The following is a 144,179-nucleotide window of genomic DNA, read 5'->3' on the forward strand; positions in this document are numbered from 1 at the left end:
AGTGATAGGGATGGGGTCAGCTGCAGCCATAGGTGAGAAGACTCTCATAGTCCAATTGCATATAAAGGATTGTATCCACACTATGGCTTCTGTGGAGAAGTATGCCACTGAGTCCAAGTGGCTACATAGTACCTGGTGATCAACCAAGTCAAAAGCGGCCGATAAGTCCAGGAGGAGAAGAAGGGCTGAATCCCCTTTGTCTCTAAGTTCATCGATCTGGGCCTTCAGGTCTATTAATGCTGTTTCGGTCCAATGCTGCGGCCGGAAACCTGATTGCCTTGCTCCTAGTAGAGAGTTAGATTCCAAGTATTTTTGAATTTGTGAATAGGCCATTTTGTCTAAGATTTTCAGGGGAAAAGGCACAGTAGTGATTGGTCGGTAGTTAGTGGGAATCAAATGGTCTAAGGTCTGTTTTTTCAATAATGGGAGCACCCATGATTCCTTGAGGTTAGATGGGATGGTATTAGACGCAAATGAGGCGTTGATGAGTTTTGTAATAAAGGGGGCTAGGTCTCTAGCCGCATCCTTTATAAATTGAGCGGGGCATTGGTTACCCTGACAATTGGAAGTTTTGAGTGATGGTATAGTCTTTTCAGTTTCAATTATTAAATATATCTGGGTCTGCAGGGGTTTTAGTGGGTGTATTGCTGATTAATGAGGCTTTTTTCTTAGCAATTTTTACTTGTAGAGTTGAAACTTTGTTGGCTAGTACTTGCTGTATGTTCGAGCACCAAAGTTTATCTTTTATGGAGTTGTCTGGCACTGGGATGGGAGCTTCTAAATCTTTGAGGATGACAAAGAGTTCCTTCATACTTGAGTTTGCTTGGGATATTCTAGCATTGTAAGTTTCACGTTTAGCTAGGAGTATTTCCTTTTTGTATAGAGCTGTGATGGTTCTGAGATTAGTTTTATCTTCTTCGGATGGTTGTGCTTTCCAGGATATCTCGCATTGCCTTTTTTTGGTATGTAGTGTTTTTAGGTGTGGTGTATACCACAAATTAAAATGGGCCTTGGGTTTGCTTTGTCTTAATTTGAGTGGCGCTATTGAGTCTAGAGAGGTGGTCATGATATAATTATATTCATTGACCAATGCTTCCGGTCCCAAGTTTTCCGGGATTGCATTAAGTGTCGGGAAGATAAGTGGGAGTAAATTGTTGCGGGTAATATTCTTTTTATTCCGGGTGGGAATAGGTGGGGCTAGCGATACGGGCATGGAAATGGGTTTTTCAGTGTCTAGAGTGAAGGTTATGAGATGGTGGTCTGACCATATCTGAGGTGCTATGGAGGAGATCATTGCATTGCAATTATGGTCTGCTACCCAGTCCAGTGTTCTTCCTTTAACATGTGTGGGGTGGAGCACTTTTTGGGTAAAACCTTGTTCCATTAGAATATTTGCCACACTCGATGCATGTGCATCTTTCGGGTCATTGTAACCTAGATTTAGGTCCCCTAGTAGTAAGACTTGAGAAGAGTTTTTTTAAGTTATTGGATATAATATTAAATATGTCATCCTCAAATGTACCGATAGGGTTTGGAGGTCTATATATCAGATGGATCGTCAGAGTCTGGGAGCTGTTTATGTTGAGCTTTGCTGTCAAGTCCTCACATGTTTTGATAATGGGGGCTGGCACAAGTCTCATCGGTAGATTAACTCTAGCTATGAGTGCGATGCCTCCTCCCCGGGTATCAACTCTGTCAGATCTTAAAATAGTATATCAATTGGGGATAGCTAATGAGAGAGCTGGTCCTGCAGCGGCATGAAGCCAGGATTCTGTGATCGCTAAGAAGTCGAGGTGTTCTGACGGAATGATATCTGCTATCTCAGTTGCATGAGCTACCATGGATCTCGCATTTATTAGAGCACCCTTAACACTATTGTTGGCTGGAGCTGGTAGTAGAGAGCCTGTTATAGTTTGGGACTTAGGGGTGGAAGGATTAGGGGCAGTAAGTATAGGCCGACCTTTTATTTTGGTAATGGGAGAGACAGGAATATGGTTAGATCTTTTATTCGTAGAAGCGAGGGATCTAGCTAAAGGTTCATAGAGTTTGGCTAATCTAGAATGGAGTCTTTCATTCCTATCAGTGGTGTTACACAGTTGGGCATTCAGTAAAGGTCCTTGCCTGATGAGTTCAGTAGGCCATTGTTTACTTGTAAGAGTAGAAGGTAGGGCCATAGTGAAGTTTTGGGCAATATGACGGTGGTAATCTATCAATATCATCACTAAGTACGTAGTCACTGTTAATAGTGAGGAAGGGCCGTAAACTCCTTCGGATGTGCATGATTAGGTGTGTGTGTAGTTAAGGACAGGAGCTAATTACTAGTGTCACGGTAGATAAGTTAATCTAGCAATAATGGATATAAGACAATGGCCACTTCCACAATAGTAGAGATCAGTGTCACTAAGTGAACCCAGCGTTATTGGCTCAGTGCTATGTTGCACTAGGCAAACAGGACAAATCAGATACAAGTTCACTGGCTGTCTTTTCAAAACTGATGTGTTTTGCAAGTGAGTGGAGCAATCTCAGTGCGGGCGAGCAACAGGCACTATTGCAAGTGGCAGTCGGAACAGTTCTAGTCTGTATCACATGGGCATCAATGCCATGCCAGTGTAGGAGGTACTGGTGGCTGCATATAGAAGGCATAACCTAGCAGGAAGTATACACAAATTATTATGGTGATCCAGTTAAAACAGATTGTAATGGCAAAACATTGCAGGAGATATATACAAATTGATACGGCAATCCTGTAGAAGCAATAGTAATGGCATATTCGGTTACAGCGTTTCAGTTAGTATTCAGTATACAAATGATGCAATTGACAAACCGGTGAATAAGCATAGGCTCATGACGTAGTACAGAGCCGTGTCACGGGAGTACGCTACTTATTGTGGTGAAATTATGTATATAGAAGGCAGGAGGCCGGAGAGAGTGAACTTATATTGTTTGTCGGTCCATTACTCAGGAGAAATACAGTGGGCCGTTCTGTGCACTCATTGAGAGAATTATAGTCTTTACATGATGGTGAAGTATAGCGTAGTTTACAACAGTTAAGGTAGGATGACTAGACGGTGCGATAGAGTCAGGTGTTACAATGATAGACAGGGGTGCCTTTAGCACGGGCTTACCACTGCTTGGAGTAAAGCGCTGCAATGCAGTATTTCTTTGATGGTCTGCAAGGTCCAGTAAGTAGTAGGGATGGAGCTTGAATCTGTCAGTGTGGGGCCTGAGTGGGGGGCACTCTGGGCAGGGGTTAGGGCGCTGGATAGTCTTGGACAGGCACGAGACAGGTGCCTTATTTTGGTGCCTTTGTTTGAGGCCGGCTAACGCCTGCCGGCGCATCCGGATTGGGTGAAAATACAGCTGGCTGGCCAATCCCAACACGCGGCCACTTCTAGCTGCTGCAATTCTTCTTTACTACGGCAACAGCCATCTTTGTGAGGAAAACCACACGGTTTTAGCACAGAAAGCGGAGAATACACAAGAAATTAATCCTGATGAGCATGTAATTCAATTATGCTCTTTCCTCAGATGTGCAGAGGAATAGTGTTCATCACGGATGGTCTGCGCGGGTCAGTCGTTAGTGATAGTGCATACGCACTAGATTAAGCGCATGGGCTTACCTATTGAATATAGGGTCGGGCGAAATAGGTGAGCTGCTCCTGCAGCCCACGGGAGAGGGGAGCTCCTGCTCTTTCCTCTGGTGGATGGTAGATGATGTCTTTGCTGGATACACATACATCTTTATTAAATTGTATAAGACACTTGGAATGTGCTGGAATATATACATATGTATATACACATATATATGATGCCAGCGTATATATGCTATCAGTTCACAACATATGGTAGTATCCTGTGGAAGCTATCAGTAAAAGGGCATTGGTTTCTTAGAAAGTTGGTTTCTTAGAAAAAGAATATTGACTTGTATACAATAAAGATTACACCTGCTAATAGCGCAAGGAGTCTTATGCTTCATCTTCAATGTATTCCTGTCTCCAGCAGCTTCAACAACAAAATAAACTTTGTAACTTCTCATATGGGAAAACACGTTTATTTTTATTTTTCAAACAAAAACATTTCCCTTTGGTCCAGGCTAATTGTAGTCCCAATATCCTGACCATGTGATCATATACCTTCCACTTCCTGTTCTCTCCCACTTCTTTAATGCTCTTAACTGCACTCCAACGTGAACTGCATTCTGAATTAGTCCAAACATGGTGTCTCTTTTTCGGCACTGCACTGTCCTGCGTTTCTTCCGCGTGCATCTGGCGGCCTCGCTCTCCAACAGCCAGTGCTTCTCACTATCCTACCTCAGTTGTTCTTCTGGTCATCTCCTATTGAAAGAACATAAAGAGCGTGTTAGGGAGGCGGATAACCCCCTATTCTGAGCAAAAATCCATTGTAAACACAAATACTATACATTGTTATTCAACTTTCCTGTTTATCTTGAGCGGGAAAGTAATGCTCGCCTCCTAGTCTTTAATAGAATGAAGACTCTCTGCGCTATTAGCAAGGGTAATCTTCATTCTAACTCAAGACCGGAGGCGAGCATTATGCTTGTTCAAAGCTTGTCATCACTGCCGCTGCTACTGAATGCAAAGGCTTGAAATAGAATGTTCTATAGGTAGTATCGCTGGCCCAGTCGGCCGCTCGCAGGATATCTTGCAACATCGTGCATTGCGCTACCGCTTTTGAAGCCATCGCTCCCCTCACAGAATGCACTCTGAACTTAGCCATATCTATTCCGGCCAACTGCATCACCTCTCGCACCCATCTCGCTATGGTGGCTGTTGCAACCGCTTTATACGGTTTTCTATGCACTATGAGCAATCATGTCGTCCCCATCGGTCTTCTCTCTTCGGTCCTATGCTCGTATTCTTTTATGCAGGCTGCTACACACCACTTGGGGTGTTCGTGCAGGTAGGGGTACACTATAGTAGTGGAGCCTGTTTTCGTTCTCCTGACCAGGTAAAGGTCACTCCTTCTGGTCCTTACACCTTCCTATTTACATCGAGTGCTCTGACATCCGCTACTCTCCTACATGAGACTAGGCATGGGAACATCGCTAGTTTCCTGACAGTTGTTTTAATGAGAGATATCTGTTCCTTAGCCAGGCAGCCAATCTGCGTCGTAGCTCTGTCTCATTGATGGCGCCCACAATTCTGCGATGAGGCAAACAGCTTGAGCTGAAATTCCTAGGAGATTCCAGCGTCTCCTGCTATCATGCACGCCATCAGCGGGAGAGTCCCTCTCACTCTCCGAGGATATGACCCAACTGGGTCCGTGAGAAGGCTGTCTTCTTGTGGCAGCACTCTCGGGTAATCATTCTCTAGTTCCATCATTGTCGGGAACCATACCTGCGACTTCCAGATTGGGGCCACCACTATCATCTTCGCTCTCTCTCTGCGAACCTTCGCTAGAACTCTATTCATCATTATGAACGGTGGGAAAGCGTAGTGTGTGTGCCCTTTCCAATCCTTGAGGAAAGTGTCCACTCCTGCTGCTGTCGGATCTAAACTTCAGCTGAAGTATCTGCTTTTCTGCATGTTCAGTCTGGACTCAAACAGATAGGTCCCCATAGCGCCTCTATTTGGCTGAAGATACTCTTGTCCAGCATCCAGTCGCTGGCATCTGATAGACGTCTGGAATTCCAGTCCGCTACTAAACTGAGCGAACCCAGGAGATATTCCTCTACTACTTAAGTCCCTGAATCTAAGCAAAAATCCTTGGCTAGTTCTGCTAGTAATTTGGTCTTAGTCCCTCCTAAGTGATTGATATATCTGACTGCTGATATATTGTCCATCTTCAGCAGGATACATGAATTTACTCTGCCTTTTGTAAAAGCCTTGATCGCAAATGACCCAACTAGTAGCTCTAGACAGTTGATGTGCATATTGAGCTCTTCTGTGCTCCACTTGCCCCCTGTCTCTAACACTCCGCAGCAAACTCCCCAGCCTGCTCTGCTGGCGTCCAACTCTATCACCAGGGCGGGCCGATCTCTGAATATGGCCTTCCTGTTCCAGGCGTCCATATTCTGTAGCCACTATTCTAGTTCTGTCTTGGATTCTACATCGAGGGGTACGGCTTGGTGGTACTTTAACCCTTGCTGCAGGTGCTTTATTTTCAGTCGGTGAAGGGATCGATAATGCAGTGGCCCTGGAAATATCACCTGAATTGATGCTGCTAGTAGACCCACCACTCTCGCTGTCATCCGTAGTGATCCTTATTTCTCTTTTTATATCTCTTATCTTTCTGGCCGGCAGTTCCAGCGTAGCTGTCCTGGTGTCTATGATGAAACCCAGGAAGTCTATCCTCTTTGTTGGTATCACGTCTGATTTTTCTCGATTCACTAGGAAGCCTAATGATGCTAGGAGGTCCTTCACCCAGTGTGTCTGGTATTGGAGAATCTCGTTGCTGTTTGCCATCTGCAGGATGTCGTCCAGATATATTATCATCCTTATTCCCTTCTCTCTGATTGCTGCCGCCATCGGCTTCATGAGCTTTGTAAAGGCCCATGGTGCTGAGGCTAGCCCAAAAGGCATTGTTGCAAACTGCCAAAATCGTCTGCCCCAGTCGAATGCCTGGAAGGGTCAGTCCCTCTCTTGGACTGGTACCGTAAGATACATGTCTTTCAGGTCGATCCTCATGAGCCAGTCGCCCTGTTGGAGGATATCCCTGAGCTGGTGGATCCCTTCCAGCTTGAAATGATGGTAAGTCACCCAGCTGTTCATTTCCTTCAAGTTTATTAAGGGCCTCACTTTGTCCTTCCTGTGTACCAGGAACATGTTGCTTACGAATATTGGGGTTGTGGTGCAGGGCTTTAGCTCCCTTTTCAGTGCTAAGTTTCGCAGTTCTGCATGCAAGGTCTCTTTCTCTACCTGCGCTGAGTGCATGGGTCGGGTGGGGGTCGGGTCTGTATGGGTATCTGTATAAATTCTAGTTGTAGTCCTTTGACTGTCTGCAATACCCAGGCGTCGCTGGAAAGCGTGCACCAGTTCCCGCAGAAACATAGTCCCCGCCCCCCACTGGCAGATATGGAATATGTCTCACCTGTGGGGAAGCTTTGTCCTCTGCCTCGTCTTCCTCTCGGGAAGCGCCCTCTTGGGGGAAATAAAACATCTGGCTGATTATTCACCCAGTAATGGGCCCTGTTGTTCTGAGGCCTTCTTGTAAATCATAAAGTAAAGAGTGTTGCTGTGCCATGGGTTTGTATTTTGAGAAACCGGGTGGGTAAATATTATTCCGTAACCTACCCTTTGTTAACCCACAATTGTTGCAATAAATGCTGCAGTGAATATCACATCTAGTCCTATTAGCTAAATAGGTGGGATACCTGAAGTAAGAAAAAAGAGACACACAGTCTATTAAAAAGGTACAAAATAGTTTTGTATTAACAGCATAAAACATAGTACAGAAAATAGTTTGTTATCCTTGAAGGAGGCATAAGCAGAAAAAACAAAAATAAAGAGCAATTGAAGAAAAACACACACCTTATACATTCATATTCCTTAATCATATGACCTGTAGGTTTCAAATCTGGGCGGTGGTGTGGGGCAGAAGGGGAAGCATGCATAGAAGGAAAATTGAATGATAAGCCAAAGTAGCGAAGAAAAGATGTAAAGTCGTGATAGCAGCAAAAGTGAGACAGAGTCATTCCTGTCCTAACATAGTGCTACGAGCAAATCATTAGGCTAAACAACAATCTGTCCAGATTAGGTTAGGGAGTGTCACTTTGTTGCTCCCAATATAGGTCTAAGTTAAAAATGCCGACAAAGTCTTAATGGCATTTTGTTCTTCCTCGGATGTGGCTTTGTTTTCCGAGGCCTTCTTGTGACTTGGTAATGATCGGTCGCTCGGCCTCGATACTGACCGGTCCCAGCGCCAACTCTTCCGGGAAATATTTTACTTATTGATGCCTGAGCTTTCTCCAGGGAGGTGTAGGTGCCTACCAACCTCTCCATTTCCTTCCCGAAAGTCTCTCCGAATAGGAGTCCTTGTGCAGCTTCGGCCGCCTCATAAGAGCCTAGATCTCTTAACTTGGGGTCTATTTTGAGGAGTAGGCCTCTTCTGCGCTCTGATGATATGACGCAATTCGCGTTGCCAAGGAGGCATATTGCTCTTTGAGCCCAGTTAGCAAGGACATCTGGGTCCACCTCTTCCCCGGCATCTCGGGCTCGTTCCATCATTTTTGCTAGGGGTCCTGCGATGTCGAGCACCTTCTCCTGGCAACTCCTACAGGACCTATCTCTCCCTTTTCTGGGGTCTCTGGATGTCTTCGACACAAAGGCCAGCATCTTCGGGTTGCGCTCTGGCGCTTCAGCCACCTTCCCTGGTAGTTCTGGTTTAGGACATTCCGCCCGCATTCGCTGCTTTGCCTCTTTCGAGGGCCTTGCGCAGTCAGAGAGTCATTTATTTTGTAACTCACGGTGACGGCAACCCGTCGAAGGACTTGGATTTTCGATGTCCTCTGGCTCGAACATATCTGAGATTTCCTCCTCATCCTCTGTGTTGTTGAGTTTGCTCAGTCTTTTCGTAGGCGGGGGTTGCATATCGTCTTCTTCCCTTCTATCGTCCTCTTCTTGCGAGGATCAAGGGGTCTCTGTGGGTTCTTCCTCTGAGTCCTGCCCCTCATTTCCCATTTTTTCTTCCCCTTGGTAGGGAGTCGTGAGGCTCGGCACTCCCGACTTGTGCATAAACACATCTTGAAGCTTTATAAATGCATCGGTAGCCTCAGGGACCTCCTGTTCTGCCCTGTCTGCTTGACCTGGGGGGGGGGTCAGAAGAGTTCTCTCTCTTCTGGGTCTTCTTACATCCATGTGTGGCCTCTGGCGTGGCCCTTGTGGGCGTGCTTTCTTTGATATTGGTGCTTTTCTTTTCCTGGCTCAAGTATGTCTCAATGGTTGACAGTCTTTCCTGAAGGGGTCTCACCCCTTGAGCCACTGCCTCTACAAGTGAGTTTCCCAGCACTTCCTTAAAGCTATACACTAGATCTTCAGCCTGTTCCTCCTCACTCCATTCAAACTCATCCATTCTTCTGTGCTGTTATTGTGCCTTAGATTACCTGGTTCAGGTGTAGTGGCACATCCACTCACGCACTGTATTTTAGGCTTCAGAAATTGCTCTTTGAGCGTAATCTTTACAGCATGTGTCTTGATGTAGCTCGCAAGCGTTTCTCTCGCTGCTGTGTGTTTGTTGAGGTCTTTAAATGCTGTCGGCATATATGCAACCTCTCCCCACCTTTGCGGGTGTAATTAGGTCTTTCTGTTATAAATCCCTGAGTTATTTCCATGAAAACGCGTACAGTTTATGCTTCGTTCTCAGCCTTCATAGGGCAGAAGCTCCTCCGTTCTTAGGGTGGAGGTGCTTTGCTACGCCAATGAGCGTTGTGCTCTTATCGGGCTGTCACTGCGCGGTGAGCCGGCTCGGGCATCTCAGCTCCACCTCCCCAAGGGTGGGTGCTGCTACTGTTCGCTCTGTGGAGGACAGCGGACCCCAGGCATGCCGTGAATGCGGCACAGGGCTGCCGTCTCCGAACTAATGAAATCTAATGTAAATGGTCTAATTAAGTATACCGCGCACACGCATTTTTGAATGATAGAGCGCTTATGCTTTCTGCTTGTTGCTTCGCGCGTCTTTAGTATATACACAGCTATTCCTAGGTACAATGCTACGCAGCTATGTAAACATGCAACTTATCTGCTCGAACAGCAGGAAAGAAGAGGGAGAGAACAGGAAGTGGAAGGACTATGATCACATGGTCAGGAGATTGGGACTACAGTTAGCCTGGACCAAAGGGAAATGTAGTTTTTGTTTGAAAAAGAAAAAAAACACGTGTTTTCCCATATGGATAGTTACAAAGTTTGTTTTGTTGTTGAAACTGCTGGAGACAGGAATAAATCAAAGATGAAGCATAATGCTCACCTCCGGTTTTGACATAGGATCCCCATTCACACACTCATGCATTCAGCAGCATTCATTGACTTGCATATTCAGCTATCTGCATTCAAGTATGAGCACATTAAACACTCACATACATGTTTGCACATATACATTGTGTGGGAGCGAGGGGCCAACAGGCCCCTCTCTGCCGTCACTTCTCAGTACAAAACTTGGACCAAGTGCCTCCAGTAGTGGGTTCGCCCCTTGCCCTTATGCGATGTTAACTTTGGGTTACATTCGCGTAGATGGGACCACTGAGCAGGACACAGGGCATCCATTTTTGTACCCTCTTTCGACTCCATCTTGGTGACCAGGCCTCACTGCGATAGTACAAAATGCTTCTCTCCCTTTCCTCGCAGCAGCTTGGAGCACATGGCCCCCACCTTTGTTCCCACTCTGACTGGAAAACTCTGCAGCTCCATTCTCACGCTGAAGCCGGAGGTGCTTGCAACAAATAATAAATGTAACATCTCTTTTCCTCTGAGATCACTGTCCTGCATGTGAACCAACATGAGCTAAGCACATAGCTCGCCCATCTCCACAAAAGTGTCCTTGCCCTCTTAACCTCGCCAGTGGAAACTTATTGCCATTCCGACCCTGTGTCCCTGCAAGGTATTCCTTTCATGTGCCGGATTATTGACTATGCCATGATGCTCACCCAATAGACCCCCTATTAACACTAGACCTCTGCTGCAGTATATCGTGCCCAGTACTAACAAATGCCACATACCTGAGATTCTTGTAAGCATGAACCTACCCTCCGGTCATTGTATTAGAGTGGTCAAGACCCCTAACCTATGACTTGTATAATCCAAGATTATAGATGATATAAATACCTGTGTGATGTGACTTTTATAGAGACATGACAAACTATTGAGAGCCTTTGAATCGTCATTATTTAGTGCATGCATTATTTAGAATGTATTTTCTTAGTTTAGACAGTGACCATCGTGTTTCACAGAGACCTGACCTTCACCCATCCGGAACACAGATGTCTGACGTCAATCCTCCCGCCAACCAAGCAACCAACCCGGAGGAAGAGATGCCACGCACACTTGAGACAGCGTGCAACTGACCAATCCGGGATCGACATAATATCCTATGTTAATTGCGTCATACTACTGTATAAAAATGTAGTGTAACGATAATTTGTCAGAGCGCTCTCAGAGATCTAGATAAACTTTTCCTTGAACTCACGCAGCCTGCTCTCTTTTGCCTTATTCCCTGTCCAGGGAGTGTCTGTTTTATTTTCTTGCACATGTGAGACAGGGAGGGCACACACATTTGGTGACCCCCTGCGACGTGATCCGGAGAGGTGCCTCGAGGCCGGTGCCATGCGGCGAGATCCGGGACCCCCGCCAGCAAAACCATTGCCACCGCGGCCAACCAGCCTGTGCACACTACGAGGAAGGGTCAAGGGTTCCAGGTTGACGAATACCCGACTGAAAAGCTGCTCGCCGAGGCGGGCCACGGCTTGGTTGGGGTGCGGACCTGACTGGGGTCGGACCGCGAATGGCGACCCTCGCATTACCTGACTGAACACGTGAGTGCCGGTTGCGAAGGTTCCCAAGGAAAGGTAAGGGGGAATATACGGGAAGAAGGGAACAAGTGATAGTGGGGTTTATCCAAGAAAAGGGTCTGTGTGAGTGATGGCGAGGATTTTCTGATCTATCCTTTATATGGCCATTAGGTTTTGTGAAAAGTGAGAAGAATAAGAGAAGTGGTATCCTAGCCCGAACGGGGTAGAAGGCGGCGCCGCGTAGCATTGTCTCGTCCAGTGCAGAATAAATAAGTGAAGATAAAGAGAAAATAGTAGGAGTCTCGTATATTGAGTAGACTTGGAGTAGTTATTTAGAATATTCTTTTTCTGGGTACGAAAGAATTCTTGGAAAGGAGTAAGAGGGTGTAAGAGGTGGGGAGTGAATGAGAAGAGTAGGTGAAACAGGGAAGGGGAGGTAACATGTACAAACGGGAAGTAAAAGGGCGCAGGTAGTGCATGTGCATGATATGTGGTATATGTTCTTTTGTGTTCTGTCTATTTTTGTCAAGGATATCCAAGTGTTGTAATTGCTTTGTTGGTAAAGTGGAATAATTTGCAAAAGTGAACTGTTGAATTTGAAAATGCAACAATCATAAGAATAACATTGAAAATTGATCCATATCTATATTGACATATATATGTACTTATAACTACAAGTAATTGAGAGGTCTGTGGTATATTGTTGAAATAGAAGAAAGGAAGAGTGGGTGGGGAGGTGATTAGAGGGGAATAGAGATTGAAGCGCAATTACAGGCAAGGGGAAAAAACATCATCATGGGGGGAGTAACGCCATTAGCTCATATTTGTCAACACCTTCCACTATACAGTGAAAAGATACAAAAATACCACAACCAGTGGTTGACACAGATAAAAAGAGACAGTGTGACGCTAATTTGACCAGAAGGTGGGTCATTTGATAAAAGGGTGTTAGATTTAGTGTCCACACACTTGTTGGCAAGGTATAAGGGGAAACAGTTACAGAATAGAAGAGAAGTACTAGACCTGTGGCGAATGTTTGAAGAAGTTACGCCCACAGCAGAGGTAGGTAAAGAAAGAGCGAACGAAAACCAGAAAACGCAGGAAGAGGTAAGCGGGACGCCAAAGGGTGAGTGCACGACCACTACAGCTGAGGGTGATACAACTAAAATATATCCCTTAATGTCAAGACCAGCAGTGGGATACAGCGAGCCCCTGTACATACCAGCATGTCCCACCCCCACACCCTCAAACGGAGCAGTCGCTACGGCACCATCGCCCTATGATAAAGGAGGTTTGTATGGCCCAACAAGTGCACCCCTCGTGAATTTGGCACACTTAACCGGAGAATTAGACCACCAGCTAGCGCATGCACAGATGGAAATAACACGGCTAAGAGCATTAAGCGATAGAGGCCAAATGCTGCCAGGGGGAGGAGAGACACCACCGTTGTCCATGGCAGATCTCACGCCATCAGTAAGCACAGCAGGGGAAGTAGCGCCAGCAATCTCGGATCCAGCGCAATCAATATCATCCGAGGGAACATGCGCACTACAAGGGCGAGAGAAAGAGTGGCAGTCAGGGGAGCTCCTGTTCCATCTAAATGACAAGCCTGTGAGGATTATACGCCCACCCACCCCGGAAAGTGAGAAAGGGGAAGGACACGAAGAAAACAATGAGCAAGAATCAGAAATAGAAGAAGTATGGAGTGACTTAGACGAATATGAAGAGGCAGCTGCCGTGGCAGGGTCCCCACTGCCAAACCGCCGTTACCCAGATACACCATCACCACCACTATGGCAGGGCAGATTAAGACAGCGAGGAGGGAATATGATGGTAAATAAAATAAAGAAAGGTGCAGTAAGTAAGGTAGGAAAGAAACACAAGTTACAAATGCCATTAATACATAAAGGAGCAGGTAGGCCACATTACATTCCGTGGGCACAGATGGATAAAAACAACTTGCTGAAAGTCCTCCCCCCACTATCGTGAGGGGCTGGGAAATGGATACATGCTTTTGAGAAGAACACGGAAGGAGTGCCACTAGCAATAGGGGATGTGAAAAGTTTATTAGTGTCAGCAATTGGTGACCAAGCAGACGCAGTGTGGGAAAAGGCCCCGATTCCCCGGAGTAACAATGAGTTGTGACCGCCAAGATGGGTCGGCGTTCAACAACGTTCGAGCACAAGTGTGGGATGCATTGCGGCGCACGTTTCCAGATATTCCAGATTTACATTTAGTGATGCAGTGTACAATGGAGGAGAATGAGGATCCTACGCAGTTCATACCACGGGTGCAGGATTTGTGGAGAAGCGAAACTGGCACGGCGTTGAACCAGTCCACCGCCTTGTTCTATTTTATCACAAAAAAGGGCTCCCTAAGGAGGTACAGAAGGCCTTGGATAAAATAGCTGGGATAGAAGACAAGGGTTGGCCTGAAATTCAGAGTATAATTGTGTACCACTGCAGGAGGATCAAAGAGAGAGAAAAGGAGATAGCAAAAAAAAGGCTGGCAGACGAGGCGAAGCTGGTACAGAACAAATTAGTGAAGGTCGCCGCCATCAATGCCAGCATAGCCACAGATAGAGAAAACGAGGGGGATGAAGGAGCGGGAAACAGACCAGTTACAATAGCAGCACTGCAGGCAACAGGAGGACAAGAGCTGTGGAATGGAGAAGAGCAATACGGCAGACAACAGTGGCAAGACAGACCGGCAAGAGGAAGAGGTGGGTACCGTGGCCAGAGAGGGGGTTTTGGAGGTATGGGGAGTAGAGGATTTGGTAGGCAAGAAATGAGGGGCGGACCACAAGGGTCTTGTTGGAACTGTGGGAGATGGGGACACTATTCAAGAGATTGCAGAATGCGGCCTTCAGGGTATTTCCAAGGGCAGCAGCGCATAGAGAATGAACAAGCATGGGGGTGCCCACACCCAGGTAGCCCTTATGGACTAACAATTGGAGGAGGAAGACAGCAGGATCAGTGCTATAACGAACCTCAAATCCAGCAAAGACAACAGCCACCCCCACAACCTATGGCAAGTCAAAACACGGTAGGAAACGAAAGTCATAATTGTTTCGCAACGGCTGCTAATGGTGCACCCGCACCATTCCGCGGCGTGACAGTGGTTGGAGACAATGGCCCTCATTAGGACCCTGGCGGAGTGGGTTTCCGCCAGCGCTAATCGCGGCGGACCCGTCCGCCGTACTACGAGTTCCCTTAGCGCCATGGAGGTTTTCTCCGCCTGGTTTTTCCGGGCGGAGAAAACCATGGCGCTAAGGGACCTCGTTGTTAATTACGCCGCCGTACTTTACGGCGGCGTAATTAACTCCTTCCCCACTCCCATTATACCCTATGGGGCAAGAATGGGAATGGGGAAGGGCAAAATGGGGATTGGGGATTTACCGCTCCGCCAAGGTCGGCATGGGGTGGTAAATCCGCCAACCCCCATGGCGCTATCGACGGCTTTCCGCCGTGCTTCGCGGTGCATTTAGCACCGCGAAATCCGCCAGGGTCGTAATGAGGGCCAATGTCTTTTCAGTACCAGGACAAGAAAGGCATTCAGATTAGGACAGCCCACAGAGAACACTTGCGTGTCCGGTCCTATCCACCACCCTACGTGCAGAAGAGGAACCACTAGTGGGGGCAGAGATAGGAAACAAGCAGTTTATCTTTATGGTAGACTTAGGAGCAGAGAAATCATGTCTCATGGAAGGGCGGGTTCCTCTCACAGGCAGGAATTTGGAATGCAGGGGTTCTCTGGGGCTATTTTAAAAGTTCCTTACACTAAAGATCTTGATATAACGGTAGGGGGAAAAACCGTGCGCGCACCCTTACTGTACCACGAAGACGCGCCGATCAATTTGCTGGGGAGAGATTTGTTAAGCAAATTGAATATGACCATATCGTTTACAGAACGAGGAATAGTATGTTCAACCCCGGGAGTGTGCCCAGTACGAGCCATGTTGATGATCAGCACAGTGATGAATGAAGTTGTGGTGCGAGGAATACCCATTGACATAGACATGTTTATTTATGGCATCAAGGTATTAGCCCGAGTGGTACCAGAGATAACGAGAAAAGAATGGAGAACACCATCAGATTTTATATTCCGCCCAATTGCACAAACAGATGTTGTGCCAGGTACGATCATGTCCATAGACATCGAGGCAGTTCAGGTATCAAGCAGACGCATTGTGGTCATAGGATTGGAGGCGCATGGGTGTGAGTGGAGAACTGTGTTATGCATAGACCCAAACATAATGCTAAGAAACATAACAGACAAGGAATTATTCACTGATAATGAGATGACGGAGAAATAATAATGGAAATAAGCATACCATGCGACATCATGATCCAGTACAGAGAGGTACACTACCCACTCATGGCTAGTGTCAATGCCCCACCGACTATATTTGAGGAAGACATGGCAAAGGTAGCACCTGAAATTTGGACTACAGGGCCCCACGATGTAGGGTTACTGCATGAAGTAACACCAATAAAAATAAAACTCAAACCAGGTGCCAAACCGCCGAGAGTTAAACAATATCCCATATCCAGAGAAGCCGAGAAGGGAATTAGGGAAACAATAAATGCACTCCTAAAACAAGGTATCATAGTGCCACCAAACTCCCCGTGTAACACAGCAATTTTCCCGATCAAAAAAGCAAAAGGAGGGGCGTGGAGGATGATCCAAGCTCTCCGCCCACTCAATGACGTCATTCAAAAAGAGTTCCCATTAGTGCCTAACCCGGCATCAATATTGTGCAGCATACCAAAAGAATCAACACTGTAATTGATTTGAAGAATGCTTTCTTCTCCATACCACTCGACCCAGGAACTCAATACCTGACAGCGTTCACATTAGGGAACAACAGGTATGAACATCGCAGACTCCCACAAGGGTATTGCGAGAGCCCCAGCATTTTTAACAGAGTACTACGTGAAGACATTGGAAATATACATGTAGAGAGCACCATTATTCAATACGTAGACGATTTACTCGTCTGCAGCCATACAGAAGAAAAATGCAGAGAAGATACGATAGCACTGCTAAATGTGTTAGTTACCAAGGGGTACAAGGTGAACAAAGGAAAATTGCAATACTGCATCGCCAAGGTCGTATACCTTGGACAGTTGATATCAAAAGATGGGAAACAAATACTCCCAGACAGAGCAGCTGCCATACGCAACATAATCATCCCAAAAACAGTGAAGGACATGCAAAAGTTTCTTGGCATCTGTAACTATTGTCGAGCATGGATCCTCGATTACGCAGCATATACACGTCCATTGCTACAAGCATTAAAAGAAGCACAGAAAACTAGAGCCGCAATAAAATGGACACATGAAATGATGACACAGTATTTTAAACTAAAAGACCTCATTGCTGATGCCCCAGTTTTCACGAACCCAGATTATGAGAGGGAATTTTTCTTGTTTTCACACTGTAATAGAACACTGATGACGGCAATACTGACACAAAAAACATCATTAGGTCACAATCCATTGGCTTACTACAGCGGGACACTAGATCCCGTAATGCAAGGTCACTTTGCGTGTGAACAGGCTCTCGCAGCTGCAGCCTTCGCGATTGAAAAAAGCGCCATCATTGTGATGGGTTGTTTAGTAACGCTATATGCAGAACATTCCTTATTTGCCATTCTTGAGCGATCAAAATCAACATTAACAACACAGAGAGCAACAGCATATGAGATAATAATTTTGCGCCCCAATATACACGTTGTCAGGTGCAAAACAGTAAACCCAGCAACATTCATCACAGAGCCATGCACGACAGAGGACATACAGGAACACGATTGTGCCACCTATGAGGGGGAAGGTGATAACATCCCAAAAACAAGTGAAAATGCCCTGAAGGAGGGAGAAATATATTTCATAGATGGGTCAGCATCAATAAACCCAGAAACAGGGGAAAAACATGTAGGGATGGCGGTAGTGCGCATGGAAGAAGATGGCTATGAAACGATTGTCCAAAAGTGCCTCCTGTCCCATTACTCAGCACAGGCAGCTGAACTAACTGCATTGATTGAGGCATTGCACACAGCTAAAGGATGCATAGTAACCATTTACTCAGATTCAGCATATGCAACTATGACAGTCCATTCAGGGCTGTCCCGGTGGCGTAGAAGGGGGTTCCGACGAGCGGATGGCTCTCCAGTACAGCACGCCAACCTATTGAATGAGCTGATAGACGCACTAGCAGAACCGTCGTTAGTGGCAGTGGTGAAATGCCAAGCCCATACCAATAACACAGATGCAATCTCATTGGGAAACGCGGCAGCCGACGCAGCGGCAAAGGAGTCCTCGTATTTCAATGTAACACCAACACTCAAATGCGCTGTAAAGGCAACCATTCCAGAACCACTAGAAGAAGCCTACAGTAATACACCAATAATGCAGATAATAGAGTTACAAAGAAGAGCACCACAGGAGGAGCAAGAATTGTGGAACAAACGGGGATGTAAACAATCAGCCACAGACCTCATTTTGAGGCAGGAGACAACAGGAAAGGTAGTAATGCCCGTAGAATTACTTGAAATAGCATTCCAACAGCTGCATTTCCCCGGCCATGTAGCAAAACAACACATTGCCGCAGACATCCGGGAACATTGGTTCGTCCCCAATTTACAGGAGCACCTGTCAAAATTCATTGTGGAATGCATAACATGCCAAACATATAATTCAGGGATGACATTGAGAACACTGCGTGGTACCCTGCCCCGGCCAACAGGACCATTTAGAGAGCTCCATATAGACTATGCTGATATGGGAGAGCGATGCAATGGAGCAAGATATTTGATTGTAGTGGTATGCCCCTTTTCAAGATGGGTGGAAGTGGGCCCATGTCCCCACCCAGACACGAAGTGTGCAGCGAAATTCCTTGTTCGGGAAGTGTTCTCCCGATGGGGAATATGCGATGTGATAACATCAGACAAAGGTACGCACTTCGTGAATGACCTCTTTAAGGAAGTGACATCACTCTTGGGGGTAAAACACAAACTATGTTCCATTTATCATCCGATGGCGAATGGGGTGGTAGAAAAGATCAACGGATTACTGAAGAGTAAGCTATCGAAATTGTGTAATACAATGAAAAAAAACTGGGTATATTGCTTACCCCTAGCACTGTTCCAGCTCAGGACGCAGCCATCTAAGGACCACCATCTGAGCCCCAATGAAATTGTAACTCGTAGGTGAATACACATGCCAGTATCTCCGATTAGGAGAGCATCGGATGCGCACAGGGCTGCCACAGTGCTGGGAGAAGAGTTCATGGAATACCTAACCCAGTTGACACTCACAGTGCGAAGCATAGCGTGACAAATATCACCGCCTTTTACTGAAAATGTGGCGACTGATAATACCACACCAGCCACAGACAGCCCAAGTGGGCCACTGATGCCAGGAGCACAAGTGTACGTTCGTAGCTTTGTGCAGTGAAGGTGAAGGGATTGAAGTATTGGGTGCACTTATCAGATGTGAGGAGGGCACGCGATAGTACAATCCCCCAGGATGAGCAAGATGGTGCTACTAGCACCACAAATTCGGTTGAAAAGGGATAACAAAATTGTCGGCAAACAGAACCTGCAGAGATAAAAGTTATGATATGTGTCTTGTTCTGCATGACCTATCTCCTACTTTCTTCTTTTCCGTTCTTCCTTTTTTATTGTTTAATATTTTCTCTCTCTCTCTCTCTTCTTCCTCTCGATTATTGTTCCTCGCTTTTCTCATCACTCTTTCACTATCCTTCTCTCCATAATGAAATAAATGTGTAATGGAGAAATGAGCAAACATGAATAAAAATGATGATTAAATATGAAGTTGAAACAGAAATGTAAATACATTTATATATTGTGGCCCAACAAACCACAATCGCGGAGAACCGATTAAAGCTAGATAGTGATAGGGATGCCATTAGAGCTAATAGGTTCAGTAATGTTGAATGTGTTTTAAAATGTGCTGCAGTTTTGTTGTCAGTTATGTTGTTCTTTATGGCTTGGTATTATACCCTTCTATCTTTGGTTAATGACATGCACAAGGGGGGGCGGGGCTAACTTGATACGAGAAGGGTCGCACTTGATATGGACTGAGGTAAAGATGATGTGGAAAGAAACATATGACATTAATGCCAATGGTACAATTGTAATACAATCTTCAGAACACGCCACCGCAGGCCCAACAAGTGTCTCCTTGCTACTTCCTAATATAAATATGAGTAATGATTATGAACTTAATGAATACGATGGCGATTATTACTGGCCAAATGATTTAAGTAACACTAGTACACGTTCACAGGCAACCATACACCCTATCTCACACGACGCTGCTGCTACTGATGAAGATACACATGCCATATTGAATAACAATGATACAACCTGGGCTGGAATGTTTCCAATACATTACAAAAGGGTAAGAAACAATAACAAGGAAGGGAGAAGGAGGAGAATAAGGGGGGTGCGAGGGAAAAGATACAACATTTATCATGATCTGGGGCTAGACGAAATAGAAGATCCCCGCCATCCAGATCAATCAAACAAGTGGTATTCGGACATGAGTGCCACGGCAAAGCAGGCAACAAATGAAAGCTGCTACGTCTGTTCACTCATTCCGCATGCATCAGGAACACCGAAAATGTTAATACCCCAGGAAGTGCCCTTGTCGGAGGCCCAATGTTTAATTCATCTAGTTCTGTGCAGGATAAAAAGCACCTTCCAAGCGCACACCGTCACAATGGAAAAACTAAAAAATTAGAGAACATGCACAAGCAGACGCCAAGGAGTAATTTGCCTTAAGGAACCATTTCTTGTCATCAAGGGAACGAGATATGCAGAAAATAAGTGGCACGAAGAAACTATCGAATGCAAAGCAGAAGCACTTCGAGGCCTATCCAATGACACCTTGCAATGGATAAAGGAGGTATGTGACCCCATCTGGTCGCAGCATGTCACGAAGTTAACGTGGGTCACAGCGTTGGAAAAACCTATCAAAATACAGAAAGAAGTGCCACATAAACTGTGTTTCCATGGGGAAGGAAGAGTGAACATGGGGGAAACAAAGAAAGGCAACAAGACGGTAATAATACCTGACATGAAGAAAGGCACCGCTGCACTAATGGACATGTACTGGATTTGCGGCAAACAAGCCTATCTACACCTCCCAACAGCATGGAAAGGTACATGTGCCTTAGCCACCCTCCACACAGCCCTGGTGGTAATACCTGAAAGTCATATCCAGGGGACAACGTGAAAAACGGCTGGCATATCGGCAGCAGGGCAATCGGCTGGCATATCGGCAGCAGGGCACTCGGCTGAACAGTCGACAGCGCACCAACAAATGACAACAGAAGCTCCAACTTACGAACTATTTTCAGAATATGAACTGAAGAAAAAACTTGTACGAAGTAAAAGGTATTCCAATTGCATCTCATCCGAATCATCGAAGCTCCTTGCTGAGATCCCGCAGAAATACAAGCTCTTTTCATCAGCAGAGACATTTTTCGCCTCACTTCTTGTCCCAGGACTCCAAGCACGAACAAACACCAAATGGTTGCAGATAGTGTGCTGGGAGCTCATCCAACTGGCTAACGACATTGAAGAAGGGTTCAACGTTATAAAAATAGAGCTCCGCGCACTGCGCCTGATGACGATGCAAAATAGATATGTCCTAGATCTCCTCACGGCAATGGACGGTGGTGTTTGCCGAAAAATTGGGAGGGCGTGTTGCACATTTGTGCCAGCTGAAGATGCTGATAACGGGACAATCTCACATGTCATAAAAGCAGTACACAATCTAGGAGAGAGGATGAGAATAGAAGGAGGCGCAGAGGAAAGCACGTGGTTCGACAATCTGTTTAGTTAGATACCGTCATGGGTAAACGTGGCAATGAAAATACTCATTCCCATCATCGTCTTTGTGCTCTTATTCTTCTGTGTGTGCCAACTGGGACTGCGGTGTTGTGAAAAAAGCATGCCTACCTCAGCTATGATGATGGTAACAATGGGCCGACCGACAACGGTAGCTACCATGATAGATGCACAAATAGAAACAGGGGAATACACCACACCGCAGAACAGGATGACAGCAATTTACAGTCAATATGGGGACAGGGTTGATCATTTACACCACACAACAATAAAGGAACCAACGGAGCTGCAATGGTACAGAGAAGTATGGGTGGACTTAGATGGAGATGGCACACTTAAAAAACATAATAATAATAAAATGCTTACCCTCCAGGTAGCAAGCAGGGAGAGGTTTTAATCAAACACCTCTCACTGCTTCCTGGTGCCTGGAGAGCCGAGCACAGTGGAGCGACAAGGACTAGCTGCCACAGGTCCTCCTAATCCATGGGGAGTCACATGTTCGCCACCTGGGCATTTTAAGGGTGCAGTACCCGAGCCATCAGGGCCAGTTGGTCATGCAAGGCTGGGGAAGAAAAACACCCTGGCTTGCACGGCTCATTGCCCATGCACAGCTTGGTTTACTTCACCAAACGTGAAAACCATTTTTCCCCACAATACAGCCTTCCCAGGCGCGCTCCCTCAGCTGCACTGCAATAAAACAGGAAAAAACAAATATTAGAATGATTTACCAAATCCAGAATTTATTGCCCCTATTTGCGGACCCCATTAACACATCTTCCTGTTGCCTAACCATTTTGATAAAACCCTTGGCTCCCTTGACCAGCTAAAAAGTGTGTATCACTTATGGGAATCGTCCTCATGATGAACCTGCTGGAGTTTTTTAAAAAATAGGACTCCTTACTATCTCTGGTTGTACTCGTTGGGCCTTAGAAAGGAGGTTGCACACAAGTCCAGTGTCACACTGCATTGCCAACAGGTCCGAGTCGTGGCCCCAACAGTGAAAGTCAATCAGACTTCTCTTCTCAATTCTGTGATATATTGGGGGGCCTAGACAGCCATTCGAGCATGAAGATTTGCTCTGGATGAGCTCCTGTGTGCCTGGCTTGCAAAACCACAATCCCACCTATAAATACAGTGAAATCAATAGCATGGAGGTGCCCACCTAAGTTGCCTCCCCCTGGGGCCCTTGTAATCCGGTCCATTCAGGAGAGTGGTGCTGTCTCGCCACCTGCACCAGCCATCCCTGTGCAACCTAAGAGGGTGCCGTAGCCCTGGCATCAGTGCCGGCCTTAGTGGTGGCAGCACCCCAGGCAGAAAAAGAACAATCTGGTGCCTGCCATGCCCCTGGTCAATTGGGGAGTGGAGGGAGGTTGGAGGCACCAAATGTTTTTTTTCGGTGGTGGGAGAAGGCAGCAATATGGTGTTGCCACACCCTAGTAAGATGATTATCTACCCACTCCCACGCTGGAGCAGGGAGTTAATCATTGGAATAGGGTGCTGATGCACGCATCACCACCCTATTCTAATGAAAACCGCCCCACTCCTGTGTCGCAGCCTTGAAAGGTAATTATCTCAATAGAGTAACAGCACCCTATTGTTCTTAAATGCAACTGCTCCCGCGAGCGCATTTAATTTGAAAAAGGACACTTCTCCCACCATGCCAGCTCGGGTAGCCCTTTAAAGGCTCCCCCAAGCTGACGCCCTGGGGCTGCTAATGAGGCCCTGGGGGTTATGGCGCCGCGGGCTGTCGCCCAGTCTGCCCTGCCGTTCCTTACCCTACGCTAAGGCCGGCCATGCCTGGCATCCTTTGCTGGAGACACCAAAATGTTCAGCACCACAGCTACCCGTACGGGGGACCTGTGGGAACCAGAGGCAGCTGCAGGAAAAGCCTGTCATGTGACCTTCACAAGGCCATCCTTGCGGTGTTGTGATTAGAAATCAATCAGGTGAGGAATTTGGCACTGGTGAGGGCAGTGGACGGGCGGGGTTGTCGCCCGAACCCCCCTGGTTGGAAAATCACAAGACTCAGTGGGCCTCATTCCGAGTTTGGCGCAAAGGGATACCGGGCACCGTTAAGGACACCGGTGCCGGTAATCCCTTTGCGCCCTATTCCGAGTTGCCTTAGCGGGTCCCTTCCTTAACGCCTGGTTTTGCCAGGCGTTAAGGACGGGACCCGTTAAGGGACTTCAGAGCTAATAACGGTACCGCAATTTGCGGTACCTTTATTAGCGCCTTCCCTCTACCCATTGAGCCCTATGGGGGCTCAAATGGGAATGGGGAATGGCTTTTTCTATGGGGTCTTACCGGTCCCGCAAAGGTCGGAATAGACCGGTAAGTCCACATTGAACGAGGGCGGACTCGGTACCGGTATTGGAGGTAGTCATGCGCTAATAGCGCCATGATTACCTCCAAACTCGGGATGAGGCCCTGTGGGACTAAGTGAAGGTAGTGGCACCTGAGGTCGGAGCGCTTACAGCTCCCGATCTGCGTGGTGTCACCTGCTGACAACACTGCTTGCCGTGACCGGGACCAGGCTAGGGAGTCTGATACTGTGCTTTGGGAACACTTTAACTCTGAAGCCAGGAGTTGCTGTCCATGCTCCCACAATTGGGGGGCAGATGAGGAGAGCACTTGACGCTGAACCAGTGCAATACTAGGGGTCACATTCATAGTGGTGTCTCGGGAACAGTGATGGGGATAAAGGCCTTGATGAAGGAGGCAGGATAACCAGGGACTCCTTGGTCCCCGATCTGTGACAACAGTGTGCCATAAGGACCTATCTCATCATAAGTGGTGCTCACACCAATTCTAATGCACTGGGGCGAATTCTAATTGCAACAGAACCCAAGGTTGATTATTTTACTACTGTGTGCGCGACAGGGCCTGTTAATTCTCGGTTCCTCTTCTGGATGCTTACACAGCGCATGGCTGTGTTACCCTTGCATCTGCACCTCCCATGAAGAAATATGATCGAGGTGCCCAGTAGTTTGTGTGCTTATCTCTGACTCTGGCATTATTTTAAAGATGGCTGCTCCTCCTTCACCAACTGGTGGCTCCTTCCTCTGCCTGTAGCCTGGCCCTCTTTGATTGGCTACAGACTTCCATATTGACCAATCAAGGGCACCGGGAGGCGGGAACCGGCACCAGCAACAAAGGCCCACAACAAAGTCCCCTGTCTGCTCCCTGACTGCTGCCTGGGCGCTCTGGGTGGCCCACTTACAGCCCTCTCCAGCCCAATGGGACTGTCGCTTCTGAACTTCCTGGTGATTCCAAAACTTTTTGTATACCTTTACTTCAATGACATTGGGTTAGTTTCCTCATTCTCAACTGCTCCTCCCCCCTTGACTTTCCCAATTCCACCCTTCTCTCCATGACTCTCTTTCTGCCTGTGACTTTACGTTATTTTACCTTGCTGCTAATTCAAATCTAGCTGTGCGCCTGTGGCTGTACTGTATTTTGATTTTGGCTGCGCCCAGGGACTTCTTTGTGTACCCTGTCCTGCTTTTCCTGTCCTGCTCCCCTTCTCCTCCCTCCCCCCTTTCATTCAGCTTCACCCTTCCTGTACATCACTCATGGCGCTCTCCATTTCCCATATCTTCTCTGTTTTTCCATTGACTATCCTCCCCTTCTCACTAAGTCTGGCAGAAAGAAGTTCAAAAAGGATATCTTGGTCTCAAACCCTGGTCTCCCTATCGCTGACACCTACACCAGAGCGTCTGACGTTCTTCCTACCTGTTGAATCAATACTCCAGAGGTTATATCACAGCGGGCGCTTTTTACTCTGCTCCTCCTCTGCTCTGGTCGCCGCTGGACACATTGAGCGTTAAGTGCTGGTCTGTGTGGGGCTGCGGTTCTCGTCTGTCCCCAGCACAGGGGATTGGGGCCTCAAATAAGTCTGCTGCAGATCCCTCTGCTGCCACCTCCTAAAATCCTCCACGCCTCAGCCTCCCTTTCTTCAGGGTCGCCAACCCCCTCACTGTGTGTTCCCCACTCCGGGCTCAGCTCTCGTGCCAAGCCAGTGCTGCACTTGCCCGAGGCGCCACACAGGTATGGGACCTCCTCGTCCACGAAAGCCGAGCCTCTCTCTGCAAGGAAATCCACCTTGCGGGAGCCAAGGCTGTTCTATTGAGCAGCATAAATACTTGTCCTCTTGCGGATTGATGAGGATCTCTATTGCTCGGTGGTGGTCTGCCTCGCACGCAGGCTGTTACAACTCATTGTCATCCGCCATATTGTTTTCAGCAGGTGGAAAACGTCACATGCATCGATCTCGGCCCGTGCTTTCAGGACCGCTCCAAACCTTCTGGTCTTTTTCACACTATGCTCTGAGCCCCTCATTAGGCTTCTCTTGTCAATTCCGTCATTTTGTAGGGGGTTAGAGGCCCATGGAATCCTCAGCTCCCTCTCCCCTCTCTTACAACATTCAAGTAACATGGAGGCCCTTAGCATTAACACGTCTGTATGATGAAAAGCAACCAACATTTGAAACAAAGGATTAGAGCGACTAAAATCTCAGTTGGCTTATTCCACGTTAGGACAGTATAGCCAATCGACATGAAAGTCAATTTTGTTTTAGTATCAAGTTCATTTTTTGCATGTTTAACAAAGCAGCAAAGTTATAACTTTCAACTTACACTCAACAGGTGCTTGCTTGAATTGACAACAGGCCCTTTAAATCACAGTAAAATTATACAGTATGCATCTTTAAATTAACGTGCTAAATTGGAACAAAAAATTAGGATGTACTGCTAAAATGTATTTGAAATCGGGGTGGTGCATTGAAATCATAAAAAGAATAGATTGGAAAAATGTTCGATTAATCATATTAAGAATGTAATTATTTCAAGGACGTTTGGGGCGTCAAAAGTAACTACTGGGAGGAGGCAGGGGGTATAGAGGTAATGTTCTACATAATTATCCCCTGTATTAAATATCTTAAAAACAATCACTTTATTTGTTAGCAAGATGAGTGCACTCTGATCCGTTACTTGCACTAACTTGAAGTCGAAAAAAAACATACAGAATGCATCATTTTTGTCACTGTGAATAGTAGGAAACACAAGGAGTTGGCAGGTTAGGCGTTAGGTACTAGCACAATTTTAATGATGATACCAACAGATGGTAGCTTTATGTCTGAATGAGTATTAAATGACATACATGGAAATTAGCGGGTGAGATAAAGTAAGTAAGAAAGCTTGTACTTGATAATTGCTGCTTGTAAAACATGCACTGTGAAAAAAAAGTATTCTGGTCCATGGAACGGCAGTGAGAACCTCAATCAGTCACCAAAAAATGCAGATTTTCCATACATTCGTTACAGAAAGTAATGATTCTATTAAAGACTCGGAGGCGAAAGATTATGCTGTAACTTCTCTTTACTTACTGAAGCAGCAATTTAACCGACAAACATGAAAAACAAATAACCAATAAAAACTACAAATCCCAACAAAAACCAATTGCATTTGTAGTCCGTTTTTCATAGGTTGTTCCAATCACGTGACTTCATCATCCAATTACACTTCTCCTATCTTCTATAACACTAACTGTCCCCATAGTCCTTCCTCTTTCTTTTGCTGAATGAAATCCAAACTTGCACCCCAACCGGTAGACTTCTTTAACTTCCCCTTGTTTCCTTCTCATGGTGTCGTTTTCTGCTCCGTCCCTGAAACAATTATAAACCATTACCAATCGCATCATGAACGGGTCGGCAATCGCATAACAAGAACATCACCATGTCAAATACAACATCACATTATTTTCCAAATACCATATATGCACATTTCATTGTAGCGATTGAAATTGGGTGGAATAATCTTTCGCCTCTGAGTCTTTAATAGAATCATAACTTTCTGTAAAGAATGTATGGAAAATCTGGAGAAGTGTAATTGGATGATGAAGTCACTTGATTGGAACAACCTATGAAAAACGGACTACAAATGGGATTGGTTTTTGTTGGGATTTGTAGTTTTTATTGGTTATTTGTTTCTCATGTTTGTTGGTTAAATTGCTGCTCGAGTAAGTAAAGAGAAGTTAGAGCATAATCTTTCGCCTCCGAGTCTTGACATAGAATCTCTTGAGAAGCCGACCATACTAACTCCCAGCAGTATCACATGCTGGCACATAACATGTTGCAACCTATCTATTTGGAATAAGGAGTTCATTTCAATGCTATAGTTTCACGTTCAGTAAAGGATTGACGAGAGAATGCATACACCATGAAGCAAGCAAATGTGCTATTAGTTGGCTATTTAATATTGATAAGTTATAAAATATTATATTTTTGGGGTGTTCAAAACATGATTCCAAATAATAATTTGCAAAGCAAATAAAATTAAATATAGGAAGAAAATTGTCGGGGATTTCAACTTCATTAATAAAAAAAATAAAAAGCTAATAATATGTATTTCAAAGGGCAGAATGTTATTTTCTTTATCAACCAACATGTACATCTGCCTAACCTGTCGTCACAGAACTTATATTGCACCAAATGGGATTTGCAACCAGTCTGCTAACATATTGCTCCCTAATTGTCGGATGGTTACAATATTATGGCAAGCCACAGCAGGGCAGGCAAAAGGTACAGGTAACTTGTTCCTTCTCCCGCATGGGGTCTGGCATGGAGTCACATGGTCATGAATACGATTCTATGTCAAGACGGAGGTGAGCATTAAGCTTTCTCTTCTCTTTAATTCACTCTCCAGCAGTTTCAACAAATACATCATATTTCGTGAAAATATTAAAACTTTTTTTTTTCAGTAAAAACTTCAAGTCCCATCATTCCCTGTAGTTCCAGTCTCTAGTCTCTGTGCCTTAGCCCTTCCTGTTCCTGTGTACTTCCTCTTCTTTTCCTGCTCTCCAGATAAGTAACACGTTATTATAGAGCTCCGCGAATGTGTTTATTTAATAGACATGTAGATCGTGTGTTAACATTTTTATAAAACAGACATTGTTACAGGAGTATTTGCGCGACGTGAGTGCAGCGCGCAGTATAGCAATTTACACTTGGCTGAGGAGATTTGGCAGCCCCATGTCACGTTAGCCGACACAGTAGGGGCCTGCCTATCTCCTCAGGTAAGCCCGCAGCGCTCCACAGCGCGATCGAGGGCTAGCGGCCCCCACCCTTGGGGAGGCGGAGCAAGCAGCGCGAGCGGGAGGTCTTGTCTTCCCGCTCGCGCTAGGGAGTGAGATAGCCCCCACCCTCGTGAGGGCGGAGCATGAGGACCCGGAAGCTCGCGCTCTAGGAGAGGGGAACTCCCTCCTCCTGGAAGAGTGAAGCGCTCGGGAGCCAATCAGAGCGAGAGCGCTCTGCTCCTGAGAGCCCCCACCTTTGGGGAGGAGGAGCAATATACACGAAGCGGTGAAATCCAGAATTTGAAAGGGTTTTTCCACCGCGTTTCGTGTTCGGAGCACTAATAAGCTCACGGAAAGACTAATTAAACGGCAGATAGCTGAAAAGCACATTCTTTCACTGATAAATCAGAAAGCCCATATCTGAAGTACCCTGCACTGTAGGAAAAAAGGGCGAACAGGTGCAGCCTCATAGAGCGGAGCAGTGGACGTGCACCTACACCTGGAAAGGTATTGAGAAGGCACCTGAACAGCACAATAATGTCTAACTTTGAGTGGAGTGATGAGGAGCAAGAGGCTACCTACCCAGAGGATTTAGCCTACAGCTTTAAAGAAGTGCTGGGAGACTCGCTCACAGAGGCAGTAGCGCAGAGTGTGAGACCCCTGCAAGACAGGCTACATACCATAGAATTATACCTGAGTACTCAAGGTAAATGCACCGGAGACAGCACGTCCACCAGGGTCGCCGCAAAGGACCCCAAGGGGTGTATCAAGGCCCGGAAGAGCAAGGACTCTTCTGACCCCCCGGGCCAAACTGAGGGGGCGAATACTGAGGCCCCGGAGGCTGAAGACGCTTTTAGTAAGCTAAGAGAAGCGTTCATAAAGAAAACACAGGTGCCGAGCCTCGAGACCCCCTACCCAGGGGATGATAATATGGGCAATTTGGAGGGAGTTTTTCCCGAAGAGGAAATCCCAGAATCCCCTACCTCCTCGCAAGAAGAGGCGGACAACGAAGGGGACGAGAGCAGCCAACCCCCGCCGAGGAAGAGGCTCAGAAAGCTCAACAATTTAGAGGAGGAAGAGACCTCGGACATGTTTAATCCCGAGGATATCAGAAACCCAAGATCATCAGAATGGGTACCGTCGCCAAGAGTGGCGAAATACATGACGAAAGAGATTGCGAAAGGCCTTAGAAAAAGAAGTGAGGCAGAGGATGAGGACAGAGTGCCCGAAACCAGAATTACCGGGGAAGGTAGCAGAGGCGCCGGAGCTTGATCCGAAAATGCTGTCATTTGTATCAAAGGCGAATAAAGATCCAAGAAAGGGCATTGACCGCTCTTGGAAAAGCTGTCAGGAGAAGCTTCTTGACATAGCAGGACCATTAGCGAAGTTCATGGATCTAGCAGAACATGCGAAGGACACGGGGGAAGAAGTGGACCCAGGAGTTCTGGCAAACTGGGCCCAGAGAGCAGTATGTCTGCTAGGCAATGCGAACTGCGCAATTTCTTCTGAACGCAGGAAAGGACTCCTACTAAAAATTGATCAGAAGTTAGGAGACCTGTCATCCGATGAAGCGGGCGAAGCCGCACAAGGCCTTCTATTCGGAGAAACCTTCGGAAAAGAAATGGGGAGGTTTGTGGGAACATACACATCCCTAGAAAAGGCCCAAGCATCCATGAAAAAGATTTTCCCGACACAAATTTTTGGAGGGACCGGTCGGTCTAGAGGCCGATCGGCCGGTCGCTACCAAACATTCAGGAGGCCTCAAGGAAACAGGAGTAATTACTGGGAAACAGACAGCCAGACGCCTTCTTCCCTCCAAGGGGTCGCTTCCCGAGAGGAAGACGTAGCAGAGGACAAGGGAGAGGGCACAATTCTCCCGCAGGTGAGAGTCTCAAATTATCCACCAGTTGGGGGGAGAACAGCAATATTCTGGAAGAACTGGCAAGTGCTTTCTGGCGATGCATGGGTGTTACAGACAACAAAAGGCATGCTTACAGATTTTATAGAGATTCCTTACCAGGGTCAGACACCACGCCCTCTACCGAAAACACGAAAAGAGAGAGATCTTCTGCACACAGAACTGCTGCAGTTAGCGGAGAAGCAAGCGATAGAGCCTTGTGTGACACCTCCCAAATTTGTGAGCAACATGTTTTTAGTCCATCGAAAGGACAAAGTGAGACCCGTAATAAACCTAAAGGACATGAACAGATGGGTAGCTTACAACCACTTCAAAATGGAAGGTACTCATCACCTCAGAGACACACTCCGACAAGACGATTGGTTAGTGAGGATAGACCTCAAAGACGCTTATTTGACAATACCAGTTCGAAAAGAGTTCCGCCCATTCCTAGCATTTTACTGGGGCGAGCAATTATGGCAGTTTGCTACCATGCCGTTTGGCCTGGCATCAGCACCTTGGGCCTTCACAAAAATTATGAAACCAGTAGCGGCAGCGATCAGAGAGAAAGGGATTCGTATGATTATATACCTGGACGATATCCTACTGATGGCCAACGGCAGGGAGACGCTCCACTATCAGACCGACTGGGTAGTGAATCTCCTGACATCGCTGGGATTTTTAGTGAACCGAGAAAAATCGGAAATGAGACCAGCCAAGAGAATAGAATTTCTAGGCTTCGTGATAGACACCAGATCAGCGACACTAGAGCTTCCGAACAGAAAAATTCGAGACATAAAAAGGGAGATAAAGACATGTCTCAGCAGACCAGTTATATCACTACGCGCGATAGCCCGAGTGGTAGGCCTCCTAGCAGCCTCCATACAAGCAATATTTCCAGGGCCCCTGCACTATCGAGCCCTTCAGAGACCAAAGATAAAACACCTTCAGCAGGGTCTGCAATATCATCAGATGGTCCACATCGACCAAGAGGCCAGAACAGAGCTGGAGTAGTGGCTAGCAAATATGGAAGCATGGAACGGGAGAGCCATTTTCGGCGATCGCCCAGACCTGATCATAGAGTCGGACGCCAGCAGAGCAGGCTCCGGAGCCCGTTGCGGAGACCTTCAGACAGGAGGGAAGTGGAGCTCGGAAGAACTCAAACTTCACATCAACTGTCTAGAATTACTAGCAGGGTCATTTGCGATCAAGGCGTTTACGAAAGGGAAAGTGAACTCCTGTATTCTGTTGAAAATGGACAACATTTCAGCAGTGAAATATATCAATCATCTAGGTGGAACGAGGTCCAAACTTCTGGCAGAGATAGCCTCAAAGAGGCTTGGGTCCGGCCTCTCCTAAAAAAACCGACTCTTGACCCCTCACAACCCAACAACTATAGACCTATAACCACTGTGCCATTCTTGCTGAAATTACTGGACAAAGCCGCACACTGCCAAATCCAACACTTTCTGGAAACCCACTCCATCCTCGGGACGAGACAATCGGGTTTCCGGAAAGGACATGGCACAGAAACAGCCCTGGTAGACCTGAAGAGTCAGATCACCCAAATCATGGACAAAGGCAAGCCGGCTCTTCTGCTTCTTCTAGATCTCTCAGCCGCGTTTGATCTGGTTGATCACAAGATTCTCACCTCCCACCTCACGCACTCAGCCAACTTCTCTAAAAAAGCAGCTGCCTGGATCACTTCCTTCCTCGAAGGTAGGGCCATGAAAGTCTTCTCGGACATCGCTAACGCCACACCCACAACAATCCATTGCGGGGTCCCTCAAGGTTCCTGCACTGCACCCACACTCTATAACTTGTTCACCAAGCCCCTCTTTGACAAACTTGACTCATACGGCATCACCTACACGAACTACGCGGACGACACTCAAGTACTTCTACCCCTCTCAGGCTCATACAACGAAGACGCAAAGGCACTCCACACCATCTACTCCATCATCAAGGCATGGATGGCAATTAATGGCCTCTGCCTCAATGGTGACAAGACCGAAATCTTGATACTAGGCCAACAGCACACCTTAGACAAACTGGACAAACTGTACACTAACTTCTCAATTGACAACTCCATCATTCCCGTGTCCACAGCCGTCAAGACACTGGGAGTATACCTCGACTCCTCACTATCCATGACCAGACAAGTCAGCGCTATCACTTCCGCATCCGCGCACACCACCAAACTTATAAACGCCATCAAGCCCTACCTCTCTAAACCTAACCGCCTCTCCATAGCGAGGGCAACCATAGGAGCCAAACTGGACTACTGCAATGCTCTCCTAGCAGGCACATCAGCCAAAAACATAAATAGACTACAAATCACACAGAACAACGCTCTCCGGGCCGCTCTTAGTATCCCAAGAAGAGAGCATATCACCCAGGCCAGGCTCTCAGCCCAATGGCTCTCAGTCAAAGAACGGATCACCCTCAAAATCCTCACCCTCACTCACAAATGCCTCTCCTTCTCCGCCCCGTCCTATCTTTCTGATACCATCCTCAAACCTTCCTCCACACGCCCCACCAGGACGCAATACGCTAACCTACTCTGCACCCCACGCATCAAAAAAGCCAAAGCCGGAGGTCTTGGTTTTCCCTACATTGCAGCACAGACATGGAACGCTCTCCCCTCAGACATCCGAACGGAAAACTCACTTCCCATCTTTCGCAGGAAACTGAAAACCGCGTTCCTTGCTAAATAACTAGCACATTTTTGGAAGCCATGTAAATATACTGCCTTGCTATTGTATATATTTCCTCTGTAATTTATGTGTTGATTGTAACTACGGTCTCCTTTGCAACTAAGATGTCTGTAACAAGCGCCACGATGCCTCTGGGCTGATGTGCGCTCAACAAATTTGAAATAAATGAAAAAATAGCCAAGGATTTCTGGCACTCCTGCCTGGCATCAGGGATTTCAGTAGTAGCAGAATACCTGCCAGGATCACAAAACGTGATAGCGGACTGGAACTCCAGGTACCTCTCGGACTCCAGCGACTGGAAGCTGGACCGAGTAGTTTTTCGACAGCTGGAAGAACGTTGGGGACCAGCCCATACAGATCTGTTTGCGTCCAGACTAAACGCACAGACAACGAGGTTCTTCAGTTGAATATTAGACCCAGCAGCAGCTGGAGTAGATGCATTCCTGCAGGACTGGAGGGAACGGACGCTACATGCCTTCCTGCCGTTCTTAATGTTGAGCAGAGTGCTAGCGAAAGCTCGCAGAGAAGCGACGAATCTGATACTAATAGCACCAGTATGAAAATCACAAGTTTGGTTCCCAACTCTCATAGAAATGCTAGTAGATTATCCGAGAATGCTACCACAAGCAGTGGACCTGCTCACGGACCCAGTTGGGTCATTTCACCCTCTGAGAGTGAAGGGGACGTTGCCATTGATGGCGTGCAGGATAGCAGGAGACGCTGGAACCTCCCAGGCATTTCGGCGCAGACTGCAAGTCTTATTGCCGAGTCCTGGGCACCCGCAACCAGAAGGAGCTACGACGCAGCTTGGAATAAGTGGTCGTCATGGTGCAGAAGGAGAGATCTTCATCCCGTTTCTGCACCTTTAGTCGAAATACTGAACTTCCTAGCAGAACTTCTGCAGGACGGCAAGGCATATAGAACCATAGGAGTCTACAGATCTGCAATTTCTGCAGGTCACGTGCCACTGGATGATATTCCGGTAGGGGAGAACATAGCAGTGATTAGACTCCTGGAAGGCATAAGATTTAGGAAGCCACCTCAACCTAAGTACAAGGTACTATGGGACGTATCGGTGGTGCTGAAACTATTATCAGACTGGCCTAGCAACAGATACCTATCACTAGAACAGCTATCAGGGAAACTAGCCATATTACTGTGTATGGTATTGTGCAGGAGAGTAGCAGATGTGAAGGCGCTGGAAACAGATAGGAAAACATATGGACCGGAGGGAGTAACTTCTTTCTGGCGAAGAGAACGAAAACAGACTCATCTACAATCACATACCCATACATGCAGGACTACCCCAAATGGTGCGTGGCTTCATGTATTAAGGAATATGAGAGTAGGACAGCGGAAAGGAGACCAGTAGGTACAACCCAACTACTTATAGCACGCAGAAAACCACACAAAGGCGTAGCATCAGCCACAATAGCGAGATGGGTCAGAGATATCAGGAGCCTAGCGGGCATTGATGTATCAGCATTTGGAGCGCACTCTGTCAGAGGAGCGATGGCGTCGAAAGCATTAGGACAAGGCGCATCATTACAAGATATCATGAAGGCAGCAGATTGGTCTAGTGATAAAACATTTAGGACGTTTTATTTTAGACCGATCAGCACGATGGCAACTGCGATAGCAAGAAGCTTTGAACAAGCTTAATGCTCGCCTCCGTCTTGACATAGAATGAAGATTCCCCCTGCTAATAGCGCAGGGAGCTCTTGATTCTATTAAAGACAAGGAGGCGAGCATAAAATTCCTGACCCAGATACACAGAAAACGGGAAGAATATTGTAATGTAAGAGATATGAATTGCGAATAATCATGATGACCGTTTTCTCCTCGATATAGGGGTGTATTCCCAGCCCTAACATATCTCTATTGTTTACTTCCCAACGTTAGGAGATGACCAAAAGAACGGATGATTCTATTCGAAGAGGGTGGATGATTCCGATCGGATTGCAAGTTCCGAGGCAAAAGATAGAACGCTGCTGAAAGCAGGAAAAAGGGAAGTTGTTGAGCCCAAGTTAATGTTACAGAGGTTTACAGTTAAGCAGTCAAAGAAGAGGGAGTACACAGGAACAGGAAGGGCTAAGGCACAGAGACTAGAGACTGGAACTACAGGGAATGATAGGACTTGAAGTTTTTACTGAAAAAAAAAAGTTTTAATATTTTCACGAAACATGATGCATTTGTTGAAACTGCTGGAGAGTGAATTAAAGAGAAGCGAAAGCTTAATGCTCGCCTCCTTGTCTTTAATAGAACCAAGAGCTCCCTGCGCTATTAGCAGGGGGAATCTTCATTATACAGCAGTAAACACATATACAACCATGGAAGGTGGCAAAGCTCATCAGTAGTACAACACTGACGCTTGGAACAAACTCACCTCAAGCAAACAGGTTGCACAGTACGGCTTAGCCGACTCTGGACTCCTCCCTGGAATCCAGTCGACACAGTAGAACCTTGTGGAGGGGTGCGTGGACCACCACGTAGGAGCACTGCTAATGCCCAGCAGGGGAACCCCAGAGAGAAACATCGTTGTTGCAGCAATGACTCTGGTGGAATGAGCTGTAGGCCGGACCGGCAGTGGTCTGTTGGCCAGACAATGACAGTGCAAGATGCAGCCAGACAGCCACCTGGATATGGAGGCCTTAGACAGGGCCTTCCCTTGATTTACAAGACCAAAGTTCACAAAGAGCTGTGAAGTTGTCGGGAAACCCGTCGTGCGACCCACATAGAACTTTAAGGCGCAAGCAAAGTCCAGCGTTTGCCTTTAAGGCGCAAGCAAAGTCCAGCGTTTGCAGTGACTGTTCAGCAGCTGACGCAGGATTTGGGAAGAAGACTGGAAGAACCAATGGTCGTAAAGGTGAAACTCAGATGGAACTTTAGGCATGAAGGATGGGTGAGTACGAAGCACCACCCTTGTAGCCTGAAATAACCGGTATGGGTGTTTGTAGGAAAGAGCTTGAATCTCCACGACCCACCTGGCCAAGGTGATAGCTACCAGGAAAGCTGTCTTCCAAGAAAGAAACTTCAGAGGTGCTTGATGCAACGGCTCAAAGGGAGGCCCCATGAGCCTGGTGAGGATGACATTGAGCTCTCCCCATGCCGGGGCAGGAGCTTTTACTGGAGGGAAAGACCCAAAGAGACCTTCCATAAATTCCTTGACAAGTCTGTGGCACCATAAGGATGCCTGCCTGGCAAACGTTTGTATCGGGAGATAGCTGCCAGATGCACCTTGATGGAGGCGTGGGCCAATCCAGTCTTTGCAAGCAACAGTAGGTAAGGCAAGAGTTGAGGGGCCGTGACACGCAGAGGCGTAATGTCTTGTGACCTGCATCACACTGTGAAGCGCTTCCACTTGTGGCCGTAGCACGACAGAGTAGATGAAACCCAGGCCTTGGCAAAAACTGATTTACATTCCACGGAAAGGTCATAGTGGCCAAACTCTAAGGCTGCAGGAGCCAGGCCGTGAGGTTCAATGACGCCGGGTCATGATGCAGAATGGTCCCGCCCTCTCTGGAGAGCAAGTCAGGAAGAGGAGACAGCCTGATAGCCGGGCCACAGACAGGCAGAGCAGGTCCAGATACCAGATTTGGTGGGGCCATGCTGGGTCGATAAGTATCATCTTACATTTGCATAGATTCATTGTGTTGATGACATGCATCAGAAGAGGAACTGGAGGAAAAGTGTACAGGAACCGACCCTCCCATTTCAGTGAGCAGGCCTCCCCAAGCTCCCTGTTTGGGGAATCTGCTGCCGAACTGTTCGCATTTGGAGTTCGCTGCTGTGGCAAAAAGATCTATCTGGGGGCAGCCCCATTGGCAGAAAAGGTGAGACACTTGGTCCTGCTGCATCTCCCATTCGTGATCGGACCTAGCTCCCTGCTGAGGGCATCTGCTACTATGTTTTTTATGCCTGCCAGGTGAAAAGGAACAAGAAATATGTTTTGAAGAATCGCCCAATGCCACAGGGTCTGAGCTTCCAACGAAAGAGCAGGGGATCGGGTCCTGCTCTGCTTCCTGATGTAGAACATCATGGTGGTGTTGTCTGTGAAGACCCCCACTACTAGATCTTTTAGAAGAGGTTGGAAATACTTGAGGGCCCAGACACGGCTGAAGTTACAGCACATTGATGTACAGATTCTTTTCCTCCGGTAGCCAGAGGCCCCTGGCGTGGGACCGGCCGCTGTGAGCGCCCCATGTGTCCAGAGAGGCATCCGTGGTGACCGTTGCTTGGAAGAGTGGAGTCTGGAATGGAGAACCTTGAACAAGGTGTGAGCGGATTCCCCACCATCGATTGGATTGTTTGAATTCCAGGTTGAGGGTTAACTTGTCTGGCCATTTCTCTGTGACCTGGCGCCATCTCGCATCCACAAACTCCTGTAGAGGCCTTATAATCAGCCTGCAGAATGGGACCAGATGGATGCAAGAGGACATCATGCCCAGTAGTAATTTGATCGCAAGGATGGTTGTGGATCTCACTGCGGAAAGCCAATGTACCTTCCCCAGGATGGCTAGAGCTCTGTCCTCTGAGGGAAACGCCAAGGATGCCACTGTGTTTAGGCAGGCCCCCAGAAACAGAGCATCCCGTGATGGCACTGTGCAGGATTTCGGATAATTAATGGAAAATCTGAGTTCTGTGAGCTGGGGTATGGTCTCTTCTGTGTGTCTTGTCGCAAGGTCCTGAGAACATGACCGAATGAGCCAGTTGTCTAGGTAGGGGTAAACCTGTATGCCCTTGACGCGCATATGTGCTGCTACTAGGTCCAAGCACTTTGTGAATACCCTTACGGACTTCATCCTGAAGGGTAGTGCCTTGAACTGATAGTGATGTCACAGGTCTACAAAGCGTAAGAACCTCTGATGATTCGGGTGTATGCAGGCATGAAAGTAAGCATCCTCCAGGTCTAGAGTTGTCATGAAATCCCCTTCCTCCAGTTGGCCAAGCACCTGTTGCAACGTGACCATCCTGAACTTTTGGAATCTCAAGTATTTTTTGAGGCGTCATAAGTCTAGGATAGGGCACCACCCCCCTGACTTCTTTCGGACTAGAAAGTATCTGCAGTATACTCCGGAGCCCCAGAGGTGCAGCAGGGCGGGTTCTATTGCGGCCTTTGCTAGCATGGCTTGCACTTCTTGGAGCAATTGGGTCATGTGCAGCTCCTTTCCTTGCCACAGGAGGAATACAAGGGTACTTGTGTTCGAACTCTAGAGTGTGCCCTTGTCGAAGAATTTCCAGCACCCATTCATCGGAGGTGATGTCTTTCCATGCATTGACAAAATTTGACAGCCGACCTCCCACTGGGGTGCGAAAGTGGAGGCCCAAAGGCTTGTGACAGGTCTCTGTAGGCTTCCTGTGCCGTGGAGTGGGAGGGCTGACGGTAGGAGGTAGAGGCGTATCCTCTGGAAGATCTTCCAAACATTCCCTTTGCAAAAGCATCGGTCCTCTTCCTTTCGATCCTCAGAGTCCCACCTCTCCTTCCTGGAAAAAGGCGAGATCTTCTGTCTTCATGCCATCCGGCAAGAAATCTTGGAGTGGGCCCAGCTTGATCCATAACTATGTATCATACCGGGCAAGGATGGCTAGAGAATTGGCGGCCTTGACAGTAGATTCTGTGGCGTATATGATGCACCTGAGCACCACGCCATTACCCATTTGGCAGAAACCTGAGTCCGCAACATCCATGGCCACCGCGATGGCATGGTCGGAGCTTACCTCTCCTTCCTGGAAAAGGGTAACAGCTTCTATCTTCTTATCATCCGGCAAGAAATCTAGGCGTGGGCCCAGCTTTAAGCATAACTATGTATCATACTGGGCATTAAGCTAAAGAGGGTAGTTGCCCTTACCTGGGGTTGCTTCCTGACGGGACCGCTAATGGTGGCAGCCTCTGTTGTATCTCTGAGACCAGAGAACTTATCACAGTGAAGATATCTTTGGACATATCCCTTGAGGCTTGAGGAGTGGTCACTGCCAACACTGGTGGAGAACTAGAGAGCCCCACTAGGCTGGTGTGTATTTGCGATCCCATGGCTATCGGTCTGCTCCCACCTGTGTCGCGGAGTTCCTGTAGCGTCACCTTTTCAGAGCTAGTGTAGATGGTCAAGGGATCACTTGAGCTTTTTCTCTGGCCTACAACCTGTCATGGAAGGGAATCCATCGGTGGTAACAAGTCCTTCGGTCTTGCCGATTTCCTCACAGCTGAAGAAACGACCCGTGCCTTTTCCTACTGAATAGTGGTAGTCGAACGAAACAGTAGTCATGGTCGGAGCAGTCGTAGGTCTAGGTTGCAGCGAGACCCTTGGTGACGGCTTGGTCGTCGTTTTATCCATGCTTGTCGATGTGACAGCTGATGACGGGATCATCGACAGGATTAGCTACAAGGATGTACCCACCAGTCACTGATGGGGCAACCGTCGACGGGGGTCTGGTTGTCAAAGTCATGGCCATGATGTCATTGACGAAGGCTTGTGTAGCGTTGCCACCGATGCAATCGTGGACACGGGCATCGACGAGGGCTTTGAGGTAGTTTCCTTTCGGGAATACTTTGGCTTATCCTTCAACAAAGGGCATGTTTTCAAGGTCTCACTGACGATGCACCGCCAACAGCTAAGCACTGTGGGTGGGCAAGGTGATGGAGAGCATGTGCTCCCCTTGAACTAGGACCTGCAGCCTCAGTGTCACTAGTCGGATCTGCAGCATGGCGCTTGGCCTTACGGATGCCCTGCGGGACACATCCTCGGCCGATCTCAACATCTTACCCGAGGGACAGCGTTCCAGAGACCTACTCGATCTGGGGTCTGACTGAGCATGCCCACAGGCCACGCCACAGGTTCAGTCTTCCTTCAGCCACGCCACTAACCGTTGATAGCGGTCCCATTTGGGCTTGGTTGGAAAACTCTGGCAGATGTCGCATCAGTCCTATTCATGGTCAGGATGCAGATAATAGAGGCACCGTGTGTTCTTATCCTCCACATAGGTGTTGCTCAAGCCACACCGGGGACAGAGCCTGAACAGACTCCTCTTGCCTTCCACTGGCATGGCGAGGCGTGAAGTTAGCCTCACTAGGCCTTTCTAAGATGATACGAAAAATCGATGGTGTAGATGTCGAACTTCAGCGGGAACGGAGTGCCGTTACCGCACTGACTACTTGTCGCGGATAAGATGATTTTCCCAAAAAATAGATATTTTCTCATCGAAAGACTGACAAATTTGAAAATAGAGGACTCTCTGCACTAAAACATGCAGCAGAAATCTGAAGATGACCGCCAGGGGCGGGATTTAGGGAGACGATCGTCATTGGATGGGTGCAGGATGACTCGGTCTACAGTGGTTGGATAATGAGACGAAAGGCAGTTTCTAAAGCAATACTGCTTTCTTTTCTTACAGAGGATTCCTGGCCTGACGACAGGGAATATTAATGAGCATGTGAATCCAGGCCAGACCTCATACTGGAGGAATAGTTTTATCATGATCTTGGATTTAAATATTTGAAATGGAAATTCTACCTCACTTTTGGAGGGAATTATCAAGGAGAACAAATATTCAAATGTGATGAAAACGATAAGTAATATAACAAAGAAAAATGAATTATATAATTGGACATACGTTCAGGGAGCTGTGTGGAGCAGGGAATCTTTTAAAAAAATATCTTTATTGATTTTAATTAAGTTTCCACAATGTACCTCAGATGAAATTCTTCAAAGGAAATATACAAATGCTTCACACAACCCAAACAATCCTCCCATGTTCATCAAAACCCCATCCCCCTCCACCCAATGAGACATCGGGCCATGCGATAAAAAACAGGGTCGCAGCATCAGATACGTTCACATAATCCTCATTTTCCCTTTCAGAACCACATTACATCAGTATCAACATACATTTAAGTCAGATAGTAAGACTTCACAGACCTCTCATTAGAGGGATAAAGCAAACCAGTATCGACACCCATTCCATTCTGTTCATCACCTCCACCATGACGTACATGGATTCGATCCTAATAAATGTAGCAAGTTCGGATTTGCCCATTTAACAAATCCCTTGACCAATCCATTATTTTGGGGCCTGTAGGGCTACACCATGTCATAGCTATATGCCGTTTGGCCAACGCTAGAGCCAAATCAAACATTTTGTTCAGTTGTTTCATTGACATTTGTCTGGAAAATTGCACAGTAGGTATATTAATAGAGAACCCACTATTTAATTTGCCCCCATAGCCCACTTTTTTGCTATCACCTCCCCCCAAAATTTGCGAATCCTCAGACACTGCCATATCATGTGTAGGAACGAGACTCCTACAACACTGAACCTTGGACAGAAGTCAGACCTTCCTGGATTCATTTTGTGTAATCTTTGTGGTGTTAAATATGTCTTCTGCAGAGTGTTAGTCTCAGACAGGCATTGCGTTGGAGGAGGGCTATAAAGCAAAGTAGGGTTAAAGCTCTGATGATTTTGCTATTATGATCACTGTATCTGGTTTGGTTACCTACCATCGAGGTATTTCACAATTTAAATTTGAATACAAACCATACAGCTATATTAACACCTCACTTTCTTTAATTCAGGGGAGTGTTCTATTATTTATTGCCACCAAGGTACTTGCCATTAGATTGATCGCGCTGGAGGTCACGTTATCACAAGATGGTGGACGTGATTAAGTGCGATTTACGGATATTAATCACTGAAAAGGTTAAGCTTTGAGAATATAAGTTTTAATACAGCGGTACATGGTAAGAGGAGGGTGACATTACGATTGGTCCAATGTGGGTAAACCTTTCCTTTAAGGCCATTTTATATTATTAGGATTTATACTACACACCACTGCCATTTGATTGGTCTCTAGGTTCTCTGGTGGATCTGAAATAGAAGGGGACGGGAGGGGGGGAGAGGGGGAAAACGCAAAGTAGCTTTGCTCTTGTGCGGATTCATGCTGGTTGGAGCACTCTGAGCTCAGTGTACAGGTCTGTTTCTCTAGGTGTCATTTAACAAGAGCGCAGAGACAGCTGTGTCCAGAGGGAGCACTGCATGCCGTGGTCTGAGATGGAGGTCCCTAAGAAGAAGTGCATCTCCTCATTTGCACATTTGTTTTTGAGGACCTACCTCATTGTGTACTGTGTACAACAATGATCTGGGAATTGGCAGATGAGAGTGTGCAAGGTGCTAAGGGTTGTCAGAGACAGAAACATTACACTCAGGTAACAGGCTGCTTGACATATGGAAAGCCAAGACCTGCACTTTACCTTATTGCATATTTTGGTTGGCAGGTTCAGTGCTGTCTCAAACCTCACTAACTAGCTCATGCGGTGCACCTGGTGTGCTGTGATGGGACTTTTGCCTGTCAGGGAATCTGCAGAGTTTGTCAAGCGATCAGGGATTGGGGCCAGAATCTCTGGTTGTTTCTCCCATAAATCTAATCTGGCATCTCCAAAAAGCCTCAATCCCATATCTCACTATACACCAGCAACAGGCTGAAAAGGAATACCTACACCAGAACTACTGCCCCCCACAACTGGTTTTGAGGCAGCTCCATAATTCCATTACAGAATGATGCCGAAAGCAGCCTGGGGTTCTTCAGGGGGAGCTGGATGCGATTAGGAGCTGGCATAATAGAAGGTGGATTATCGACTCCTCAAAGTGCCCCAAGAAGCTAGGAGCACCAATTCCTTTCCCTATAAAGGAGGAAGGGGTGCAGAGGCTGCAGCAAGGGAAACAGACAAACAAGTGACTTACCTCTCTGTAATGTTTTCTTTCATGGTTGTTCCTCCAATGGAGTCCTCATCTACAATATCTCTCCTAGTGCAGCTGCTCTTCAGAAACTTTTACACCACCGGGGCTGCAGCACAGTTCCATGTTGGATCTGGTTGATGCCCTTAAGGGCATCGCACCGAGCAGCATGTTAGGGCCAGTATACATCTAGGTGCTGCGCCTTGTGACCTTAGTTCCACCCTTTTTCCCTAGCACTCTGACACTGAAGGACCACAGAACCAAATAATGTCTGTCATGTTGGGCAGAATGGGACGGAGATGATGAATCTGGGGGAGGAACATCCATCAGAAAGAACATTGCAGTGAGGTAAGTCATTTGTTCTTATAATGGATTCCTTCCTCACCCAGATTCCCATGTATGATAGGCTTCTAAAGCAGTAAGTACATCTATCTGGAGGAGGGAGGAAAGTGTGGACCCCAAATATACCAGTAAGCTCTTGAGGATCACTCTACCAAAGCAAGTGTCCTGCCCTGATTGGGAATCCAAGCAGCAATGTTTGATGAACGTGTGTAACAAGGACCACATAGCTGCCTGACAAATGTCCAGAACAGGGGCTCCCATTTGCATGGCAGAGGTGGCAGCCAGTCCTCTGTTCAAATGAGCTCTTAGACCCCTCAAGCACATCCTTACTAGCCAGATTGTAGCATTTTCAGATGCAGAGGATGATCCACCTTGACAAGATCTGCTTGGTCACACCACTGTCTGCACGAAGTACCAGCAATACCCAGAACAAGATGGTCATCTATGCTGCTGTCCTTCGTCCTAGAGACAAAGTAGCTGAGGCCCTGCACCGGATCCAGCCGATACAATCATTACTCTGCCTTAGAAGGATGCAGCAAAGGAAAAAAGACAGGAAGATGGATATTTTCAGAGAGTTGGGAGTCTGAGAGGAAGGGTGGTCTAACTCTCAATGTCTCCTTTTTGGAGAAAACTAAATTGGCCGGTTTAGCAGACAATGGGCCTCATTACGAGGACGGTGGCAACCCGTTGTTGCAGGCGGTGGGTTGCCGCCATCCTCGAAACACCACATCTGCCGCCGCACTTTCCGGTGCCACACAAGTCTGTAGAGCGGGAAGTCAGACAGCGGATTCTGTAAGTGTCCATTCCTGTGGAGTACCATAGGACTCCATGGGAATGGGTTCACAGAAGCACCGGCACCGTTATTAACGGTGCCGGTGCTTCCATGACAACTCTGCCTACCAGGGCCATTGTGCCCTGCAGGTCAGACCTGCGGGGAGCAACAGCCCCGGAAGGCAGAGTTGGGGTGTGGCGGTCTGGAAAGGGTGTCGGTACATTCTGACCGGCACACTTATTTCCAGACCACCACATTTGGAATGAGGCCCAATGTCTTCAGCTCCCTCACCAATATAGCCGAAGAAATGGCATCCAGGAAAATCACCTTATGGGTGAGTAACAGTAAACAACAAGAATGCAAGGGCTCAAACAGACTGCCTATAAGAAATGTTGATACTAAATTTAAATCCCATGCCAACATAAATAACCTATCATATCATATCATATCATGCCGGAACAACAAACTGCCATGGGGGAAACTGATTGTACAAACCCTGCAAAGATATGCATAACAGTATGGATTGTGAAGAACGAGCCCTGAACAAGGGTTCTGTTAAAAATCGAAATAGCAGCACAGTACCCCTCTTCATAGTTCCTATCTCCAGGCTTGTCCATGCCAAGGAAAGTAGAAAATCCAGGACAGATTATGTGGGACAAGTAAAAGGTTCCAGATCCCTCCTCTGACACCAAACTGAAAAATTATAAGTTACTTGCCGTAGTGACTAACATACTCCTAGTCCATATTCCCCTTTCTTCCATACTGTATGGGCGTCCCTCGTTAGGGACGGGCGACGGAACCGCTTTCACCACAAAAAATCTTCTTCCCCTTTAAATTTAGAGCCATTGCCCTGGGAGCATGCGCTCCCCTGACTCTGCCCACCGGCGCCCCTCTTTAGTCCCCTTTGACGCGTCGACAATATTACCATTGCCTAATGACACCATTTTTATCCAGGAGTAGGATGGAGGGACGTATAGAGGAAAGGGGACTATGGACTAGGAGTATGTTAGACACTACGGTAAGTAACTTATAATTACTCCTACGCCCTGTCCCCTTTTCCTCCATACTGTATGGGCGATTACAACTGAATGTAGCCCCAGGGTGGAGCGGTGACCCTCCTAAGAAAACAAGTTCCTTAGAACTGCCTGACCAAATGCTGTGTCCGACCTGCAGCTGGCATCCAAGCAGTAGTGCGTGCAGAAGTCCGAAGGTGTAGCCTATGTAGCCGCCTTACTGATGACCTGCCACAGACCGTGCCTCTGGAAAGCCACATCGGTGGCCTTGGCTCTGATAGCGTGGGCATGCAGACTTGCAGGGAGTGATTTGTGCTACCCCTCATAAGCCTCCTTGATGGCCGCAACCACCCATCTTGCTATGGAGGCCTTGGAGGCCTGATAGCTTGGCCTTAACCCACTAAGGTGACAAAGAGCGCTTCCAATTTGCGGAAGCTCTTGGTTCTGTACAGGTAGGATTTTAGAGCACGCCTGACATCCAGACAGTGCAGTACCCTCTGCACTTTGTCCTTAGGGTCTGCGAAGATAGTTGATAGCACTATCTCCTCATTGAGGTGAAATGAGGAGACTACCTTAGCTAAGAATGCAGTATGAGTTCTAAGGGCCACCTTGTCCTTATGAAAGGTAGTATAGGGCTCTGAAGCCACCAATGCCTGGAATTCACTGACCCTGCGTGCAGACGTAAGACCCACCAAGAGGGTTGTTTTAATGGTGACCAGCCTGATGTCCGTGGACGCCATTGGCTCATATGCTTTATGCCCTAGGGCACCCAACACTACATTGATGTCCCACACGAGGGGTGGCTCCTTGATAGGAGGGTAGAGCCTGTGAGGCCTGCCAAGTGTCTTAACTATCGGGTTGGGGGATGAAAAGACCTCCTCCTCTGAGTTCCTGTAGGCTCTTATGGCTGCCAGATAGGTGCGGCATGTGTCTACTTGCACCCCCAAGTGTGCGAGGTTTGCTGAGAAGGACAGCACATCATCCAACATGCAAGTCAAGGGATCGACTTATTTTGATTCTTCCCAGTGACAAAACCTAGTCCACTTGCTCTTGTACTGGCTCCTAGTAGCATTGCTCCTAGCGCACTGTATGATGTCTAGGTTAGCCTGTGACAGGCCCAGGTGTTTTAAGGTGACCTGTTCCGCAACCACGCTGGGAGGGCTAACCTCTGGGGGGTGGGGTGGATGACCGTGCCTCCCAGCTGTGAGCCTGGGTGAGCTGGACCAAGTGGAAGGTGCACCGGGGCCTGTTCCGACACGCTGATAAGTACCGAGAACCATGGCCTTGCAGCCCACCAGGGAGCTATCAGGATGCTACAGAGGTGCCAAGCCTCCCTAATCCTGCAGATTACCCTGTGGACCAGCGGGAGGGAAGGCATAGGTGTTCATGTTGTTCCACTCGATCTGCATCGCATCCCCCCGAGAGCCCCAGCCCTGTCCCTGCCAGGACGCAAACTGGGGACACCTCCTGTTGGACCAGGTGGCAAAGACGTCTACCTGGGGATGGCCCCATCTGTTGAAGATCCCCTCAAGGACCTGATAGTTCAACTGCCATTCGTAGTTGTCCATAACCAGCCTGCTGAGCCTGTCCGCCTCCGGGTTGGACTTCCCCGGGAGGAGTCTAGCCCTCAGGTGCATGTTGTTCTCAAGAGCCCACTCCAAAATGTTGACTGCCAAGGTGCATAGGGGAGGAGACCTGGTGCCACCCTGCTTGTTGATGTAATACATGCTGGTGGAGTTGTCCGTCTGGAGGAGGATCGTCTTGCCACTGATCATTGGCAGGAAGGCTTTGAGATCAATCCAGATCGCCTTCAGCTCTAGCCATTTGATATGGGCCTCCTGTTCCTGAAGAGACCAGACTCCATGGACGCTGTGATTTTTCAGGGTGGCTCAGCAGCCCTCCAAGAGTTTGTGGTGATAGTAGCCTGCTGTGCTGGTTGCCTGAAGGGTATGCCTATCCTCAAATTGCAGTCCATGATCCACCACACAAGGTCCCGATGGAGGAATGCTGGCGAGTTCCGCCTGGGAACCCCGCTCCTGACTCCATGAGGCGGCGAAGTGCAGCTAGAATTCTCATTCTAAGCCTCATGTATGGCACTGCCAGAAGACATGCCGCCATGGTACCCAAGAGGTGCTGGTACCACCATGCTGAGGTCACTGCTCTGCGAGAAAATGACTCATGGCCCTCTTGATGGTTGTGACCTTGTCCTCCGAGGGAAAAATTATCTCAGAGCTTGTATCCCAGATGAGGCCTAGGAACGCTAGATTCTGAGTAGGCTCCAGCTGCGACATCTTGAGATTGATTGTAAATCCCAACTTGTTTAGTGTATTCGTGAGGGCGGAGGAGGTGTGATGGACCGCCTCCGGGGATCTCGCCCTGACGAGCCAGTCGTCTCGGTATGGATAAACATGATGCCCCTGGGCCCTGAGAAGGGGTTGCCAGCGAATTCATGAGTCTGGTAAAGACCCTTGGGGCTGAATTGAGGCCAAAAGGTAGAACCTTGTATTGGAAATGGAAGCCCATGACTGGGAACCTCTGAAAGGACCTTCCAGCCGCGATCGGGGCCACGGCAGCGGAGGCAAAGAACGTGGCGGTCGGACGCAGGGTAGAGCCCCTCGCAGGCTGGACACCTGCTGAAGCCCGCTGATGTCGACCAAGCGCCGGGGAGGAGCGTGGCGCCAGAGGACCAAGTACCTGATTAAACACCAAAAGACAAAAGAATAAAGACAAAAGACAGTATCTGGGGTAGAGCGTGTGGGGTTACAAGGCTGAAGCCAAACCCAGGAGCTCTGGTGAAAGCGGTCTGTTCCTGTCGAAGCGTAAAAGAGGACTTGGTCGTCGCACGCCTCTAAATTTAAAGGAATCAAAAACTGGGGAATGGAAAAATTTACTATGCGCTCCTCTTCATTTTTTATTGAATTGAAGTTAAATAATCCAATTGTTAATTCACTAAATTGAAGAATAGTCGAAACATTTGTTGTCGGTTTGAAGATGTTTTAATCCAAAACCAGAGTTTTTTAGCAACTGAAAATATACCCTCGACACGTGTTTCACTGTCTTTAGATGGCTGACAGATCTTCTGGAGGGAAAAAGCCTTTCCTTTGGCTTTATCATACAAACCAACTAAAGAAAAACAGAAGGATGATATTTTTGAAAACAATAATGGGCTTTGTTATTCCTATCTTTGATAGCTACATTTTACAAATGTTTTAACTAAACACAGCTTTAAATTACCCATTGGAACAAGGACTAGCACAAGTAAATTATCAAAATTTTGCACACATGACCGCGAGCCCGCATTTAGGACAAAATAAGACATTATCGAACAAACAACACGCAGGTTATCATGCCGAGACTCCACTCTCTTTATAAACAACGAGAATCAACTTGAAGGTAAGCAGAATTTCAAGCCATACTAGGGTTCCACTTACTTAGTTTGACCAAAAATAATGCTACAAATTACGTGAGACACAGAATTTAAGAATTCTCTTTTCATTTAGGCACACTTACCATTTGGTTAAAGGCAACCTCCTTATCAGCTAATTCAAAGTGAAAAACTTTAGAAAACAACGTGCTACCAAACCAAGCAACACGTCTGACAAGCATTTTAGTAAGTACAACATTTTGATAATTTACATGTGCTAGTGTTTAAAGCTGTGTTTAGCTAAAACATTTGTAAAATGTAGCTAGGAATAAAAATGTCCATTATTGTTTTCAAAAATATCATCCTCATCAATAAAAAATTAATAGGAGCGCACAGTAAATGTTTCCATTCCCCAGTTTTTGATTCTATCAACACTCTGATCAGCCTCAGAATAAGGAAACAACGTGCAGCTCCACGTGTAGCAGACAATTCTAAAATACTGACTTTTTAAAATGTACAGAGTTCGCCACGAGTTGTGTTAAGGCTGACTCTTTCTCTTAATACTCTAAATTTAAAGGGGAAGATTTGTTCTGGTGAAAAAGGTTCAGTCTCCTGTCCCTAGCGAGGGACGCCCGTACAGTATGGAGGAATTGGGACGGGACATAGGAGTATATACGCCATCTGCAGGCCTAAATTGACTTGTGGCAGTGCTTTGAGTTGAAAGGAGCACGTCCAGGACGTCATCAGACAAATCCCACTCCTTATATCTAAACCTCTCAGCAGCTAAGCATCAAGGTTCAGGCTGTTGCAGTTCAGATGAAGCACCTGCACCTCGCCTGGGAGAGCAGATCCACTCTCTGTGGAAGCTGCCAAGGAGGGCAGATGGACATGTCTAGCAACTATGAGTACCATGTTCTCTGGACCTAGGCCAGAGCAATCAAAATTAGCTTGGACAATAACAGACATAGCATCCTGAGAACTAGCGTGATGACAGGGATTGGCAAAGCTTGAAGGTCCATTTGTCAGTGTTTCCCCTAGAGCACCCAGTTGAGGAAGAGGCCTTGAGCAGAACAACTTGCACATCTTGTTTACACTCGAGGCAAATGGGTCTACTTGAAAAGTCTCCCACTGAGACGATCTCCTCCAAAGGTTCCTGACAGAGCTCCCATTTGTGGGAGGTTAAATTATGTCTGCTCAAGGCATCCACAATGACATGATCCGTCCCAGCAAGATGTGCTGCTGTCTGTCAGACACCTCATTCACCCGTGCCCAGAACCACATTTCCATTGTTTCTCAGCACAAAGGCAAGGAACCTACTCCAACTCGCTTGTTGAGGTAGTGTATGGTATTGTGTTGTCTGTCATTATCAGAAAAGGTCTGTCCTGTACCGAAGGAAGAAAAGTGACCAGGACTAGCCTGATCACACTGAACTCCAGAAAATGTATGTTTTCCCTGGACTCCAGTGGTGAAGTGATGACCACAGGCTGTTCCCCATCAGATCTTGCAGGTGAGCATCCAAACCTTTTAAGGATGCATCTGTGTCTATTGTCAATTGGGGCCAGGTTTACTGAAGGAACGCCCATTTCAGCAGGCTGTCTCGGAGGGACCACCATGTTAGGACTTGGGACACATTCGCTGAGACCTGTAGAAGGCCCAAAGTGCGCCTCTGAAACTGAGACCACTGACAAAGGAGGTGTCACTGAAGTGACCTCATGTACAGCTGGGCCTCTGGTACTACAAGTATGCAGGAATCCATGAGGCCCAGTAAGCATAGGAAGGCCAAGGCTGGAACTTTCTCCTGTGATTGGAGGACATCGACCATCTGGGAAATGTGTGCCACTTTATCATTGGACAGGAAGGTCTTGCATAAGCGAGTGTCTAGAACACCCAGTAAATCAGAGGGACTGGGGCGGTGAAACATGAGACTACTTGAAGTTCAGGGACTGCAGGTTCGGAACAGAAGTGCAGACACCTGGGCCGTTGAGCGATCTCGGACGAGCCAGTAGTACAGGTAGAGAAAGACATGAATGTCCCCTCTCCCGAGTCATGCCTCTACCTTAGCCAGCAACATGTTGAAAGACCTGGGTGCCGAAGAAAGGCTGAATGGCAGGACTTTGAACTGATAGTGGCAACTGCCTACTTCGAATCTCAGGTACTTACTGTGTCGCAGATTGATCGGCATATGGAAGTAGGCATCCTGGAGATCCAATGATACCAGTCCTTCCTGCAGGTTAAGAACTACAGGATTTGAGCCAGGGTAACTATCTTCAACTTGTCATTGTGCAGGTACAGGGGCAGGATTCTCAAATCCAGAATAGGATGTAAGCCTTCTTTGCCTTGTTCTAATTGGGGGAGCCATTTCTGTAGAGTCCTTTGTCAGAAGTCGACAAACTTCCTTCAAAACGACAGGGTCCATAGGCCAGGGGGAGGGTGGTCTAGAGGGCACTGAGCAAAGTGGAGGAAATATCCCTGGAAAATGACCTGTAAGGCCATAGAACCCAACATGATGCGGTGAGGTGCCACTCCTTGCTGAACAGGGCGATCCTCACCCCACAGTGGTTGTATTGTAGAAGTTCTTTTCACAGGGGCTTCACACCTGAGGCCATTGAGGGCAAGGCTGAGGCTGATGGGCTACCTCTTGGAGCACTGGCACTGCACCAATCACCATTCATGAGAGTCATAATCTTATTTTGGTACCTTGCCTATGATGGCTACACTATGCTTATGAGGTATTAAATAGCATGACGTGCTGTTACTGTGGCACTCAAGCAACACTTGGTTAATGTTAAGTTAGTAGGATGTATACCGTGCACCGCTTCCCACTTGCATGGTCTCCAGACACTATAGCTATTCTGAAAGAGAAAAGAGGGAGGAGAGTTAGTGGGGAAGAGAGGGGAAACTGACAGGTAGCTTTGCTCTTCTGTTGATGCATACAGATAGGAAGTACCCTGAGCTCTATCTGCAGATTTGTTTCTCTAGGTGTTGTATGACAAGAGCATAGAGGCATTTTTGTCCAGATGGGAGCATTGCGCGTCTGTGGTGCTAGGATGTATTGGCAGGGAATGGGATGTGTAAGTTGATTATAGAGGTGTAGCAGTGATGTCTTCAGGGAGGGTTATACTAGCATCTCATAGTGACTGAGGTCCACATGTGGAGCCTTATACATTGTTTATAAAAAAAGTAATATTATTCAATTGCTGTGTGTGAATGGCTTAGTTGGCGTGCACATACATGTGTTGATAGAGTTACTGCAGGGAGGTAAGTGGAGCGCCAGGTAGGCAACTCGTAAAATCTGTTTGGTGTGGTTATGGGTGACATCTCAGAAGGGGTGTCAGGTCCTTGGGGTAAGGTACTTGAGAGGATATGTACTCAGGCACATGATAGGGCAGGGCACTCGGGCAGTGGCAGCAACTGGTTCTGGATGGGGGGGCAATGTCCTGGCATGGTCCCCTAGGGAAAAACTCAGTATCCCCAGAGGTCATGGTGCGGTATATCTAGGAGCCAGTCATAAGAATTACTTGATCATATCCCACAACCTTCGGTTTGGTTTAATTTATATGTCAAAGACTCAATTCTACTGCTCTGCCACAGTAAAGACCAACCAATGCACATTTGTGTTTGAGTGACTCAATGCATCATAAATTTGAATGCCCAACAACTTACTGAAACGTATTGGTTCTAAGACCGAAATTCTTGCCATGGGCCCGCCCGAAGCATGCACCTTCTGAAACAAATCGATTTGCCCTTGTTCTTTGAGTACAGTGTCCAAATCAAAAAGCAAGTGAAGAACCTTTGATTTATCTGTGACTCCAATATGACCCTCAACACCTAGATCAATTCAGTGGTTAAATACTTTTTCTTTCACATTAAACTCCCAACCAAGATCCTGCCACTCATCCCCAGGGACAACCATTTAATAATTGTAGATTGTTTAATCAATTCGTGTTCGCACTATGGGAATGCTCTCTATGCATGACTTCCTGACCACCTGACAAAAAAGTTTCAAAAAGTGCTAAATGCTGCCTTCTACTTCATCATTGACTGAAAAGAAGACCAACGTGTATCTTCATATTGCAAAATCTTCCATTGGCCATCAACCCACATTAGGATTCAATTCGAAGTGCTCATCCTTAAAGGTTTCCACGGAACCGCACCCAAACTCTTGCAAATGCATCCCTACACAGCCTCTGGAAGCTAAAAACACTATTCTCATCATACTAGCTTCAAACTGTAAATTCATGGGTGACATAGGCTTTTCCATCCTAGGACTTCAAGTATGGAACTCACTCCCACCGTCCCTAGGATCCACTCCTACTCTACCACCCTTCAGATCCAAACTGAAAACATAACATTTCTAAACTCCATATTTTGTCTCTTCCCTATCCTGTACTGCCTTCCTCTTTCTCCCTATTGCATGACATCTGCCAAATCTTGGAATTGTAAAACCAAGAGGTAGTTTGGTATAAACAGACCATCCACCTTATGGCGATTTTGCGATTTGCAAAAAAAATCGCAAAATTTGCCATTTCCCGCAATTGCCGCTATAAATCATTAAATGAGCGCGAAAAAGACATGTTAGCTTAGTGTGTCTTTTTTCGCACTCATTTAATGATTTAGAGCGAACACAGCTGACTGCTGATTGCAGCAGCTTGAGGGTTAACAGCTCCGGCTCTGCGTTGCAGGCCCAGGATTGGGGGAGGGTCACACAGGCCTGGGAGCTGCACAGCATTTGGCTGTGACCCCAGGCACCTCCAAGGCTCTTTGAGTGCCTGCCCTGCCGAGCTGACAGAGTTGGTGAAGCGTAGCCAGGTAAGCACTGGCCTGTCCGCTCATCTGCCCCCAACTCAGAGCACCCAAAGAGGCCACTGGACTGTTTTCATTACTGGCGCTCGACAGGAAAGTAAATTACTTTCCTGTCGATTGCCGGAAAAGAAAGCATAAACTTAATGCTTTCTGCCGCTCGTCTACAATTGGTATCATGCAGCCCAGCCTCAATGATACCAATTGAAGACTCTCGTAGCTGTATTAATTTCAAATTGCTTTACAATTATTGTAAAGCAATTTGAAATCAAGGCTGGGCTGCATGATACAAACGCTCGTAGCTGTATTTGTTTCAAATTGCTTTACAATTATTGTAAAGCAGTTTGAAACGAATACAGCTACGAGAGTCTTCAATTGGTATCATGGGCTGCATGATACCAATTGTAAAGCAATTTGAAAACTAATACAGCTATGAGCGTTTGTATCATGCAGCCCAGCCTTGAATCAAGGCTGGGCTGCATGATTCCAATTGAAGACTCTCGTAGCTGTATTCATTTCAAATTGCTTTACAATAATTGTAAAGCAATTTGAAACTAATACAGCTACGAGCGTTTGTATCATGCAGCCCAGCCTTCAATCAAGGCTGGGCTGTATGACACCAATTACGCACAAAATTGGGTGTTTAAATTTCTGAAAGGCAAATGCCATTCGTCCTGTGCAATTTTGGTGGTTATGCCAAGCCAATTTAATGATATATGCTTATTTCACCTTGATATGCTAGTTTCTGATGACATCACATGCCATTGCATTTGTTGATGAGTCCCCCCCACTTTAATTTGTAGGACTTGACCCCTGGTAGTGTTGTGATGTCATTTCTGTTTGTGGGTGTGTTAAGTCACCATGTGTGGGTGGCATAACCAAGGAATGATGACCACCCAAGAGAGTTCATTGTTTGGCTAGGTATTATGGGCTTGCAGTTACTGCCACTGCATTGCCCCTGTGTCTTGGGCCTCACAGATTCCTTCCATGGAGAAGTGTAGAGTTGTTCCCCCTCGCTCCTTGGGTCACAGGACAAGCGAAAAGCAAATCTATGTGCTTCAACCAGGGTTACACTTTTGAATTCAACCCTATCTGTTTATTTGCTTTCCACTTGTCTGCTGGAAGTAGTGGCGCAGCACTATTTCCATGGAGCTGATCAGGCAATATTCCCCCTCCCCCACCACAATCCAAAATGTTAGGCTGTGGTGACTCGACCTGGCTGTCCTACAGAGCGTGGCCAGACAGAACACAACATTTTGTTCCTCACTAACAAAAGCCTTGCAATTACTTGGTTTTAGGCTAAAAAAGATGTTAAATGATATATTTTTCAACATTAGAAAATGCTGCAAAAAACGCAGTTGTGTGCCGCAATTTTTTTCTTTTTTGTGCCGCGAAATTTTCCATTTCGTGCCGCAATTTTCTGGAGGGTCTGTATAAAGTGTGTGCGAGATAAGCCAATATGCATAGATCATGCCCAATGGGAACTGCTGTGGGAGTTCTAGGTAGCATCAGTGTGGACAGGGCATAGCCAAAGGCCATATGTATTTATTGGGTACTGAAGGGTCTGCCATGAAATGGGTGGACCATGGGTATGGCTGCATGGTTTGTCTTGTGATTCCTGCAATGAGAGTTGGCCATAACCCAGGAACAGTGGTTCTGGGCATGGTTGCAGCCAATGGTCCCTGGGTTCAGCAAGATGAGTTACTATGCATTAGGGGAAATAGTGGAAGGCCATAATTAGGACACCTGTGCATGGGTGCATGTCATATACTATGTCCCATGGGCACAGTATGTAGGGCCACAGACTGCATGCCATACCTAGTTAGCACTATTGGTAAGATCATTGTGTCTGGGCCATGGCCTGCTGCCTTGCCTGGCAGGTTAATTCCCTGGAAATAGTTGGCCCAGTCCTAGGCAAGGTAGCTGCATGCATGATGACAAGCCATACCCGAGCTGCACTGTCCTGCAGTTACTGCAGGTAGGCTCACTGTGCATGGGGCATAGTCCAAGGTCTTGCCCAGATCCAGGAGCATAGTCAAAGGTTATTCCCTCTGGGTTCTACAGGGTAGGTCACTGTTCCCTGAGTGCAATGACAAGTCATCATGCCTGGTGGGTACTGCTAACCCAATCTGTCCCGTCCGGTTGTGTACCTGCTGCCTACCCTTGTCTTATGTGGTTGAATGACTGCTGCCCCGCTTTCCACCTGTGGTCATATGACTGTCATACACCTCCTATCTCTACCTGTCACAATGCCTAATGGCCCTAATGCACTCTGGTGACAACTGTTTCCCCACATTACCTCTTTGGATGCCTGCTACCCATCCGTGTCCCTTCTAAGCTTGCTACTGCTATCCCTTCTGGTCACAAGAGTGCTATACCCTGGTTCCTTCTGTTGTGCCACTATGGCCCCATCTCTTCTGGTCCCTTGAATGCTGCTCCTGTCCCCTCTAATGGCTGCACTGCTAACCCACATGGTTCCCTCTGGTTGTGCTACAGCTGCAACCTCTGGTGGTATGGTTGCAATCCACCCGTTGTCCCCTTCGGTTGCATGACTGCTGCACTCCCTTATGTTCACTGGTTGTGCAACTGCTTCTCCTGCTCTTTCTGGCTGCCTGGAAGCTGCCCAGATGTGCCTGTCCCCTGTGGTTGGTTTCTGCACCCTGCCCACCCACCCCTTCACTTATGGTTTCCCTTCAGCTGCCAACTTGCCCCCCCATGTCCTCAGTCGCTCTTTTCAAGCACATCATCCCCATTGGCCCTCTGATCGCAACGTTGTTTTCTCCACTCATGGCCTTTTAGATCTGACCAACTGCTCCTGCATCAGAGCTCTACTGTTTGCGCAAATGCTGATTGCACCGATTGTCACTCATCTGCTTTCAACCCCCAAACATCTCTTTCTGTGAAACTGCCAAGGGGAATCTTGACCCCTTGATCTGGACCATATGACATGCATTACTCAAGCAGATACAATCATCGGAAATGCTATTACGGTGAGTATTGCATGTCTTCTGATGCTTGTGAATCTGCTTAGAATCACATGCTGTGCATAGAATAGTGATCAGTACCCAGAGATGGTGGTGGGATGTGCGAAGGAACAGTAGCAAAGAGATGTTTTTGCACTGCTTCTGCCACCTGAGAATCAGACCTACAGTGTGTATCCAGGTAGTAGCGTTGTGTAAAGGTGCGTACAGAACTTGCTGTTTTGCAAATGGAATCTAGAGGAACATTTGCAATGAATACTATGGTAGCCCCTGTGCCCCGAGTACAGCGTGCTCTCGGCGTGAAGGGTAGATCTCTTTTGGCAAGAGTGTAACACAGTGAGATGCAGTTCATGATCCACTTAGAAATAGCTGATTTAGAGACAGAGTCCCCTTCTCTACCACCTGCCACTGAGACGAAGAACTGGTATGTCTTTCTTAGTGGCTTTGTCTTTTCCAGATAGTAGAGAACCGCTTTCCTTACATCCAGTGTGTGGAGGCTTCTTTCTGCCACGTTAGTGGGGTTCTTGAAAAAGGTGGGTAGTTCTATGGACTGGTTTACATGGAACTTTGAGATTAATTTGGCCGCAAAGCGAGGGTGTGTGTGCAAAACTACCTTGTCTTTGTTAATCGTGATGAATGGGTTCTGAACTGGAAGGGCCTGCAGTTCACCAACTCTCCTTATAGAGGTGATCGCCACCAGGAAGGCGGTCTTGTAGGTGAGTGCTTCAAGGCTAGGCAAGTGCACAGGTTAAAGGGAGGGCCCATTAATCTGGTAAGAACAACATTATTGTCCCACCAGGGAGCTGGGTTGGAAATAGGGGGATGAAGTCTTTTTACCCCTTCCATAAAGGATCAGAAATGTTCCACCATGAAATCTTGCTCTGGGACGTGGTGTACGCCGAAAGCGCAGCTAAGTGGACATTAAGAGAATTGAAAACCAGTCCTGAATATAAAAGGTGGGTTAGGTAAAGGACGATATCTTTAGGTGAGCAATCAATAGGATTGACGCCCCTGACATTACACCAGATAACAAAGCACTTCCATTTGCTGGAGTAGCAATGTCTGGTGATAGGTTTCTGTGCCTCTCTAAGTATGGCCATGTATCTCTGAGGGAGCTCAAGGAGCCCAAACTCTATGAGCTCAGGAGCCAGGCTGCTAGGTTGGGAGTTTGAGGGCATGGATGTAGTGTCTCTCCCTGATCTTGAGACAGCATGTTTACGGGCACGGCAGCTTCCTGGGAGGGGAGACTGATATTGCCATGAGATGGGGGAACGAAGGTTGGCGAGCCCACATAGGGGCCACCAGGAATATCGTGACTGGTTCTTGGTGCATCTTATGCACTATTCTGTTGAGCAGGGCAATCGGGGGAAAAGCGTGACAAATCTCCCGGACCATGTTATCCAAATACCGTTCCCCTTGGAGCGGTTCTGTGGGTACCTGGAGGCATAATCTGGGCATTGGGCGCTCCCCCGAGTGCGAAAAAGGCAATCTCTGGGAAGCCCAGAAGCTGAGTAAAATGTCCTCCTATAGCTGCCACTCGTGCTCTACGGCTAGGGGGAAGTCTCTGCTGAGTGCGTCTGCCAGAAGATTGAGTTCCTGTGGAACATGTTGTGAAATAAGGAACATATTGTGTTTGAGTGCCCACTTCCAAATGTTCTGGGACAGTTTGGACAGCATTAGAGAGTGAGTGCCCCCCTGTTTGTTTAAGTAGTACATGGCTGTAGTAGTGTCCGTCAGCACTAGAACTGTTTTCCCCTGGAGGTGCGTTTGGAAGGCCTTTAGGGCCTTGAACACTGCTAGTAGTTCTAACAGGTTTGATGTGATTGAATGCTACTGCTGGAGACCACACGCCGTGCACCATCTGTTGATGGAGGTGAGCTCCCCGCCCTGTCAGAGATGCGTCCGTGGTGAGAGTAGCTTCTACTGCAGGGGTGGTGAAGGTTTTCTCTTAACCACCACCACTGCAGAGACTGAAAGAGGGCTGCCGAAAAAACCCACTAGATCACCCCACTGGCCACTGGCCTGACACCATTGGCTCGAGAGCCACTCTTGCATGGGACGCATGCACAGGCGAGTGTGAGGAACTAGGTAGATGCAGGAAGCCATCATCCCCAGCAGTCGCATTGGATTTGCGTACAGTCACTTGGTGACTGGCTACATAGTGTGGGATCTGTAGCAGCATGTTTTGGACCCTCTCGTTGGAGGGGAAGATGAGCCCGTCTTCTGTCCGAATTAGAGCCCCCAGAAACTGTTTGACTTGGCTGGAGGTTAGACTAGATTTTTTCTCATTGATAGAGAATCCTAGATTGAAGAGGAGATCTACTGTCCTCTGGGTATTTGTCTGGCATGTTCTGTACGAATCTCCTGTTATGAGCCAGTCGTCGAGGTAAGGATAGACTGGGATGGACTGCATGCGCAGGTGAGCCGCTACTACCACCAGCACCTTTGTGAACACCCTTGGGGCTGAGGCAATGCCGAAGGGGAGAACTTTGAACTGATAGTGGGTGTCCTCTATCATGAAGCTGAGGTACTTTCTGTGTGCTAGCAACATTGAAATACGAAAGTATGCATCTTTCATGTCGAATATGGCCGTGTAATCCCCCTACTGCAGCAGTGGGATTAGCTCCTGAAGTGTTGTCATCCTTCCTGAATTTTTGAGGTTTGACATACTTCTTTGGGTACAAGGAAGTACACTGAATAAATACCCTTCTTTACCTGGAGAAGGGGGACAACTCCGATGGTGCCCTTTTCCAGCAGGATCTGAACTTCTTCCAGCACGATGCGCAGGTGTTCTGGTGACAGGTGTCTGCTTCTCGGTGGGTGGTAGCAAGGTGCTTGGAGAAACTTAATACAATACACATGGGGCAACGATCTTTAGTACCCACTGATCTGAAGTGATCCCCTTCCAGGCATGGATAGCTCAGGGGCAACATGCTCACCTTGAAAGCAAGACGACACAGAGCACCACAGGTTCGATCCCGGGTCCACGCTTAGAAACCTCTGGGTATTAAGCACGTTATAAATAACATATCATATCTTCATATCATGAATGAAGACAAGCAAACCCCGACCGTGGGAGGGGACCTGAACTGGCAAGTCACTTTTAGGTGGAGGCCGGGGAACCTCTATGAGTGTAGTTTCTGCCTCTACACTTGCCCCTACGAGAGCCTCTTTGCTGGTATTGGATGTTAGCAGAGGATCCTTGACCGGAGCACCAGGAATTATTTCCTGAGATGTATTGCCCCTGGGGCGAGCGGGAGAAGGATTGGCCACGAAAGGACCGGTGTGAATTAGAGTCTCCACGCTGGTGAAAGGGCTTAGCCCCGGTCTCGCTAAGTGATTTCAGGGTCTCATGTTCTTTTTTTGCTCTCTCTAGGGCATTGTCAGCGCTTTCCCAAAAAGGTTTGAATCCTCCACTGGCTTACTAATTAGAGAGGCCCGAGTTTCGGGTTTGAACCCTGAGTTTTTCAACCAGGTATGTCTTTTAAGCAGGGTACCCTGCACAAGGTTGCATACAGTGGTCTCAGTCGAGTCCAGAGTGTTCTTTAGTATGTTTTGGGTTACTTATCTGCCTTCGGCTATGACAGCCAGCAGGCGTGATCGGGTGGGCTCTGGAGCATCCTGAAGACCACCCTGCACCAGCTGGAATTGAGATTAGTTTTTTCTTTCCATGAACAGGGCCTCTTCCCATTTTTTTATTCTATATATGAAGCTTGAAGGTTAGTGCCTCTTTACCCTTCGGTTATATCACAGTTACCTTTAGATTGAAACACGCAATTTACTGATACATGACAATTTACACTTTTTAGGTATATGTATAGGTTGAAATGCCTAACCGAACAAATAGCCCTCCCTGCCCTGAGGATGGATTGTGTATAAATCCGAAACGCGTCAGCAATATACTAACTTTGAAGGAGCTATTTAGGACAATTGTGAAAAATTAATTGTTAGGTATCCGGTTAAGGGTACCATAAACCCATTGGGAGTTTTTTTTTCTCGGAACACTGGAAATTGAACACAGGAATATTTTGCATTCTTTTGAAATTTAGTAGTGTTATGTAAATGAATCTAAGTTCTGTACATATGTTGTTTTGATTATGACTGTTTGTACAGGAGATTTCTGTACTGATGTTTGAACTGAGATTTTGATAAAATTCTATTTTCGTGAAAACAATTCTTTTCAGATTTGTGACCTGAGATGTTCATGTTGTGATTGTGTTCATGAATAGGGTCTATATTTAACTGATTTATGTTCGAGTGTTGGATACTGAATGTATGTTGGTGTCTGTCCCTAGGAAACCAGTATTTCTTCCTGTGTACCCATCGACAGACCACTCTATCTATGCAGGGTTTGGATATGCCCTTAGGAGTGCATATGGGTGTCACCATATGGTAACGTATGGTTCTTGCGTGGTTCCATCCTGCTCTAGGCCCCGCTGGACATCACTGTAACTTGTCAGTAGTGTGGTGTTATTTGCGATTCTTGTGGAGAAGGCAGCAGAGGCGATGACCCGCTTGCCCAGGGCGTAAAGCTTCTTGCAGTCTTTGTCCGGAGGGGATTCTGCTGAGGACTGAGGTACCCCCACCCTTTTCCGAGTGGTCGTAACGACTAAGGAGTCGGTGTGGCATGACCCCTGATGTAGAGGGGGTCTGAGGGCGATGGGCGAAATAATTTCTCCACCCGGGGGTTAACTGGCCATGTGAGAGATGGGGACAGCAAAGAAGGGGCCACACACTTCTTTATAGAATTCAGTAAAGGGATAGCTTGGCTATTAGTCTTCTCCTTGATGATATCTTCCACAAAGTCTGAGTCTGGTGCGGCTTTGTGCGTTGAATTTTAAAATGGCCAGCTGCTATTTTCAAAATGGAATTGAACAACATCTGGTTGTCAACAAAGGTGACTACTCTCTTTGTGGAGGGGTAGCAGGGGATCCAGACAGATGGTATCTTGGTCGACCCTCTGCCTGGTCTCAGCCTGGTTCCTGATTAGCTGGGTCCTGATCAAAAGGGTTCACCTCTTTGAAAGACTCCTCCTGGTTTGAACCCTCTCAGACCTGCAAGATGTCTTCTTGGTGTCCCTATGCAGAGGTGGGGAGACTCTGCAATTTGTAGGGGATGGGGCAAGAGTTCCCTAGGTCTCTTGGGTATAATATACCCTCCTGAAAAAAGTCAATGAACTGGGACATTTTTTCCATGTATTGCTCAAACCTTTCCCTAGTCCACAGAGAAGAAACTGAACGGTCAGGAGGAGGAAAGGGTTCCTCAAAAGTGGGAGACTTTCCTAATAAGACCTTAGAGAGGGGCTGGGGGACTTCAGAATAGTCCTCTCAATGAGAGGGGGTTCCCTTGTACTCCTTGGCTGCCGAAATGATCTCCAAAAGGCTTTTGTGAAGTTTTGGCGGTGTATATAGGGTTTCCACGTGCAGTTGCAGTCAGCGACTCCCCTGGATCCTTCAGCGCTTGTGCACCCTTGGATGGTGGGTCAACAACAGAGGATTTTTTAGAGGGAATGCCCGTTCCAGAGAGATACCCAGTGGTATGCCAGGAATGTGGTTGCATGCAGGGTGTCGAACCGCGAGGTTTGGCAGGTGGCGTTGAAACTTTCGACGGTCCTGCGGGCGATGAGCACCCTTAGGGGTTGTGTGCTTGTGTACACAAGGTGCGTGGCTGCCCTTGTTGCCAGGGTGTGATTTCCCCATAACAATGCCTGTGTCCTGTCTATCGGGGCTGGGGATGGGCATCTGGGAGCACACAGGCTCAGCTGAGAGGTTGATGGCTTCCAAATCGGAGCCATGGCTGCCGACAGATACCTTGTCGTCCGAGGCGACGGCACCGACAAGGGAAAGACCTTTGGCTTGCATAGCGTAGGCCACCCACTGTTTAGTCCACCTGTCTTTCAACGTCTTTGGTCGAAAGAGCCTACAGGCCTTGCATGAGCGCTCGTCCTAGCCACGAGGAAGACATCGATTGCATCAGCAATTGGTGTCCTTCCAAGGAAACTTTCCCTTACACGACAGGCACAATTTAAAGGGAGTCCTCTCCATAGCAGAGGGTAGCGGCAGCCAGATCAAGAAGAGAAAGACGGTGAAGGAAATGCCTTCTCAGAGAGGAATAAAACCCAGTGGGCCACTATCCCTGCAGTAAGAGCCTGGCCTGAGTGCCGAGGCCATGCGGTCGACAGTCATCGAGCATTTGAACAGCTGCCAGCAGATTTAGATGTAGATGTCGGTGGCGGCAGAAAACCCATCAAGCAGCCGTCGAAGGTCATCAAAGTGACTAGACAACAGAAGGCCAAGGAAATAAACTTTAGCAATATAAACTCTTACGTGCTCCGCATAAGCGACCAACTAGTTTGGTGGAAACAAACAATCTGGTGGGACCTCGATGTGGGAGGGATGTTGGGTACACTACATGTCACGTTAGGGATAGTGTTACAGTCACACCCATGTCGACATCCCATTTCGATCTTCGAAAGAAAGATGCAATACTCTGCGATTTCCACTAGATGTTGAACTATATGCACAGACAAGATAAGCAGATTCACAAGCATCAGAAATACATTTTTATTACTAATGAGCATTAACTTGGATGTCATGTTACAGCAGACCAAATTACTGCTGTCCTGTCAAACTCCTAAATATGGTATTCAAAGATAGACTCAATCCTCATTATCACCCGACAGAATGCAGTGGATGTGCCTCAATGATTTATGGGTTAAACTACTGTGATAAGTTCAGAGTTCCCAGTACCTCTGGTGCGGCAAATGCCACTGAGGGCATGGTGTGACCTCCTCTCATGTGGCCAGCAGACGGCAGGCTCTACTTGATCCTGACCCTAGGGGCAGTTCTATGTGGTAGGATCACATGGGAGGAGATAGCCACCGGGGAGATGTTTTGACTTCATTGTATTCCCCCCATTCCCATGATGAAGACCCTTTAATACCAAGGTTTTTAATGGCCTATTGCCATTTTGGTCAGACCCCCACCTTTGGCCCAGACACTCATAACTCACACACAACACCTTTTTTGTTTCTAATGTGTCTTCATGTGAAATCTCTGAGAAAAAACATCTAAGAGTAAAAGGTGACAGGAGCCCGAAGTACAACATGCAGACTAGTTGTTTTTCCAATCCCTCAGTGAGCGGGACATTTAAAGATGGCAACCGCACTGTCGGGGAAAGGAGTGCAGGAGAGGACGTTAAACCTCATGCTGGGGTGAGGGGATGAGGGAAAAAGGGGGAATGGGGATCACATGCAGTCAACTTTAGGAAGGAGGGAAGGGAGGGGCTCCCGCGACACCCTAGGAGATACAGCAGGCACAGTGACAAAGGGGTATGGCTGAGTTGAGGATAGCCATGCTGCATGTTAAGGGTTTGCGCTCCCAGAATAAAAGTTTGCTTACTGACAATATGTTCCATAAACAGCCTTTGGTGGTGCTCTGTTTGCAGGAGACACATTACAAATGAGTCACCAATCAAAAGGATTGTTGGTATGATGTCCTGGCCTTCTCATAAGGACAGCAAGAAGGAGGGGGTGGGCCTCTTACTGGATGGAGTACGGCAGGGTGATGGGAGGATGTGAATCCAACCAGATGGCCCTGAGGCTGTCCACTGGGAGGAAGGTTGTCATGGTGGAGGCGAGCCTTACAGAAGTAGCTTGAGTTGGCTGCATGGGGGAGGGTATGAGGTGTTATGGAACTACTGGGGAGAGGTTGGTGGAAATGGCTTAAGAGGTACAGGAAGGACATTTTGGATGCAAGCCTATGAGATAGGATTTAAAGTGAGGGGAGTAGTACAGGAAAGCAGTGCTCATTCAAAGCTTGTATTGTTATATTCAAAATGTCAATTGAGGTCAATAAAAAATCATGCTGAAGCTCACGACTACGGGCTGCTGGGAGGTCGCCGGAAAAAGAAAAAGATGAGAGACGCTGCATGTGAGCAAGAAGGACCATGGAGACGCTGGGATCCGCGCAGGAGCTCCTGGCAGGTGAGCTGTTTGCAAAAGCAGCGTTCTCCAGCACGGGTCAAGAGGGAAAGCTGGAGTGAGACCGCAGAGCAATGCTGGGGGAGGATCCGCACACTGCCAAGAGGAAAGCGGGTGAAGAAGTCACATTACCAAGGCGCAAGCAGAGTCAGAGATGCTGGACACCACCGATGAGTCTGCCCAAAGCAGCTGGGGACCCCAGGGCGGTCGGACAAACATGCCAACAAGTGTTTGAACAGTACGAGATTGCTAATGTAGAAAACACCCAAAGCTTCTTTAAATGCAGTCAAGGCAAAGTACAAATTCAATACCTAATAAGAAGATTGTTTGAATGCAGACAAGGAAAAGAATAAAGGCAAACTCCAATCAAGTACAGATGAATGAGATGCCAATGTGGGGAAGAAGTTTGAGCTGATGATACTAAGCTCTCATGGTATATGCTATTGTGGTATAGCCGAAGAACTGTTTAAAACTATAAAAGAAGTCCTGGCAGGTGAGTACACCAGGCAGTTGAAGTTAATAAAGATACCTAGCAGGGCAGGATACCAGGTGTTCTATCAAGTTACAAGAAACTCTTGGTTACAGAAGGATTGTTACAGAACTTATTGTTTAAACAAGACCTTCGTGACTCCAGAAAAGATCTGAAGGGACTGATGCCATTCTATCTACAAACCCAGGGGAAGGGAATGGTCTATACCTTGGAGAATATTTTAATTGGAATCATTTTGATACTTTTAGTTTTGAACACGTTTGCTAACATCAAGTTAAAGACATTTTTCTTGCACCCTTTGTTGTTTTGTTTATAGTGTGAGGGTCAGGATAGGATGTTTTGGACACAAGGACGGCTTTTCAGTTACTCACATCCTGACATAGACAGATCCTTAGCTTTTGGTTTCTAAGTAGGGACCCTCCTCATTAGAATAGGGATAGAGAGGCGTTTTCTCAACCCACTTTTCTTTAATAAATGTCTTTAACCAAAAACATGACAACTTTAGGTCCGGCTTTCATTTCTGAGCCCTCAAAATGGGTGTGACTACTAGAAGTGTACCGCGAATTGTGTCATCACTTTCAGCACCTGTGCAACATCCTGGGACATAAGTGCTCCAACAGTGTGGGAAACATTTCTGTAGCCTCAACCTTATGCTTGGGGAAACAACAAAGAAAAAAGACTCTGTAGAGGAAATACTATCTATCACAAGGCTACTGCAAACATGCTATGTTATTTACTTCACTCAAACATAAAATGTCCTTGGTTAAAGATATGATGCAGTCTGTCAATCTTAACTTCTAGAATAGATCTCAAAACATTCATGCATTTTTTTTTTATTATTTATTTGTTTTGGCTTTAAAAATCAAAACCTTTACAAAGAGCACAGTCCCATTGCAGCAGTAAAAAGGAAAAGGAAGAAGGAAGGACAAAAAAAAGAAAAGGGACTGTATGGCCACAGGGGGAACCAGCCATAGCATATCAACAATCTTTCGTATTACATTTGTTTTCCCTTTATATTATGATGGTACTTGTTTTCAAAACTTGTACTATTGTTGCTGTCAGCATGGTCTCATGTCCGGCTAACATTCTGTCCCAAAAAAACTCTGATATCAGGTCCTCCTCTTTGACCACGAATCTCCTGAATAGCAATAATCTGGCTTCCCAGATGCCTTCACACTCCATTAATAAGTGTCTTAATGATTGTTCACAGGGTGATTTGCATTGTCCACAGAGTGGTGATTTGCATTGTCCACAGAGTTTTTTTGCCTGGTTCCCCTGGTTTCTTTTTGCCAATATTTCCCCGGTGTGGGCGATGTTTAGCCTGAGTCTCGTTGATTGAAAGCCCGTTTAGACTAGCATACTCCCTGAGCTTATTTAGGAGATGTTGAAGGCCGACAGCGGACCTATCTAACAGTACTATATCATCCTCGTAGGCCAGCCAGTGTATCCTCCTTCCATTTATCACTGGACTAGCCAGCTCCAACGAGTATAGAAATGCTCCTAGATCCGACAGGAAAAGATTGAAAAACAGTGGTGCTCCCAGGCAGCCTTGTGTTACCCCTATAAAGACATGGATTAGTTCTGACAAATGCCCCTGTTCGTCCAACCGCTGTCTTATGGTGGTGTTTCTATGCAAGTCAATTAGCATTGCTAACGGGGAGTTTGGGATCCCCCAGCTGTGTAGTTTTCGCCAGAGCAGGGATCTATCCACATGATCGAAAGCTTTGGATAGATCTACCCAAGCCCCATAAAGGGGGGTATCCGCTTTCTCCCTTGTCTTTACGCTTACCAGGTTTAAAATTAGGCCATTAAGACTGGTGGACAATCCCTGTCTAAACCCTGTTTGGTGGCATGATAGAATCTGCCTTGACCCAATGTGTAATCACTCTCAGAAGTAACTTCATGAAGACCTTGCTGTCAATGTCAAGGAAGGCGAATGGGCGATAGTTTGCGAGATTTAGCCGATCGCCCGCTTGAAAAATGGAATGACGAGCACGTTCTTCCAGGAAGGATGAAATATACAGGTCTTCAAGATTTCTCGAAAAAGTTAGTTTAGTATCTTAGCCCAAAGTTCTGGATTGTTTCCCAAAACCTGGAACTTTAGGCCATTTGGGCCTGCAGCTTTGGATGTAGATGATTTAGATATTATTTCAAGAATATCGTGTTCATCAAATGAGAGATGCCAGGGAGTGTTTATGACCATGATATTTTCTGTTGTCCCTGGACGTTTAATGTTTGTTGAGAGATATTCCACCCATTTTGCTTCTGGGACTAGGTTACACAAGGAGCTGTTGATCCCCATTTCTAATTGTCCCAACACGGCCCAGAGGTTCCTGGAGTTGTTTGCATTTAAGAGATGTAACATTTGTTCTCCATCTTGCTGTAACTGTTGGTACCTCTGATTTTTTGACCAGTTCCTATAGGCCTGCTTTGCTTTTTTTAATGCATGATGGATAGTAGAAGAATCACTGAACTTTTTTTTTTAAATTGCGCATTGTGCATCTGAATTCCCTTTTTTCCATTGGGTCTCCTCATCAAAGATATGAAAGTGTTCGTGCTTCGGAATTGCACCTATCTTGCTCAGTGGATGTATAGACCAGATGAATTTTCCAAATTTCTCTGGGTGAGACTCTTCCCTCCAGGTCGAACTTGATATTTCTCCTAGTTTCTCATTTAGGGTTGTCCCTCCTTGTTTGTATTTTATCACTCTCAGCTTTCCTTCAAGACCCTTCACTTCCTGCCCATTCTTGATGCATCAGGTACTTTGCATGTCGGGAAAGGACAGTTCCAACCTTGCGTGATCGCTCCCACCTCCACTGTCAAGGCTTGAATGAAGGCAAGACAGACCTGGTGACACGAAGATATAATCTAAAGTAGATGCTGAGTTGCCCCAGCACCAGGTCACTGGGGCGTTTTCACCTTTCGCGGTCTTCCCCTGTATTATCTCTAGATCCCATGAGGACAGGAAATCCAGCCACATCTGGCCTTTTCTTGATGGTTTCCTTCCTGTTTGACAGGGCTTGCTACAGTCATAGCTGCTGCACTCTGTATTGAAATCACCTGTTAAAAGAATATGTATTCCCTCAAACTCTGTCTTCATACTTGTAAATAGGGAGTCCAGTTCTGCCAAAAAGTGCTGGAGTTTTGAGCTGGCGGGATTCCAATAGATGTTAACAATTACCACTTCGGGGTGTGGCATGTCTATTTGCAACTCAATTTTACAGGCTTGTATTCCCATTGCATTATTGCACAGAGGAGTGATCGATTTAGCGATGGAGTTTTTGAATGGCAGTAGGAGGCCCTCCCGCCAGTCTCCCTTTGGCTTTTTGAGATGCTTGAAGATTCTGAATTGAGAAGCCCTCAGTCTCAATGGAATTTACTAGCCAGGTCTCATGAAGTATTAAAATGTCATTTGGCCCCAACAGATCTTCTTTTAGTTTTTTCCTTTTGAAGAAGCCGGGACCTCGCATGTTCTAGCTCACCATCTTCAGACCACTTTGCCTAAAGACTGTTTGCCTCCACTCCTAGTTTTAGGAATATTTAGGAGATGATCTCTGGGATTTTTGACAAAAGATTTCCATTTATGCTTATACCTGGATCAGAGCTCGACTCTGACGATTGTGTTTCTCCAACATTACTCCCTTCCTTATTGCTTTCTCTTTGCACAGGACTTCTCATGTTTGGGGATCTTCTTGGTTGGTCTTCTTCCATGGCTTTAAATACATTGAGGCCTGCCCAGCCTAGTTCGTTCTTGTTGTTGAGTATTGCTTGCTGCGCCCTTAGCGATTTTAGGCCAATTTCCACAAAATGATGATGGTTCTTATGCAGAAATTTCACATATTCGATGTCTTCACTTGCGAGTAAATACAGATTTGGGATCTTTTTTGAGGTAGGACAGTATCACTGCTACAGAGGTAACTGTTTTTAATGTTGCCAGCCAGCCTTAACCAAACCTTTGGGATTGAGTAGTTGGCCACTTCTATTTCCTTAGTTTCAAACAAGTCTTTGGAGATGAATGCTTTTGGCTCCTCCACAGGTCTCCTGCCACTTGTGGTCTCCAGTTTTCTGCATTTTCCCGAACCATTCCATGTGCCATTGTCTCTAGAAATGTTCTCTTGGAAACCCTCCTCTCCCTCATGTGTGGTTGGTTTGGGGGGGCTTGTGCCCGAGTGGGGCGCAGGTTTCCCAGTCTGTTTTAGAAAGATTGCTGCTAGTTTCTTCAATATCTTTGGAGCCTCACTTTGGATTTCAGGTTCGGCAATGATGTTTTGGCCCCCGATTTGTTTTTTTGTTTTTTTTTAAATATTGGGGCTATTTTGCTGCTGGCTTGTCCTTTTCCCCTGCTTGACTTTCCCACAGTCTTTGGGGAGTGCTCCAAAGGGTCAGTGTGTAGGCCAATGCTTGTTTTTTTAATCTTGTTTCCCTTGGGGCCCAAGGTTTTCCCTGTTTGCTGATCCTTTCTCCCAGATGGATTAGGGGAAGGCTCGCTTGGCCTTATTTGTATATCGTCCTTGCTCTGGATGGATTCTGGGAGGACGGGGGCAGGGGGAGTAACTTCAACAATCTCGCTTTCCACTGGCAATGAGAGGTTTTTCAAAAACAGGTTTGCTCCTGTGTTCTTTGCACATGGATTTTTCTGTTTTTTTGTCTGCACTCTTCTTGCCTGTGGGAGAGGGGTTCTTGGCTGGTTTCTGCTCCCTTTTTTCTGTTTCCAAGATTGGTTTCTTCCTCACTCATCAGGGGTTTATCTATGATCACCACATCGTCGTCGACAACCACATTTGCTAACCTCGAAATTCTTCCAGTATTGATTCGGATAATGGAGTATCGTCAAATGCTGGGTTGACATCTGGACCCTCTTCGCAGGATGTTTGTCTGGGGTTTAGGGGTGGCAGTAGACCCACCGAAAGTTCTTTTATGAGCTTGTGTGTAGTATCATTGTCCTTTTTCCCTTTCTTAAGTATGTGGTACATTTGGGCAATGTCGAGCCCTTGTTTCACTCCTTCCAGTTGGGTCTCCTTGAGGACTGGAATCAGGATGCTATTCACCACATTGCTAAGGCCAACCATTGCCGATTCGCTTTTTGCCGTTTCATTCGTTAGTTCTAGCAGGACGCCAGCTTGTGCTTGCACTTCCATTTTCAGTAGTTCAAATACTGAAACCAGTGAGTTTAGCACAAAGCTTAGCGCCGACAATGTGCTTTCGCTTGTCTATGGCAAAGTGTCTTTTATACCTTCAGAGGTTCTGTCTAAAGGATTTTGTGTTATAATCTGACTCACCTCTCCTTGACTGTTCGGTTCTATGGGGGTGTTTTTTTTCTGTTATCCTTGTGCGTGGATAGGACCCTTTCTTCTCCCTCTTGCATTCGTTCTGTGGTTTGCCACACTCTGTCTTCAAAGTCTTCTGCATCATTTAGACTTTTGTTTCTTTTTTTAAGAAAATGGTGTTTGATTCTGCTCTGGATTTTTGTTGTTGTTATGGTGTATTCCAAGCCCCGCTTCCACCCTTTTCTCAATGAGATGAGTGCTTTGTCTTCCCCAACTGCTTGATTATGTGCATGTGAACAAGAGCATGTGTTGTTATAGAAGCATTCTGTTGTGGGGCTGGAATTGTTGGTGCAGGTATCACATTGCCCTCCCCTTCACCCTGTGTCTGATCCAGATAAGAGCCACCCTGATCGGGTGTGCTCTCCAGGGTGGGGGTACTACGGAGTCTCATTTTGTAGAAGGATCTTCTGTTAGTCAAATTGGAAACAAGGCTCCCCAGGGGAATACCAGGGTTAATATGAAGATGAAACCTTTTATGGGACAAGGCTAACGCCTCTTTGGGTTTTCAATGTGACACGCTCAAACCCTGGTGTGTTAGCATAAAATCTGTGCATAAAAGTCAAACTTAGTTTTATGCAGGTGGTGGGGGGGCGTTGGTAACCGAGCAATGTCGGGTAGGGCTGAAAAGCTCCACTGTGACGCCCACTTCCCACACTCCTTGCACTTCGTTTGGCTTTGTTCTTTCAGTAATTATGCAACTGATACTCTATAGCGCTTTCCAAAGATCAAACAGTTTTTTTTAAAATTTTTATTTCAGATACCTTCTTGCAGACAGGCCAACCCTCCCGATTTAGGCAGGAGACTCCCGATTTTTAAATGAAAAATATTGCAAAATATTATAGTTTTTCACGTTCTCCCGTCTAAAATAATTCTATCCCCAATGCATTCCTATGGGGTAATGAATTTCTCCCGAATTCACTCAAAATCGCCCTCCGAGGAGTCTCAGAATGTTGGCATGTATGTTCTTGTGGCGATCCTTTCTTGTGGCAGGAAGTGGTTGTTATGAGGGGCGCACATCTGCCTCTGCCACTCGACAGCAGAGGGGATAGCTGAAAGTGGCTCCGCTGGAAATTCCTATGCCCCCAAGCTTCCAGAGCCACAGCAGCAAAACAGCACAAGAGACCACACAAAGCTCCGCCCTTTACTCCGCGGCTGGGCTTCAAGCAGCAAGGGCTCATTGCTCTGCTTTTTACTTCCTGTTTCCGGGGGGGGAGTGGCTTGCAGCTCAGGTCGCCTTAAAGGTAAAGGCACCAAATTCAATAGCAATACAAATGCGCTCAGACGCGCGGTCCGTGTTATGAGGAGAATCCCGGGAATTATGGAGAATGGCTCCAGAACAGGGGGAGAGTGCAAGATAAGCAGTGGGTTAAAATGGATAGGGCGGTCACACATCACAATCTAGCGGAAGTCCTATGGTTACCGAAACATTGCAGGCCAAAGCATCTATATAAAAGTTCCATAACCAAACTAGTTGCGGGCAACTGGGACAAGCTAGTGAGAACCAAGGGGATAACGGCATTTCCGTCCCCTTCACGCCCATCTTCAATAATGGGGACTTCACACCAGGGGTGGAGAAGGGGGCATTTAAACAATGGCAGAACGGGGGGTGCAGGAAGTTGGGAGACATGTTCAGAGGGGAGGAAATACTATCCCTTGTGGTCTGTAAAAGGGAATTTGGGGTGAAGGAGGGGGAAAGGCTCCGGTATGCGCAAATAAGGCATTAGGTACAGAATCCCGGAATAAGGAAGCAGCAAATAGGGACACAAGACAATTGGAAAAATTCCTCCTATCTAACGATGGGTCTAAGGGATTAATCTCCAACCTATACAAGATATTGGACAACGCAAATGATAGGCAGCAGTGGCCATATATGAGGAGATGGGAGAAGATCTTGTGGAGAGAGATAGGAAGGGAGGAGTGCGAAAGGTTTTGGAGAAAGATTCCCAAATTGGCGAGAGCATCCCAGTTGCAAGAAGCATGGTACAAGATCCTATTAGGCTGGCACTATACACCAGCCCGACTGCACAGGATATACCACAGGATATACCTGGGAACCACAAGGGATTGTTGAAGGGGCTGCAGGATGGTAGGTACGGCAGAACACATCTGGTGGGGGTGCCCGAAATTCGAGCCCTTTTGGCAAGAGGTCCAGAGGGCACAAAACCAGGCCTTTGGGCTTGGGGAGGCTTGACCGCCGGAGCAAATTCTGTTGGGGACTAAAGAGGGCTTTGCAAGGGGGAACCCAGAGCTCGGCAGAAAGCGAGGGTGATCCTAATGCTGGCAGCTATGACATTAATAGCACACAGGTGGAAAAGCGCAGAGATACCCAGGATGCAGGATTGGCTGCGAAAGATATGGGAAATCATCGCACTTCAGTGGGCGGCATATGCTATGAACAACAATGTCCATAACTTTGCAAAAGACTGGGGAGAAACTCTGGCTTTTCTCAAAGATGATTTTCGGGTAATGTGGTGCCCACAACGCTTAAAATTGTTGGATCTACAATGAACTTTCGTGACCGGCCCATGGAAATAATGGGCCAGAAGCTGAGCAGATGTGCCTCAAGGGGGGAAGGGGGAGGAGTTGTTGTTGGGGGAGGGTTTAACATGTTGTAAATTCAATAAAGAGAGGTTTAAAAAAATAAAAAGACCCATCGACCCAGTAGGCTTTTAATGGTCTTAGAATATCGGATGTCCTCTGCCATTTAGCGGGAGGACCGCAAGGCTTCCTGTCGATAGCGGCCAAAAAAGTTCTTGCAAGATATTAAGAGATATGTTGGCGGACCAAAGGCGACAGTGGCCGGTTGAGCAGGAGACGATCCTGAGGGTCAGGAGCTGAAAAGCGAATGGTGAGTAGATTGAGAAAGGTGGAAAAAATGAATAAATGTTAATTGGGGAAAGCGATAATGGGAAGAAAGTAACAGAGAGTTGGTGGGGTATTTAGTTAATGACAAAGAGTGTAGCATAGAGGTATATGACAAGGCGCATCACAGATAAGACCAGAGCCCTACCTTCAAGTAACGTCTAGAAGAAATTATTTCAAAATCCAAGTGGATAAATAGGCAACAAGCAGACCAGGTTTGCTAAAGGAAATAATTTACACTCCCATCTGAGTAAATTTAGGGGCAAGAAAAGCAGTGTGGAGCGCTGAGAAGAGTTATATGTTGGGGCCGGCCAGTTTGTCTGTCTGTGCATTGTATGCATTTTATGTATAGAGGAAAAAATGAGATGTTGAAGAGCAACACACGATAGGTTGTGTTAAGAGGTTGAGAGTAAATTATTTATTTATTTAGTCATTGATGGTATCGATTTAATAGGCAGATTGAAGCAAATAGAGCCCAGAAAGGACTCCAGAAAGGGAAGTGATCTCTAAAGTCTTACAAGATAAAGAGGAAAGTGAACGGCAGAGTGTGACCCTAGATATCGAAAGGGAAATTAAGAGATGGAAAGGAGAGAAAGACAAAGCTGACGAGATAGCACTCATACAGAATGAATGGATGGGTGGCCAGATACTGCTCAAACTTGATGGGAAGAGCATTGAGGAAGTAAGGCAAGGGGAAGATCAAGATGAGCAGAATAAAAAAGACAGGGAACGAGAAAAACGATTGAAGGAAGACGAGTATAAAAGAAAGAGTAGACAAAGACGAGAACAGATGTATCAGGAGGAACAGTTAAGAAAGGAAGGAAGAGCAGAGGAGCAAAGAAGACATGACAATAGACAAACAGCAATCGAAGAACGAGATAGATAAAAAAAGAGAGAAGAGGAGGAAGAACAGAAATTAAGGAATAAAAGAATGCAAAGACAAAGGGACAAAGATGCGTCAGGCAAATGAAAGAAGGGAAGCGAAAAAACAGGAAGAAGAGAGGGTTAGAGAGGAAGCAAAGAAACAAAGGGAATTTGATGAGGAAATGGAATGAAAAAGAAGGCAGAGGGCACGCGATATTGACTGCATCGAGAAAGAGCCGATGGAACCAAGTCCAGTAGTATTATGGGAAGACATAGAGGAGTTTCTCCCATCGCAAAAAGTGATACCAGGACCCTCCCGGATAAACCTAGAGGAGGATTTTGAGATAGGAAACATCAGAGACAGAATCGAAAAGGCTTATCAGGAGAAGAGGACAAAAAGTGAATTAAGGAACAGAGGGAAACAATGTCAATCTGAAATTGTCCAGTCACGAGGCAAGGAAGGAAGCCTGTTTAGTCTCGAGCACAGAGCCTTTTCTTTGGACAGGCTGACTCTAAACAGAGATGAGGAAGATGGTAGCCATACTAGCTGGGGACAAGATATGTCAGAAAGAAACATGGAAACCTTCTGTGAGGAGGAGGGTGTCAGCGCATGCAGTCCTGAGGGATGTTTCCAGACAGATAAGGAAGTAAGGCGGTCGGATTTAGACCAACCTAAAGACAGGACATCAAAGCCTATGGCGTACCCAGAGCGACCTAAAAGGCGATCTCATAGTGAGAGGGGGAAATCACCACAATATGTGAGCAGACTGAGGTCATTACCAGGAAGAAGGCGACCAGGACCCTTCTATGGGTAGGCAGACGATGGGTGCCGATTGCGATTTTGGAATTTCGCAATTCCCTTTGTTAGAGAAAGAAGGGGCCAGACCGCAGTATATCCCATGGCCCCAGATGGATAAAGACAATTTAAGATGCAAATTGCCCAACTTAATGGTGGGTGCAGGGAAATGGATTTATGATTTGGAAAAATGCAGGAGGAAATACCTTAGTTATAGGGGACATTAAGGGTCTTCTAGCAGCTATCCTTGAGGAAAGGGCTGACGACATTTGGACGAGAGCAGGATACTCAAGTGTCACAGCACAGAACACAGCACATGATGGAGCGCCGTTTAATAACTGCAGGGCGGCAGTCTGGAAAGCGCTTAGAGTAAAATATCCTTATATGTCGGATTTGAGTGCAATTATGGCACGTAAGATGCAGGAAGGCGAAGATCTGCTTGCTTACATTCAGAATTTTCAGGAACAGTGGTCTTTGGAAACTTGAGAGCCTTGGGGGAAATCAATACCTGTATTCTATCATATTTTATGTCAAGGACTGCCAGAGCAGGTACAATGACAGCTCAAGAAGCTGGTGGGTATGGAAGCAAAGCCATGGCCAGAAATACAGCTGACCATTGCTGATTGTTGCAAGAGAAAAATCGGAAAAGGGAAGAGGCTAGGAAGCTCGAGGAAGCTAAACTAGTTCTGAAGAAACTGGTGAAATATGCTATAGAAGGAGCGATGGTGACAAGCGGAGAGGGGCTGGGCACACAGCAAGTAGCAGGGGTACAACAGGTGAATAATCAGCGGCAGTCAAATCAAGGAGGGAATGGATTCATGCCGAGAGGCAGGGGAACAAGTTTCAGAGGCAGGGGAGGCTTTCAAAGTAATCAAGGAGGCTTTCAGAATAACCAAGGGGATTTTCAAAATATGCAGAATGACAATCAAGGCATGCAGGGAGGGGAGATTAGAAGACTCCCTCCTGTGTGTTGGACATGAGAATGACAGGGCACATTGCGCAAACATGTGGGAGTCAAGGGTATGTACAGAATGGGCAATTCTCAAGAGGGGGGACAGCTTATCCTCTAGCATATATCCCACAAAGTAGGGATGGGTTCGCCCAAGATCAGACAGTGTATCAAGCACAAGTACTACAAGTGCAACAGGCTTTACAACCACAGCAAGCACCATTGAACCCGCTGCAAGGGCAGTCACAGCACGCACCCATGCAGATACAGCAGAGTGCAAACACAGGACAGTTATTGACTCCTAGAGTAGGGGTTGTCACTGTCGCAGGAGGGAATCCTTTTACAGGCACAGGAATAAGTATGTACCCACAATAGGACAGCTCACAGGGTGACTTGATGTGTTCAGTACTATTGGTGACGCCAAATCCTCAAGAGGAATCAAGGGTTGTTGTTACCATAGGAGGCAAATCTTATTCGTTTTTAGTAGACATTGGGGCAATTCGCTCATGTATACGAGAGGGAACATTTTCGTTATCAGGAAATGCCATGAATGGTCAAGGGTTCTCTGGAGCTACAAGTAGAGTTACTTTCACTGAGATATTGCCAGTCTCTATAGGAGAGCGTGATATGTCTGTCCCATTATTGTATTGTAGGCAGACACCAGTTAATATTTTGGGCCGAGATTTAATGACAAAGCTAAATATGCCGATTTCCTTCACTGACGTAGGCATAGAGTGTTCCAAATCTGGCATACATTATTTAAATGTGAGTGAATTTATCATGGCATTTACAGGACAAATAGCTCTGCGAGGAACACTGTTGGAGTCAGAAGTTTTTCACTTTGGGATACACATTGTGTTAACGTGGCTACCCAGTTTAGTGGGCAAGAGTATGAGAATACCTGACATATTTCTGTTTAACCACAGATACCTATGGATGAAGAGGGGGGGGACAGGTTTATCCCCTAGAATTGCATGCAGCCATAGTGCGAGGGGAATTGGCCATGCTCAAATGATTTGATGATGAGGGCAGGCCATGGAGAACAGTGATTGCCATTGGGGAAGGGTACAGATTGACTGACGAAGATATGTTTAAAGACGATCCGTCAGACGATGAAATGGTGTTTGAAATGAGCATTACTTATTGGATGAGGATAGAAAGAAGAGAGATTCCAAAGAGAATGGTGATAGTGCGGTAGCGTCCCGCATTTTTTGATGAAGACATGGAAAAGATGCCAACCTCTTTATTGACTACAGGCCCCTACGACGTAGGCCTGTTGAAGGGGGTGGGAGACGTTAAGATTAAGTTGAAACCAGGAGCAATTTTACCTCCAGCAAGACAGTACTGTATGTCTCGAGAGGCAGATGAGGGCATTTTCAAGACTATAATGGCCATGATGGAGCAAGGCATTTTGCTGACGTCAGAGTCGCCACGTAATACTGCAGAGTATCCAATTAAAAAATCAAAAGGGGGTTTGTGGTGTTTAATTCAGGACATGAGACCAATTAACCAGATTGTACAGGCAGAGTTTCCTCTGGTTCCGAATCCTGCGACTATTTTATGCAGTATCCCCCCAGAAGCACGACATTTTACGGTGCTTGACTTGAAAAATGCATTTTTCTCAATCCCGTTGCACAAAGATTCCCAAGATCTTACACCATTCACATTCCGTCAGACTAAGCTGAAAAGCACACATTTGCCCCAGGGGTACTGTGAGTCTCCATCGATCTTTAATAGGGTCCTGCAGATGGTCGTAAGCAATATTGATTTGCCAGGCATTGTGCTAGAGTATGTAGATGATATTTTAGTTGGTAGCACAACAGAGGAAGAGTGCAGACAAGACTTGATTCAGCTAATGATTATTCTAGCAGAGAAAGGATATAAAGTGGATAAGGAGAAATTGCAATATTGCCAGGAAGATGTGTTATACATAGGTCAGTTAATTTCGCATGAAAGAAAGTAACACCTGAAAGAGCTGAGGCAATCATGAAAACGTCAAAACCGCACACGATAAAGCAAATGCAGCAATTTCTGGGACTGTGTAATTATGTCAGAGCATGGATATTTGATTATAGTTCATATACGAGACCCCTTTTGCAGGCCCGGAAGAAAGCACAGGCGAATAAGGAAAAAATGTAATGGACTGAGGAGCTGGAGGAAGGGTTTGATGAATTGAAAAAAGCAATTTGCACAACTCCAGTTTTAGGAATTCCCAATCTGAGGAGTTCTTTTTTCCACTCAAAAATGGAACAGTTATGACAGCAGTACTCACACAGAAAACCAAATTGGGGTACAAACCTTTGGCATATTATAGTGGGATTTTAGACCCAGTTATGAGGGGTCACTTCCCTTGGGAACAATCGCTGGCAGCTGCCGCATTCGCTATCAAGAAATCTGCAAGCATAGTGATGGGGTGTGCCATGACTTTATTTGTAGAGCATGCTTTGTTTGCTGTTTTGTAGAAACCTAAAGGAACACTGACGTCTCAGAGGGCTTCTGCTTATGAGGTGGTTACATCAAATCAAGCAAACAAAATAGTCAGGTGTAGAATAGTGAACCCTGCCACGTTTGTAGCCGAACCATCGGCAGCAGATGAACAAGTGCATGATTGCTCTAACTATGAGGAGTTCTGTGATGAAATCCCAAGGGTAAAGGAGAATACTCAAGCAGCGGGGGGAGGTTCTCTTTATTGATGAGTCTTCGAAGATCGATCCAACTGATGGAGAAAGGCATTCAGTTTAATCTGTGGTAAGGCACAGCGTTAACAGGGAATTTGAAGTGGTAGCAAGTGTGATACTACAGTCTCATTTTTCAGCACACGCTGCAGAATTGGTGGCGCTTATTGTCACGCTAGAGAATCACGCGGGGCAGGCAGTGATGGTGTACAGTGACTCCGCCTATGTGACATCAACCGTACACACAGGGTTAGCACGTTGGAAAAGGAGGGGCTACCTCCGAGTGGACGGCACTCCAGTGCACCACACAGCACCATTGGACAGACTTATTAAAGCACAACTCCCAGTAGCCATTGCAATAGTTATGTGCACAGCACATACTAAGGGAACTGACTTTATTTCACGCAGAAACCAAGCCACGGAAGAAGAGGCCAAAAGGGTTGCTGTTACACTCACCTGGTATCCACGGGGTGCCACACGATACTGGATGGAGGTCTAAGCGCTATCCCTGACCCCTCTCTGCTTGGTTATGTGCCAGATGTTGGGTAGCACCTATAACAGGAGATTGGAGGGTTAAGATACTGGTTCTGTGATGGGTGGACTCCCACCTCCCTCTGTCTCTGGTCCAAATCCCCTCCCTTGGGGTTATTGCTCTGCTTAGGTTTTTGTGCATTGAACTCTCTGTCATGCGTCTCTGTGCATGGGTGCGTGCGTTCCGTGGACCTAGTTGCTTCACTGGTCCGTGTTCCCTTATGTCGGGTCCAGACCGGCTGTGATTCCGACTCTGCTTGCTGTCTTTCAGGTGAGCTATAATGTCTTTTCCGTCTTTATTCTGTCTTTTTCTTTCCCTCTGTTTTCTCTGTCTTCTCAGCGTCTTGCTCCACTACGCTGTTCCCTAACAATGTCTCATTTTGTTTTCCCACAGATGGTTGTGATCTCGGAGTTGCCGCGCCAATGGCGAAGACCATAGTGAGCTATTGATGCGCGGAGCGCTGCGCTGTTTATTGATGTTAATTGCTAACCTGTGTTCTCTTCCCTTCTTTGTACAGATTGCAGTGATGTTCCGGAGTGATGAGCAATCGAAGCGCTGCTTGCCCAGGTAAGTGCTTTGTTAATGCTGACCTTGTTCCTTCTCCATTGCAGGTTGCAGTGAAATCCGGAGATGGGCGAGGTAAGAGAAGCGCAGGGTGCTGCCAGGACTCGCTGCTTGCCCAGGTAAGAATTGCTGTCCTTGTTTCTTTACCTTTGCAGGTTGCGGCTATCTCCAGAGATGGGCGAGGTAAGCGAAGCGCATGATGGATTCAAGACCGGTTACTTCACAGGTAAGTGTTCTTGCTCGCTAATGCTGTTCTTGTTCTTCCAGGTTATTAATGGAATCCAGATCTTGGGCTTCAGAATCGGGCCGCCAGAGAAGCAGAAGTGCAGGAGCTCGACACAGTGAGCGTTACGCTGCAGGAGTGCAGAATAACGCGAAGCGTGTTCTGCTGTTTGGGTGTGGTTTAAATAGCCCAGGTAAAGTAGTTCCAGGCCAAGTAGTTCCAGGCCCAGCCACACCCAAAACACTAGACTGCATGGCTTGGTTCTAAAGAACTGAGCTGTGTAATAGGCCTCCATGTTGGATTAAGGTCCAATACTGGTATTGCTTTATTCCTGATAATGAGACTGACTCCATGTATGTTTCTGATGGAGTTTTAAGGCCCTTGGGGCTAGTGTGAAGGGCTTTAGCCCCAATGCTGCCAGGGGGCTGTTATACATGAGGGGGTCAGGGGCATGGATCGTGACAGCTGCACAGTCATCTGATATTTTTAGTTTCAATACTTCTGATGTGAAAGAAAAAATGGTTGTAATAATGGTTGTGAATGAAGGGTTTAATCATTTGTCAAGAACACAGTTGATGGCAATTCAAGGTCGAGCTCCACAGGCAGAAACAGAACTGTGGACATGGAGGGGGTCTTCTTTATCCCTTTCTGAAGCACTGTGGTGACAAGACAGCACTGGTAAACCGGTGATGACTGTAGCCTTATTAAGGGTGGCATTAGAACAGCTACACTACCCCGCGCATGTTACTAAGGAGAGCCTTGCAACAACCATTGTGGAGGACTGGTTTGTACCAAACCTGTTAGAACACGTTGCTTTTTATATAGTAAATTGCATCGTATGTCAGAAGTTTACTGCTGGGCACACGCTGCGAACAGTCAGAGGAGTAATTCCTCGACCAAATGGTCCTTTTCAGCATTTACATATTGACTATGTTGACATGCTGCAAGTATGTAATGGATACAGGTATGATAGTGGTAGTGTGCCCCTTCTCGAGATGGATTGAAGCTGGTCCATGCACACATCCTGATGCCACTTGCACTGCAAAGTTTTTAGTTTGAGAAGCATTTCCTAGATGGGGAGTATGTGAGGTGCTGAGATCTGACAATGGACCTCATTTTGTAAACAAGGTATTTGAACACATTATCCTGTTGTTTAGCATTAAACATAAGTCTTCCTCTGCTATGGTAGCCATAATAGCAAAACAGAACCTCAAACTCTTCACTACCACAATCTAATGTCCTGGCTGCGAGGTTCTCCACCTAAAACGAACTCCCTCCCAAAACCATTGTATCAACTTTATTGTCATTTATAGACCCCCTTCACTAATTTCAAATTTCAATGACGAACTCTGTCATATTCTAAATAATCTAAAAGGAATCAACACTGGAACAGTACTTTTGGGTGATCTTAAAGGATGGCAAGGTAATCCCGTCGATAAAGAAGCGATAAGTCTTGAAAAGAACCTACAAAACATCAGTTATTCAATAGCAAACAAAGGCCCTACCATCAAAACCGGTAACCAGCTAGATTGGATCATTACAAACAATGTAGAACTAACAGTGACAAACATTTTGCCTTGTATTTGGACCGACCACTACAAAATCGAAGCTACACTTTCTTTAACATTCAAGACCAACTACTTTGGCAATACACTCAAAACCATCCAAAGTAGGAATCTGAAGAAAATTACACCAGCTATCCTATTAGAAGGGATTACACATATCATGGATAAAACCACAGATGACGACCCCCGTGATTTAAGGTCCTCTATCTATAGCAACCATTTTCAGGAGCTATTAGATAAACAGGCACCACTCAAAAACAAACAAGTCCGCCCAAAGCCAAACCACCAAAGTTGGTATTCGGCAGAATTAGGAACACTGAAAACAGCTAAAAGGAAACTTGAGCGACAGTGGCACAAAACCCTTTCGGAATCAAACAAAGACAATTGGAAAAAATGTGACCTTCTGTACAGAGCTAAACTAACGGAAGTGAAAAAGAACTACCATAATGAACAAATCACTGGTGCCACAAATTCAACCGGCAAACTGTTCCAAATCTTAAAATCCATCGAAAAACCACCCACTCTCTCCCCGCCATCCCAGCCAACCATGGATGACTGTGAAAAAGTCCAAACAGCCTTTTTAAACAAGATCAAAAAAGCTAGAGATGGGGGGCGCTGTTCCGCATCATCGAAAATGGCCGCAGCCTGAAAGCGCTCTGCTGGAGGCTAAAGACTCCTGCCCTGCCGGTGGCCCATAGCATGCCGCAGTCACTTGGATCCTTTGCCTGGATGTAGCGGAATACTTGGAGATCACTTGGTTCACGGCTCGGGGACAGCTGACGGCGGATTGTGACAGCCGGCGCCTGGAGCGGTTTTGGCCGCATGGAGCTGGTGTGCCCCTTCCCCCGACTTGTGGAATCCTGTGCCCCAGAGGGCTTTGGCAGTTGCTGGAGGCGGTGAGGCTGCGGCTTCAGAACGCACGGTGCCTGGCGCCGGTGCGAGTGGTCCGCGGTGCTGGCGTGTGCTGTCCTGGAGGCGGAGAGCGGTTCCTCGGTCGGGGCTACGGCACTGGTGTCCCGGCTCGGTGCCGGGGCTCCTCCCAATGCTGCCTGGAGTTTGAGAGGCGTGGGGCGAGGAGTTGAGGGGCCTTTGGAGGTGAGTGGTGCTGCCCCCTCCTACCTGATATATTCTGCCCTGTGGAGGATGGTGGCACTGGGGCTTGCTCACGTGGCTCCCTGCAGTGAGAGAATTTGTGGACCCCTGCCTAGTTGGACTTGGCTTTTTTGGGACCTGTTGGGGGGGGGGGGGCATATGTAACCTGGGTCAACTGGCACTATCATAAGGGGCAGTGGCACTGGGGGGGACATGGTGAGGTAACCCCACTGCCTCCTCTCTTTGATGTGGAACGAGTTGCCCCCCTTCTCCCCTTTTTCTTTTAATGGTGGACTCTATACTTCCAGTAGCTCCTCCCAATCAAACTGGTCTGTGCGCTGGTCCTAAACATTCTCCCCCATCTGCCATGGCTATATAACGGTGGTGTGGGGCGCAACCTGTGGCTGGTCTTGCGGCCTGGGGGGGACTGGATCTTTGCCCTCCACTTGCGTACATTAGTCCCTCAAGTCTGGTGGAACTTGGCTCATCGGAATCTCGCCTTCCTGTGTCTGGTGCCGGAGCAAATTGGGCACAGGCCCGATCTTCCCGGTACCCCCCTAGAATGGGTAATCAGAAGCAACAATCCAAGATGGAGCAATTCACGAAGGCGGACAGATCAACTGCTGGCCAGGAGGAGTCCGGGGACGCCCACATCGACATATCAGCCTTAGATCAAACCCTGCTGGCCCTCAAGGTAAGTACTGACAGCTTGGGGGCGAAAAATTGATGCTTTAACTTGTAAGGTGGATGTATCAGCGATACAAATTGAGAAACTGTGTGGAAGGATGGCAGAGGCGGAGCAAAGGATTGGCGATGAGGAGGATAAGATCTCCGTTCTCCAAAGAGAGGTGGCATCCTTGCAACAGACAGTTAAGAAAATAACTGCCAAAAATGACGACATCGAGGGGAGATCTAGGAGGAACAATATAAGGATTACTGGGGTGGCCGAAACTACTCACATTGACAACATGGAACTCTTTGTTGAACAGCTACTCAAATATGTCTTGGATAATCCGCCTGTTACGAATATGTTTATGGTCGAAAGGGTTCATCGTTCATTGGCGGTGAGATCACCCCCGGGTGCCCCCGGAAAGAGCTATTATAGCCCGAATCTTCAACTACAGGGTTTATGACACCCTGTTGCGCGTGGCCAGAGAAGAAGAACCTGCAATGGGGCTCATCGACAATTTGCTTATTTCCCAATTTTAGTCAGCACGGGCAGGATCAGAGGAAAACGTTTCTAGATGTCAAGGCCATGTTGCTGAAGAAGGGGATCTGCTATTCAATGATGTATCCTGCTAAACTTAGGGTGGTACATGATGGTAGGGTGTCGTCCTTCACTAACCCTGAATTGGCTGAGAGGTTTGCCTTGAGTATTCCGGATCCCGTGCCCCCTGCTCCGGTGACCCCTTGACCAGGAGTGGACTGGTGTGGCCATATGGCTGATCAATGGTACACGGCTAGTCCTGTCTGTTGGCCGAGTACGATATCCCACTGCGATATGACCGTAACATGTAATTCTTTCCCGCAGAGGGCGATTGAAAAGTGACATGTAACCATGGTATTGAGCCTCCAAGCTTTATGAGCCGCAAAGCCGCCAGCTTCCCCCCCGAGCCCAGCGGCCACTTAGCTTGGGTTTGTTTAATGTTTGTGGGATCTAGGGTGGTGGGCGGAATGGAGGGGCCTGTAGATTGGGGTTTCTGGCGTGGGAGGGGGGTGGGGGCTGGGGTCAGTTTTGTTATTTTGTTAGCATCATTTGGTTGTTATCGGGGGAATATCCAGGTTACTGTATGTGCAGACGGAGAAACAAGAATGGACATATCTGGGGGATTACTTGTCTTCTTAATGTCACTGACTCAACTTTACACCCGTCGGTGTTCTCTCCTAGTCCCGGGTGTGGTTGTCCTGATATACTTGTATCCAAGTGATGGGAGGAGTGGGCTTTCTTTTTAGAGAGGGCAATGCTCTATGCGTGCCCCGATCAGATTAGACTCTTTCACGGCCTTGCACCGGTTGGCATCACAGCGACTGCAGTTCCTTTAACCAATACCCGTAGAGCCATAGCATGAGTATTCACCCGGGGCCAGGTCCCCCTGTCCCCTCGGATATAACTCTGCTCACTTGGAATATTTGAGGCTTTACTAATGCAAAAAGGTGCGACTTATATCCAACTACTTAAGAAATCATCAGGTTAATGTGCTATATTTACAGGAGACGCATCTAGGGAGAGGTCACAAGCTCCCTGCCCTTTCTGGATGGGGAATTCATAGGTATGGGTCTTCTTACTCTACACATTCCTGGGGTATTGCAACATACATACATCACTCCCTGGGATACAACCTTCACAAACAGGTGGCGTACGAGGAGGGACGGTTCCTGTTGGTGGCCAGGGAGATTGCGACCCAGTCTGTCCTATTTCTAAATGTTTACGACCCAAATTACGATTCGCCCGATTTTTTTCAGGCATGCTCGGAGCATTTGCGGTTGTTCCCGGGATATGAGGTAGTGTGGGTGGGAGATTTTAATGTAGCCCTTTCTTCCACATGTGACAGGTCGGTGTCGAACCAAAGCCTGATTCCCCACGCAGTGCAGAAATGGCAGTCCATCGCAGATGATTATTCCTTATTCGATGTTTGGCGACGGTGTCACCCTGACACCCGGGAATTCACGTTCCACTCTAGTGTGCACGGGAGCTCGTCCAGGATTGACTACGTGTTTATGTCTCTGGACCTGACCCCTGGGGTGGACAGGGCGAAGATTCTTCTGCGTATCCTTTCGGATCATTCCCTGGTCCTTGTGAAATTCAGAGGTCCGCCATCTAACCCTGGGCAACGTGGTTGCAGGTTTCGGGCCCGAGCGTTCGAAGGCTTGGAGTTCCGGGAGGGGTTGCGCCAGGCCATCATAGAATTTTTCCAGTTCAACGCAGAGTCTGTTTCTAGTACGGGGGTGGTATGGGAAACTTTTAAGGTGTTTTTGCGAGGCTGGTGTATGTCACAGAAGGGGGGTGTTCTTAAAAGTATTCGTAGAGCGATTGCACATAAGGAGATGGAAATTAAGAATCTGGAACTCCTTCTGGGAAGTGTAGATTCTTCAGGTCTTCGGGCTAGTCTTGCGGCGAAGAGGCAGGAAGTCCGGGCTTTGATGGATGATGAGGAGCGATTCTTGGGGGACCCGGTCGCTGCAGCGAGATATGGGGAGGGAGATCGCCCGAGTAGAACCCTTGCCTGGGCCGTCAGACAGGAGAACCGATTGGAGCCTATATTAGAGGTGGAGCCCCAGATGGGTGAGCCTACCAGGGATGTGTTAGAGATAAACGAGGTATTTCGCCAATGTTATGAGCAGTTGTACACTGCCCATAGCTCTGCTGGGCATGAACACAGCACGCAATTTCTGGATAGGGTCGCCTTGGGTTGGTTTGACTCTGAGGTGGGCGAGCTTCTTAATGAACCCCACACGTCAGAAGAATTCCATAGGGTGATTAAGTCACTTCCGAATTGTAAAGCCCCGGGAACAGACGGGATATCAGCTGAACTATACAAAACATACCCGGATCTGCTTATTCCCCATCTATGTAAAATGTTTGAAGAGGCGGCGTCCTCTGGAGTACTCCTAGAGTCCACGCGGACTGCCCTGGTTACGGTATTACTCAAGCCCAAAAAGGATCCCAAAAGGTGCTCCTCCTATCGGGCCAGGTCATTAATAAACACTGATAATAAAATTATCGCCAAATTACTCGCGGACCGGCTTCTTCCGCACATGCCTGCATTGATCCTTCCGGATTAGGCGGGATTCATTCCGGGGCGCTCCACTCAGAATAATCTGCGTAATTATTTACTTTAATGCATAATGTGAATCCGGAGGTTCCTATTGCGGTGGTGGCCTTGGACGCGGAGAAGGCGTTTGATTTTGTAGAATGTCCTTTCCTGTTCGAGGTTTTACGCTGCTCGGACATCGGATCCAGGTATCTTAGTTGGATTTGCCTTCTCTATTCGGCTCTACGGGCGAGGGTTTATACGAATGGTGTTCAATCCACTCCCATTTATCCAACTCGGGGCACTAGGCAGGGTTGCCCCTTTTCCCCTCTCCTATTTGCCCTGGCTATTGAACCGGTGGCCTGTTACTGCGAGAATTTCACTCCCATCGCAGAGTGACGATCCGTTCACATGTATATCTATCATCTCACTCTACGCGGATGACATGCTTTTATATATAAAACATCCTCTGCCAAACTTGCAACCTGTGATGGAGGAGATATCTGCATTTGGCGCTCTGTCCGGGTTACAGATAAACTGGTCTAAGTCGGAGGTGCTCCCGCTCACACCGGGAGTTGCCCCGCGGGATGTGGGTGAGGCCTTCGATTGGTGTCCACAGGGAATTTGATATCTGGGTATAAAGATGTCCACTTCCCAGGCACTTTTGTATCAGGAAAATTATGTAGCCACTCTGCTGCATTTGGAACATCGGGTGGACACTTGGGTTCAGCTCCCTCTCTCTCAGGCAGCTCGTATCTCCTTAGCTAAAATGATTTTTAATAATGTCCCAGCATGGCCCCCTGTAACATTCTGGAACCGTATAGAATCTCTGATGACTAGGCTAATTTGGGCAGGGAAACGTTCCCTTATCACCTTGCGCTCAATGTGCTCCCCATATGCCTAGGGGGGTTTTGAGGTTCCCAACCTGTTTCTCTACTACTTAGTCGCGCAGGTCCAATACTCTATCTGGTGGTGGTCTCCAATGAATAATCTGCAGCACTCGCAGCTTGAGAGGGCAATTGCCCAAACAGAGGATCTTAGAGGCTTCCTTTGGGCCACACGGGAGCATCATTTGAAGACGGAGGTTCAACCCCTAGAGATCACGCTCAAGGCCTGGGATAGCCTAGCAAAGTGGTTAGGGATGGGTCCGTGGTATTCACCCAGGATGGCCATGTATAGGGTCTGTGGGATCCCTCTCACATTTGAGTGCATTTTCATTCAGCATTTTCAAAATGTGCACATTTACACCCTGGGCGATGTGGCACCACAAGAGAAATTCATAACATGGGAAAATCTTAAGGCGAGAGGCGACTGGACTCCGGTCACCCGGTTGTTATATTTTCGCCTCTGCGAGGTACTGAAATCGAGGTGGCCTGACTTTCCAGACGCTCCAAAGGCCTCTCCAATTCTAGAATTCATTGTGGCCCGCCATCTTCTAGAAAAATGATTTCTTCCCTGTATGGTCTGGCTCGGGGGCTTGAATTTCCTCCTCCTCCTTCATATAGGGTCAAATGGGAGGATGGTATGGCTTGCTCGTTGTCTGAAGATCAATGGAAAATCATACTAGCTCAGACTAAGTCGATTTCTAGCAATAATAGATTTCGCCTGATCCACTTCAAATTTTTGCATCAACTGTACTATTCTCCTCTTTCCCTACACAAATTGTTTCCACTCAGGTCCCCGGACTGCAAGAGATGTCATCAGTCCCCTGCTGACTTTTTCCATGTAGCCTGGTTCTGTTACCATGTCCAGACCTTTTGGGGAACTGTCCCTGAGGTGAAGGAACAGGTGTTGGAGGCCCCGATCCCTTTTTCTCCGGAAAGGTGGGTACTGGCGTGGGTAGATCTACAAGGTAACAGTGATAAAAGATATTTTGCTATGGCCTCTGGTCACCAGGACTCTTGTGGCTCGTGCTTGGGGGGCATCCACTGTACCTTCACTACATCAATGGGTGAACTGCATGTCGATGTATGAGCGTAGAGAGACGCAATACAACCAAACGCTCCCCCTTAATAGTAGACGCAAGGACTACTGGCAAGCCTTCAGAAGCTACATGGCTCGTGAGACTAACTCTGAGAGTGCACTTGCGGCGCGGACAATGTGGAAGTCGCCTCTGGACTAGGTTGAAGACTAGCAGCTCTACAGTTTCTTCAGAGTCTGCGTTGTGCTGTGGGTCTATTGGTGCTTGGAGTACCGTCCTAGTAGGGTAGTCTAGGCCAAATGCCCTAGGATGGGTTTATGACATTTGGATGCGTTAGGCTGCAGGTACATATAACCTGGTGGGAGTTTAGAGGGAAGGTGGGGGGTGGTTTCTGTGCCAAGGTCGGATGTTGTTGATTGTTTTTTTTCTTTTATGTTTGTATTGGTTGTCGGATCTGTTGTTTGTGGTGCATATGAGAAAACTAATGATTTTTCTTTTTTAAAAGCTAGAGACACCATTATAAACTGTAAAGTAACAGAATCACCACCCCTGCACCATACCAACAAAGAAAACTCAGAACCTAATGCACCCAAGTTCCTCTTCTCGCCGGTCTCTAAAGAAGACATGTTAGATACCCTCTCATCCATAAACTGCACCTCTTGCTCTGAAAATATTTTGCCCCCCAAATTCATACTCGATAATGCAGAAATCTTCGCTCCTTATCTATGCCGTATGACAAATTCCTCATTCAGAGATCGGAAAGTCCCCGTTGAAATAAAGACAGTCACGGTTACTCCGCTGGTGAATAAACCTAAGTCTAGACCAACAGGAGCAGGCCAATCTCAGACCAATCACAAACTGCAACTTCTTATTAAAGATCCTTGATAAAATAGCCACGCATCAACTACAAGAATACGTCGACAAGTATAGCCTACTGCCCTCACAACAGTCATGGTTCAGAAGTGCTCACAGCACGGAATCTGCATTATTAGATCTACAAACCAAAATGCTGGGTATTTTGGACAAAGGAAAAGCAGGCTTGCTAATCCTTTTGGACCTCTCAGCAGCTTTCGATTTATGAGACAATGGAAAGCTCTGAGAGGCACTAAATACAGCAGGCAATTGCTCCGAGGAAGCCGTTGACTGGGTGACATATTTCCCAGAGGATAGAACCTCCAAAATCACGTGGGGAGGACACTCCACCACATCCAAATCTGTGGACTGCGGCGTCCCACAGGGAGCTAGTTTTTCCCCATTGCGCTTTAATCTATATATTCGCTGTCTCTGCACCCTTCTATCACAGCTTGGGATCTATTTCACCAACTTTGCAGATGACACGCAGCTAATATTAGAACTGTGTGGGGACCATATTCTCGACAACAACAGACTATCAGCCATCTATAATACTATCGTAATTGGATGAAATCACATTGGATGTGTCTAAATAGCTCCAAAACTGAGTTTATGACATTTGGCACAACCAAAGTTCTAAAAAATCTAGGTTCAGCCTATTCCGCCTTTCTCATAAAGGACTCCACCATCATAGTATCATATAAAGTTAAAACACTTGGCATTTACTTGCAATCTTCACTGGGAGCTGAGGCGCAAACCTCATACCTAAAACGGAATTGGCAATACTATCAGAGGTTCCTATGCCGTATTAGACCATTTCTAAATACCAAAAACAGCGCCACAATAGCCATAGCCACCATTCTGTCACGACTGGACTATGGAAATGCCCTACTGTTAGGTGCCAGCAGCAATTGCGTAAAGCAATGTCAAATAATTCAAAATAACGCAGTCCGATCCATTGCAGGAAAGTGCAAACCCGACCATATAACAAAAGACAGAAATGACCTCCACTGGCTAGCAATAAAGGAGCGTATCATCTTTAAATCCCCGACACTGGTTCACCGCTGCCTAAATGGAGCAGCCCCGGCATATCTGAAGAAGGAATTTAACTGGTACAAGCCAAGCCGAAGACTTAGATTCGAAAAGCAGGGACTACTTGAGTCTGCCCACTCCAGAATAAAAGCCACAGGCCTAGGTAGAGCGTTTTCCACCAAGGCTATTTCCCTTTGGAATGAGTTACCTTGTAATCTTAGGCTTGAAAACAACATCCAATCAATTAGAAAGCAGTTGAAAACCACGCTCTTTAAATAATTGACACACTCGCCACCCCTGCGCTCACGTTGAGCCTACTTCACTTTTCTACTTGTACTGTCCTGTGATTTCTCAGTCTCCGTGTCTCTGTCGCGCCCTGAGCTTTGGCACGTTACAAATATATAAATAAAATAAATAAATAAAATCACTGCAAGCGAACGGGATATGTGGGAGACTCAACGGTCTTCTCAAGGAAAGGATATCAAAGCGAAAATTGACACTGCAGAAGGGGTGGCTACATTGCCTGCCCTTTGCATTATATGCATTGAGAAATCAGCCCGGTTCCGACCACCACCTCACCTCACACCCCACAAACTAGTTACAGGGAGGCGGATGAGCACACCTCTAACTCCTCCATCGAGGACTAGGAGTGATGCCCAGATAACAGCAGAATTGTTAAGAAATGAGCTACATGCGTACTTAACATGTATGACCTCCAGTATCTCTGTCATTTCAGATCAACTCCAACGGAGGGGGTGTCGGTCTCAGGACACAGATGAAGACAATACAGCAACCGGACTTGAAAAACAATGTGTTCCTAAATTATTTACTAGAGATGCTGTTCCAGTAGGAAACTTCATTAGAAAGTGGAACGAGCCCAGATTTAGTGTCCCTTTTGTTTCTGGAAAACATTACTCCTTCAGCAGTTAAAGTCCAAGGGAGACGAGCTTGGACACATTTAGGAGATGTGAAAGTCTATGCTGAAGAGGCTGACATACCCCCCAACCCATTCGGTAAGCAAGTCAAGATGAAGAAGTTCGACATGTGCAGACTCGATGGATGACGAGGAAGGAGGACGCAAATACTTTCCAGTAGATAGAGGATAGTGTATATTTGGACTGTTGCTCCCATGAAACACTCCTTATATATATTATAGCAGGAAGTGAGAAACTTACTGTTCTTGAGCCACAGGACTTTGTTGACATTGGACCTTAGAGTGTTGAAGTAAATGGAAAATGCCTGATCAAGACTTCCTTTTCGACGACTGAAAAAGGGAGAAGTTCCCCGACTCGTTTCCCACTTAATTTCCCTTTGGATGCACAAATATTCCTGTCTAATGACGATGCCCACAAACTACTTGACATGATCTTTTACTATTAACTTCAAGTTCATCCTTATCTTGGTTGGCGCTTATGTGTTTCTACGAGATACTATAAATCGTCCTGCAATTTGTCGGTTACTTGTGGAGGTTATAGAACAAATCAGGCAGCTTCCTGAAAACCTGACAAATTAGCCTAATTAAAAAAACATTCTCCTTCATTAAAAGTAATTATAGATAAAATTTGGTCTATTGAACATATTGCAGTTCCAGAAAGTGAGCAGAGTTGATGACGTATGGAGAGACATACCAATGGTGGGGCCTGATCTCTTGGTGCATAATATATGCCTGTTCAGTATTTATCATCGTTTTTCTCTTTCTATTGATCCACACTGTTTATTTTGCTGGCCCCAAAAGGGAAGGAGTTCTATTAATCCTTCCCACTCCCGTCACCTTTGCAGAACTAGACACTGTAGGAAGGGCAAGGCCGTATGCGATTGTTCCTACACCAGTGACACATGTGAAGGCACTGATTTCTGTGAAAAGTGGCCCTAGGCTTCCCTTTGGAGGGAGGTCTGTTTTTGATTTACTCCATGATCATTATGTGCAGAATCATTTGGTAAAAAAGAGACCCAATAGAAATGCAAGGGAGGATGATTACAAATTAAATGACTATTTAGACAGTACAGCACATATGGGGAATAACATGTGGTATCAGCACATGAAAGAAGTGGGAAAGAGTACCTATAAGGAGGATTGCTATGTATGTGTGCTCTCCTGCTTTATGTTATGGGAAAGTCTAAGATAATCATAACTATTGAGCTAGATGTCCAAACAGTTCATTGCCCGACTCACCTTGCACTCTGTCATACAAGAGGTCAATTCCAGGGTTGAACGGCATGCTTGGTATGGGTGACAGAATGGTCCGCTCCAGAAGAAGATGATTATGTTCAAGATTTGAAGACAAGAGAAAGAGCACACACCAGAGATCATGTGATAAGATATGAACAGCCTGGCATGAAGGGAGCTGGAATTAGATGGGAGAAACAGGAAACTCAATTGTCAAGGAAAGACCTATGAAAAAATATGAAGCTGCAAGGAAAGAGGCCAGATGCGAATCTGGGGAACAATACTTTGTCCAGATGGTTGGGAAGATTGCATAGTCATATTCAGAGCTGTGGCAGTAACTGGTCATCACAAGCCAGTTATTGAACAAGTGGAAAAAGAATGCAAACCTCTCTGGCCGAGACTTGCAAAAGCTTCTGACATGGGTCAAAGACAAAGGAGGCCCGTTGCAGGTAGTGCCTTTGGCTAGTGCAGAGCTATTCTTCAGAAACAATGGCACGAGAAATGTTGCAGAGAATCAGCAGTGCGGTTGAATCTTTGATGTGCCAGGACAGTGGTGTAATGGATCACTACTGGGCCTGTGGATCCAGAGTTTACATGAAGCTTCCCAGAGATTGGGGAGGACTATGGTCTATATTGATTGTTCATGTTCCAGCGTTTGGGATTCCAAAGAGTGACCTGAACATTAGCGAGTTTCCAATTGCAGATGCACACCTGAGGAAGAAAAGATCTGCTGAACTCCTTAATCGAATGAAGAGAGAAAACAATTTCCATTCAAATCAATAGAGGCCTTTGATGCTATTCCATATGAACACAGATTGTTCAGCAAGACTGCTTCAGTTATCTTTATGCTTGGGATCCAGACAATAGCAAATGCCAAGTGGTTACAGATAACCAGATGGAAGCTTCTGGAGATGATCAACACCACCATAAAGGGATTCAATGCTAAGAGCCATACGTCTGATGACCCTTCAGAACAGATGTGTCTTGGATATGATTACAGCTATGGATGTAGGTGCTTGTGCCAAAATCAGAGAATTATGTTGCACATTCATACCTTCTCATGACGACGAGAATGGCACCTTGACAGAGGCCATAACGATGCTGACAAACCTGCACGTCAAGATGGAAGATGAAGTGTAAGATATTGCTAATGACAGCTGGTTTGCATCGATCTTCTCATGGGTTTCACAATGGATGACAAACATTTTCAAGTTCCTTGGAGCCCTGCTGGTGATGATCATGTTTGGATTCTGTGTGATTAGGCTAATAATCACACAATGCAAGAAGACTGCAAAGAAAGCAGTAGGAATGAAGATTGTGATTGATGTTGAATCAGGGTTCAAACCTAAGGAGCTGACAATTGAAGAAATTAGAGACTACGTAAAGGCCAGTATCCATGCACCTGACGGAACAAAGTGTCACGACCCTCGCCCAAAACCCCCTCTGGCAAACCCATTGGCCAGGTGGAGTCAGGCCTCGGGCCTCTAGAGCCTGGCATCCTCTTGAAAAGCCCTCATGGGGCCAGTCCTGGCGTCTGTGGTGCCAGGCTCATACACCATGAAAAACAATGTGCTTGGGAACTACTTTATTGTATTGTCAGCCAACATGGAGGTATCCACATAGCTTGAGTCCCTAAGAACCAAACTATGCGGTGGAGTGTTTTGGGTGTGGCAGCCTAGGGACTACTTTACCTCGACTATTTTGTTGCGGTTATTTAAACCACACCCGAGCAAGACAACACGCTTCACGTTACTTTGCAGCTTGCAACGCGATGCTCACTGTGTCCAGCTATTCCCTCAAACCTCAGAGAAGCAGAACCTGCAAGGAGACAAAAGGAACATCTTTAGCAGCAGCATCTTACCTGCAGTCTTCATCTTTAAACACTCGCAGCTACTGAGAACAACTTCCTCGAATCTGCACGCCTTCCGGACAGAACGACCTGAAAGAGGAAGATAGAGGCAACATTAAAGAAAGTAGTAGAGGCATTTACAAATTACGAACTGCTCAAAAGGCTTACCTGGCTGGTCGCCTCTCGGCTGGCACCACTCTGGACATTCCACTCGCGCTGAAGAACACCACGACCTACAAGGAAGGAAACCACAGGTTAGCAAAAGCAAGACTTTGCAGCGCTGCGCATAGCGCTTACTTACCGCATCATGGCGCTCTTAATGCACCATCATTTACCAGCGGCGCTCAACCAAGCCAGTTAGCCGCGCTGAAGCTCCGCATACCTAAGGGAGAAAAAAAGAGACATTTTAAACAAAGAAAGGCATGCAGGATAGCAACAAAACTAAAGAACAGCAATAAGACCTACCTGAACAATATCAAACGGGCCAGCGTCAGTGAAGTAACTGGACCGCACTCACCCATGAAAGACAACACACCCATGCAAAGAAGGCAGGATGGAGAGCAGCCTAATTCTACCACAAGGTGAGGAGAGGGTGCCAGAGGGACTGACATCATACGGGGGTGCAGGGAGGATACTTACCCCAGTCGGTCAGTCCTGAACACAGTCCTCCTGTATTTTCGGGCAGAACCTTCCCCGCAGACCACATCAGGGCAAAGCTGAGAAGCATACCAGCGAGTAACCCGGCTGGGTGGCGTCCCTGTGGATACCAGGTAAGCGTAACAGAACGCAAAGCCTACCATAACAAATCCACCTGGGCGCCATGGAGACATCAGAAATGGACCAATTGACCCAATTACTAGGAGAGCTTCGTGATGAGGTTAATTCTGCCCGACAAGAGACTAAAGCCCTCCGGAGAGACCTAATAGTGATCAAAGAACGCACTGAAGAGATTAGCAGGCAATACTTGCAATCACAGGCAGGACAGACTCCTCTACCTGGATGCAATCCAACGACGCAAAACCCTGCCATACCACCCACTCCGGTACAGATCATGTTACGTGGAACAGTGCCTCTGGCACCACCAGAAAGGTTCTCAGGCGACCCACGGAAGTATGCAGCATTCATCAATCAGTGCCGCCTTCATTTTCTTTGTAGGCCTGGAGCATTTCCAAACGACCAAGCTCGGGTAGCTTTTGTCTTATTATACCTGAGTGGTAGTGCAGCAGATTGGTCGGTGCCCGTTGGTAACCCATGACGATCCTCTATTACATGACTTTGGGGGGTTCCAGAGAGAAATGGAAAAGCGTTTTGCTCGCCATACCCAGAAATAAGCAGAAGACAATGAACTCTTGTCCCTCCGACAAGGGAATCAGGACTTGTTAACGTACATTGCCACCTTCAACAGACTGGTTGCCGAAGCTAGGTGGCCAGAAAACAAAAGAACCACGTTATTCCATCGAGGCTTACAAGGCGAATTAAAGGACGTCTTAGCCCAGGTGGTTGATCCACCCAGAGACTGCAGAATTCATAAATCTGATCGTGCAGCTAACCACCGGTTGCAGGACCGAAAGGCAGACCGGTCTAAGACGCACCCTCGGACTATGTATGTTTGACCAAGGGAAAACATACCCTGTGTACCTGAAAATGCTGTACAACCCATGCAGATTGGAGGGATATGGCCTCCATTAACAAAACAAGAGCGGGACAAAAGAAGACAACAGCTTTGTTTGTATTGTGGGAAACCAGGACATTTCCTGAAGGACTGTCCAGTAAAACCCCCAAGAAGAACAGTCGGGGCCACAGAGAAGGATGAAGCTAAGGAATCAGAAAACTACCAAGCTTGACAAACGTAGAGGTCAGTTTGTCGAGTGAGAAGAAAGAGTTGCTGACCTCGCACTTTGCAATACCAGTGATCTTAATTAACCACCAACAGTTGTCAAGAATGCATGCCGTTGAAGCATACATCGATAGCGGAGCAGTTGGAAATTATATTGATCAAGAACTGGCAGCAGAGATGGGGCTTCCTTTGTGTTCTAAGCCAACTATGGACAAGGTAGCCACTGTGGATGGGACAGAAATCGCTTCCGGACCAGTAACCCAGTGCACAGTCAGGGTAACCTTGCTGTGCCAGGACGGACATCGGGAGTCTATTTCATTCGATCTCATCAAGGCACCTCAGTTCAGGCTAATTCTAGGGATGCCATGGTTGGTTGCTCACAACGCTTTGATAGACAGGCGGGCACGAAAATTAACCTTCCCCGGTGACTGCTCACCTGCCTGCTACTACCAAGAGGAGAAACCCGACGTCTGTATCCCTATGACTCCCGGAGTGACAGTATCAACCCTGAGATCAACTAATACCTTGCCAAGTGAATACCATGCTTTCCAGGATGTTTTCTGAAAGGACCAAGCCAATACATTGCCGCCGCACAGGCCCTATGAGTGTCGGATCGACCTTGTTCCTGGTGCACAAATCCCTTGCGGCAGGATCTACGCTCTCACAGAACCAGAAAACCTTCATTTCAAATCCTATTTAGACCAGTACCTTGCAAACGGATTTATCGGTCCTTCGAAGTCCCCCGCAGCCAGCCCTTTGTTCTTCGTACTGAAAAAGGAAGGAGACTTGAGAACCTGAATTGACTACCGCGCATTGAACCAGATCACTGTGAAGAACTGCTACCCCTTGCCACTTATCCCTGAGATGCTAGACCATGGGTGCACAACATACGGCCAGTTGCGGCCCGCCATGCTCTTTTGTCCAGCCGGCGAGGCACAAAGACTTTCCTAATGGAGGGCGGCCCGGGGCCGCCCTCCATTAGGAAAGTCTTTGTTGTCTTCCAGGCCAGACAAAACACTGGCCCTCATTGGCTCAGCACACACACACACCTCGTCGCTCCTACGAGCCACATAATGCGTGTGTGCTGCACCAATGGAGGGCCAGCACTACAGCTGGCGTGGTCCATAAGGCTTGATGCCGGAAGGCATTTCAGCCTTGGACCACGCCAGCCGTAGTACGATTCCAGCGTTCCAGCTTACCTGCCGCTTACCTGCCTGCCTTCCAGCACGTCTCCGGTAAGTGGTCTGTTTGTGTTTGTGTGTCGGGTCTGTTTTGCTTTATGTTTGTGTGTGTATGTTGCGATGAGGGGGGGGGTCGGATGTGTGTCGGATGTGTATGAATATTTGGCTTTGAATGTATTTTGTGTGTATGTTGAGATGCGGGGGTGGGGGGTGTCGGATGTGTATGAATGTTCGGATTTGAATGTATTTTGTGTGTATGTTGAGATGCGGGGGTTGGGGGGTGTCGGAGGTGTATGAATGTTTGGATTTGAATGTATTTTGTGTGTATGCTGAGATGTGGGGGTGGAGGGGTGTCGGATGTGTGTCAGATGTGTATGAATGTTTGGATTTTAATGTTTTTTGTGTGTATGTTGAGATGCGGGGGTGGGGGGGTGTCGGATGTGTATGAATGTTTGGATTTGAATGTAGTTTGTGTGTATGTTGAGATGCGGGTGTGGGGGGTGTCGGATGTGTGTCGGATGTGTATGAATGTTTGGATTTGAATGCTTTTTGTGTGTATGTTGAGATGCGGGGGTGGGGGGGTTGTCGGATCTGTATGAATGTTTTGATTTGAATGTTTTTTGTGTGCTGAGTTGGGGGTGGGGGGTTCGGGTCTGTATGGGTGCATGTTTGTGTATGTGCTGAGTTGAGGGGTGGGGGGTTTGGGTCTGTGTGTGTGCTGATTTTGGGGGGTGGGGGTTCGGGTCTGTATGGGTGCATGTTTGTGTGTGTGCTGAGTTGGGGGTGGGGGGTTCGGGTCTGTGAGTGTGCTGATTTGGGGGGTGGGAGTTCGGGTATGTATGGGTGCATGCTTGAGTGTGTGTGTGCTGAGTTGGGGGGTGGGGGTTTGGGTCTGTATGTTTGCATGTTTGAGAGTGTGCTGAGTTGGGGGGTGGGGGTTTGGGTCTGGTTGGGTGCTTGTGTGTGTGTGTTGATTTGGGGGGTGGGGGGTTTGGAGTTGGGGGGGTGTTGGGTTCGGGTCTGTATGGGTGCATGTTTGTGTGTGTGCTGAGTTGGGGGTAGGGGGTTCGGGTCTGTATGGGTGCATGCTTGAGAGTGTGTGTGCTGCACCTACCCCCACTCTCAAGGCACGTGATGAATGGGCTGGCGAACTAGATCTAGAAATATCGGATAGGGTTTGGGGGGATATGTGCCTACACACTCGGAAAGTCTCCCTCAATTTCCGTTTTTGCGCCATGCAGTACAAACTTCTAAATAGACTTTACTACACTCCACACAGGACTTCGAGGTTCGCCCGTGATACGGCGCACCCCTGCCCCCGCTGCGGAGCGACGGCAGCTGACCACTTACACATGTACTTGTCTTGTGACAAATTGCTGAGGTTCTGGGAAAGCATCCTAGAAACGCTCACGGCTATCACTGACACAGTGATTGACCCTGATCCTTTAGCCGTCCTCTTTGGAGCCTGGAAAACAGATGACACCAGGCGTTTGGCCAAGTTTCTTAATATTGGGTGCATGATAGCCAAAAAATGCATACTTCAGAACTGGAAAAGTCCCATCCCCCCGGCCCACCAGAAATGGCTCCATATGCTTACTTGGGCATGGAACTGTGAGGAGGAATTTATATCCATGCTCCCCGTCACTTCTCGACCCAAGAATATCTGGGTGGAATTCAATTCGCACCTTAACAGTCGTAGTGAAGACACACCCGGCTCTGGATCGTCCCCCACCCCTTCAGTGTCCACTACTACAACATAAACTCGTACTCATATGTATCTTGTATGATTATTGTCTGACATTATTGTGATTATGCACAACTGCTTATGCACTGCTCCACCTAATGTTTCTTACTTGTGCTTGCTGCCTTGTTGTATGTACCACGTAACCTTTGCCGGCAAAAATAAAAGTTTACAAAAAAAACAAACTGTTTGTGGTAGAAAGAGCACATAGGATTCCCACCATGAAACCAATTCCAGGAGCGAACCCTCGGCCTATCATAGCAAAACTATTGAACCACAAAGACCGTGACATCATACTAAGGGCGGTCAGGGACAAAGGAGTTCTTCAATTTGAAGGCGACACCATACAATTTTTACCGGATTTCTCCCCGGCGGTTCAGGCACAAAGGAGATCATTTCCAGCCGTAAAATGACGTCTGCAAGACAATCAAGTACAATATTCCATGCTCTTCTCAGCTAAGCTCCGCATTCAACATAACGGCAGAACCCAGTTCTTCAATACACCGGAGGAAACCAGTGACTACCTAGACCGCGCCGGTTACAAACACGCATCAAACAGTGGAGGGCCCCTGGGAAGAGACCGGATGAGGAGAGACTCGCCGTAAAGCTACACTGCGAGACACACAAAGATAGGACAACATATTACCACATTTTCACGAAACTAACACCACAGACTCAATCTGCACTAGTAGCAAAGAGCTGCCTCTCTTGGGAGGCTACCTGCGCCCCAAGCGCTGCTACGTTGACTGTTTGGTTTAACTGGGAACGTCTACCGTGGGCTAGTTGGGGGTTGCCCACGCTGGGGGGGGAAGTTAGTTCAACAAGACGCCTTTCACTGAGCACCTACTTGCCGAAACGCCCGCACAACTGTACACTGTCCAGTAAGGAACAATCGCTGATGGTTGCCGTTGCGGACTCATGCCCAACCACGTTCCACTGCCTAAAATGAGTTACTCATTTAGCTGTCCTCTAAGATGCCGGCAACATCGTTAAAAATTGCCACCTGGAACATCCGGGGTGGCAACCAACCTGGAAAAATCAGGAGAATACTCCAATATCTTCGATGCCACAAGATAAATATTGCGATATTGCAGGAAACCCACCTCCTCCCATCCTCTGAACAACACTGGGCCAAATCGTGGGGATGCCACAGATACTTTTCGTCCTTCTCAGCCTACGCCAGGGGTGTTGCTATCCTGATTGACAAGAAGGCGAACTTCAGCTTTATCGACTCGAAGGAGGACACGTAAGGAAGAGCCTTACTCGTGAAGGGAATTCTGGAAGGAAAAGAAGTAGTTATAGTAAATTCATATGGCCCCAATACTGATGGCCCCGACAACTTTAATTGGGTCATGACCCAACTAGGGAAGATCAACCCAACATCCATCATCTGGGGAGCAGACCTCAATACCCCAACTAGACCCTGGAATGGATAAGTCCCACAACATAGCTGGACACCCTTCCAAGGCAAGCCTTCAAGTCAAAGAGATCTGTCAAGCATTCAATCTAGCAGGCATGTGGCGACAACACAACCACGAAGCAAGGGAATATACCTTCCATTCGGCGGTTCACAAGACCAGCTCTCGGATAGACTATATCCTAGCATCAACCCACTGCCCATTCAAATGGGGGAAGTGTCAAATCATCCCACGTACCTTCTCAGATCACTCAGTGGTGACACTGGAAACAACGTTGGTCATAACTGTAACACCTGGGGTTAGCTGGAGGTTTAAACCACGCTCTCTAACCGACAGCATATTTGCCACGGAACTACAACAAGAAATATCAGCATTCCTGGAATGAAATCAGAGCTCCGTAGACTCAGCCAGCACCATACGGGAAGCGTTAAAATGCTACATCCGAGGAATATGTCTAACCAAAGAGACCGGCATACTAAAGCTAATACGCAGTGAGCTAACCAACAGTGAAAAGCGCCTAAAAGACCTAGAAATTAAGTACACTGTCACCTCAGAGCCAATTACTGAAGCCGAGCTGAAGGAGGAATTAACCAATTTCAGGAGGATGGCAGAATGTGAACTAAAATTTCTTGGGCGCAGACATCAGGTCCGCCAATACAGGGAGGGCCAAAAACCAGGCGCATTATTAGCCCGACTATTGGCAATAGACAGAACCTCCACCAGAGTAGATCGCATCAAAGATGCACAAGGGCTAATGGCATACACAGAAGAAGAGATAGCCAACGCATTCCGTGACTTCTACCAGGGCCTCTATTGCTCCAAGGGTAACATTGACCCAAAGTTAATACAAGACTTCCTGAACGAAACAGAACTGTACTGGGTAGCTGCTGAGCTACGCAAAACCCTAAATGCGCCTTTAACATCAGCAGAAATCTTGGAGGCAATTAAATCTCTCCCAAACACCAAAGCACCAGGGCCGGACGGTCTCACCGGAGAGTTTTACAAAGCTCATGCGACTATCATCGCCCCTCTCTTACTTCGCGTCTACGAAGAATCAATAGAATGGGGTAGCCTTCCCCCAACAATGCGTGAAGCCAACATTATAGTACTGCACAAGGAAGGCAAACCCCCAGAGGATTGTGCATCCTACAGGCCAATATCCCTGATCAATCTGGACAAGAATATCCTAGCTAAAATTCTGGCGGCACGTCTGCTGCCTCTCATGCCAGCCTTAGCGATCAGGCTGGTTTCATTCCAGGACGCAGACCGACGTATGGCATTCGGAGACTGTTTAGCATGATGGAGGCCCTTGATTCCACAGAACAGGCAATAGCAGTATTACGAGACGCTGAGAAAGCTTTTTAAACCGTACAGTGGCCCTTCATTTTTTCGACGCTTAGGCAGATGGGGTTGGGGAATCTCTTCATCAAGCTAGTTTCGATACTGTACAATGACCCCCGATCATACGTCACAGGAGGGAACACCAGATCTTCATCCATTACTCTAGAATGAGGCAATAGGCAAGGGTGCCCCCTTTCAGCTATCATCTTTGCCCTTGTGATGGAACCTTTGGCCTCATGGCTGCGGGCAAACCAAATACACAGAGGCCTCACACTAGGGCCACACAGACTAGTAGTCTCCCTTTACGCTGATGACGTCATGTTATTCGTCAGCGAGCCACAAACCAACCTAAACTCTATAATGCGCGAGGTGATCAAGTTTGGCCAAGTGTCTGGTCTCAAAACCAATAATGCAAAATCAGTTGTATTTCCCTTGACTTCGTGTACCAAGGCGTTCAGAGATGACCACGGCTTCACATGGCAAAATTCCAAAGTGCGATATTTGGGGATATACATGTCCCTCAGTCATACCGATATATATAAAGATAACTATGCAATAACATTAAATGCCTTGCAGGAACGTGTTCAACGATGGAAAACACTTCCGCTAACACTGTGGGGTAGATCCTCCTTAATTAAAATTGTCATTCTCCCAAAACTCCTTTACTTGTTCACGAACATTCCGATAATACTCTCGAGGTCCTTCCTCCAGAAAATTAAAAGTCTCATTCTAGACTTCGTATGGGCGGGGAAACCAGCGCGGGTGGCTTATAAAACCCTGACACTGACAACAGCACAAGGTGGCCTAGCACTCCCAGATGTAGAGACGTACTACTGGGCAGCCCAAGCACAATTCCTGAGCCACTGGTACACAACTCACTTCATCCGCCCTCACATACCAGGTGGAACGGGCTCTGGCATCCCCCAACCTGCTTAGATCCGTCATCATTAGTCATCTCCCAGTACCACACAACACACTGAATACAGTCCTGTCCACGTATGCCATCTGGAAAAAGATTGCACGCATTTACGAGGTAAATATAAGATTCTCTCCCCTATTACCAATCAGATTCATTCCTAACATCCCACTTACAAACGAAAGAGTATTTCTCACGTGGGCAGACAAGGTCAACATCCAGTCCTTTGGAGATCTATTTCCAGGCGGCATTTTCTTAACTCCTCAAATGGCCAAAGACAGAGGTGGAAACACCTCCCTTGACATATTTCTCTATTTTCGGCTTTGTCACACCTTACAGGCATTGTTCCCTTTCTTCCCCCGACAGCCCCCAACTGGGACTTACTACATAACATGATCCTAGCCCAGGGAGAGGGGAGATTGGTATCACAGCTATACAAATCCATGCTGGCCGATACAGTAACAATGGACCTGCGGGTGAAGCAAAATTGGGAATCAGCCATCCAGGAATCGATATCTGATGAAGATTGGTCCTTCATCCTCTGACAAACCCAAAAAGTCGCACTAAACACGCGATACAAAATAATCCACTTCAACTTCATGCATCAAACTTACTACACCCCGGCCAAGAAACACACGCATCACCCCGAATCATCAGCTCAATGTGAAAGATGTGCAGCAGTAAACGCAGATTTCTTTCACCTAGCCTTGAATTGCCCGGGATACACCGTTTCTGGGCATCCGTGATACAGACAGTCACAGACATCATAGGGGAACGGGTAACCCCCCCCTTCCCCTTAGGGCCCTGCTTGGCCTAACAAACCAGCTACAGCCCGCTACACGAAAACTGGCCGCCCTTCTCATGGTACTGGCACGAAGGAGAGTAGCGATGTCATGGGGCCGCGGCCCTTTGCCAACGATCGAGGACTGGAAGAAAGACATTATATATTGCCAGGACATAGACAACGAATTCATAAGAACACTGCCACTACATGCGCGCCCCCCTGACATCTGGGGACCCTATGTGGCATACTTTCTAAACAGCGCTAAGTCTCCGAAATCAGGAATATCTGAAATTTGAACTCCGCACATGCGACAGTGGAAACTCTGTAGTGACGGCACGGTGGACTCATGGCGTTGGAACCAAGACAGCGAACGTTATGCTACTGGCCGTGGAAGGTGCGGGGGTGGGGCGGGGGACGTCGGTTATGGTTTATGTTATGTTAGCACCTGTTTGGTGCAATGGTTATGTAATGTCCGAAACCTCACAAATAAAGTTTAAAAAAAAAAAAGAAACGCACATTAGTACCCGGCGAGGGTTAATCAGAATGTAACAAGCAATCTGATCGGCCCTCGCCGATCGCCTGACCGGAAATCCCTTGCCCGGGATTCCTTTCCTTTGTTCCCGGCGGGGTGCGTGGCAGCCTCTCAGCCAATGAGGAAGCTCATAACGGGGCAATCCCCACTCCAAGCCTCCACATGGCTGGAGGCTGCCATCCTCCACCGCCGGGGATTCAGGTTAGCGGTTTCTTTCTTCCTCCCCCCTCCCCTGCAAACAATCTCCTCCCCACCCTCCCAACCCCATGCCCCTTCTTTTCTCGCCTTTTTCAGGAGCGAACACGCTGGGAACACTTCTGTCCTCAGCGCGTACACTCCCGATGGCCGCCATGGAAAGGGAAAGCGGACTCAGTTTTCCCTTCCACGGTGGCCATTTTTATTGACATTTTTTTTTCTTGTCCGAAACACAGCTTTTCGGGAACAGAAAAACAATGCTTTAGTACCCCGGTCTTGCGGGCCAGGATACTAATAGCAATAAGCCCCTCACCGCGGGGGCATTACCGAGTCAGGTAATGCCCAGGGGCCTTCGTTAAGGCCTGAGCGAACAACTATGGGCCCCAGGGCATTACCTGACTCAGTAATGCCCCCGCGTCTAGGGGCTTATTGTTTGATTAACAAACTGTGTGAACATGTACACTTTCCTCTCATGCATAGTTTATAAATATGCCAGAAATCAGACTGAGGCTTAATCCTCCATTTCCTCCCTAATTTTGCTCAGGCCCTCATAATATTTGTGCTTTCCCAAAGATTTGTGTCAGAGGTTAGGGAACAGCAAAATGTATCCCTCTTTAGATTTACAATATGTATCCAATTTAGCAGTCAAAATTCCTCCTAACAAGTCCTCTTTAGCCAGAGTAATCAGGAGTTCCCAAAACCTTGCCTCCTTTTTTAGTTTGGGCTATTAGGTGGTGCTGAAAGCCATAGCTCTCAACTCACACGCTTTTGGCGGGTGTCACCCGCCTTGTAAAGGGCTGACTCACCCGCCAAGCCTCCTGCACGCCCATGCATTCCAATGGGCGTCTCACCCGCCAAAAACAAAATCGGGTGGTTTCACCCGCCTCTGCAACACAAATAGTTGAGAGCTATGTGAAAGCGCTACCTTTAAGTTGACACTATTATTATTAACATAAGAGCTTCAAATAGGGGCTTTGAATGAGGGTCTGTAATGCTTTTCCAATGGACATGACATTTGAGGAGGGATGCAGCATTGTTAGGTTATTGAATCCCTCCCATTCCCTGTCCCTGGCCATGCTAATCCCACCCATTCCTGCCCCTTTTTTCGGAAAACTTTGAGCTCCTTGAGCTCTTCCATGGAGGCAGCCATCTTGGATGAATGGCTCTAAGGAAGCTCTCTGGAAACAAGGCAAAACTAGCAGCCATCTTTGAATGCAAAAGATACTATGCACCTTCCAGATAAAATTATACATTTTTAAAACAGCTAAAGTAATTTACATTTTGGGAGCTTGTTTTGATTTGCAATGAAATAAGGGCTATAAGTATGTGTTTTCTTGTTCACCCCATCTTTCATTGCCAAGCCTTTGTCGTTTGGGTATTATGCATTTCTTAGTTTAATATATAGTGTGTGAACATAAGCACAAAAGAAAGGCACTTACTGTAAAGCACAGCTGATTAAGGTGATGCCCTCCGACACACGAGTGCATCACTACCATGAAATGGGATGTATGCACGTTATGACTGAAAGAGGCTTCCAGGGGAGCATGTAGAGCACATGTGGGAATTGCTCAGAAGCAGCGCAGTGTAACTGGTCGCATAGAAGCGACTGATGACATCTCCCCAAATGGCAAACACTTAACCTCCCGTCTCTGCTTAGCAAAATATCAGCCTGTGTATGCGAATACTATATCTATGTGTGATCCCTACTAGTATCCCGATAGTAGAGCAATAGTCGAAGCGGAGGAAACATCGTACCATCGAAGAGTGAGCTTTAACGGTGCCGACCGCACCAAATGTGTTTCTCGTGGTGTCTCTTATGTGGGCGCTGCTGGTGTGTAAATAAAAAAGCATGACCGACTCTTTCGTATGCATATATTGTTTGTCAGGCAAGAGCTGAATTTTACTATCAATGATATGTGCCGATTGGGGACGAAATGACCGCCGGGGTGACGGTCCTCGTGAATCACTGGGTTGGGCTGGCACGCAATAGCTTGCCATTTTGATGCATTGGCTGTGGTTTGTTAAGTGTTTACTTTGGCTGCTTATAAGATTTCAGTAGCATTTAGTAGTTTAAAGCTTATGCTGGGTTGTATCGACAAGATGGGTTAGACAGGGAAGTTGGGAAGGTAGCGCCACAGAGTGTGCTGCAGGTATTATTCATCAGTTACACCTTGAACCTAAAACTGCCTTTTCAAAGCTATTGCCGACCAACACCCTGATCTTGAGCATATTCGCTGTGTTCATAATGGACAATGGACTTCGTCAATACAAAAACTACCCTGGGCAATGGCAAATTGTCGTTACCTTCCTGGGACAAGGTTTGCTCACAGCCTTCAAACAAACATTTAACAAATCCACAGGATGGTTTCTCAATGGGCCCATTCAGGGTTTGATGACGAGAAACCTCACCTAACACCATTGCAAGTTCGGACTGGTAAACGTGGACTTCAGCTTTGCTTTTACATTCAATCATTGCATGAATTCTAGGTTATATGATTATGATATTTCTAACGTTCCTATACACAAGTGTTTCAAGGCGCGACAAGGCAAGTGAGGGGTAACAGAGGGAAGGCAGCGCCAACGATCTTACTAGGCCAGGTGGCACAAGTGCAGGGGAAGGGGAAAAGTGCAGTGGGGAAGGGGCAGTGCAGTACATAGGATAACAGTAAAATAAATAAGACAATAAATAAAGGTGCGGCCAACTGGTGGCAAGTGCAACGGTAAGTGCAGACATCAGGTGTCAAGTGCTGGTCGGAGGCTGTAGAGATACAGAAACAGTCCCTGAGTGCAAGGGTTACCAGGGGGGCAGTGCAGGTGTGCAACTGGCGGGGAAAGGACCTGGGCCTGAGATCAGTGGGTAGCCAGGTAACCAGTGCAGTTTCAGTTTCAGCCAGGGGACAGTGAGCTTCTGGGGGAAGGAGAGGAAAGGAGGAATACCTATGAGGAGGTGCAGCTGGTAGTGTGACTTCTTAGAGACGTCAGAGATGTCAAGAGAGAAGTAATGTGTGTTTCGAAAAATGACCCTGAGGGTTTTAGCCTCACAGGTGGGAGCTGGAAGAGGGCCCAGAGAGGCCATCCAGAGAGTGAGAGGAAAGGAGGGAGTAGGTGTGCCGATGAGGAGAATCTCGGTCTTACTGGCATTAAGGCAGAGATCAATGGCGGCACACCACTCCTGGATAGCAGACAGACAGTCAGAGATGAGAGAAGGAGAAGAGGTGGCAGAGGGGAGCCTGAAAATGAGTTGAGTGTCATCCGCATATCACTGGAAGTTGGGGCAGAGAGCGGCAATGCGGTGGGCAAGAAGTGTCAGGTACTGGTTCAACAGTCAGGGAGAGAGGTTAGACCCCTGGGGAACACCACAGGTAGAGATCGAGATAGAGGAGAGGAGAGGAAGGACCTAAGTTGGACCTGGGAGGGTCGATCGGAGAGGAAAGAAGTCAGCCAAGCCAGGGCCTGATCAGTGATACCCAGGTTATCATGGAGACGGGTGAGCAGGATGGTATGGTTGACCGGGTCAAAGGCAGAAGAGAGATTAAGTAAGATGAGGACACAGGGGGTTTTGGAATCAAGGTTGGAGAGCAGGTCTTCACAGATGTTCAGGAGAGCAGCTTCCATGCTTCTGGCAGCTCTGAAGCCAGACTGATGTTCATGGAGACAACCAACAGATTTAGCATGAAGAGTAAGCTGTTTATCTTTTTTATAATGGACATAGCCTTTGTACTTAAGGGCAGTGCAAAGTAATGTGTGTACATAATGTCAACAGCATACTATAACCTATTTCAGGTTGATACAATAGGGCAGCACAGAATTTCACGTTTTGCCAATGCCTGAACTCATCCTTTTAATCTTTTGAGTTCTGTGATGCATGTTATTTCAACCCGTTGTAAATTCTGACTACAAGTCACAGAAAATACCGGACACTGTGGCCTCATGTATGGCAATGGGAAAGGAGCACTGTGTGGTGACAACTGGACTCAGAAGGTGAGGCTGTTGAAGCCTTGACAATTGTTGGCAGCACTGTATTGAAATTGTTCCCTTTTTTCATAGGAGTTTCTAGCTGGCAAGTACTCTTTGATCAATTCCTACATAGGTGGTTCACTGCTTGTACGGTTGAAAACAATGGCCCGGTATTGGAGCGGCCTTTGAAAAGATTGAGTTGGGGGTAAGCATGCTGTCAAAGTTGGCCGTGCGGTGGGGGGGGCGATTTTCCTGCAGGTCATCCACAACATGCATTGGGGGGATGGTATTCGGAGCAGCGCACAATTGATCGAAATTGTTGTAAACAAATGGACTCTAGAGCATGGTAAAATGAATAATTGTACTATTTAAACATTTTACGTAACTATCGTGCAAAACATCCCTTTTAGGGAAACTTTTGCAGGTTAAATTGTCCAAAAGAACCAATGTAATTTGTGGTCATACTAGCGCAGACCAATTCACTGAATAATAGGAAATAGTCGTTAGAATGGTCCATCATTAAGCACTGTGTAGAACCATGCAGCAGTTAAGTTCTCTGGGAGGAAGTTTTGTGCAGTTGCTGTATACCAATTGAGTATTCTATTCTAATATCAAAGTAGTTATTGCTTAATGACGTATATTCAATGTTTATATTTGTGAAGGGTTGGTGGGGCACACCTTTAGCACTACGGAAGTACCCTTTTCCCATGCCTACACAAACGCCCAAACAGTTGGCATTGTCAATGCTTGTTATCGCCAGTCTTGTCTGCTTCGATCCCAAGGCAGACCCTAATATTTTAACCCACAACCTTTATTCTCAACTTTGTTATAGCTCATAAACAATACTCACTGTTCAATTCTGTCACTGAGAATTTTAATTGATCTCTTTAATCAGTGTAACAGAGGCTTACATACTTTGCTGAAAAGCAATCAAAGGACTTCACATTTGCCTCTATCACTACCCGCAGGTTGGTAAAAAACCTTCAGTATATTGAACAACAGGAGTCTATTGTCAGGTGTGTCAATGTTCTAATGCAATGCTTCTTGGATTTCCACAAGAGTCTACTAGCTCTTTGGTAAACCAGCTATTTCGCCACATACTGAATTCTCAATGTCAGCTGATTCCCTGGGGAAATAGTGCATGCATAAAAGGAATCGTTAACATCACCGGACTACCTTTTCCTGGTGCATCTTTTCTCTTTTGTTGCTGTCGTTATATTGTCATGGGTCTCTTAAAATACCAGAAGTGATGAGGGGGCAATTTCCAGATTGCACTTTAATGGGTGAACTAGAGGGAAGTATCTTTCCTGTAGTGTCTGTACTGACCTACTGCTGCATGCCCATTCCCTCTAACTTGGTGAGCAACAAACAGCCTTGAGTTTAGCTTCAGAGGAATCCGGAAGGACAAATTACTACTATGGATTCCTCATCTATGTTATCTATCTCCCAGAGCAACTTCTCTTTAGAAACTTTTCCACCACCATGGGCAGCTCCACTTAACACTCCTATGTGCCCTGTAGTGGACATGGCGTTGGGGCCAGTATATATCGTGGCGTTGCACCCCATGATTTCAATTCTGCCCTTTTTTTCTAGCACTCTGGCACTGAGGGACCGCAGAAACTAGAAGGTGTACTAGCTATTCGTCAAGAGGGGCATGTTCCGAAGGTGATGAGGAATCCATCGGAGGAATATCCACCAGAAAGACCATTACTCACAGGTAAGTATCTTGTTCTTCTATTGGATTCCTTACTCCCACTGATTCATCATCTATTATACACTCCCATAGCAGTATGTAGATCTGAAGGAGCGAGGGAGCAAGACCACCACCTATTTCAAAAAGCTGTGGAGGACTAATCTACCCTGATTGGAAATACAAGCAGTAATGTTTGGCTAACGTGGTTAGAGAGGTCCACGTAGCTGCCTGGCAAATATCCAGAGCAGAGGCTTTTCTCTGCAGGGCAGATGTGCAGTCATTTCTCTGGATAAATGAACCCTGGCACATCCTTTCCAGCCAGATCGAAGCATTCCTGAAATGCAGAGGATGATCCACCTAGGCAAGATCTGTTTGGTCAAAGCCCTGCCAGCACGGGTACCAACCTAACCCACAAAAAGCTGCCATCCCTTGTCCAAAAGACAAAGTAGTAGAGGGTCTGCACCGGCTCCGGTCGATAGAATTGCTTCTCTGACTTAGAAGGATGAGACAGAGGAAAAAACATAGGAAGATGGATCTTTTGAGAGAGATGGACATCTGAGACCATCTTTGGGAGGAAAGATGGCCTCACTTTCAATGCCACCTTCTCTCTGGAAAAAAACGAATAAGGAGGTCTAATAGACAACAGCTGGGGCTCCCACATCCATCTAGTGGAAAAGATGGCAACCAGGAAAATCCCATTAAGGGTGCGCAACCTTAAAGTACAAGAATGCAGGGGCTAAAATGAAATGCCCCTAAAGAACTGCAACACTAAATTTAAATCCCATGCCGGAAAAAGAAACTGGTGTGGGGGAAACTGATTGCAAAATCCCCCAAAAAACTGCTTACTCATGGGCACTATGAAGAACGTGCTTTGCTCAAGAGCCCTCTTAAAACCCAAGATAATGGCTAGGTACCCCATCACAGTGCAATCTGCATGCCAGTCCGGGCCAAGGAAAGCAGAAAATCAAACAGGGAGAATGTGGGACATGTAAAAAGGTCCACATCCCTCTACTGGTACCAAGTCAAACCTTTACTTCAACTGCAGGCATAAATGCATTTGGTAGCGTGCCTCTGGGCCAAGAGGAGTACGTCCACGAGGTCATCAGACAAACCCCACTCGTTATATCTCAGCCTTTTAGCAGCCAAGAAGGATGGTTCAAGCTGTAGGGGTTTCCTATGGAGCACCCATCCTTCCGACTGGGAGAGAAGATCCACTCTCTGCAGAAGAAGCCTAAGAGGGCAGCTAGACACGTCTAGCAACTCCAGGTACCATGCGTTCCCTGTCCCAATCTGGATCGATCAAAATCAACGCATAGACTGATAGGCGTAGCCTTCAGAGAACATGCCGATTTACAATGATCAGGAAGAGCACTTCGAGGATGCCAAATGACCACTCGACTGTCAGTGTAACCCCAAGATCTCCCTGATGAAGAAATTCCCTGGAGCAGAACTCACATTTCCTGTTAACACTAAAAATGAAGAGGCCTGCCTGAGGAGTAAATCTCCTGCAGAACTTCCAGACAGAGCTTCCAATCATGGAGGCTGAATTCTGTCTGCTCAGGGAATCCACAATGACGTTCTCTGTCCCACTGAGATCAGCCACTGTCAGATAAACGTAATTTCCAGAGCCCATAACCAGTGTCAGATTGCTTCTAAGCACAGATGCCAGGACTGTAGACCACCTTGCTTGTTGATTTAGTACTTGGCTACAGGGTTGTCTGTCTGGACTAGCACATTCATGCCCTGCACTGAAGGAAGGAAGGAAGGTGACCATAGCTAGAATGATCATCCTCAACTGTACTAAGTTGATGCGTTCCTGAGACTCGGAGGGAGACCACAATCTGCTCACTGTCAGATCTTGCAGGTAAGCATTCGAGCCATTTAAGGATGCACTGGTGACTACTATCAATTGTGGCTGGGGTTGCTGAAAGATGAACAAAGTTACTTACCCCTGGTAACGTTATTTTGACTGGATGTTCGCTCCCACGTATTCCTCCTCTTTGATATTCGTATCTTGCCAGCTTTGCTGCTTTGGAAATAAAAATCTCGGCAGAAGGCGCTGTGCACAATGTTGTGGCGTTGATGTCCCTCGAGGGCCTCCGTCGCGTGTCAACTTCATCAGAAGTATAAATAGCTTGTGCCGCGCCCGTTGGCTTCAGTTCTGTTTTATTGTACCTCAGACTGCAAGATCTCAGGAAACGCAGAGTTAATTCATGTAAATTGTACAGTGGGGTAGGCTAGGAGGGGCGATGAGGAATACGTGGGAGGAACATCAAGTCGAAAGAACGTTAGCAGGGGTAAGTAACTTGTTCTTTGAATGGATTGTGTCCTCCCACGCATTCCTCATCTTTGATAGACTCCCAAAGCAGTGACAATTTGGAGGAGGGAGTACTATTTAAATTAATCGTGAATGGAATGAAGGACTGCCTTACCAAAAAGACCTTCTTGAAATGGAAGAGGAGTCTAAGCAATGATGCTTAACAAAAGCATGAATTGATGTCCATGTTGCCATTGAGCAGATGTAAATTATAGGGACACCCCTTTGAAGAGCCGCAAAAGTTGCCATGCCCTTTGTGGAATTAGCTCAAAGCCCTTACGGCGGGTCCTTTCCCGCAAGTCTGTAGCACTCTCCAATTGAAAGTGTGATCCACCGGTATATGGTTTGTTTAGTTACCGCCAAGCGCAATTTCAGGCCGGTATATCCCACAAAAAGTTGATCATCATGGCGAAATGTTGCCATTCTTGTAATGTAAAAGCTCAGAGCCCTTTTTGGGTCCAGCCTATGCAGCCTCTCTTCCTCTTTGCCCAAAGGAAGAGGAGTGTAGAAAGTTGAGAGTGCTATCTTCTGCGACAAATGGAAGTCAGACACTACTTTCGGCAGGAATGATAGTTTAATTTCTGAAACGTAGTATTAGGAGGCTTGCATGAAAGAGCCTGCAACTCACTTACCCTGTGGGCTGATGTCAATGCCACAAGAAGTGCCATTTTCAGAGTTAAGAGCCTTAACGGGCAGGAATGTAAAGGGTCAAAAGGAATACAAGAAAGACTTTTAACACAAGGTTTAAATCCCACGCAGGGACATGGAATGGGACTGGAGGGTACACATTAGTGAGTCCCTTCAGAAATTGAACAATTAAAGGTATTTTGAAATAGGAGACCTCTTCAGAGGAGCGCTTAAAAATAGAATGCACCCCAGGTATCCTTTTATGGTACCAATCTGGAGCCCCAGATTATCCAGATGTAACAGGAAAGAAAGCACCATAGGAGTGCCACATTGAAAAGGGTCCACATTCTTGTCCTTGCACCAGTTACTGCATTTATTCCAACGACACCGGTACAAGGATTTGGTTGCTGGCCTTCTGGCCGAAAGCATAATCTCCATTAAGTCATCCGAAAGGTCCCAATCCTTATATCTCAGTCTCTCAGAAACCATGCGTGAAGGCTGAGTTTCTTGACCTCTGGATGGAGAAGCTGACCTTCCTCTTGCGAGAGAAGATCCTCTCTTTGTGGAAGACGTATTGGAGGGCAGATGGACATGTCCAGAAGGTCCGGGTATCACGTCCTCCTGGCCCAATCTGGGGCAATTGGGATCATGGGTTTCCTGAACTTTCTCAACCTCCTGATTAAGTGAGGAATCACAGGGACTAGAGGAAATGTTTTCAGGAGTGGAAATTCCCAGTCCACTACGAACACGTCCCCTAGAGCTCCTCATGGAGAAAATTCCCATGAGTAATACTAGTCGCATTTCCGGTTGACACTGGTCGCAAACAGATCCACTTGAGGGGTTCCCCAAAGGGTGAAGATCTATTGAAGGACTTCCTGAGCTAGTTCCCACTCATGAGAGACTGTGCTCTGCCTGCTTAGAGCGTCCGCTGCTGTGTTCTGCTCTCCGGCTAGGTGAACTGCCGACAGAGAGATTCCTTCTTGTATTGCTCAGAACCAGAGCTGCATTGCCTCTCTGCACAGTGGTACTGACCCTACACTTCATCCCTTTTTGAGGTAGTACATGGCCACTGTGTTGTCCGTCATTATCAGGACATTATTTCCGCGTACAGAGGGCAGGAAGGCCTTCAGCGCTAGTCTGATTGCCCTCAGCTCCACAAGGTTGATGTGTAGTTTGGACTCCGATGGAGACCAACAAACGCTGATTGTCAGTTTGTTGGTGTAAGCTCCCCACCCCGTGAGTGAGGCGTCCATCATCTCCGGCCATGGTTGCCAAAAAGATTCTCCCTTGCAAATGTCCTCGCAAGCCCACCAAATCAGGTCTTAAGCAACTGTGCTCCGAACTTGCAGTTGATCCGACATATTACCTGAAAATTGGGACCACTGAGTTCTGAGAGGCGATTGAAGGGATTTCATTCTCAATCGGGCCTCTGGCACCAGGAAAATGCAGGATGCCATGAGACGGAGCAACCTCAAAAAATCAAAGGCCGGAAGATGTGGGGCATTCTGGAATTTTGCTACCATCTGCTGAATGTGTTGAGCTCTCACATCGGGAGGCGAGGCTTTCCCCAAGGAAGTATCCAAGACCACTCGGATGAACTGGGATCTTTGGAATGGTATCATTTGGGACTTCTTGTAATTGAGGGAGAAGCCCAGTATGTGTAGGGAGTGACAGGTGGTACTGAGATGTTCCGTGCTTGCTCGGTTGAACGAGCACTGATCAGTATATCGTCCAGGTAGGGATAGACATGAATCTCCCCTCTCCGGAGACTTGCTGCCACTACCACCATCAGCTTGGTGAAAACGGCCAACCGTGAACCTCAAGTACTTTCTGTGCTTGAGTTGGATTGGCAAATGAAAGTAAGCATCCTGAAGGTCCAATGATACCAACCAGTCTAGGAGTTGGAGAGCCTGAAGGATCTGAGAAAGGGTTACCACCTTGAACATGTCCGTACTGAGGAACTTGTCCAAGTTTCTTAAATCCAAGATGGGTCTCAATCCTCCGTCCTTCTTGGGAATCAGAAAATAAGGGGAATACCAACCCTTGTTCCTCTAAGCTACAGGTACTTGTTCTATTGCACCTTTCTCTAGCAGGGTTAGAATTTCCTGCACAAGGAGCAGATCTGGAATTTTGACAGAGTTGGTTCCCGGTGGATGATCTTGAGGCCTTTTTTAGAAAAGAAAGGCAGTAACCTTGAGCTACTGTTTCCAGTGCCCAAGCATCTGAAGTTATGCTGCGTCATTCGTTCATAAGCTGAGAGATTCTGCCTCCCAACAGTGTCTTGTGGGTCAAGGCCTCAGAATGGCTTAGAAGCAGCTGAGAGTAAAGATGCCGCTGCTGAGGCTGATTTAGCACTCCTTCCTCGTCCACCACGAGGGAATCTTCTTTGTCTGTATAGTCCTCTACAAGCTGAGGAATATAAGCGAAAAGAACGACCCCTCCAGGAACATGAGCCTGTATAAGGTTGTTGAGGTTGTCAAATGGAAGCGCTAAGGTTCTTAGCCGCTACCTTAGAGGTCTGCAGGTTCTCCAGGCTATCACCCGCCTTGCTGCCGAACAACATTGAGCCGTTGAAGGGCATGTTGAAAAGTCTGGCCTGCACTTCTGGTGCAAACCCTAACTTTCTCAACCACGCAAACCTGTGCAGAGCAGTGCTTGCAGCCATGGATCTGCTGATGCTGTCAGCAGTATCCAGCCCTGATTGGAGACACACTCCCATCACCTCCCTGCCATCCTTAACTATATTCAGGTAGCTGTCCCTTTCCTCGCCTTTGGGATGTGATCAGCAACCATGGCAACACAGTCCCATAGGGTATAAGAAAATCTAGCCAAGGTACAGGTAACATTAGTGGACTTTAAGGCTATGCTGCCTGAAGTGAAGACCTTGCAAGCTCATGCATCAACCTTCTTATCGTCTCTATCCGGGGCAATAGAGGGATAGGCAGATTGTTTGGTTGAAGTAGCAACCTCGACTACTAAACTCTCAGGCATAGGATGTTTGGTGAGAGCCAGGATCGCTGCTAGATGGCCTATACTTCCTAGAGAAGATCCTGTTCACAGCAGATCCAGATTCTGGAGCTTTCCAATTGGCTACAACCTTCCTCTGAAGGGCCTCATGGAAGGGTAGACTTGGGTCCTTCTAAGGGCCCTGGTCTAGGATGTCCGTCATGTCATTCTGCTCATATGTTGGTGAAGCCCTACTCCACCCCATGTACTCTCTGACTCTGTTCATAAGGTTTCTGTAACCTGAATCAGCATGGTCTGACGAGTCAGGCCTACCAAACTCCAGCTCTGGTGAAGTGTCGAGTCCACTAGCAGATTGGAGGGAGTCGCAGAAGTCTTTCATCTTTGACTCTGGGTCAATGATCTCTTCAGGTATCGCGTTAGTGCCAAATCGCACCCCAAATGGTTAAATCCCCTCATCAGAAGCACTTTCCTCTTCCTAGATGGAGGGCATTGACTTAAAGTCTTTTTTCGGTACAGGCTTGAAGATATTTTCCTGAACCGGTATGGGCTTCAATGGGATCGAAGATTCCGGTGACGGTGTCAAAGACGGCTTAGAGAAAGGGGTCGATATAATAGAAATTTTGCGTTTGGCGTTGAAGCAATCAGCGCTGATGGCGTCGACAAATTCGTTGAAGGTGTTAGGAAAGATTTCCATTTCATGTGTAATTTTCCCTCCAGTTATGTAACCCCCCAACTTTTTGCTGCTGTTATACACCATAGTCTGACTTTGCCAGAGGAGAACAGCCTTCAGCTGCACTCCCCCGGGCTTTTCGCTCACTTTATTATGGGGAAACTGACATGCCCTTAAAGCAGTGGTCTTCAAACTTTTTTGGTCTGGGCAGCCCTCAGCAAAATTTGGGCAGGCCGGGCCCCCCCAAATAGCGCACCGTCAACTGCTCCCATCATAGTCGCTGGGGTGCCTCATCCCACTCCTACCCAGTCCCTGGGCTCTCCCCACCCCATCACACACCCTGGGCACTCTCCACCCTGCTCCCACCACTATCCCATGGTTCCCGTCCATCCTGCTCCCACCACAGTTCCTGGGCTCCCCCCATTCCGTTCCCAACATGGTCCGAGGGCCAGTGGTGGCTGGTGAATTTTTTAAGTGAAGGGGCATAACTATTTCCCCCAAAAATGCCATAGTGACCGAGCGCAGTGAGGGAGCCTGAACCAATCAAGGGGGTATCGGGGGGGAGGGGGGTTCTCCTCGTGAATTTTAAAAATAATAATGGGTTAAAATGTGGCATTGTAGAGCATACTTTAAAAATAAAATGGGTAAATAGCCAAAAAGTTTGCAATTGGTGCTGGGGGGTCTAGGGGGCAGGCATGACATTTTCTACTGGACTTCTATGATAGATGTCCAGTAAAAAGATACCATCCCTGTCCCCTGGGCCCCACTGGGCCTAACACAATCAACATGATTATGTGTGTATGCAAGGCGCTGGGGTGCCAAGGGGGAGAGCATGGTATCTTCGACTGGATATTTACGAGAGAAATCCAGTAAAAAAAAATACAATCCCTGTTCCCTGGGCTCCACAGCGCCTCAGAAGGAGAGCGGATTTTGGCAGGTGGGTAGGGGCATTGTGCAACAAAGGCAATTAGGCATTTTAAAATGCCTTTGTTGTACAACCCTCCTTTCCCCCTCTATCCACCACTTGCCAAAATCAGCTCAACGGACCAAAACAAACTAACACACACACATTCATACAGCAATCACTATCATTCATACAAGCATCCATCACCATACACTCACTCATAACACAAGCATACACGCATCCATAAACATGTTTAAATAAAATAAAATGAACATAAACGTACCTTCTGCATTGGCCTGTGTGTGGGTGCTTAAATGTCCTGCTCCAGGCCGCTCTGTCTGTATGTGTGAGGAGGCGCAGGGGATCCCAATCGCACATACAGACATGCAGTGCCCCAGCTAGCATTTCCAATGAGCTATGCAATGCTGGTGAAGAAAATCACCCCAGCCTTGCATGGCTCAGTGAGCATATGCGGCAGGTGAACTGAACTGTCAAAGGGAAATAGTGTTTCCCTTTGACAGTTCAGCCAGCCCAGGAGCACTTCCTCAGCTGGAAAAAGCAGCTGAGGGAGTTCTCACTGTTTCACTGGGCTGGGTCCTGAGCTCCTCCATTATGGGTGAGCTGGCCACTGGGCGGGGCCCCCTCGCCATTATGGATGAGACGCCACGCTCGGACTGGCCTATAGGCAAATAGGGCAATGCCTGTGCCAAAAATGCAAAATGTTAGTGTGGGTCAGTCAAAATGGGCCACCTTTTTGGTCAATGTGGGCCAGTTTGATGAGTTACTTCACTATGCAGTTAGTAATTTTGACCATTGTTGCTGAATAAATATTCTTTAAATATCACAATTTACTTACATATTAACACAAAGCATCCCCTTGGCTACTATTGAAACAGTCTGTGACTAAAGGAATGAATATCCATTTACAATTGCGGGCCACTTTTTCATTGGTGCCCAAGACAGTTTCATGCTTCAGCCCGACCATGTGAGCCACCCCTGCCCATTTCTTCCAATCTAAAAAAAAAAAAAGTATATATATATATAATTTATTATTTTTTTTTCTTTTCTTTTCTTACATGTCATGCTGGGCTCTCACAGCCCCCCACGGATGCCCCTGCGGGGGCACGCCCCACAGTTTGAATACCGCTGCTTTAAATACAGTCAATATTGGGAGACTTTGTTTCCCTTAGTCCTTGTCAATGTTTCAACTTTTCTGCAACATGTTGCAAGTGCACAATGTACCTTCCAGTATAGTGCACTTGGGTCTTCCTGTCATTTCTAAAGGCCGTAGATACTCTTGAAGGATTTTTTAGGAGAAGTGCAGATTTGCCCTGGACTGGGCTGATGGCAGCTTATCTTTTCATGTATTTTTAACCCTTTCCTGCCAGGTAAACTGCGTTTACCACGTTTGGCACAAATAGGTGGCCTGGCTCCAAAATGGCCACGCCACAAGGTTCTTTGTCCTGTCCTTTGACCATCTTGTCCCTTCACCTTCCCCAGGTCGAGCCGACCCAAGTCAGTCGTTATTTGGGCATGCATTCTCCCGCGAGACTCTAAGCATTTGCGGGCTTCTGCATGCCTTGTGTGTGTGCTTTCAGGATGTGGGTTGGACTGTCTGGTTCCAATCCACATCCTGGGTGCCAGAGAGTCTGGTGTGCTGTGAATGTCTGGGACCACTGTGGTCCAGGATTGGTCCATGTATGGTGTGACTGTATGTGAGCAGATCTCCCAATGGGTCCTCTTCGTTTTGGCGCAAAGGAGAGTCTGGATAAGAGAAGGCTCCAAACACCCATACCATGTCGATCTCGAGTTCTCACTGAACGAAGGATAGCATCCAAGTATCCTGAAACAAAGAAGCAGAGTTGAGGAACCGCTGGTGACACGCTGGAAAGTTTGGTACCCTGAGCCCGCTGTTGTCCCGCTGGACCCCTCTTCATCTGATTGAACTAGAAGGTCTACGAAGACACTTCGACACATTGAAATAGTGGGATTAGCTATTCTCGGCACCTTCATCAAACCCTGCAAATAAGCTTTCTTTGAAGTGTCCCTGGGCCAACCAGTGGGCTGACCAGCTTGCGCAGGAACTTTTCTCTGCGCAGGAACTTTTCTCTGATACCGCCGCCGTTTCGAGGAGGCCCTTGAACTTGGTTCACGGCAATCTCACACCGAATTTTGTACACTTGACGTTCCCAGGTTTGGTGTAAAGAGAGAGCACCCGAACCGGAGTACCCAAGGTTACCGTGTCACCCAGCCGTGGTGACGAACTTTGCAAGTATATTGCAGCTGTGCCCCTCTGTGCCCTGAAGCTTAATACAGTGAAACTGGCCTGATCCATCCACCAAGAGTAGAGAAATCGCCACTGTCCAGTTTGGGAATCAACGCTGTAACTTCATCGCTGAAAGCTGCAGAGGCACGAGATTGCCGCATTTGAACCTGCAACCGAATTGGATTTGACTGCCGAAGTTTGGTCCGGAGTGCGCCAGGGGTCGGTAAGTAATTGCAACCCTTACGGGTGGCCCCTAGCACATCCCTCCATTTTTATAACACGAGTGGCAGCTGTAGACCGAACTCCGTTCGAACGATAGCCTGAGATATCAAACTATTCCTAACTCCTGGAACCTGTTCTGCCCTCACTGGGAGACCCTCCACGAATAGTTGGAACCTATTCTGTTTCAACTCACCCACCTTCCTGAGTTGCTACAGACCATAGAAGAAACCCCGTTTTCGCCCATCTCCACTCTTTGCACTACCTGCTTCCTTCCCTTTTCTAGGTAGTGGACCCATTTCATGCATTAACCCTCTAGGCCCCTTAGTTTTGTATATATGTATTTTAGTAGGATTGTGTTGGTTTAACAGTGTTACTGTTAATAACTATTGTGTTGGAACTCAAAGGCCTTGAATACATGTATTTGTATTTTTAAGATATATATATATATATATATATATATACACCTGACTGGGAGTGATATGTAAGTGCCCTTTACTCTATGTGCTCATTGAGGTCTTTCAGTCACCCTCACCCCTCCTGAGACCTAGTCCTGACCGCCGCCAATGCTACCTTGATTGGTCTGGCTTGTCCATAAGGTTACCCTGTTCCAAGAAACTAAACTGGCCTTCTGAACCTCTGCCTACCAGGTCAGAGTTCAGAAATCCATCTTAACAGAAGGCCTCGACGATTTAAGCTTTTTTGACGGTATCAGAGATGGACTCGACTCTTGCGTCGATACTTTCGACACCTTTTCGTCAGGTCGAGTATCTCGACGAACAGCCGGCTTACTACTCGACTTTGACGAAGTAGTCTTTGACCTCCCTGAGTCGTCCAAAGGAGCAACCAGGGCATGGCTCTTGCGGGATTCTTTTTATGGGGGTCAAGGCCGCATTCTCAAAGATCTGCATCATTTCCACTCTAAAGGCATCCCATTTAATTGGGGACTCCGACCTATTCGGGCACCTGATTACCTCCTATCCGATGAAGAGGGAGACCTATGGCGTCTCTTCTTTTTTTTTTTTTTTAAATATATTTTATTTTATTTTAAATGAAAACAGTACAAAACAAACTTGTGGCATTATGTACAATAGGACAATTGACAATTAAAAAAACACAACACTGCACTCCCCCCCCCCCCCAAGAGCTTATCGACAGGGTAGTTCTGTGTCGACCTGGAGTGGTCGGGTGTCCTCCTCCTCTGAGGCAGTAGGTTCCCCCTTGCACCCCAAACAGACCAGTAACTAACAACTTCCAGGCTACTAGGTTGCCCACATCCTCCTCCCCACATTTACTGCATGCCTCTTGCCAGACAGTGGTTTCAGCTTCCGCCCATTTTTGCAGATCCCTCCACCACATTTCTATCCTGGGTTTGTAGCATTGCTTCCAGTTCATGGCTATCCTCCTCTTTGCGAGTATATACGCTAGGTCCCTCAGTTTCCCAAGATGTCTGGTGTTCTTCGGTCTAGGGAACCCCCCTAGGAGGCAAGCCCAGGCCGTATCAATGCTTATCCGGACCCCTTTGTCTGCTAACTTCTGTGACACTTCTCCCCAGAAGACTTCGATTACTGGGCAGGACCAGAACATATGCGTCATGTCCGCGTCCTCCTCGTTACATTTCGGACATGCTTGTCTGCCTGTGTTCGCAAACTTAGCAATTCTTTTGGGGGTCATGTACGCTCTATGCGTGATATATAGTTGGATTTGCTGTAATCTAGCATTTCTGGACACTTTTTTATGATATCCCATAGCCCGTTCCCACATCCCATCAGTCATCTGAGTCCCCACCTCCGTTTCCCATTCTAGTCTCAAATCCATCAGGTCCTTCCCCACCCGGGACATCACCACCTCATACAATCTGGAGATCTCGTGTCCGCCCTCTGATATATCATATATCGTGTCAATCAGGGCGTCCGGATCCTCCGCTAACACCGTCTCAGGCCAAGATTTTCAGATAATCCGTACCAACCTGAGGTATGTAACGTATTGGCCCACATGTAACCCAGTCTCCTCTTCTAGGTCTGCAAAATCCTTGATGGCCCCATCTTGCCATATATCTCCTAACGTAGCCAACCCAACTGATTCCCAGTATATTCTGATCATTTTCCTAAGTTGGCTATCCCCCGCAGACAAGGCGACCAGTGGCACTTGCGGCGAACACGGGTCCAGGCTTTCCAGTAGCCGACATGCTCTACGCCACATTCTCCACCCAAGTAACAGCATGCCAGGGCGAAGATTTAAGTCCTGTCTAGGGACCCAGATGATCTCCTTCAAATAAAACGGGGCGCAATCTGTCCCAACCAACCTAGACTCGGGAGATTCCTCATCAGAGAGCCACTGTGTAACATATTGCAATTGGCTCGCTACATAATAGGCCTCAAAGTGTGGTAATTTGATCCCTCCTTTATCGTGAAAGTTTTGCAGCTTCCACAGTGCCACTCGGTTGCGAGTGCCGTGCCATAGGAAGTCCCTGCACATACTGTCGAGTTTGGTAAAGAACTTCCTGGGTATTAAGTATGGTATGTTGTTGAAGAAATGCAACAGTCTAGGCAGGACAACCATTTTAAGCAGCGCCCCCCGCCCTATCATCGCCAGCGGCAGCTTCTCCCAGAATCGCATGGACGTGCAGATTTTATCCATAGCAACTGCAGTATTGTGCAAATGTTCGTTTACCACAGTATGATATATGTCTATCCCGAGGTATCGCAAGGACTCGGTTGCCCAAGGCACGGGTAATACCGGTAAGCTTTCCGTGGGGACCCTCGAGTAATACCCTAGGGGGAACATGCTCGACTTGCCGGGATTAACCGCTATGCCGGACAATTCGGCATACTTCTGCATGACCTCCAAAACATACTGGAGGTTCTCCTCTGGATATTTTAGGTACAGCAGCAAGTCATCGGCATATAGGGATATCAAGTGGCTCTCTCCTCCCACCTCGATGCCCACCAGGTCATATTGCTGTCTAAGATATACCGTTAAGGGTTCCAGGGCCAATATGTATAACATCGGGGACCAAGGACATCCCTGTCTAGTACCCCTACCAAGGCGCCACTTATCGGATATCACCGATCCCGTGCGTACCCTAGCCGTCGGCTGGCTATACAGCAGCCTCGCCCATCTGATATAGCCTGGCCCGAACCTGTATTCCCCCAGGACCGCGAACAGCCACGGCCACCTCACCGAATTAAATGCCTTGACTGCGTCTAAGGAAATCACTGCCATTTCCTCATCCCTTCTATTCCCTTCTTCGATCACCCGGTGGAGCCGCCTATGATTATGGGTTATGTTCCTGCCAGGGACATAACCTGTCTGATCCGAGTGTATCAGTCTGCCGATGACCTTGCGTAGCCTGTCCGCCAGGACCGCTGTCAGGATCTTACTGTCTTGGTTCAACATCGACAGCGGTCTGTACGACCCACAGTGTTGTCTTGGCTTGTTAGGCTTGGGTAGCGGCACAATCAGCGCCTCTCTGAGCGTGTCCGGCAATCGGCCTCCCTCAAATGATTCATTATACATCTCCAGCATGGGGGGGGGGGAGTATCTCTGCGCTGTATGTTTTGTAGAACTCACTTGGGAGTCCATCAGTGCCCGGGGTCTTGCAAGTAGGTAGCCGCTTCACCACCTCTTCCAGTTCATCTAGCGTAATGGGACCATCTAGCTCCTCCCTTTCCTCTGCACTGATTCTAGGCAATTCCATATCTTCCAGTGTGTCCCTGATTTTATCCAGATTGTCTTCCCCTTTGTCCTCATACAGCGCTTTATAATAATCTAAGAAAGCGGCCTTAGCCTCTTCCTGAGTGTGAGCCTCCTCCCCATTTCTTCTTCACCTTCTTCGAAGACAAAGACTGCCTTGATTGCCTCCTTCGACCGGGACCTCTTCAATCGTTTACACCGAGTGGAGTCTTCAGACTCCCCGGACTTCTTTTCCTTTTTCAAAGAAGCCTTTGAAGCCTCCCTCCCCACTGCCAGTTTACCTCTGCGTTCCTGGAGAGCTTTTACTGTCATGGACTGACAGGATCTGCATTCATCGGTCCGGTGACCGGAACCCAGACATCAAAGGCAGACCTAGTGAGGATCGGTTATTGAAATCCTTCGACCCACAGTCATAACATTTCTTGAAGCCCGGCTTTGGGGTTAAAGGGGTTGAAGATGACATTTTTCAACAGAAAAACAAAGCGCACCATTAGTGCTCGAAGCAAAGCTTTCGCAAAAATGCAATTGAAGCCAACGGCTGCGGCACAAGTTATTTATAATACTGATGACGTCGACACTCAACAAGGGCCATCGAGGGACATCAACGCCACAACATCGTGCACAGCGCCCTCTGCCTAGAATTATTTTTCCAAAGCAGCAAAGCGGCGAGATAAGAATATCAAAGATGAGGAATACGTGTGAGGACACAATCCATTTGAATGCCCCTTTCAGCTGGTTGTCTCGCAGGGACCACCACCACAAGTCCCAAGAAACTCTTGCAGAGACTTGCATACAGTCTGAGACGTGCCCCTGAAATTGGGACAAAGGATGAGCCAGTGCAAAGCCATGCCTCCAACACTACAGAGAGAGGAGGCGATGAGGCTCAGCAGATGAAGAAAAGCTGAGGTCAGAACATTCTCCTGATATTGAAGAACACAAACCATCTCAATGATGTTTGCCACTCACTCCTCAAGAGGGAAAACCTTGCCCAGGTGGGTGCCCAAGACCACTGTGATGAATTGAAGGGACTGGAATTTCTTGAAGTTCAGTGGGAAGCTGAAGCTAAGAAACAGACTGCATGTATTAAACAGTTGTGCCAATAACAGGTCCAAGGACTGATCTTGGACGAGTGTTAGGGAGAATTCTCATAAACGGTTAATGTTCCTTACCTATTGAGTCCCTCAGCAGCTTTGCTGGATTTCTAGGATTTGTTTTTTTACCTGGTAAGAGTGTGAGCCTTTTTTCCCACTCTTACATGTGTTTTGCTATGTGTATTTCTACTTTTTGTGTGATCTTGGCCACTGGAGCCTCACCTACTCCACGGCACCATATTCTTCCATGTGTGTTACACAGCACCTTCAGTGCAGTGACACAGGGTTGTCTTTTAGACTTCCCACCGACTCCATTTTCTGGGGCTGACTACTGTCCCCCAGAAAAGTTAAAGTTGCCATTAACTTTATTTAGTCACTTTTAACACAGACCCAGTAGACCACATTTTACATGGCGTATTGGAAAAGGTTAAATCTTATCCCTTTTTGTCTGTGTCTCTTGGAGCATTGTTTCGCTCCCTTTACATCAAAATTTGGCTGGTGGCAGTGGTATCTACCCTATTTCTTATACCGCGGTTATCTTAAATAACCATGGTATTGTTTTAGGCTATCATATTAGCCTCAAACATAAACCCGCTTGACCATATATATTTTATCACAGTTCGGACTGGGTTTATTTGCCATTTCTTTTTCTAAATGTCTTTCTCGTGCTTTACTCTACGCGCCAAACCAGGTTTGGTCCCTTTGTTCATCGCCTTTTCACGGGCTTCCACACAGAAGCCCTCCTTTAGGCGCCTGAGAGTCTGGGTAGGCAGGATGTGAGGGAGGGTTTTTAGGACCCCTACCATGGGTTCCTTTGGTAACCAAAGTCACACTCCTGTTTGATTGGCTGGGTGACTGTCCTTGCCAGGACAATCACCCTGCTGTGTGATTGACAGCCAGGCTGTATGAATGGGGGAAAACTGCATAAAAAGCAGGTCTCTGGGACTGGAAGAACAGAGTCACCACTGGAACGAAAGAACCAACGAGGAACTGACAGACGAGGACCCCTATAACGACTGAACCCCCTGGTGAAGCCCTGCTGCAAGTCCGAATCTTCAGAATCCGATGACAGAAAATATCCTCCAGGAAACTTCTTCCCTTGAGCTGGTGGGACCAACCAGTTTGCCCAAACTGCAAGTCAGGACCCCTCTGGTTGAATTCACTGTACAGAGCTACAGTGGGCCGGATAGCCAGGAAGTTCGGACCCTGCTTGGGTTTTAAGGAGCACACCTTTTGTTGCTTTGCTCTACTGCTGGTTTCTTCCCTGGGTAGTGCAGGGCCCTCCAGTCTTCCTACTTCTGATCAGTCCGACAGTGGCTTCAGGAACGGTGAGCCTGCAGGAACTACCAGGAACGTCTGCCTCAGCTGCAGCTCCCTCTCCGTTTTAAGGTACTGTGCAAATCTGGTTGTTCGTTTCGTTCAGCCACGGTGAAAGTGTTTGAAATCTTTCTCCAATCCGAGGGCTTGTCCTTCTCTTCTAACTACCTTTTCTACCAACCAACCTCATCCAGAAACCGTGCCACGAACTTTACCGCAAAGTACCCTGAACTGTATTATCTTGAACAAAAGACCTTTGACCTACTGACTTTTGCCCTAAGCCTTTTCTATCTGATTTTATCATTGTAGTCTCTCTTGTTAGTTTGCCCCGAGTACTTACCTGTTGGTTTAATTCAATTTCAGTTAACTTTGTCTTTCCCTCCCTTATCAATTGCTGGAGTGCCATTTTGCTCCCACTTCATTTTGGGAGTCTAACTTGTCTGGAACTTATTGGGAGTTGTGTGGTGTATTAAGAGTGTGATTTTAAACTGCTTAGAATAGTGAAATGTTATACAACTGAAGAGTGAAATAAATGTATCTTTTTTACTTGAAAACCTTGAGTCAGTGTTTGCCTGAATGATAGTAATTGCTGTCTTTTGTGTAACTATTTGATACTGCTCACTTACTCCTGAGAAGTCTGGCTGCTCAGCCACTGCTACCACTTTAACTGTGTAGTACAGGCTTGTACCAAAGGTGACATTGTACTGTTACTTGTAGTCTTAATTGTGTGTGGTGTTCCCAAAGGGTACTACATATAATTCTGCCTAACAACGAGTCAGTCGTCCAGGTAGAGAAAAACATTTAATGCTTTCCCTCCTGAGGTAAGCAACGATCACTGCCAGCAGCTTGGAAAAAACCCTGGGTGCCGAAGAAAGATCAAACAGCAGGACTTTGAACTGGTAGTGGCAATGGCCCACAACACATTTCAGGTACTTCCTGTGCGTGAGGTGAATTAGCACATGGAAACAGGCATCCTGAAGATCCAATAAAACCAGTCAGTCCTGCAGATTGAGAGCTTGAGGATCTGGTCGTGATTAACCATCTTGAACTTCTCAATGCACCGATACAGAGTCAAGAGCCACAGATCCAGAATCAGGCACAAGCCTCCATCCTTTTTTCGGAAACAGAATATAGAATGAATATCAGTCCGTGCCATATTCCGAGTGAGGCACCTGTTCTATTGCCCTTTTGCTAGAAGTTGACACCTGGAGCTGCAGAGGGCACAGTTGAGGCAGAAATACCACCTCTGCCTTTTCCCCTGGCTGGATGGCACAGCTGTTTGCCAGATGTACCCTGCCCTCTGTGGATTTAAGAGTTGGAGGGTCGAAACCCTCTACCTTTGTTAGCGGTGAGGCGCATTGCAGCTCTGCCAGGCCCAGGAACTTGGGCATTGCCTTAAAGGACTGGAACCACTGAAACACCGCTTCAGCTTTGGCCCTGAATAGATTATGGCCATCGAACGGCATACCCAGGAGCTTCACCTGAGCATCTTGTGCAAGTCCCGAGGTACTCATCCAGGAGTACCTCCTCAACACCATCCATGTTGCTATCACCCGTGCCACACAGTCAGCCATGTTCAGGCTCTTCTGTAACGCCTGCTTGGACACCTACTTACCATCCCGGACCAGGGTCTCCTCAAACCCTCTCACCTCCTGTGTTGGCAAATGTTTGGTGGCTCCCAACATAGCGGTCCAGAGATCATAGGAGAAATTTGCCAGAGTGCAGAAGGCATGGATCACACTTAGGTCCAAACAGCCTTAACCAAAAATCTTCATAGCCCAGACATTCAGCTTCTTGCGCTCTGTCAGGAGGCCAGGAGGGAAATGAGGGCATCTTTAGGTTTGTTGTGGCAGCCTGAACCACTAGGCTCTGCGGGGAGGCATTGGTGGACAGAATTGCTAGATCGAAGATGCTGAACAGTTTATTTTCTGTGAGGTCCCAATCAACTGTTGGGACAGAAGCAGGCTTCTCAAAGTACTCCAACAATGGAGTCACCACTGCAGTATTGAAGGGCTGTAAAGTCTCTCTCAAAGGACCTTCATCCAGAAAGTCAGTCAGTTCGAATTGAACCTCCAATAGCCATTAGGTGTTGAAAGGAAGCCTGTGGTTTCACTGGAGTTGGTGGACCTACCATGTCCAACTCTGGGCAGGTGACCAACCCACTGGCCTCCTGCAAGTTCGAGGCCAGATCCATCAGATCTCTGCCTTCCCCATAAAACTCCTCAGGAAATTCCTTGACTTGCCTAAGGCCTAGAGGTTCCAGCCCAAACAGGTTTCATTCCTCGATGTCTGCCTGTACGTGAAAGCTCCCATAGGAAGCAGAGCATACTCTCGATGCGCATCAGTGATGCTGCAGAGGAAAAACACTGCGTTGGGCACTATACGTTGAAAGACGTAGCGCCTCATTACAGGGAGCTGGGGCCGAGCACAAAGTTGTGCGGTTACGGTCCCTGAGGCTGAAGCCGTCTGCGCCAAGGTCTTGGCAAAGATGTTTAACATCTTAAGTCGAAAGGCCTCCTATTTCTATGGAGTGGAGGATTTGGTTGGGAATGGTACCTGTGGAGCCATTTTCTCTGAGGTGGCTCTATATCAGTGACCCTCTTCAAAGAAGAGGGGTGCAGGCAGGAGCTGCTGGGTGAACGGGACCTCTTGCTCTGATTCTTCTGGTTTTCCTTCCTGAATGGGGAAAGGTCCTTTTGCCTCTTCTCCCATTAATGGTGTCACTCAGTGGGAGGCCCTCCTGGCCCCCTTCCACTCCTCCAAGACCATCATTAATGTTTATCTAAATGGCACCGTCTTGGTCCAAGGCCCTCAGGCCAAACTCCTCCTTTTTGATAGACGCTTCCCGTGCCTTATCAACTTCATTTCTTCTCCTGCTGTCCCTTCTTTGCCTTCTCTGGCTCCTCTGCCTCCTCCATCCTCTGCCACCTCTACAGCACCCTCTACTGTTTCTCTGGCTGCCCTCGTGGCTCCCTCTTCTGCCACCCTCCTCCTCCTTGGTTACCTTGCCCTCTCCTCCTTCCTCCTCTGCCCATCCTTGAGCTCCTTCTACTCTTCCTCATGGCGTACCTCAGACCTGTAACCCCCCCCTCGAAAGTCTTTTAAAGGTGGTAACCTGCTCCAAATTGCCACTCTCAACTCTTGCTCAGCTGTCAAACACTACTTTGATATCTGCCATCTTCTTGAAGAACTCAACATGGAAGTTCTCGGTCTGACCGAGATGTGGTTCACGGCCATATCTGTCATGAGTTTTTACACACTCCTCCCTAATGGCTACAAGATCCTCTCCACACCCTGAACCAACCCTCCTGGTGGGGGTGTAGCCTTGATCTTCCCAGAGTGGTTTCCGGTTTCCATCATTCCTATGCAGGCCTACTCCTTCTTTGTCTGCCTGTTCTGCAGGCTCTCTATCTCTCTCTCTCTCTCTTGGCCTCTCTCTCACTATGGCCACTATCTACCAGTCGCCACAGGTAACCTCCTTCCTCTCCAATTGGGCGGACCTCGCCTCCTCCCTTCTTGCCTCTACCTCTCAACTTCTCCCTCTCGAAGACCTCAACATCCACCTGGATGCTTCCTGTTCTTCTTCTGTACTCTTTCGCAACCTCTGCGATTCTCTCTCCCTCTCTTTTCACCCCTCTGGCCCGACTCCCTCTGCAGGGCACATGTTGGATGTTCTGATCGCCTCAAGATCTCCTCCTCTCTAACCCTCTCACCACTCCTCTCTCCTGGAGTGACCACTTTCTCTTTTCCTCTCATCTCTCTCTCTCTCTCTCTCTCTCTCTCTCTCTCTCTCTCTCTCTCTCTCTCTCTCCGTCTCTACCCCTCAGGCTAAGCCAACTCCAGCTATGCAGCCACCTTCTTGGTCATCTGACCCATGAAGCGTGTGTCAGTTGAGGCTTTTGCTCCCACTTTCTCTCCTCCTTCTGCACCTTTGGCTGACTCGCACCCTGACACAGCCCTTTCTTTTTTTCCCAAAACTTTATTTATTCATTCACAATCATATTCTACCATTACATTTCCACAGTGATGCTCATGTGATAACATCCAACTTGTATGCCTTTAGTCCGACTAGTGTCATCTAACATGGTTACAGTGATTGTGCATTTTAATTTGCTGCGAACCAACCTTTAACTGACAACTTTTCAATTCTCCAAACTCCCTTTGCCCCTCCCCCGACAGGCATGATTCAGTCTCAATGGCTCATATCCCAGACGTAAATTCCCTTCTGATATTCTACCTGGGTCTAGTTCCGTACCTACCTCGTATTATCTAACAAACCTGTACATTTTTCATTAGTGTTGGTCTGTATAAATGACCATCCCTTTCCTTTACATACTCAGGGAAGGGAGTCCACACCGCTAGGAACTTCTGTAATTTTCCGTCTTTCCGGGAACCTACTTTTTCCATGGCCATTACTTCCCAGATTTTGACCCACCAGCACGCTATTATGGGGCCATCCGCCCTTTTCCACCCTTGTGCTAGGGTCAGTCTTGCTGCCAGCAACAGGTGAGTAATGAGGGTGGCATTGTTGCCCGTTACTGCCTAGACCCCTTCCACTTCTTCCCTAGCAGCACTATCTTTGGTGTATTTGGCAATTGCCTCCCTGTGATCCGCTTTATATGCCCTAGCACCTCCTTACAATACATTATAGCCTTGGGGCATGACCACCACATATGATACAAGTCTCCTTTGCCCATGCATCGTCTCCAGCATAACGGGGGGTTGTTAGGGTTCATTCTGTGAAGTCGTTGGGGCAAGAGATACCATCTGTAACATAACTTATATGCCGTTTCCTTAATGGTTGGGCTTTTGGATGTCTTGTGCACCGCCCCTCCAGATTTGCCCCAATTCCTCCTCTGTGAGCGGTGTTTCTAGGTCTCTTCCCCAGTTCTCCTTATATGAAAGCTTGTCTCCCACTTGTGCTCTGTCCAGCAATCTGTATAGCCTTGCTAGTGCTTTCGTTGTTGAACCCTCCTGGAGTGACAGTTCTGATCCTATCAGGGTTCTTGTGCCAGCCTCCTTGATCCCCTTCTGTGATATCCAATGCCTAATCTGCATATATTTATATCTTTCCCTTTTCCCTATGCCGAATTTCTGTTTGCACTCGAATAGTAGGGGGGTTTCCCCCTGGAAAAAGTCCCTCAGATGGAGGGGCTGTGCCTGCATCCAACTATCCCAGAATGTCTTCTGTCTGCCTGGGGTGAAATCAGCATTGTGTGCCATTGGAGTGAGTGGGCCTAATCCGGGTGCTATGTTCCTTCTTTTAAGAGCTTGGTCCCAACTCTTCAGCGACACCTTGGTGGCCTCCAGCAGTTGCCCTTCTGCCCCTCTGGCTCTCAATCCGAGCGTGTAGCGTTCCTAGCAGAATGTGTGTGACCTTTTGCTCGATTCCCGACCACCCGCATGGCCTATCTTGCTCTGACCATTTCATCATTGGTGCTATTTGTGAAGCTAGGCATAACGCTGGATATCAGGGACCCCCCCCAGACTCCGCAGAAGTGGTGGGCACGTCAGGACTTCACTTTGTATTCTTTGTCTTTTTCCATGCCACACAAAAGTGATTATTTCTTTCTGTAATGACCTACACATTCGGGGGGGGGGTTATATCTACCGGTAGTGCGCTCACCACATATAAAAGGCGAGGTAGCAGTGTTATTTTAACTGCCACACTTTGTGCGAACCACAAGAGTTCCTGGGTGTCCCATCTACGCAAGTCTTCCTTCAGTTGTTTCCACAAGGGTATTATATTTGTCCCATACAGCCCTTTGTATTCCCTCGTTAGGTTTATACCCAGATACTCTACCTTCTCCTTTTCCCATCTCAAAGGATCTTTGTATGCTAATCCTTGACAAGATTTCTCTATTGACCATGAAGCTTGTGGTCAGTGTTTGAACATTCGCCAACACCATTCTAATGAATTCGGGCCCGCATCCACATTTTCCCAGGACCAGCCTCAGGTATCCCCAGTTTAGGCTATTAAAGTTGTGTCGTGCGTCTAACGCCGCTATGGAAAATCTCTGTCCTGTTCTGATCCCCAGGTCTATTATGTCCACTGCCCACCTTATGTTGTCCTGCATGTGCCTCCCTATAATGAAACCTGCTTGGTCCTCATGAATTACCCTCGGTAGTACTTTCATTAGTCTTGCTGCCAGCACTTTAGAGTATATTTTGGCATCACTGTTAAGTAGGGAGATGGGGCGGTAGCTGGTACAATCTGTGGGGTGTTTACCTGGTTTGTGTATTAGAATTGTGATGGATCTTCCCATGTCCTCAGTGATTTTCCCTTTTTCCTTTATGTGGTTAAAAAGCCTTGTTAATGGGCCCAGTAGTTGGTGCCGAAGCGTTTTATAGTAACCGTTCCCGAGCCCATCTGGGCCCCGGGTCATGTTACCGGGCAAGGTTATCACTTATCTCTTAGCCGTTATGGGGCCTTGTAAAGTATCCCTCTGTTCTTCAGTTATCTGGGGTATATGCAGATTTGACATATTGTTTAATTTGCGCTGTGGCTTCAAGCCTTCCTGTTTTAACAGTGTTTCATGGAATCTCTCCATTATTTCCAGTTTCCCCTCCTCTGATCCACATATTTCCCCTTGTTCATTTTTAAGTTGGGTAATGTAATTACGGGATTTTAGTTTCCTTAATTTGGCAGCCAGAAATCTATTAGCCTCCCCCCACTGGGTGTAGTATGTCTGCTTGACATTTAATAAAGTCTGTGCCGTGCAGTCTGCCATGTGTGCTTCTAGCTGGGCTCTAACTTTTCAGAGCTCTCTGTGGTTTCTGCGTTTGCTTAGCTTTGTGTTGGAATTCCGCTTCCTTGAGCAATGTCTCGAGTTTCCCTTTAATAAGCCCCCTTTCCCTTGTGTGTGCTGTGGTCTGTGATATGAATTCTCCCCTAACCACCTCTTTCCCTGCAGCCCATATTACTCTCCAGTACGCTTCCCCGTTGTCATTCTCTTTGAAATAGTTGGTTATTGCCTTCTCCATATGCTCTCTCAGCACTATGTCTCTCAGTATCATTTCGTTCAACCTCCAATTTTTCTGTGTTTTCAACTTTCTCACTACTAACTCAATTTGCACTATTACTGGTGCGTGATAGGAAATATACGTACCCCCTATCTGTACCACTACTACCTGAGGAATCAGAGTGGCCGAGACTAGGATCATGTTGATTCTTGAATAACCTTTATGTACCGCTGAGTAATGGGTGTATTCCTTTTCTTGTTCATGGAAGATCCTCTGCGGCTCTACCATGCCCAGGTCCCTGAAGAGTTTTCCCAGTGCTTGCCTATTTTTCTGGTCCATAGCAGTGGCGGGGGGTGTTTTATCTAAGTGCTATCTCCCTGAGTTATAGGTCTTGTTTCTCATTGGGGGCACTATATGCCCCCAATGTGCATAATTGGCCCTCCAGTATGCCTTTGAGCACCAGTGATTTGCCCTCAACATCCCTATATAGAGAAAAATGTTTAAATGCCACCGTTGCGCCCACCAGTATCACCACCGCCTTTGTCTTTTTTCCGCTCGTGGCAAAGTAATGTCTAAGGAATGCTTTGAGGGACATTCTCTGCTCATCTGCAGAGAGTAGGTATGTCTACTGCAGGAAAACTACCGATGCCTGAAGGTCCCTTAGTTTTCCAATTATAGAGAGACATTTTGCTGGTGAATTTAGGCCCTGTACATTCAGGGATATGATGTTCAACTCAGCCATGTCCCTTGGATCTGTGTTTATCCAAGCCTCTGAGTCGCGTCCTCCTCCAACCCTTGTTCTTGCCCCTTCTGCACCCTGAACCATACCATTGTGTTCCCTTCAATGTCTGTACTCCTGTTTCCTCTCCCCTCCTCCCCACCCACCACTAACCCTTCCCCTCCCCCCTCCCCACCCACAACTCCCTTCAGGCCAAGGTTCTCTAGAACCTCCCCCGGCTCCCATCCGGGGCGTTGGACCCAGTATCTTCTCCGGTCTCCCTTAGGCCAGGATATCACCATACCCTGAATTGGATTCCAAGTTGTCCCCGCTCCCCTCCCCGCCTGTGCATGTTCCTCCAACATCCTCCTTTACTGTTCTTTCCTCTGTTCCCCGTCCTTATTACACTGACAGTGGTACAAGTTTACTTAGTTGTATCATTCATTCCTTCCCTTTAGTCCTTATTTCGCACGGGGGCCTGTTAATGTGACTTCTTTTCCCCGTCTCTTTTTGCTGCCGGACGTCCACTCCCACGTACGAGGTCCGTCATCCTTAGGGTTTTGTTTTGCTCCTTGCTCTGTTCGTACTTTGCTTTCCTCTATCTGCATCAGAGCCAAGACTTCCTCACACGTGATTATACGCTGTTTGCCCTCCCAAGTGAACAGCAGTCCAAAAGGGAATGTCCATCTATAGGCGACCCGTTTCGCGATTAATACTCTGGTGACTGGTTGCATCAATCTTCATTTATGTAGAGTGGCTAGTGCCAGATCTTGACACAGGTGGACTTGTGTCCCATTGTTTGAGACTGCCTGTTGCATTCTAGCGGCTCTGAGTATCTCTTCCTTCATGGCGTAGGATGTCAACGCTATTAAGATGTCACATGGTCTCGCTCCCATGTCTCCTTTTTTCGGTCCTACTCTGTGCAGTCGGTCTATGAATATCCTCGGTTGCGTGCCGGCCACAAGGCTGCTGAAGCAGTGCTGCATTGTGTCCTTTAGATCCTTATCCATGATTGTCTCGAATAGGCCTTTGACCCTTATGTTCGACCTACAAGACCTGTTCTCAAGGTCCTCTGCCTGGATTTCCAGGTTGTGCATTGCTTTGGCCACTTGTTCGAGGAGTATGCTATTCTGTTTTACTTCCTCTGAGACCTCCGATAGGCCGTCTTCTGTTATGTCCACTCTGTTCCCCAACTCAGTGATCTCCTTTCTGACCTCCTGTATTGACGTCTTAAGCTCCTGTTTCATGTCCCCAAATGACTCCTGGAAGGATTCCATCCTTCTACCTTCCATCCTTTACAGACAGTCCTGTAACTCTTCTTTGCTAAGAGCCATTGTGGATTCTTCCTCATTAACACCATTCTTCACTCCTTATCTTCACTCCTTATTGTATCAAGTCCCCAGTTTGTAACACTTCTTGTTGCTGTTGTCTCCAGCACCGTTCCAGCTGTCCCCCTTGTACTCTTGCTGTGCTTTTGACTCTCGTCGGGGTACTCTTGGGTTTGGCCCATGGCATCTGTTGGCTGGCACTGTCAAATCGTGCCATCACTGTGTCCCTCTATGTGTGCGAGGGAGGCCTACTTCACGCCTCGCCCGCGCGGTTTGCTCTGTGATCTGTGCTTTGCTGGGATATGTCTGGCCTCCTTCAGCAGGCACCGCTCCTGGAGTTCCGCCAAGCTTGCTACCACACAACCCTCCAGGGTGTTAGCTCGTTGCCGTTGGCCCGGGTTGTCCCCGTTAACAGAAGACTCTACCAATCTCTCATTCGGATGCTGCTGCCTACGCTCCCTGTGTTTAGAGAGAGGGTCCCTCTTAGTGGGTTCTCTTTTGCCCCTACTTGTTATTCAGTTGTGTGCCTTCCACAGATTTGCTGTGGTTTTCCTCCCTCTGGGAGTGTTATGCTTTGTTGCCTCTTTATGCCAGTTCTCCCTTGCTTCATTTGGTTCCAGCTCTTGGAGCTCTGATTCCCAGGCTGTTGTTCTTCAGCTACTGTGCCCTTGTTATGGAGTATATTCCTTAATTAATGTCACTTCTCCTGTATATTCCTTAATTAATGTCACTTCTCCAGCTATGGGCTTTCCCCAGCCTGCCTGCTGCTCACTCTGCCGTGTTGCATAATTTATGCAGAATTCTCCCGCTTTCCCTTTCCCGACGTGGATTGCTTTATTTATGGCCCTCCAGCTACTGAGCGCAGCATATGCCAACGGTGCCACGCCTCCTCAATGCGGATTTTAGCAGTGCCGGTGCACCTTACTTGCGGGCGCGTAGTGCCATTCAGGTAGCCTCTTGTACCCCTCTCTATTAGTGTGCCTCTTCTCTGGCTCATTACTTGTGCTGGGCTGGAGCCCGTTGCAGCCGTCTCAAAGCCTCCCTCAGTGCCGGAGTGGCTGTGCTGGGCCGATCTACCACTGTGCACCCTCTCTGGCTCCTGCTGCTCGCCGTGGGCCGGTCCGTCCACTCCACTCCACTCTCTGGTGTCCTGGAGTGGCGGTTACCTGCGTTGTCGATCCCACTGCAGCCTCTTGATTGTTCGGGGTGCTGCGTTGCCAGCAGGAAATTGCACTGCTTGTCGCCTCCTCTCTGCTTCGTTGGTGGGCGACCTATGCCTGCTTACACTTGCTTCCACGCTTGGGCTTCCCGGCTGGCCCCGCTATGTCTTCACCCCGTGTAGTCCAACTTCACTACGGCTCCTGCGAGTCAGAGTTACATACAATCTTCACCCTGTTTCAAATGCTAATGTCTCCTTAATTATCCCACTCGGACGGAGCACAGGAGAGTGCACCCTCACGGTCCAACGGCCATCTTGGAATCCGACACAGCCCTTTCTAACCTTCATTGTTCTATCTCTAACACTCTTGATGTACTTGCCCCCGTCATGAGGATCCACTTTTAGCCCAAATCCAAGTGCAACTCTTGGTACCACTTAGACCTCGTCACTCTTAAACACAAGTGTAGGGTGGCTGAGAGGAAGTGGAGGGCAATAGGGACACCCTCTTACAAACTTGCCTGCCGCCTTCTCCAAAAGGCAATACAGACTCTCTGTCTTTGTTAAGACGAGAGCACACATCCAAGCTCACGTCTCTGCGGCATCTAACAACTCGGCCAAACTCTTTAAAATCTGCAAGGAGGTGCCCAATCCTGCTGCAGTCTCTACTTCTCATGTTCCCTCCCAGGCCCTCTACATGGTCATGGCTTCTCATTTCATCACTAAAACTCAGGACATCCTGTCCAACCTCACCTCCTGTCCATCTTTCTCTTCCTTTCTTGGACCTCCTGCAGTCGCCTCTCCTCCTTCCTTCTCTTCCTTTCCTTTGTGCACCACTGATGACGTTTCTAGACAAGTCCTATCTATGAAAGTCCAGTCAAAATTGGTTCTTCCCGGTTTTTCCAAAACCATCAAGGACCACATCGACACCCTTGCCCGATTTCTGCAATCACTCATTCGAAACTGGAACCTTCCCCTCCCCTTTGTAGCACTCCCTTCTTAAGAAATCCTCTACCGATCCCTCCTGCCCGTCCAGCTATCGCCTGACCCATTACTTCGTTCCTGGGCAAACTCTTGGAAAAGTTGGCCATCTCCCAGTGTAGCCTTCACAGTGAATCTGTTGGTTGTCTCCATGAACATCAGTCGGCTTCAGAGTGGCCAGAAGCACGGAAACTGATCTCCTGAACATCTGTGAAGACCTGCTCTCAAACCTCGATTCTAACTTTCCTTCTGTCCTCATGCTCCTCTATCTTTCTTCTGGTTTCGATATGGTCAACCATGCCAGCCTGCTCATCTGGCTCCGTGATAACCTGGGTATCATTGATCAGGCCTTTGCCTGGCTAACCTCCTTTCTCACTGATCAAGGGTTCTTCCTCTCTTTTATCTCTCTCTCTACCTATGGCGTTCCCCAGGGGTCTAATCTTTCTCCATGGCTGTTCAACCAATACCTGGCTTCTCTTGCCCACTGCATAGCTGCCCTGTGCTCCAACTTTTAGTGTTATGCGGATGAGACTCAGCTCTCCTTCAGGCTCCTCTCAGCCGCCTCTACTCCTTCTCTCATTCCTGGCTGTCTTTACGCAATTCAGGAGTGGTGTGCCGCCAATGATCTCTGCCTTAATGCCAGTAAGACTGAGTCCCTCCTAATCGAAACACCAGCTCCCTCCTTTCCTCTCACTCTCTGGCCACCCACACTGGGCCCTCTTCCTGCTCCTACCTGTGAGGCTAAGAACGTCAGGGTCATCTTTGACCCCATACTCTCCTTCTCTCCTCACATCTCTGACCTCTCTAAGAAGTCAAACTACCAGCTGCACCTCCCCAGAGGTATTCTTCCCTTCCTCACTTTCCCCCAGAAGCTCACTGTCTCCAGAGCTCTTGTCATTTCTAGGCTGGACTACTGCAACAGCCTCTTTCTTTTTTTTTTAACAACTTTATTTATTTCGGTTAGAGTTATCTATGCATTACATGATATGTGACTCCCTTTACAGTTAATATGCATGCGGCTTGACCATTACCCCCTCCCAGTGGACCCTCCTCTGCCACCTCTTTAGTCTGTGGTGCTCTGATGGGTTGGAGACTCCTCAGGGCTTTGGGGGCCCAGAAAGTTCGATACCAGGCGGGATTGAAATGTTATCGCTGGGAATCAGGAGTGATAGTCCAGTACTGGGGCCCAGCAGTGGGTGAAGCGGTGCAGACCCCTCCTTAGCCACTGTGACCTTCTCAGCCACCAAGATCTCCCAAACGTTTATCCACCAGAGGGCCAAAAGAGGACCCTCCTGAGCTTTACACTTCCGTGCCACTGTGATCTTAGCTGCTAGCAATAGGTATCTGAGCAGTTTGGCAGATCGCCCTGTTTTGAGATAGCAGTCTGGGCTCGCCACCCGAGAAGGACTACCTCCGGGTCCGTCGGTAGTTTGCATTGGGACTACCTCCGGGTCTGTCGGTAGTTTGCATTGGATGATGTCTTCAGCGATCTGCAGGACCTCCCTCCAGAAGGTCTGTACTATCGGGCATCCCCACCACATGTGGAAAAAGGATCCCCACTCGCTGCAGTGTCTCCAGCAGCTCGGGTCTATATCAGCGTTGCAATGGTGCAGGCGAACTGGGGAGTAATACCAGCGGTGAAGGAGCTTTAGGGCGCAGTCCTTGTTTGTAACGCATCTGGATGTCGAGTTGATCCTGGACCATATCTCCACCCATGTTTGGTCTTATATGGGGTGTCCCAGGTCCGCCTCCCATCCGGACACGTATGGCAGTCTAACTTTGAGCATGTCCTCCTGGAGGTGGCGGTACAATTTGGTGATCCGACCCTGCCCTATGCCTTCCTCCATCGCCTGTTCAAGAGGGTGGGGGTCCCGGGTTGCTCCCATACGGACCGTGGGCTGTGAGATCGAGTGGTGAAGTTGGACGTATGCAAACCTCTCTCTTTCCATCAGCTGAAAGCAGTCTTTGCATCCTCGAAGATGAGCGGGTTGTTGGCCTCGTAGAGTTAGGAGAGGGATCAGAGGCCTTCTGTGGTCCATCGGCTGAAGCGAGCTGCCTCCATTCCTTGCCTGAAGTCAGGGTTCCAGATGACCGGGGAGAGCGGGCTCGGGCCCCTGGGCACCTTCCTCCTCCGTTGGGCCCACACCCATGCCTCGAGGGTCGCTTTGGTAGACGATAGCATCTGTGGTCCGTGGCTCCGGTGAGACCCTGGGATATGTAGCAGACAGTATAGTTGTGGCTGGCATCTGGATTGCTCGATGCAGGACCATTTTGGGGGGGCTTCCAGACTCGCCCAGGCCGTAGCGCTCGCTAATTGGGCCGCCAGGAAATAGTTCATCAGGTTGGGGAGCCCAAAGCTGCACCATTTTGCAGCCCCAGTCATGACCCTCATAGGTATTCTGGCTCTGCGTCCCCTCCACACAAATTTTGCCAACTTCCTCTGTAGTTGTTCCAAGGCCTGTTTTTTGGGGGGGGGGGGGGGACTGGGAGAGTGGAGCACAGGTACAGCAGTCTAGGGAGGAGGTTCATTTTGCATGCTGTGACCCGTCCCAGTAGAGAAATCTCTTGGTTGTCCCATCATTGGAGGTCCTCCTCCAGTTCCTTGAGCAGCACGGGGAAATTAGCAGTGTGGAGCTGTTTCGGGTCTGCTGTGAGGCGTATTCCCAGGTAGGCCGTTGAGGAGGTGCTCCATGTTAGCGGGCAGAGTGCCTGGAGGATGGCTACAAGGGAAGCACCCAGATTGATGCTCAGTTCCTCTGATTTGGAGTAGTTCACCTGGAATCCAGCCACTCTTTCGAACGCCTCCAGCTCAGTTAGGGTAGCGGGCAAGGAGGATTGACAGTTGGTGATGGAGATAATCACGTAGTCGGCGTACAGGGAGATCTTGAATCATTCGCCGTTTATTTGTAGCCCAGTGATGTGCTCGTTGGCTTGTGTCCTTTGGGCGAATGGTTCCATGACCAGAGCAAAGATCAGTGGGGAGAGCGGACAGCCATGTGTTGTCCAGCACGAGAGCCGGATCGGGGACTAGGTCTTCTGATTCAGCCGGAGTGATGTTCTCGGGGCTTTGTAGTTTGCTAACACCATTTTCTGGAATATCGGGCCAAACTGGAATGCCTCCAGGGTGAGGCGCATGAAGTTCCAGTCCACCCTGTCGAATGCTTTTGTGGTGTCCAGAGTTAAGACCGCCAGGCCCCATCATTCTTGGGTCGCGACTTCCATGAGATTGAGTGCTCGGCGGATGTTGTCCATGGTGCTTCCCTCTCTGATAAACCCTGCCTGGTCCGGGTCTATGATAGTTGGAAGCATTTGCGCCAACCTGTTCGCCAGTACCTTTGAGTATGCATTAGCGTCCACGTTGAACAGAGATATCAGCCTATACGAAGAGCACTCCTTTGGGTCCTTGCCGGGTTTCAATAGCATGATTGTGGCAGATTCTTGCATAGATGGCGCGATAGTGCCCGTGTCCCGAAAAGAGTTAAATAACTCTGTCATTGGGCGCAGCAAAATGGGGCGAAAGAGTTTGTAAAATATTTGTGGAAGGCTGTCTGGGCCTGGGGCCCTGGGTTTCAGATTTTGGAGTATTTCTTCCACCTCTTCGGTTGTAATTGGGGCTTCCAGGGCAGCTCTGTCTGTTTCGGAGATGTGTGGTAGCCGGGCGACTGCTATATATTGTTCCTGGAGGGCCTCTGGGCGGGGGCTGAGGTCAAGGTGTCGGCTAGATGGGCTGCTGCCACCCGTAGTTTTGCCCCTTCTCTCTACAGGGTTCTACCTTTCGCGTCCTCCAGTGCGGTTATGTGGTTCCGTCTGTGGGTTTTGGCTAGTTTGCTCACCAGATATTTATTAGCTTTATTGCCATTCACGTAGTAGCTCTGTTTGGTTGCGAGCAGTTTCTGAGCTGTGTCCTCAGCATAGTGAGCTTCCAGCTTCGTACAAACTAGCCTAACCATTTTGGCCGCTTTGGCCAACCACTTCTTTTTTAGGGTCGCATCTACCTCCATCATTTCCTTCTCTAGCTGGTTTCTGTTTATGGTTCACCTTGTATATGCGGCAGCCTGAGCTATCAGTTCCCCTCTGATTACGGCCTTCATGGCTTCCCATCTCGTTGCTGTAGAGGTGAGGTCGGGGGGGGGTTTTCCTTAAAGTAATCGCTGATCGCCTTGGCTTTGGCATCGCCCTATCATGCAGCATTGGTTCAAATAGAGACCATCTGCATCTTTCTGGGGGATCTGGGTCAAAGACCCTTGCAGTGAGGAGAATTGGGGCATGGTCCGACAGCACCCTATTGCCGATTTCCACATCATCCGTGAACTGCAGGAGCTGCGGGCGAGCTAGAATCAGGTCTATTCGGGATGAGGAACAGTGGACGTGGGAGAAGAAAGAGTAGTCCGCGGTGTCCGGGTGAAGGACCCTCAGGGTGTCTACCACGCCTAGTGTTTTGAACAGGTGGCAGAGGCCCAAAGCTAACCTGAAGTCCCTGGTGGACGGGGAGCCTGTCCTGTCCAGTGAGGGGTTGGGCACCCCATTGAAGTCTCCGCCCAGGACCACCTGTCCTTCGAGGAAGGGGAGGAGAGTGGATTTCAGGGATGTGTATGCGGCCGCCTGGCCGTTGTTTGGGGCGTAGACCGCGATCAGCGTGTGGAGTTGATCGTAGAAATCCCCCTTAATCGCTATGAATCTGCCATCTGGGCTATGCAGGGTCTCCTTCTCTTTAAAGGGGATGCCTTTTGCTAGAAGAATCGTTGTGCCCCCTTTCTTGCTGGGGCCAGAGGTCAGGTATCGTGTTGGGAATGCTCAGCACTGCAGTCTGGTGAAGACCTCTGCTAAGAGGTGGGTCTCCTGGAGGAACACCATCGACCTGCAGGCGTCGAAGGATGGACTTACGTTTTGTGGGAGAGTTCAAGCCCTCGACATTCAATGAGATGTAGCAGAGTTTGGTTTGCGCTGGAGGGGAGGTCAGCGGGGTGCCATTAGGATTCAGTTGGGTGTTGGGGGGGTAATCCTGTGCTCAGGGGAGTCCACCGGGAGGCCGGTGTCGGCACGACTCAGCTGCAACCGAGTTTTAACTTTGTCCAACTCAGGGCCAACCGGGCCCCAGTAACCAAGGGGGCTGGGGAACGTCCCAGCCCAACGACAAGAAAGGAAGGAAAAATAATTAACCAAACTGGCCCAAACGGGCCTCGGGCTGAAGTGACTGTCCATCGACTCGGCTGGGGCATTGCGTGGGACGCCCGGGTGCCAAGAGTGCAGGTTCCAGCATGGAGTGCTGATGGTCGGTTACTAATAGTGTGCAGCGGGAGTTTTCCCTCCTTTTGGAACTTTCATCCAGCGGCTATGCTGGGGCTTCGGTGTTGAGCTGCGTGGTTTATCCATGAGGGAGGTAGTTGTATCTTCCTCGGGTGTTGAGGGCTCGCTCCCCATAATGCTGCCTGCCTCCTCCAGGGCATGAATTACCCTCGTTTGGCCCTCAAGTGCGATCTGAAGCAAGGCTGGGTAGAGCCAACGATAATTGATTTTCCGCTCCTGCAGAAAGGTTGTTCGAGGCCGAAGAGCTCTATGCCGTTAGACTGTGGGGGCGGCTAGGTCCTGGAACAGCTGTGTGGCTCCCTGGTATGTCAGGTTGCCTTGTGAGCGGTTCGCGGTCATGATCTCCTGTTTCGTAGAGAAAACATTTACTCTGGTGATCACTTCAGGGCTAGCCGCCGATGGGGTATTCCTGTGGTCTCGCAGTCTATGAGTGCGATCGAACAGAAGTAGTGATTTATCGCAGTCCGGAAGGAGAGTCTGGAAGAGATCTCCGATGTAGGCAGGGAGTGCTTGGTCCGGGATCGAGGCGAGAACCCCTTTGATACGGATGTTGTTTCTGCGGGTCCTGTTTTCCAGGTCCTCCAGAGTCTGGATTTTCTGTCGCAGCTCCGCAATCTGCGCTGTGTGTTCCAGGACTTGCTCTTCTGTGTCCCCCAACCCTATGTTCCACTTCCTCAACGCGGTTGTCCAGGCCATCTATCTTGGTTGTACCCTCTGCCATGCAGTTGCAGAATTCCATTTTGATGTCGGCGAGGAGGCCCTGAATATCATCTTTTGTAGCCAATTGTCCTTGGGCCCTTGTGGGCGAGGAAGGCTGGGTCAGGGGGGGGGTCTGGCTGTTTTTTAGATTTCTCCTTCAAGTGGAGTAAATTGGCTATGGAACAAGTTACTTACCTGTAACTGTTGTTCTCCAGCATGGGTCTGGGTGTAACGCTCACCTGATTCCCGTAGAGGCGCCGGTCTTGACTGGGTGTATACCGTATCTTCAAAGGTGATGTGTAACACACGGCTGGCTCTTTGGGCTGGACCTCTGTGCACTGTATGTCTGACTCGAAGGGTAAGATGTCTGCAGATAGAAAATATGGGATTAAGGAACTGGGTTATTGAATGTCTCTCTCTTCTCCCTTTCTCTTCTCCTGTAGAACCCCAAAGGTTAACGCTCTCACCTTAGGTAAGTGAACGCCGTGCTCTCCATCTGCCTCGGGGCAGGGTGCTGTAACCAGTTTCTTCACTGGATAAGGGGAGCAGGCCTCTTGACTTCAGAGGACTGCTGTCCGTCGTTTACTGCACGAACGGTAAGTTTCGAGTAATTCTAATGTCTTTAAAGTCTTTAGTAATGATGTTTCTTGTTTTGCAGGGTTCCGGCGATGGCGGATGACGGGCTGAAGTGAGTTGAAGATGGAGCCCGTGTGATGAATAGAAGCGCCTGGAAGCACGTAAGTAAGCGCTTGTTGCCTGCTTCACGATGCGCTCTAACTGTCTTTTTATTTTGCAGGTACAAGTTCGGAGCGGCTGCAGGGTGCCGGAATACCCACTGGGTTAGATGTGGAAAGGAGTAATGGCACGTGAGTATTAAAGTTCCCCAATGTCTTTAAACGCACCTTGTTTTGTCTTTCAGATGCGGGATGCAGCGCCGAAGGCCTCCGGAGCGTGCGAAGAGTTGGTAAGCTTTTGTCTTTCAGATGCCGGAATGCAGCGCGAGGCGTTGGTGACAGCCGATGGACCAGGTAAGTGAAGAGCTGTCACTGAAGACCGTAATGCTAACCTGTTCTTTCTTGTCTTTATAGGTGTTGCTGAAGACTGGATTCAAGATGGTAAGCCTTTTTCCTTAGGCCCAGGATCAGATGGAGAAGACACGATGAGCGTTCTGCTGCAGAGGATGCAGAATAACGCAAAGCAAGATTCATCCATCGGGTGTGGTTTAAATAGCCTCCTGTAGTGCTTAGGTGTCTCCTTCCACAGCCACGCCTAGGTAAGAAAAGAGTTCCTGCTTTCCAGAAGAGTTCCAGTGTTCTGAATCTAGGGAGTGGCTCCTGCCCCACCCAACAGGAAAATTAGTTCCAAACAGAAGAGGATCAGAGGCTCAACTGGCAGGCAAGTAAGCAGCATGGTCTGCTGCAGGTAAGTCCACCCAAGCATTATGAGCCCGGCGCTTCTAGCACTGGGACTGGGCATATTTATGAGCCTGGTGCCACTGGCGCCAGGACTGGGTCCAAAAGGTCCCAATTGGGACTGGTTGGCACTTGGAACCTGGGTTATGGATCTGCTTCCAAGGGAGTTGGGAAAACCCTGACCTTTTGGAAGCAGAGATCATGACAGTACCCCCCCTCAAGGCCCCTCCCAAACCGGGCTTCTCCGGGGGTTTTGGCTTGTCAGGAAATGTTCGGTGAAATCTTTTTATTAAGCGAGGAGCGTGGACATATTCAGCAGGTTCCCAGGATCTCTCTTGGGGGCCGTAGCCTTTCCAGTCAATTAGGTAAAATAGTTTAGATTTGGAGATCTTGGAGTCCAGAATGCTTTTGACTTCAAACTCGAGTTCTCCA

General features: G+C 47.5%; 1 long non-coding RNA gene across 1 annotated transcript; it reads right to left on the minus strand.

Moving 5' to 3' along the window:
- Nucleotides 1-26,695: 26,695 nt before the first annotated feature.
- Nucleotides 26,696-105,067, minus strand: LOC138527300 (uncharacterized). Its single transcript, XR_011283876.1, has 2 exons — nucleotides 104,899-105,067; nucleotides 26,696-27,000 (listed from the first exon to the last, which is right to left on the minus strand). It is a non-coding gene; the product is annotated as an uncharacterized lncRNA (long non-coding RNA).
- Between the last annotated feature and the right edge of the window lie 39,112 nt (nucleotides 105,068-144,179).

This window comes from Ambystoma mexicanum, chromosome 14 (genome assembly GCF_040938575.1).
Source record: "Ambystoma mexicanum isolate Mex_15411 chromosome 14, UKY_AmexF1_1, whole genome shotgun sequence".
Lineage (NCBI taxonomy): Eukaryota > Metazoa > Chordata > Amphibia > Caudata > Ambystomatidae > Ambystoma > Ambystoma mexicanum.